Here is a 144,179-nt window from a genome sequence, read left to right as displayed (position 1 = left end):
GTAATACCGTATAACGTTATATACTATTACGTAATAACGTGTAGCGTTATATACTAATACGTAATACCGTATAACGTTATATACTATTACGTAATAACGTTATATACTAATAATTAATAACGTACAACGTTATATACTAATACGTAATAACGTGTAACGTTATATACTATTACGCAATGACGTATAACGTTATATACTATTACGTAATGACGTATAACGTTATATACTAATACGTACTAACGTATAACGTTATATATAATTACGTAATGGCGTATAACGTTAAATACTAATACGTAATAACGTATAATGTTATATACTATTACGTACTAACGTATAACGTTATATGCTATTACGTAATAACGTATAACGTTATATACTAATACGTACTAACGCATAACGTTATATACTATTACGTACTAACGTATAACGGTATATACTAATACGTAATAATGTATAACGTTATATACTATTAGGTAATGACGTATATTGTTACTGAGTATTACCTTATAACGTATAACGTTATATCCTATTACGTACTAACGTGTAACGTTATAAAGTATTACCTGAATACGTATAACGTTATATACTATTACGTAATAACGCGTAACGTTATATCCTATTACCTGATGACGTATAACGTTATATACTATTACGTACCAACGTAAAACGTTATATACTATTACGCAATGACGTATAACGTTATATACTATTACGTCATAACGTATAACGTTATATACTACTACGTAATAACGTTTAACGTTATATGCTATTACCTTATAACTTATAACGTTATATCCTATTACGTACTAACGTATAACGCTATATACTATTACGTACTAACGTTCAACGTTATATATAATTAGGTAATGACGTATAACGTTATATACTCTTACGTCATAACGTATAACGTTATATACTATTACGTAATAACGTATAACGTTATATGCTATTACGTAATAACGTATAACGTTATATACTATTACGCAATAACGTATAACGTTATATACTATTACGTACTAACGTAAAACGTTATATTGTATTTCCTGATGACGTATAACGTTATATACTATTACGTTCTAACGTATAACGTTGGATCCTATTACGTAATAACGTATAACGTTATATACTAATACATAATAACGTGTAACGCTATAAACTAATACGTAATATCGTATAACGTTATATACTATTATGTAATAACATATAACGTTATATACTATTACGTAATAACGTATAACGTTATATACTATTACGTAATAACGTATAACGTTATATACTAATACGTAATGACGTATAACGTTACATACTATTACGTACTAACGTATAACGTTATATACTATTACGTAAAGACGTATAACGTTATATACTATTATGTAATGGCGTATAACGTTATTGAGTATTACCTTATAACGTATAATGTTATATGCAATTACTTACTAACGTATAACGTTATAAACTATTACGTAATAACGTATATCGTTATATAGTATGACGTAATGACGTATAACGTTATATACTCTTACGTCATAACGTATAACGTTATATACTACTACGTAATAACGTTTAACGTTATATGCTATTACCTTATAACTTATAACGTTATATCCTATTACGTACTAACGTATAACGCTATATACTATTACGTACTAACGTTCAACGTTATATATAATTAGGTAATGACGTATAACGTTATATACTCTTACGTCATAACGTATAACGTTATATACTATTACGTAATAACGCGTAACGTTATATCCTATTACCTGATGACGTATAACGTTATATACTATTACGTACCAACGTAAAACGTTATATACTATTACGCAATGACGTATAACGTTATATACTATTACGTCATAACGTATAACGTTATATACTACTACGTAATAACGTTTAACGTTATATGCTATTACCTTATAACTTATAACGTTATATCCTATTACGTACTAACGTATAACGCTATATACTATTACGTACTAACGTTCAACGTTATATATAATTAGGTAATGACGTATAACGTTATATACTCTTACGTCATAACGTATAACGTTATATACTATTACGTAATAACGTATAACGTTATATGCTATTACGTAATAACGTATAACGTTATATACTATTACGTAATAACGTATAACGTTATATACTATTACGTACTAACGTAAAACGTTATATTGTATTTCCTGATGACGTATAACGTTATATACTATTACGTTCTAACGTATAACGTTGGATCCTATTACGTAATAACGTATAACGTTATATACTAATACATAATAACGTGTAACGCTATAAACTAATACGTAATATCGTATAACGTTATATACTATTATGTAATAACATATAACGTTATATACTATTACGTAATAACGTATAACGTTATATACTATTACGTAATAACGTATAACGTTATATACTAATACGTAATGACGTATAACGTTACATACTATTACGTACTAACGTATAACGTTATATACTATTACGTAAAGACGTATAACGTTATATACTATTATGTAATGGCGTATAACGTTATTGAGTATTACCTTATAACGTATAATGTTATATGCAATTACTTACTAACGTATAACGTTATAAACTATTACGTAATAACGTATATCGTTATATAGTATGACGTAATGACGTATAACGTTATATACTCTTACGTCATAACGTATAACGTTATATACTACTACGTAATAATGTTTAACGTTATATACTATTACCTTATAACGTATAACGTTATATAGTATTACGTAATAACGTATAACGTTATATACTATTACGTACCAACGTATAACGTTATATACTATTACGCAATGTCGTATAACGTTATATACTATTACGTAATACCGTATAACGTTATATACTATTACGCAATAACGTATAACGTTATATACTATTACGTACTAACGTGTAACGTTATATAGTATTACCTGATGACGTATAACGTCATATAATATTACGTACTAACGTATAACGTTATATCCTATTACGTAATAACGTATAACGTTGTATACTATAACGTACTAACGTGTAACGTTATATAGTATTACCTGATGACGTATAACGTTATATACTTTTACGTACCAACGTATAACGTTATATACTATTACGCAATGACGTATAACGTTATAAACTATTACGTAATACCGTATAACGTTATATAATATTATGTAATTACGTATATTGTTACTGAGAATTACCTTATAACGTATAACGTTATATCCTATTACGTACTAACGTATAACGTTATAAACTATTACGTAATGACGTATAACGTTATATACTATTACGTAATAACGTGTAGCGTTATATACTAATACGTAATACCGTATAACGTTATATACTATTACGTAATAACGTGTAGCGTTATATACTAATACGTAATACCGTATAACGTTATATACTATTACGTAATAACGTTATATACTAATAATTAATAACGTACAACGTTATATACTAATACGTAATAACGTGTAACGTTATAAACTAATACGTAATATCGTATAACGTTATATACTATTACGTACTAACGTGTAACGTTATATAGTATTACCGGATGACGTATAACGTTATATACTATTACGTACTAACGTATAACGTTATATCCTATTACGTACTAACGTATAACGTTATATACTATTAGGTACTAACGTATAACGTTATATACTATTACGTAAAGACGTATAACGTTATATACTATTACGTACTACCGTATAACGTTATATACTATTACTTACTAACGTATAACGTTATAAACTATTACGTAATAACGTATATCGTTATATACTATGACGTAATGACGTATAACGTTATATACTCTTACGTCATAACGTATAACGTTATATACTACTACGTAATAAAGTTTAACGTTATATACTATTACCTTATAACGTATAACGTTATATCCTATTACGTACTAACGTATAACGCTATATACTATTACGTTCTAACGTGTAACGTTATATATAATTAGGTAATGACGTATAACGTTATATACTCTTACGTCAAACGTATAACGTTATATACTATTACGTAATGACGTATATCGTTATATACTATTATGTAATGACGTATAACGTTATTGAGTATTACCTTATAACGTATAACGTTATATCCTATTACGTACTAACGTATAACGCTATATACTATTACGTACTAACGTGTAACGTTATATAGTATTACCTGAATACGTATTACGTTATATACTATCACGTAATGACGTATAACGTTATATACTATTACGTAATAACGTGTAGCGTTATATACTAATACGTAATACCGTATAACGTTATATACTATTACGTAATAACGTTATATACTAATAATTAATAACGTACAACGTTATATACTAATACGTAATAACGTATAACGTTATATACTATTACGTACTAACGTGTAACGTTATATCCTATTACGTACTAATGTATAACGTTATATACTATTACGTACTAACGTATAACGTTATATCCTATTACGTACTAACGTATAACGTTATATACTATTACGTAATAACGTTATATACTAACAATTAATAACGTACAACGTTATATACTAATACGTAATAACGTATAACGTTATATACTATTACGTACTAACGTGTAACGTTATATAGTATTACCGGATGACGTATAACGTTAAAAACTAATACGTAATATCGTATAACGTTATATACTATTATGTAATAACGTATAACGCTATATACTATTACGCAATGACGTATAACGTTATATACTATTACGTAATAACGTGTAGCGTTATATACTAATACGTAATACCGTATAACGTTATATACTATTACGTAATAACGTTATATACTAATAATTAATAACGTACAACGTTATATACTAATACGTAATAACGTATAACGTTATATACTAATACGTACTAACGTGTAACGTTATATAGTATTACCGGATGACGTATAACGTTATATACTATTACGTACTAACGTATAACGTTATATCCTATTACGTACTAACGTATAACGTTATATACTATTAGGTACTAACGTTTAACGTTATATACTATTACGTAATGACGTATATCGTTATATACTACTATGTAATGACGTATAACGTTATTGAGTATTACCTTATAACGTATAACGTTATATCCTATTACTTACTAACGTATAACGCTATATACTATTACGTACTAATGTGTAACGTTATATAGTATTACCTGAATACGTATAACGTTATATACTATTACGTAATAACGTGTAACGTTATATAGTATTACCTGATGAGGTATAACGTTATATACTATTACGTACCATCGTATAACGTTATATCCTATTACGTACTAACGTATAACGTTATATACTATTAGGTACTAACGTTTAACGTTATATACTATTACGTAATGACGTATATCGTTATATACTATTATGTAATGACGTATAACGTTATTGAGTATTACCTTATAACGTATAACGTTATATCCTATTACGTACTAACGTATAACGCTATATACTATTACGTACTAACGTGTAACGTTATATAGTATTACCTGAATACGTATTACGTTATATACTATCACGTAATGACGTATAACGTTATATACTATTACGTAATAACGTGTAGCGTTATATACTAATACGTAATACCGTATAACGTTATATACTATTACGTAATAACGTTATATACTAATAATTAATAACGTACAACGTTATATACTAATACGTAATAACGTATAACGTTATATACTATTACGTACTAACGTGTAACGTTATATCCTATTACGTACTAATGTATAACGTTATATACTATTACGTAAGAACGTATAACGTTATATCCTATTACGTACTAACGTATAACGTTATATACTATTACGTAATAACGTTATATACTAACAATTAATAACGTACAACGTTATATACTAATACGTAATAACGTATAACGTTATATACTATTACGTACTAACGTGTAACGTTATATAGTATTACCGGATGACGTATAACGTTATAAACTAATACGTAATATCGTATAACGTTATATACTATTATGTAATAACGTATAACGCTATATACTATTACGCAATGACGTATAACGTTATATACTATTACGCAATAACGTATAACGTTATATACTATTACGTACTAACGTATAACGTTATACACTATTACGCAATGACGTATAACGTTATATACTATTACGTAATGACGTATTACGTTATATACTATTACGCAATGACGTATAACGTTATATACTATTACGTAATGACGTATAACGTTATATACTAATACGTACTAACGTATAACGTTATATATAATTACGTAATGGCGTATAACGTTAAATACTAATACGTAATAACGTATAATGTTATATACTATTACGTACTAACGTATAACGTTATATGCTATTACGTAATAACGTATAACGTTATATACTAATACGTACTAACGCATAACGTTATATACTATTACGTACTAACGTATAACGGTATATACTAATACGTAATAATGTATAACGTTATATACTATTAGGTAATGACGTATATTGTTACTGAGTATTACCTTATAACGTATAACGTTATATCCTATTACGTACTAACGTGTAACGTTATAAAGTATTACCTGAATACGTATAACGTTATATACTATTACGTAATAACGCGTAACGTTATATCCTATTACCTGATGACGTATAACGTTATATACTATTACGTACCAACGTAAAACGTTATATACTATTACGCAATGACGTATAACGTTATATACTATTACGTCATAACGTATAACGTTATATACTACTACGTAATAACGTTTAACGTTATATGCTATTACCTTATAACTTATAACGTTATATCCTATTACGTACTAACGTATAACGCTATATACTATTACGTACTAACGTTCAACGTTATATATAATTAGGTAATGACGTATAACGTTATATACTCTTACGTCATAACGTATAACGTTATATACTATTACGTAATAACGTATAACGTTATATGCTATTACGTAATAACGTATAACGTTATATACTATTACGTAATAACGTATAACGTTATATACTATTACGTACTAACGTAAAACGTTATATTGTATTTCCTGATGACGTATAACGTTATATACTATTACGTTCTAACGTATAACGTTGGATCCTATTACGTAATAACGTATAACGTTATATACTAATACATAATAACGTGTAACGCTATAAACTAATACGTAATATCGTATAACGTTATATACTATTATGTAATAACATATAACGTTATATACTATTACGTAATAACGTATAACGTTATATACTATTACGTAATAACGTATAACGTTATATACTAATACGTAATGACGTATAACGTTACATACTATTACGTACTAACGTATAACGTTATATACTATTACGTAAAGACGTATAACGTTATATACTATTATGTAATGGCGTATAACGTTATTGAGTATTACCTTATAACGTATAATGTTATATGCAATTACTTACTAACGTATAACGTTATAAACTATTACGTAATAACGTATATCGTTATATAGTATGACGTAATGACGTATAACGTTATATACTCTTACGTCATAACGTATAACGTTATATACTACTACGTAATAATGTTTAACGTTATATACTATTACCTTATAACGTATAACGTTATATAGTATTACGTAATAACGTATAACGTTATATACTATTACGTACCAACGTATAACGTTATATACTATTACGCAATGTCGTATAACGTTATATACTATTACGTAATACCGTATAACGTTATATACTATTACGCAATAACGTATAACGTTATATACTATTACGTACTAACGTGTAACGTTATATAGTATTACCTGATGACGTATAACGTCATATAATATTACGTACTAACGTATAACGTTATATCCTATTACGTAATAACGTATAACGTTGTATACTATAACGTACTAACGTGTAACGTTATATAGTATTACCTGATGACGTATAACGTTATATACTATTACGTACCAACGTATAACGTTATATACTATTACGCAATGACGTATAACGTTATAAACTATTACGTAATACCGTATAACGTTATATAATATTATGTAATTACGTATAGTGTTACTGAGAATTACCTTATAACGTATAACGTTATATCCTATTACGTACTAACGTATAACGTTATAAACTATTACGTAATGACGTATAACGTTATATACTATTACGTAATAACGTGTAGCGTTATATACTAATACGTAATACCGTATAACGTTATATACTATTACGTAATAACGTGTAGCGTTATATACTAATACGTAATACCGTATAACGTTATATACTATTACGTAATAACGTTATATACTAATAATTAATAACGTACAACGTTATATACTAATACGTAATAACGTGTAACGTTATAAACTAATACGTAATATCGTATAACGTTATATACTATTACGTACTAACGTGTAACGTTATATAGTATTACCGGATGACGTATAACGTTATATACTATTACGTACTAACGTATAACGTTATATCCTATTACGTACTAACGTATAACGTTATATACTATTAGGTACTAACGTATAACGTTATATACTATTACGTAAAGACGTATAACGTTATATACTATTACGTACTACCGTATAACGTTATATACTATTACTTACTAACGTATAACGTTATAAACTATTACGTAATAACGTATATCGTTATATACTATGACGTAATGACGTATAACGTTATATACTCTTACGTCATAACGTATAACGTTATATACTACTACGTAATAAAGTTTAACGTTATATACTATTACCTTATAACGTATAACGTTATATCCTATTACGTACTAACGTATAACGCTATATACTATTACGTTCTAACGTGTAACGTTATATATAATTAGGTAATGACGTATAACGTTATATACTCTTACGTCAAACGTATAACGTTATATACTATTACGCAATGACGTATAACGTTATATACTATTACGTAATGACGTATTACGTTATATACTATTACGCAATGACGTATAACGTTATATACTATTACGTAATGACGTATAACGTTATTGAGTATTACCTTATAACGTATAACGTTATATCCTATTACGTACTAACGTATAACGCTATATACTATTACGTACTAACGTGTAACGTTATATAGTATTACCTGAATACGTATTACGTTATATACTATCACGTAATGACGTATAACGTTATATACTATTACGCAATGACGTATAACGTTATATACTATTACGTAATAACGTTATATACTAATAATTAATAACGTACAACGTTATATACTATTACGTAATAACGTGTAGCGTTATATACTAATACGTAATACCGTATAACGTTATATACTATTACGTAATAACGTGTAGCGTTATATACTAATACGTAATACCGTATAACGTTATATACTATTACGTAATAACGTTATATACTAATAATTAATAACGTACAACGTTATATACTAATACGTAATAACGTGTAACGTTATATACTATTACGCAATGACGTATAACGTTATATACTATTACGTAATGACGTATAACGTTATATACTAATACGTACTAACGTATAACGTTATATATAATTACGTAATGGCGTATAACGTTAAATACTAATACGTAATAACGTATAATGTTATATACTATTACGTACTAACGTATAACGTTATATGCTATTACGTAATAACGTATAACGTTATATACTAATACGTACTAACGCATAACGTTATATACTATTACGTACTAACGTATAACGGTATATACTAATACGTAATAATGTATAACGTTATATACTATTAGGTAATGACGTATATTGTTACTGAGTATTACCTTATAACGTATAACGTTATATCCTATTACGTACTAACGTGTAACGTTATAAAGTATTACCTGAATACGTATAACGTTATATACTATTACGTAATAACGCGTAACGTTATATCCTATTACCTGATGACGTATAACGTTATATACTATTACGTACCAACGTAAAACGTTATATACTATTACGCAATGACGTATAACGTTATATACTATTACGTCATAACGTATAACGTTATATACTACTACGTAATAACGTTTAACGTTATATGCTATTACCTTATAACTTATAACGTTATATCCTATTACGTACTAACGTATAACGCTATATACTATTACGTACTAACGTTCAACGTTATATATAATTAGGTAATGACGTATAACGTTATATACTCTTACGTCATAACGTATAACGTTATATACTATTACGTAATAACGTATAACGTTATATGCTATTACGTAATAACGTATAACGTTATATACTATTACGCAATAACGTATAACGTTATATACTATTACGTACTAACGTAAAACGTTATATTGTATTTCCTGATGACGTATAACGTTATATACTATTACGTTCTAACGTATAACGTTGGATCCTATTACGTAATAACGTATAACGTTATATACTAATACATAATAACGTGTAACGCTATAAACTAATACGTAATATCGTATAACGTTATATACTATTATGTAATAACATATAACGTTATATACTATTACGTAATAACGTATAACGTTATATACTATTACGTAATAACGTATAACGTTATATACTAATACGTAATGACGTATAACGTTACATACTATTACGTACTAACGTATAACGTTATATACTATTACGTAAAGACGTATAACGTTATATACTATTATGTAATGGCGTATAACGTTATTGAGTATTACCTTATAACGTATAATGTTATATGCAATTACTTACTAACGTATAACGTTATAAACTATTACGTAATAACGTATATCGTTATATAGTATGACGTAATGACGTATAACGTTATATACTCTTACGTCATAACGTATAACGTTATATACTACTACGTAATAATGTTTAACGTTATATACTATTACCTTATATCGTATAACGTTATATAGTATTACGTAATAACGTATAACGTTATATACTATTACGTACCAACGTATAACGTTATATACAATTACGCAATGTCGTATAACGTTATATACTATTACGTAATACCGTATAACGTTATATACTATTACGCAATAACGTATAACGTTATATACTATTACGTACTAACGTGTAACGTTATATAGTATTACCTGATGACGTATAACGTCATATAATATTACGTACTAACGTATAACGTTATATCCTATTACGTAATAACGTATAACGTTGTATACTATAACGTACTAACGTGTAACGTTATATAGTATTACCTGATGACGTATAACGTTATATACTATTACGTACCAACGTATAACGTTATATACTATTACGCAATGACGTATAACGTTATAAACTATTACGTAATACCGTATAACGTTATATAATATTATGTAATTACGTATATTGTTACTGAGAATTACCTTATAACGTATAACGTTATATCCTATTACGTACTAACGTATAACGTTATAAACTATTACGTAATGACGTATAACGTTATATACTATTACGTAATAACGTGTAGCGTTATATACTAATACGTAATACCGTATAACGTTATATACTATTACGTAATAACGTGTAGCGTTATATACTAATACGTAATACCGTATAACGTTATATACTATTACGTAATAACGTTATATACTAATAATTAATAACGTACAACGTTATATACTAATACGTAATAACGTGTAACGTTATAAACTAATACGTAATATCGTATAACGTTATATACTATTACGTACTAACGTGTAACGTTATATAGTATTACCGGATGACGTATAACGTTATATACTATTACGTACTAACGTATAACGTTATATCCTATTACGTACTAACGTATAACGTTATATACTATTAGGTACTAACGTATAACGTTATATACTATTACGTAAAGACGTATAACGTTATATACTATTACGTACTACCGTATAACGTTATATACTATTACTTACTAACGTATAACGTTATAAACTATTACGTAATAACGTATATCGTTATATACTATGACGTAATGACGTATAACGTTATATACTCTTACGTCATAACGTATAACGTTATATACTACTACGTAATAAAGTTTAACGTTATATACTATTACCTTATAACGTATAACGTTATATCCTATTACGTACTAACGTATAACGCTATATACTATTACGTTCTAACGTGTAACGTTATATATAATTAGGTAATGACGTATAACGTTATATACTCTTACGTCAAACGTATAACGTTATATACTATTACGTAATGACGTATATCGTTATATACTATTATGTAATGACGTATAACGTTATTGAGTATTACCTTATAACGTATAACGTTATATCCTATTACGTACTAACGTATAACGCCATATACTATTACGTACTAACGTGTAACGTTATATAGTATTACCTGAATACGTATTACGTTATATACTATCACGTAATGACGTATAACGTTATATACTATTACGTAATAACGTGTAGCGTTATATACTAATACGTAATACCGTATAACGTTATATACTATTACGTAATAACGTTATATACTAATAATTAATAACGTACAACGTTATATACTAATACGTAATAACGTATAACGTTATATACTATTACGTACTAACGTGTAACGTTATATCCTATTACGTACTAATGTATAAAGTTATATACTATTACGTACTAACGTATAACGTTATATCCTATTACGTACTAACGTATAACGTTATATACTATTACGTAATAACGTTATATACTAACAATTAATAACGTACAACGTTATATACTAATACGTAATAACGTATAACGTTATATACTATTACGTACTAACGTGTAACGTTATATAGTATTACCGGATGACGTATAACGTTATAAACTAATACGTAATATCGTATAACGTTATATACTATTATGTAATAACGTATAACGCTATATACTATTACGCAATGACGTATAACGTTATATACTATTACGCAATAACGTATAACGTTATATACTATTACGTACTAACGTATAACGTTATATACTATTACGCAATGACGTATAACGTTATATACTATTACGTAATGACGTATTACGTTATATACTATTACGCAATGACGTATAACGTTATATACTATTACGTAATGACGTATAACGTTATATACTAATACGTACTAACGTATAACGTTATATATAATTACGTAATGGCGTATAATGTTAAATACTAATACGTAATAACGTATAATGTTATATACTATTACGTACTAACGTATAACGTTATATGCTATTACGTAATAACGTATAACGTTATATACTAATACGTACTAACGCATAACGTTATATACTATTACGTACTAACGTATAACGGTATATACTAATACGTAATAATGTATAACGTTATATACTATTAGGTAATGACGTATATTGTTACTGAGTATTACCTTATAACGTATAACGTTATATCCTATTACGTACTAACGTGTAACGTTATAAAGTATTACCTGAATACGTATAACGTTATATACTATTACGTAATAACGCGTAACGTTATATCCTATTACCTGATGACGTATAACGTTATATACTATTACGTACCAACGTAAAACGTTATATACTATTACGCAATGACGTATAACGTTATATACTATTACGTCATAACGTATAACGTTATATACTACTACGTAATAACGTTTAACGTTATATGCTATTACCTTATAACTTATAACGTTATATCCTATTACGTACTAACGTATAACGCTATATACTATTACGTACTAACGTTCAACGTTATATATAATTAGGTAATGACGTATAACGTTATATACTCTTACGTCATAACGTATAACGTTATATACTATTACGTAATAACGTATAACGTTATATGCTATTACGTAATAACGTATAACGTTATATACTATTACGTAATAACGTATAACGTTATATACTATTACGTACTAACGTAAAACGTTATATTGTATTTCCTGATGACGTATAACGTTATATACTATTACGTTCTAACGTATAACGTTGGATCCTATTACGTAATAACGTATAACGTTATATACTAATACATAATAACGTGTAACGCTATAAACTAATACGTAATATCGTATAACGTTATATACTATTATGTAATAACATATAACGTTATATACTATTACGTAATAACGTATAACGTTATATACTATTACGTAATAACGTATAACGTTATATACTAATACGTAATGACGTATAACGTTACATACTATTACGTACTAACGTATAACGTTATATACTATTACGTAAAGACGTATAACGTTATATACTATTATGTAATGGCGTATAACGTTATTGAGTATTACCTTATAACGTATAATGTTATATGCAATTACTTACTAACGTATAACGTTATAAACTATTACGTAATAACGTATATCGTTATATAGTATGACGTAATGACGTATAACGTTATATACTCTTACGTCATAACGTATAACGTTATATACTACTACGTAATAATGTTTAACGTTATATACTATTACCTTATAACGTATAACGTTATATAGTATTACGTAATAACGTATAACGTTATATACTATTACGTACCAACGTATAACGTTATATACTATTACGCAATGTCGTATAACGTTATATACTATTACGTAATACCGTATAACGTTATATACTATTACGCAATAACGTATAACGTTATATACTATTACGTACTAACGTGTAACGTTATATAGTATTACCTGATGACGTATAACGTCATATAATATTACGTACTAACGTATAACGTTATATCCTATTACGTAATAACGTATAACGTTGTATACTATAACGTACTAACGTGTAACGTTATATAGTATTACCTGATGACGTATAACGTTATATACTATTACGTACCAACGTATAACGTTATATACTATTACGCAATGACGTATAACGTTATAAACTATTACGTAATACCGTATAACGTTATATAATATTATGTAATTACGTATATTGTTACTGAGAATTACCTTATAACGTATAACGTTATATCCTATTACGTACTAACGTATAACGTTATAAACTATTACGTAATGACGTATAACGTTATATACTATTACGTAATAACGTGTAGCGTTATATACTAATACGTAATACCGTATAACGTTATATACTATTACGTAATAACGTGTAGCGTTATATACTAATACGTAATACCGTATAACGTTATATACTATTACGTAATAACGTTATATACTAATAATTAATAACGTACAACGTTATATACTAATACGTAATAACGTGTAACGTTATAAACTAATACGTAATATCGTATAACGTTATATACTATTACGTACTAACGTGTAACGTTATATAGTATTACCGGATGACGTATAACGTTATATACTATTACGTACTAACGTATAACGTTGTATCCTATTACGTACTAACGTATAACGTTATATACTATTAGGTACTAACGTATAACGTTATATACTATTACGTAAAGACGTATAACGTTATATACTATTACGTACTACCGTATAACGTTATATACTATTACTTACTAACGTATAACGTTATAAACTATTACGTAATAACGTATATCGTTATATACTATGACGTAATGACGTATAACGTTATATACTCTTACGTCATAACGTATAACGTTATATACTACTACGTAATAAAGTTTAACGTTATATACTATTACCTTATAACGTATAACGTTATATCCTATTACGTACTAACGTATAACGCTATATACTATTACGTTCTAACGTGTAACGTTATATATAATTAGGTAATGACGTATAACGTTATATACTCTTACGTCAAACGTATAACGTTATATACTATTACGTAATAACGTATAACGTTATATGCTATTACGTAATAACGTATAACGTTATATACTATTACGTAATGGCGTATATCGTTATATACTATTATGTAATGACGTATAACGTTATTGAGTATTACCTTACAACGTATAACGTTATATCCTATTACTTACTAACGTATAACGCTATATACTATTACGTACTAACGTGTAACGTTATATAGTATTACCTGAATACGTATAACGTTATATACTATTACGTAATAACGTGTAACGTTATATAGTATTACCTGAATACGTATTACGTTATATACTATCACGTAATGACGTATAACGTTATATACTATTACGTAATAACGTGTAGCGTTATATACTAATACGTACTAACGTGTAACGTTATATAGTATTACCGGATGACGTATAACGTTATATACTATTACGTACTAACGTTATATACTAATAATTAATAACGTACAACGTTATATACTAATACGTAATAACGTATAACGTTATATACTAATACGTACTAACGTGTAACGTTATATAGTATTACCGGATGACGTATAACGTTATATACTATTACGTACTAACGTATAACGTTATATCCTATTACGTACTAACGTATAACGTTATATACTATTAGGTACTAACGTTTAACGTTATATACTATTACGTAATGACGTATATCGTTATATACTACTATGTAATGACGTATAACGTTATTGAGTATTACCTTATAACGTATAACGTTATATCCTATTACTTACTAACGTATAACGCTATATACTATTACGTACTAATGTGTAACGTTATATAGTATTACCTGAATACGTATAACGTTATATACTATTACGTCATAACGTGTAACGTTATATAGTATTACCTGATGAGGTATAACGTTATATACTATTACGTACCATCGTATAACGTTATATCCTATTACGTACTAACGTATAACGTTATATACTATTAGGTACTAACGTTTAACGTTATATACTATTACGTAATGACGTATATCGTTATATACTATTATGTAATGACGTATAACGTTATTGAGTATTACCTTATAACGTATAACGTTATATCCTATTACGTACTAACGCATAAAGCTATATACTATTACGTACTAACGTGTAACGTTATATAGTATTACCTGAATACGTATTACGTTATATACTATCACGTAATGACGTATAACGTTATATACTATTACGTAATAACGTGTAGCGTTATATACTAATACGTAATACCGTATAACGTTATATACTATTACGTAATAACGTTATATACTAATAATTAATAACGTACAACGTTATATACTAATACGTAATAACGTATAACGTTATATACTATTACGTACTAACGTGTAACGTTATATCCTATTACGTACTAACGTATAACGTTATATACTATTACGTACTAACGTATAACGTTATATCCTATTACGTACTAACGTATAACGTTATATACTATTACGTAATAACGTTATATACTAATAATTAATAACGTACAACGTTATATACTAATACGTAATAACGTATAACGTTATATACTATTACGTACTAACGTGTAACGTTATATAGTATTACCGGATGACGTATAACGTTATAAACTAATACGTAATATCGTATAACGTTATATACTATTATGTAATAACGTATAACGCTATATACTATTACGCAATGACGTATAACGTTATATACTATTACGCAATAACGTATAACGTTATATACTATTACGTACTAACGTATAACGTTATATACTATTACGCAATGACGTATAACGTTATATACTATTACGTAATGACGTATTACGTTATATACTATTACGCAATGACGTATAACGTTATATACTATTACGTAATGACGTATAACGTTATATACTAATACGTACTAACGTATAACGTTATATATAATTACGTAATGGCGTATAACGTTAAATACTAATACGTAATAACGTATAATGTTATATACTATTACGTACTAACGTATAACGTTATATGCTATTACGTAATAACGTATAACGTTATATACTAATACGTACTAACGCATAACGTTATATACTATTACGTACTAACGTATAACGGTATATACTAATACGTAATAATGTATAACGTTATATACTATTAGGTAATGACGTATATTGTTACTGAGTATTACCTTATAACGTATAACGTTATATCCTATTACGTACTAACGTGTAACGTTATAAAGTATTACCTGAATACGTATAACGTTATATACTATTACGTAATAACGCGTAACGTTATATCCTATTACCTGATGACGTATAACGTTATATACTATTACGTACCAACGTATAACGTTATATACTATTACGCAATGACGTTTAACGTTATATACTATTACGTCATAACGTATAACGTTATATACTACTACGTAATAACGTTTAACGTTATATGCTATTACCTTATAACTTATAACGTTATATCCTATTACGTACTAACGTATAACGCTATATACTATTACGTACTAACGTTCAACGTTATATATAATTAGGTAATGACGTATAACGTTATATACTCTTACGTCATAACGTATAACGTTATATACTATTACGTAATAACGTATAACGTTATATGCTATTACGTAATAACGTATAACGTTATATACTATTACGTAATAACGTATAACGTTATATACTATTACGTACTAACGTAAAACGTTATATTGTATTTCCTGATGACGTATAACGTTATATACTATTACGTTCTAACGTATAACGTTGGATCCTATTACGTAATAACGTATAACGTTATATACTATTACGTAATAACGTATAACGTTATATACTATTACGTACTAACTTAAAACGTTATATTGTATTTCCTAATGACGTATAACGTTATATACTATTACGTAATAACGTGTAACGTTATATAGTATTTCCTGATGACGTATAACGTTATATACTATTACGTACCAACGTATAACGTTATATACTATTACGCAATGACGTATAACGTTATAAACTATTACATAATACCGTATAACGTTATATAATATTATGTAATGACGTATATTGTTACTGAGAATTACCTTATAACGTATAACGTTATATCCTATTACGTACTAACGTATAACGTTATAAACTATTACGTAATGTCGTATAACGTTATATACTATTACGTAATAACGTGTAGCGTTATATACTAATACGTAATACCGTATAACGTTATATACTATTACGTAATAACGTGTAGCGTTATATACTAATACGTAATACCGTATAACGTTGGATCCTATTACGTAATAACGTATAACGTTATATACTATTACGTAATAACGTGTAACGTTATATACTATTACGTAATAACGTGTAACGTTATAAACTTATACGTAATATCGTATAACGTTATATACTATTACGTAATAACGTATAACGTTATATACTATTACGTAATAACGTATAACGTTATATACTAATACGTAATGACGTATAACGTTATATAGTATTACGTAACAACGTGTAACGTTATATACTAATACGTAATGACGTATAACGCTGTATACTATTACGTAATAACGTGTAACGTTATATACTGTTATGTAATAACGTATAACGTTATATACTATTACGTAATGACGTATAACGTTATATACTATTACGTACTAACGTGTAACGTTATATAGTATTACCGGATGACGTATAACGTTATATACTATTACGTACTAATGTGTAACGTTATATACTATTACGTAATAACGTGTAACGTTATATACTAATACGTAATAACGTGTAACGTTATAAACTAATACGTAATATCGTATAACGTTATATACTACTATGTAATAACGTATAACGTTATATACTATTACGTAATAACGTATAACGTTATATACTATTACGTAATAACGTATAACGTTATATACTATTACGTAATGACGTATAAAGTTATATACTATTACGTTTTAACGTATAACGTTATATACTATTACGTAAAGACGTATAACGTTATATACTATTATGTAATGACGTATAACGTTATTGAGTATTACCTTATAACGTATAACGTTATATGCTATTACTTACTAACGTATAACGTTATAAACTATTACGTAATAACGTATATCGTTATATACTATGACGTAATGACGTATAACGTTATATACTCTTACGTCATAACGTATAACGTTATATACTACTACGTAATAATGTTTAACGTTATATACTATTACCTTATAACGTTATATACTATTACGTAATGACGTATAAAGTTATATACTAATACGTAATAACGTGTAACGTTATAAACTAATACGTAATATCGTATAACGTTATATACTACTATGTAAAAACGTATAACTTTATATACTATTACGTAATAACGTATAACGTTATATACTATTACGTAATAACGTATAACGTTATATACTATTACGTAATGACGTATAAAGTTATATACTATTACGTACTAACGTATAACGTTATATACTATTACGTAAAGACGTATAACGTTATATACTATTATGTAATGACGTATAACGTTATTGAGTATTACCTTATAACGTATAACGTTATATGCTATTACTTACTAACGTATAACGTTATAAACTATTACGTAATAACGTATATCGTTATATACTATGACGTAATGACGTATAACGTTATATACTCTTACGTCATAACGTATAACGTTATATACTACTACGTAATAATGTTTAACGTTATATACTATTACCTTATAACGTATAACGTTATATCCTATTACGTACAAACGTATAACGCTATATACTATTACGTTCTAACGTGCAACGTTATATATAATTAGGTAATGACGTATAACGTTATATACTCTTACGTCAAACGTATAACGTTATATACAATTACGTAATAACGTATAACGTTATATGCTATTACGTAATAACGTATAACGTTATATACTATTACGTAATGACGTATATCGTTATATACTATTATGTAATGACGTATAACGTTATTGAGTATTACCTTACAACGTATAACGTTATATCCTATTACGTACTAACGTATAACGCTGTATACTATTACGTACTAACGTGTAACGTTATATAGTATTACCTGAATACGTATAACGTTTTATACTATTACGTAATAACGTGTAACGTTATATAGTATTACCTGATGACGTATAACGTTATATACTATTACGTACCAACGTATAACGTTATATACTATTACGCAATGACGTATAACGTTATATACTATTACGTAATACCGTATAACGTTATATAATATTATGTAATGACGTATATTGTTACTGAGTATTACCTTATAACGTATAACGTTATATCCTATTACGTACTAACGTATAACGTTATAAACTATTACGTAATGACGTATAACGTTATATACTATTACGTAATAACGTGTAGCGTTATATACTAATACGTAATACCGTATAACGTTATATACTATTACGTAATAACGTTATATACTAATAATTAATAACGTACAACGTTATATACTAATACGTAATAACGTATAACGTTATATACTATTACGTACTAACGTGTATCGTTATATAGTATTACCGGATGACGTATAACGTTATATACTATTACGTACTAACGTATAACGTTATATCCTATTACGTACTAACGTATAACGTTATATACTATTAGGTACTAACGTTTAACGTTATATACTATTACGTAATGACGTATAACGTTATATACTAATACATAATAACGTGTAACGTTATAAACTAATACGTAATATCGTATAACGTTATATACTATTATGCAATAACATATAACGTTATATACTACTACGTAATAACGTATAACGTTATATACTATTATGTAATAACGTATAACGTTATATACTATTACGTAATAACGTATAACGTTATGTACTATTACGTAATAACGTATAACGTTATATACTAATACGTAATGACGTATAACGTTACATACTATTACGTACTAACGTATAACGTTATATACTATTACGTAAAGACGTATAACGTTATATACTATTATGTAATGGCGTATAACGTTATTGAGTATTACCTTATAACGTATAACGTTATATGCTATTACTTACTAACGTATAACGTTATAAACTATTACGTAATAACGTATATCGTTATATAGTATGACGTAATGACGTATAACGTTATATACTCTTACGTCATAACGTATAACGTTATATACTACTACGTAATAATGTTTAACGTTATATACTATTACCTTATAACGTATAACGTTATATAGTATTACGTAATAACGTATAACGTTATATACTATTACGTACCAACGTATAACGTTATATACTATTACGCAATGTCGTATAACGTTATATACTATTACGTAATACCGTATAACGTTATATACTATTACGCAATAACGTATAACGTTATATACTATTACGTACTAACGTGTAACGTTATATAGTATTACCTGATGACGTATAACGTCATATAATATTACGTACTAACGTATAACGTTATATCCTATTACGTAATAACGTATAACGTTGTATACTATAAAGTACTAACGTGTAACGTTATATACTATTCCGGAATAACGTATAACGTTATATACTAATACTTAATAACGTACAACGTTATATACTAATACGTAATAACGTGTAACGTTATAAACTATTACGTAATGACGTATAACGTTATATACTAATACGTAATAACGTGTAACGTTATAAACTATGACGTAATGACGTATAACGTTATATACTCTTACGTCATAACGTATAACGTTATATACTACTACGTAATAATGTTTAACGTTATATACTATTACCTTATAACGTATAACGTTATATAGTATTACGTAATAACGTATAACGTTATATACTATTACGTACCAACGTATAACGTTATATACTATTACGCAATGACGTATAACGTTATAAACTATTACGTAATACCGTATAACGTTATATAATATTATGTAATTACGTATATTGTTACTGAGAATTACCTTATAACGTATAACGTTATATCCTATTACGTACTAACGTATAACGTTATAAACTATTACGTAATGACGTATAACGGTATATACTATTACGTAATAACGTGTAGCGTTATATACTAATACGTAATACCGTATAACGTTATATACTATTACGTAATAACGTTATATACTAATAATTAATAACGTACAACGTTATATACTAATACGTAATAACGTATAAAGTTATATACTATTACATACTAACGTGTAACGTTATATACTATTCCGGAATAACGTATAACGTTATATACTAATACTTAATAACGTACAACGTTATATACTAATACGTAATAACGTGTAACGTTATAAACTAATACGTAATATCGTATAACGTTATATACTATTACGTACTAACGTGTAACGTTATATAGTATTACCGGATGACGTATAACGTTATATACTATTACGTACTAACGTATAACGTTATATCCTATTACGTACTAACGTATAACGTTATATACTATTAGGTACTAACGTATAACGTTATATACTATTACGTAATGACGTATAACGTTATATACTATTACGTACTACCGTATAACGTTATATACTATTAGGTACTAACGTATGACGCTATATACTATTACGTAATGACGTATAACGTTATATACTAATACGTAATGACTTATAACGTTATATACTATTACGTACTAACGTATAACGTTATATATAATTACGTAATGACGTACAACGTTATATACTAATACGTAATTACGTATAACGTTATATACTATTACGTACTAACGTATAACGGTATATAATAATACGTAATAACGTATAACGTTATATACTATTACGTAATAACGTGTAACGTTAAAAACTAATACGTAATATCGTATAACGTTATATACTATTATGTAATAACGTATAACGTTATATGCTATTACTTACTAACGTATAACGTTATAAACTATTACGTAATAACGTATATCGTTATATACTATGACGTAATGACGTATAACGTTATATACTCTTACGTCATAACGTATAACGTTATATACTACTACGTAATAATGTTTAACGTTATATACTATTACCTTATAACGTATAACGTTATATACTATTACGTAATAACGTATAACGTTATATACTATTACGTAATGACGTATAAAGTTATATACTAATACGTAATAACGTGTAACGTTATAAACTAATACGTAATATCGTATAACGTTATATACTACTATGTAATAACGTATAACTTTATATACTATTACGTAATAACGTATAACGTTATATACTATTACGTAATAACGTATAACGTTATATACTATTACGTAATGACGTATAAAGTTATATACTATTACGTACTAACGTATAACGTTATATACTATTACGTAAAGACGTATAACGTTATATACTATTATGTAATGACGTATAACGTTATTGAGTATTACCTTATAACGTATAACGTTATATGCTATTACTTACTAACGTATAACGTTATAAACTATTACGTAATAACGTATATCGTTATATACTATGACGTAATGACGTATAACGTTATATACTCTTACGTCATAACGTATAACGTTATATACTACTACGTAATAATGTTTAACGTTATATACTATTACCTTATAACGTATAACGTTATATCCTATTACGTACAAACGTATAACGCTATAAACTATTACGTTCTAACGTGTAACGTTATATATAATTAGGTAATGACGTATAACGTTATATACTCTTACGTCAAACGTATAACGTTATATACTATTACGTAATAACGTATAACGTTATATGCTATTACGTAATAACGTATAACGTTATATACTATTACGTAATGACGTATATCGTTATATACTATTATTTAATGACGTATAACGTTATTGAGTATTACCTTACAACGTATAACGTTATATCCTATTACGTACTAACGTATAACGCTGTATACTATTACGTACTAACGTGTAACGTTATATAGTATTACCTGAATACGTATAACGTTATATACTATTACGTAATAACGTGTAACGTTATATAGTATTACCTGATGACGTATAACGTTGTATACTATTACGTACCAACGTATAAAGTTATATACTATTACGCAATGACGTATAACGTTATATACTATTACGTAATACCGTATAACGTTATATAATATTATGTAATGACGTATATTGTTACTGAGTATTACCTTATAACGTATAACGTTATATCCTATTACGTACTAACGTATAACGTTATAAACTATTACGTAATGACGTATAACGTTATATACTATTACGTAATAACGTGTAGCGTTATATACTAATACGTAATACCGTATAACGATGTATACTATTACGTAATAACGTTATATACTAATAATTAATAACGTACAACGTTATATACTAATACGTAATAACGTATAACGTTATATACTATTACGTACTAACGTGTAACGTTATATAGTATTACCGGATGACGTATAACGTTACATACTATTACGTACTAACGTATAACGTTATATCCTATTACGTACTAACGTATAACGTTATATACTATTAGGTACTAACGTTTAACGTTATATATTATTACGTAATGACGTATAACGTTATATACTAATACATAATAACGTGTAACGTTATAAACTAATACGTAATATCGTATAACGTTATATACTATTATGCAATAACATATAACGTTATATACTATTACGTAATAACGTATAACGTTATATACTATTATGTAATAACGTATAACGTTATATACTATTACGTAATAACGTATAACGTTATGTACTATTACGTAATAACGTATAACGTTATATACTAATACGTAATGACGTATAACGTTACATACTATTACGTACTATCGTATAACGTTATATACTATTACGTAAAGACGTATAACGTTATATACTATTATGTAATGGCGTATAACGTTATTGAGTATCACCTTATAACGTATAACGTTATATACTACTACGTAATAATGTTTAACGTTATATACTATTACCTTATAACGTATAACGTTATATAGTATTACGTAATAACGTATAACGTTATATACTATTACGTACCAACGTATAACGTTATATACTATTACGCAATGTCGTATAACGTTATATACTATTACGTAATACCGTATAACGTTATATACTATTACGCAATAACGTATAACGTTATATACTATTACGTACTAACTTGTAACGTTATATAGTATTACCTGATGACGTATAACGTCATATAATATTACGTACTAACGTATAACGTTATATCCTGTTACGTAATAACGTATAACGTTGTATACTATAACGTACTAACGTGTAACGTTATATACTATTCCGGAATAACGTATAACGTTATATACTAATACTTAATAACGTACAACGTTATATACTAATACGTAATAACGTGTAACGTTATAAACTATTACGTAATGACGTATAACGTTATATACTAATACGTAATAACGTGTAACGTTATAAACTATGACGTAATGACGTATAACGTTATATACTCTTACGTCATAACGTATAACGTTATATACTACTACGTAATAATGTTTAACGTTATATACTATTACCTTATAACGTATAACGTTATATAGTATTACGTAATAACGTATAACGTTATATACTATTACGTACCAACGTATAACGTTATATACTATTACGCAATGACGTATAACGTTATAAACTATTACGTAATACCGTATAACGTTATATAATATTATGTAATTACGTATATTGTTACTGAGAATTACCTTATAACGTATAACGTTATATCCTATTACGTACTAACGTATAACGTTATAAACTATTACGTAATGACGTATAACGTTATATACTATTACGTAATAACGTTATATACCAATAATTAATAACGTACAACGTTATATACTAATACGTAATAACGTATAAAGTTATATACTATTACGTACTAACGTGTAACGTTATATACTATTCCGGAATAACGTATAACGTTATATACTAATACTTAATAACGTACAACGTTATATACTAATACGTAATAACGTGTAACGTTATAAACTAATACGTAATATCGTATAACGTTATATACTATTACGTACTAACGTGTAACGTTATATAGTATTACCGGATGACGTATAACGTTATATACTATTACGTACTAACGTATAACGTTATATACTATTACGTACTACCGTATAACGTTATATACTATTAGGTACTAACGTATGACGTTATATACTATTACGTAATGACGTATAACGTTATATACTAATACGTAATGACTTATAACGTTATATACTATTACGTACTAACGTATAACGTTATATATAATTACGTAATGACGTATAACGTTATATACTAATACGTAATTACGTATAACGTTATATACTATTACGTACTAACGTATAACGGTATATAATAATACGTAATAACGTATAACGTTATATACTATTACGTAATAACGTGTAACGTTAAAAACTAATACGTAATATCGTATAACGTTATATACTATTATGTAATAACGTATAACGTTATATGCTATTACTTACTAACGTATAACGTTATAAACTATTACGTAATAACGTATATCGTTATATACTATGACGTAATGACGTAAAACGTTATATACTCTTACGTCATAACGTATAACGTTATATACTACTACGTAATAATGTTTAACGTTATATACTATTACCTTATAACGTATAACGTTATATACTATTACGTAATAACGTATAACGTTATATACTATTACGTAATGACGTATAAAGTTATATACTAATACGTAATAACGTGTAACGTTATAAACTAATACGTAATATCGTATAACGTTATATACTACTATGTAATAACGTATAACTTTATATACTATTACGTAATAACGTATAACGTTATATACTATTACGTAATAACGTAAAACGTTATATACTATTACGTAATGACGTATAAAGTTATATACTATTACGTACTAACGTATAACGTTATATACTATTACGTAAAGACGTATAACGTTATATACTATTATGTAATGACGTATAACGTTATTGAGTATTACCTTATAACGTATAACGTTATATGCTATTACTTACTAACGTATAACGTTATAAACTATTACGCAATAACGTATATCGTTATATACTATGACGTAATGACGTATAACGTTATATACTCTTACGTCATAACGTATAACGTTATATACTACTACGTAATAATGTTTAACGTTATATACTATTACCTTATAACGTATAACGTTATATCCTATTACGTACAAACGTATAACGCTATATACTATTACGTTCTAACGTGTAACGTTATATATAATTAGGTAATGACGTATAACGTTATATACTCTTACGTCAAACGTATAACGTTATATACTATTACGTAATAACGTATAACGTTATATGCTATTACGTAATAACGTATAACGTTATATACTATTACGTAATGACGTATATCGTTATATACTATTATGTAATGACGTATAACGTTATTGAGTATTACCTTACAACGTATAACGTTATATCCTATTACGTACTAACGTATAACGCTGTATACTATTACGTACTAACGTGTAACGTTATATAGTATTACCTGAATACGTATAACGTTATATACTATTACGTAATAACGTGTAACGTTATATAGTATTACCTGATGACGTATAACGTTATATACTTTTACGTACCAACGTATAACGTTATATACTATTACGCAATGACGTATAACGTTATATACTATTACGTAATACCGTATAACGTTATATAATATTATGTAATGACGTATATTGTCACTGAGTATTACCTTATAACGTATAACGTTATATCCTATTACGTACTAACGTATAACGTTATAAACTATTACGTAATGACGTATAACGTTATATACTATTACGTAATAACGTGTAGCGTTATATATTAATACGTAATACCGTATAACGTTATATACTATTACGTAATAACGTTATATACTAATAATTAATAACGTACAACGTTATATACTAATACGTAATAACGTATAACGTTATATACTATTACGTACTAACGTGTAACGTTATATAGTATTACCGGATGACGTATAACGTTATATACTATTACGTACTAACGTATAACGTTATATCCTATTACGTACTAACGTATAACGTTATATACTATTAGGTACTAACGTTTAACGTTATATACTATTACGTAATGACGTATAACGTTATATACTAATACATAATAACGTGTAACGTTATGAACTAATACGTAATATCGTATAACGTTATATACTATTATGCAGTAACATATAACGTTATATACTATTACGTAATAACGTATAACGTTATATACTATTAAGTAATAACGTATAACGTTATATACTATTACCTAATAACGTATAACGTTATGTACTATTACGTAATAACGTATAACGTTATATACTAATACGTAATGACGTATAACGTTACATACTATTACGTACTAACGTATAACGTTATATACTATTACGTAAAGACGTATAACGTTATATACTATTACGTAATAACGTATAACGTTATATACTATTACGTAATGACGTATAACGTTATATGCTATTACTTACTAACGTATAACGTTGTAAACTATTACGTAATAACGTATATCGTTATATAGTATGACGTAATGACGTATAACGTTATATACTCTTACGTCATAACGTATAACGTTATATACTACTACGTAATAATGTTTAACGTTATATACTATTACCTTATAACGTATAACGTTATATAGTATTACGTAATAATGTATAACGTTATATACTATTACGTACCAACGTATAACGTTATATACTATTACGCAATGTCGTATAACGTTATATACTATTACGTAATACCGTATAACGTTATATACTATTACGCAATAACGTATAACGTTATATACTATTACGTACTAACTTGTAACGTTATATAGTATTACCTGATGACGTATAACGTCATATAATATTACGTACTAACGTATAACGTTATATCCTGTTACGTAATAACGTATAACGTTGTATACTATAACGTACTAACGTATAACGTTGTAAACTATTACGTAATAACGTATATCGTTATATAGTATGACGTAATGACGTATAACGTTATATACTCTTACGTCATAACGTATAACGTTATATACTACTACGTAATAATGTTTAACGTTATATGCTATTACTTACTAACGTATAACGTTGTAAACTATTACGTAATAACGTATATCGTTATATAGTATGACGTAATGACGTATAACGTTATATACTCTTACGTCATAACGTATAACGTTATATACTACTACGTAATAATGTTTAACGTTATATACTATTACCTTATAACGTATAACGTTATATAGTATTACGTAATAACGTATAACGTTATATACTATTACGTTCCAACGTATAACGTTATATACTATTACGCAATGGCGTATAACGTTATAAACTATTACGTAATACCGTATAACGTTATATAATATTATGTAATTACGTATATTGTTACTGAGAATTACCTTATAACGTATAAGGTTATATCCTATTACGTACTAACGTATAACGTTATAAACTATTACGTAATGACGTATAACGTTATATACTATTACGTAATAACGTGTAGCGTTATATACTAATACGTAATACCGTATAACGTTATATACTATTACGTAATAACGTTATATACTAATAATTAATAACGTACAACGTTATATACTAATACGTAATAACGTATAAAGTTATATACTATTACGTACTAACGTGTAACGTTATATGCTATTCCGGAATAACGTATAACGTTATATACTAATACTTAATAACGTACAACGTTATATACTAATACGTAATGACGTATAACGTTATATACTATTACGTACTAACGTGTAACGTTATATAGTATTACCGGATGACGTATAACGTTATATACTATTACGTACTAACGTGTAACGTTATATACTAATAAGTAATAACGTGTAACGTTATAAACTAATACGTAATATCGTATAACGTTATATATTATTACGTAATGACGTATAACGTTATATACTAATACATAATAACGTGTAACGTTATAAACTAATACGTAATATCGTATAACGTTATATACTATTATGCAATAACATATAACGTTATATACTATTACGTAATAACGTATAACGTTATATACTATTATGTAATAACGTATAACGTTATATACTATTACGTAATAACGTATAACGTTATGTACTATTACGTAATAACGTATAACGTTATATACTAATACGTAATGACGTATAACGTTACATACTATTACGTACTATCGTATAACGTTATATACTATTACGTAAAGACGTATAACGTTATATACTATTATGTAATGGCGTATAACGTTATTGAGTATCACCTTATAACGTATAACGTTATATACTACTACGTAATAATGTTTAACGTTATATACTATTACCTTATAACGTATAACGTTATATAGTATTACGTAATAACGTATAACGTTATATACTATTACGTACCAACGTATAACGTTATATACTATTACGCAATGTCGTATAACGTTATATACTATTACGTAATACCGTATAACGTTATATACTATTACGCAATAACGTATAACGTTATATACTATTACGTACTAACTTGTAACGTTATATAGTATTACCTGATGACGTATAACGTCATATAATATTACGTACTAACGTATAACGTTATATCCTGTTACGTAATAACGTATAACGTTGTATACTATAACGTACTAACGTGTAACGTTATATACTATTCCGGAATAACGTATAACGTTATATACTAATACTTAATAACGTACAACGTTATATACTAATACGTAATAACGTGTAACGTTATAAACTATTACGTAATGACGTATAACGTTATATACTAATACGTAATAACGTGTAACGTTATAAACTATGACGTAATGACGTATAACGTTATATACTCTTACGTCATAACGTATAACGTTATATACTACTACGTAATAATGTTTAACGTTATATACTATTACCTTATAACGTATAACGTTATATAGTATTACGTAATAACGTATAACGTTATATACTATTACGTACCAACGTATAACGTTATATACTATTACGCAATGACGTATAACGTTATAAACTATTACGTAATACCGTATAACGTTATATAATATTATGTAATTACGTATATTGTTACTGAGAATTACCTTATAACGTATAACGTTATATCCTATTACGTACTAACGTATAACGTTATAAACTATTACGTAATGACGTATAACGTTATATACTATTACGTAATAACGTTATATACCAATAATTAATAACGTACAACGTTATATACTAATACGTAATAACGTATAAAGTTATACACTATTACGTACTAACGTGTAACGTTATATACTATTCCGGAATAACGTATAACGTTATATACTAATACTTAATAACGTACAACGTTATATACTAATACGTAATAACGTGTAACGTTATAAACTAATACGTAATATCGTATAACGTTATATACTATTACGTACTAACGTGTAACGTTATATAGTATTACCGGATGACGTATAACGTTATATACTATTACGTACTAACGTATAACGTTATATACTATTACGTACTACCGTATAACGTTATATACTATTAGGTACTAACGTATGACGTTATATACTATTACGTAATGACGTATAACGTTATATACTAATACGTAATGACTTATAACGTTATATACTATTACGTACTAACGTATAACGTTATATATAATTACGTAATGACGTATAACGTTATATACTAATACGTAATTACGTATAACGTTATATACTATTACGTACTAACGTATAACGGTATATAATAATACGTAATAACGTATAACGTTATATACTATTACGTAATAACGTGTAACGTTAAAAACTAATACGTAATATCGTATAACGTTATATACTATTATGTAATAACGTATAACGTTATATGCTATTACTTACTAACGTATAACGTTATAAACTATTACGTAATAACGTATATCGTTATATACTATGACGTAATGACGTAAAACGTTATATACTCTTACGTCATAACGTATAACGTTATATACTACTACGTAATAATGTTTAACGTTATATACTATTACCTTATAACGTATAACGTTATATACTATTACGTAATAACGTATAACGTTATATACTATTACGTAATGACGTATAAAGTTATATACTAATACGTAATAACGTGTAACGTTATAAACTAATACGTAATATCGTATAACGTTATATACTACTATGTAATAACGTATAACTTTATATACTATTACGTAATAACGTATAACGTTATATACTATTACGTAATAACGTAAAACGTTATATACTATTACGTAATGACGTATAAAGTTATATACTATTACGTACTAACGTATAACGTTATATACTATTACGTAAAGACGTATAACGTTATATACTATTATGTAATGACGTATAACGTTATTGAGTATTACCTTATAACGTATAACGTTATATGCTATTACTTACTAACGTATAACGTTAAAAACTATTACGCAATAACGTATATCGTTATATACTATGACGTAATGACGTATAACGTTATATACTCTTACGTCATAACGTATAACGTTATATACTACTACGTAATAATGTTTAACGTTATATACTATTACCTTATAACGTATAACGTTATATCCTATTACGTACAAACGTATAACGCTATATACTATTACGTTCTAACGTGTAACGTTATATATAATTAGGTAATGACGTATAACGTTATATACTCTTACGTCAAACGTAAAACGTTATATACTATTACGTAATAACGTATAACGTTATATGCTATTACGTAATAACGTATAACGTTATATACTATTACGTAATGACGTATATCGTTATATACTATTATGTAATGACGTATAACGTTATTGAGTATTACCTTACAACGTATAACGTTATATCCTATTACGTACTAACGTATAACGCTGTATACTATTACGTACTAACGTGTAACGTTATATAGTATTACCTGAATACGTATAACGTTATATACTATTACGTAATAACGTGTAACGTTATATAGTATTACCTGATGACGTATAACGTTATATACTTTTACGTACCAACGTATAACGTTATATACTATTACGCAATGACGTATAACGTTATATACTATTACGTAATACCGTATAACGTTATATAATATTATGTAATGACGTATATTGTCACTGAGTATTACCTTATAACGTATAACGTTATATCCTATTACGTACTAACGTATAACGTTATAAACTATTACGTAATGACGTATAACGTTATATACTATTACGTAATAACGTGTAGCGTTATATATTAATACGTAATACCGTATAACGTTATATACTATTACGTAATAACGTTATATACTAATAATTAATAACGTACAACGTTATATACTAATACGCAATAACGTATAACGTTATATACTATTACGTACTAACGTGTAACGTTATATAGTATTACCGGATGACGTATAACGTTATATACTATTACGTACTAACGTATAACGTTATATCCTATTACGTACTAACGTATAACGTTATATACTATTAGGTACTAACGTTTAACGTTATATACTATTACGTAATGACGTATAACGTTATATACTAATACATAATAACGTGTAACGTTATGAACTAATACGTAATATCGTATAACGTTATATACTATTATGCAGTAACATATAACGTTATATACTATTACGTAATAACGTATAACGTTATATACTATTATGTAATAACGTATAACGTTATATACTATTACCTAATAACGTATAACGTTATGTACTATTACGTAATAACGTATAACGTTATATACTAATACGTAATGACGTATAACGTTACATACAATTACGTACTAACGTATAACGTTATATACTATTACGTAAAGACGTATAACGTTATATACTATTACGTAATAACGTATAACGTTATATACTATTACGTAATGACGTATAACGTTATATGCTATTACTTACTAACGTATAACGTTGTAAACTATTACGTAATAACGTATATCGTTATATAGTATGACGTAATGACGTATAACGTTATATACTCTTACGTCATAACGTATAACGTTATATACTACTACGTAATAATGTTTAACGTTATATACTATTACCTTATAACGTATAACGTTATATAGTATTACGTAATAATGTATAACGTTATATACTATTACGTACCAACGTATAACGTTATATACTATTACGCAATGTCGTATAACGTTATATACTATTACGTAATACCGTATAACGTTATATACTATTACGCAATAACGTATAACGTTATATACTATTACGTACTAACGTGTAACGTTATATAGTATTACCTGATGACGTATAACGTCATATAATATTACGTACTAACGTATAACGTTATATCCTATTACGTAATAACGTATAACGTTGTATACTATAACGTACTAACGTGTAACGTTATATACTATTCCGGAATAACGTATAACGTTATATACTAATACTTAATAACGTACAACGTTATATACTAATACGTAATAACGTGTAACGTTATAAACTATTACGTAATGACGTATAACGTTATATACTAATACGTAATAACGTGTAACGTTATAAACTATGACGTAATGACGTATAACGTTATATACTCTTACGTCATAACGTATAACGTTATATACTACTACGTAATAATGTTTAACGTTATATACTATTACCTTATAACGTATAACGTTATATAGTATTACGTAATAACGTATAACGTTATATACTATTACGTTCCAACGTATAACGTTATATACTATTACGCAATGGCGTATAACGTTATAAACTATTACGTAATACCGTATAACGTTATATAATATTATGTAATTACGTATATTGTTACTGAGAATTACCTTATAACGTATAACGTTATATCCTATTACGTACTAACGTATAACGTTATAAACTATTACGTAATGACGTATAACGTTATATACTATTACGTAATAACGTGTAGCGTTATATACTAATACGTAATACCGTATAACGTTATATACTATTACGTAATAACGTTATATACTAATAATTAATAACGTACAACGTTATATACTAATACGTAATAACGTATAAAGTTATATACTATTACGTACTAACGTGTAACGTTATATACTATTCCGGAATAACGTATAACGTTATATACTAATACTTAATAACGTACAACGTTATATACTAATACGTAATGACGTATAACGTTATATACTATTACGTACTAACGTGTAACGTTATATAGTATTACCGGATGACGTATAACGTTATATACTATTACGTACTAACGTGTAACGTTATATACTAATAAGTAATAACGTGTAACGTTATAAACTAATACGTAATATCGTATAACGTTATATACTACTATGTAATAACGTATAACGTTATATACTATTACGTAATAACGTATAACGTTATATACTATTACGTAATAACGTATAACGTTATATACTATTACGTAATGACGTATAAAGTTATATACTATTACGTAATAACGTTATATACTAATAATTAATAACGTACAACGTTATATACTAATACGTAATAACGAATAACGTTATATACTATTACGTACTAACGTGTAACGTTATATCCTATTACGTACTAATGTATAACGTTATATACTATTACGTACTAACGTATAACGTTATATCCTATTACGTACTAACGTATAACGTTATATACTATTACGTAATAACGTTATATACTAACAATTAATAACGTACAACGTTATATACTAATACGTAATAACGTATAACGTTATATACTATTACGTACTAACGTGTAACGTTATATAGTATTACCGGATGACGTATAACGTTATAAACTAATACGTAATATCGTATAACGTTATATACTATTATGTAATAACGTATAACGCTATATACTATTACGCAATGACGTATAACGTTATATACTATTACGCAATAACGTATAACGTTATATACTATTACGTACTAACGTATAACGTTATATACTATTACGCAATGACGTATAACGTTATATACTATTACGTAATGACGTATTACGTTATATACTATTACGCAATGACGTATAACGTTATATACTATTACGTAATGACGTATAACGTTATATACTAATACGTACTAACGTATAACGTTATATATAATTACGTAATGGCGTATAACGTTAAATACTAATACGTAATAACGTATAATGTTATATACTATTACGTACTAACGTATAACGTTATATGCTATTACGTAATAACGTATAACGTTATATACTAATACGTACTAACGCATAACGTTATATACTATTACGTACTAACGTATAACGGTATATACTAATACGTAATAATGTATAACGTTATATACTATTAGGTAATGACGTATATTGTTACTGAGTATTACCTTATAACGTATAACGTTATATCCTATTACGTACTAACGTGTAACGTTATAAAGTATTACCTGAATACGTATAACGTTATATACTATTACGTAATAACGCGTAACGTTATATCCTATTACCTGATGACGTATAACGTTATATACTATTACGTACCAACGTAAAACGTTATATACTATTACGCAATGACGTATAACGTTATATACTATTACGTCATAACGTATAACGTTATATACTACTACGTAATAACGTTTAACGTTATATGCTATTACCTTATAACTTATAACGTTATATCCTATTACGTACTAACGTATAACGCTATATACTATTACGTACTAACGTTCAACGTTATATATAATTAGGTAATGACGTATAACGTTATATACTCTTACGTCATAACGTATAACGTTATATACTATTACGTAATAACGTATAACGTTATATGCTATTACGTAATAACGTATAACGTTATATACTATTACGTAATAACGTATAACGTTATATACTATTACGTACTAACGTAAAACGTTATATTGTATTTCCTGATGACGTATAACGTTATATACTATTACGTTCTAACGTATAACGTTGGATCCTATTACGTAATAACGTATAACGTTATATACTAATACATAATAACGTGTAACGCTATAAACTAATACGTAATATCGTATAACGTTATATACTATTATGTAATAACATATAACGTTATATACTATTACGTAATAACGTATAACGTTATATACTATTACGTAATAACGTATAACGTTATATACTAATACGTAATGACGTATAACGTTACATACTATTACGTACTAACGTATAACGTTATATACTATTACGTAAAGACGTATAACGTTATATACTATTATGTAATGGCGTATAACGTTATTGAGTATTACCTTATAACGTATAATGTTATATGCAATTACTTACTAACGTATAACGTTATAAACTATTACGTAATAACGTATATCGTTATATAGTATGACGTAATGACGTATAACGTTATATACTCTTACGTCATAACGTATAACGTTATATACTACTACGTAATAATGTTTAACGTTATATACTATTACCTTATAACGTATAACGTTATATAGTATTACGTAATAACGTATAACGTTATATACTATTACGTACCAACGTATAACGTTATATACTATTACGCAATGTCGTATAACGTTATATACTATTACGTAATACCGTATAACGTTATATACTATTACGCAATAACGTATAACGTTATATACTATTACGTACTAACGTGTAACGTTATATAGTATTACCTGATGACGTATAACGTCATATAATATTACGTACTAACGTATAACGTTATATCCTATTACGTAATAACGTATAACGTTGTATACTATAACGTACTAACGTGTAACGTTATATAGTATTACCTGATGACGTATAACGTCATATAATATTACGTACTAACGTATAACGTTATATCCTATTACGTAATAACGTATAACGTTATATACTATTACGTACCAACGTATAACGTTATATACTATTACGCAATGTCGTATAACGTTATATACTATTACGCAATAACGTATAACGTTATATACTATTACGTACTAACGTGTAACGTTATATAGTATTACCTGATGACGTATAACGTCATATAATATTACGTACTAACGTATAACGTTATATCCTATTACGTAATAACGTATAACGTTGTATACTATAACGTACTAACGTGTAACGTTATATACTATTCCGGAATAACGTATAACGTTATATACTAATACTTAATAACGTACAACGTTATATACTAATACGTAATAACGTGTAACGTTATAAACTATTACGTAATGACGTATAACGTTATATACTAATACGTAATAACGTGTAACGTTATAAACTATGACGTAATGACGTATAACGTTATATACTCTTACGTCATAACGTATAACGTTATATACTACTACGTAATAATGTTTAACGTTATATACTATTACCTTATAACGTATAACGTTATATAGTATTACGTAATAACGTATAACGTTATATACTATTACGTTCCAACGTATAACGTTATATACTATTACGCAATGGCGTATAACGTTATAAACTATTACGTAATACCGTATAACGTTATATAATATTATGTAATTACGTATATTGTTACTGAGAATTACCTTATAACGTATAACGTTATATCCTATTACGTACTAACGTATAACGTTATAAACTATTACGTAATGACGTATAACGTTATATACTATTACGTAATAACGTGTAGCGTTATATACTAATACGTAATACCGTATAACGTTATATACTATTACGTAATAACGTTATATACTAATAATTAATAACGTACAACGTTATATACTAATACGTAATAACGTATAAAGTTATATACTATTACGTACTAACGTGTAACGTTATATACTATTCCGGAATAACGTATAACGTTATATACTAATACTTAATAACGTACAACGTTATATACTAATACGTAATGACGTATAACGTTATATACTATCACGTACTAACGTGTAACGTTATATAGTATTACCGGATGACGTATAACGTTATATACTGTTACGTACTAACGTGTAACGTTATATACTAATAAGTAATAACGTGTAACGTTATAAACTAATACGTAATATCGTATAACGTTATATACTACTATGTAATAACGTATAACGTTATATACTATTACGTAATAACGTATAACGTTATATACTATTACGTAATAACGTATAACGTTATATACTATTACGTAATGACGTATAAAGTTATATACTATTACGTAATAACGTTATATACTAATAACTAATAACGTACAACGTTATATACTAATACGTAATAACGTATAACGTTATATACTATTACGTACTAACGTGTAACGTTATATCCTATTACGTACTAATGTATAACGTTATATACTATTACGTACTAACGTATAACGTTATATCCTATTACGTACTAACGTATAACGTTATATACTATTACGTAATAACGTTATATACTAACAATTAATAACGTACAACGTTATATACTAATACGTAATAACGTATAACGTTATATACTATTACGTACTAACGTGTAACGTTATATAGTATTACCGGATGACGTATAACGTTATAAACTAATACGTAATATCGTATAACGTTATATACTATTATGTAATAACGTATAACGCTATATACTATTACGCAATGACGTATAACGTTATATACTATTACGCAATAACATATAACGTTATATACTATTACGTACTAACGTATAACGTTATATACTATTACGCAATGACGTATAACGTTATATACTATTACGTAATGACGTATTACGTTATATACTATTACGCAATGACGTATAACGTTATATACTATTACGTAATGACGTATAACGTTATATACTAATACGTACTAACGTATAACGTTATATATAATTACGTAATGGCGTATAACGTTAAATACTAATACGTAATAACGTATAATGTTATATACTATTACGTACTAACGTATAACGTTATATGCTATTACGTAATAACGTATAACGTTATATACTAATACGTACTAACGCATAACGTTATATACTATTACGTACTAACGTATAACGGTATATACTAATACGTAATAATGTATAACGTTATATACTATTAGGTAATGACGTATATTGTTACTGAGTATTACCTTATAACGTATAACGTTATATCCTATTACGTACTAACGTGTAACGTTATAAAGTATTACCTGAATACGTATAACGTTATATACTATTACGTAATAACGCGTAACGTTATATCCTATTACCTGATGACGTATAACGTTATATACTATTACGTACCAACGTAAAACGTTATATACTATTACGCAATGACGTATAACGTTATATACTATTACGTCATAACGTATAACGTTATATACTACTACGTAATAACGTTTAACGTTATATGCTATTACCTTATAACTTATAACGTTATATCCTATTACGTACTAACGTATAACGCTATATACTATTACGTACTAACGTTCAACGTTATATATAATTAGGTAATGACGTATAACGTTATATACTCTTACGTCATAACGTATAACGTTATATACTATTACGTAATAACGTATAACGTTATATGCTATTACGTAATAACGTATAACGTTATATACTATTACGTAATAACGTATAACGTTATATACTATTACGTACTAACGTAAAACGTTATATTGTATTTCCTGATGACGTATAACGTTATATACTATTACGTTCTAACGTATAACGTTGGATCCTATTACGTAATAACGTATAACGTTATATACTAATGCATAATAATGTGTAACGCTATAAACTAATACGTAATATCGTATAACGTTATATACTATTATGTAATAACATATAACGTTATATACTATTACGTAATAACGTATAACGTTATATACTATTACGTAATAACGTATAACGTTATATACTAATACGTAATGACGTATAACGTTACATACTATTACGTACTAACGTATAACGTTATATACTATTACGTAAAGACGTATAACGTTATATACTATTATGTAATGGCGTATAACGTTATTGAGTATTACCTTATAACGTATAATGTTATATGCAATTACTTACTAACGTATAACGTTATAAACTATTACGTAATAACGTATATCGTTATATAGTATGACGTAATGACGTATAACGTTATATACTCTTACGTCATAACGTATAACGTTATATACTACTACGTAATAATGTTTAACGTTATATACTATTACCTTATAACGTATAACGTTATATAGTATTACGTAATAACGTATAACGTTATATACTATTACGTACCAACGTATAACGTTATATACTATTACGCAATGTCGTATAACGTTATATACTATTAAGTAATACCGTATAACGTTATATACTATTACGCAATAACGTATAACGTTATATACTATTACGTACTAACGTGTAACGTTATATAGTATTACCTGATGACGTATAACGTCATATAATATTACGTACTAACGTATAACGTTATATCCTATTACGTAATAACGTATAACGTTGTATACTATAACGTACTAACGTGTAACGTTATATAGTATTACCTGATGACGTATAACGTTATATACTATTACGTACCAACGTATAACGTTATATACTATTACGCAATGACGTATAACGTTATAAACTATTACGTAATACCGTATAACGTTATATAATATTATGTAATTACGTATATTGTTACTGAGAATTACCTTATAACGTATAACGTTATATCCTATTACGTACTAACGTATAACGTTATAAACTATTACGTAATGACGTATAACGTTATATACTATTACGTAATAACGTGTAGCGTTATATACTAATACGTAATACCGTATAACGTTATATACTATTACGTAATAACGTGTAGCGTTATATACTAATACGTAATACCGTATAACGTTATATACTATTACGTAATAACGTTATATACTAATAATTAATAACGTACAACGTTATATACTAATACGTAATAACGTGTAACGTTATAAACTAATACGTAATATCGTATAACGTTATATACTATTACGTACTAACGTGTAACGTTATATAGTATTACCGGATGACGTATAACGTTATATACTATTACGTACTAACGTATAACGTTATATCCTATTACGTACTAACGTATAACGTTATATACTATTAGGTACTAACGTATAACGTTATATACTATTACGTAAAGACGTATAACGTTATATACTATTACGTACTACCGTATAACGTTATATACTATTACTTACTAACGTATAACGTTATAAACTATTACGTAATAACGTATATCGTTATATACTATGACGTAATGACGTATAACGTTATATACTCTTACGTCATAACGTATAACGTTATATACTACTACGTAATAAAGTTTAACGTTATATACTATTACCTTATAACGTATAACGTTATATCCTATTACGTACTAACGTATAACGCTATATACTATTACGTTCTAACGTGTAACGTTATATATAATTAGGTAATGACGTATAACGTTATATACTCTTACGTCAAACGTATAACGTTATATACTATTACGTAATAACGTATAACGTTATATGCTATTACGTAATAACGTATAACGTTATATACTATTACGTAATGGCGTATATCGTTATATACTATTATGTAATGACGTATAACGTTATTGAGTATTACCTTACAACGTATAACGTTATATCCTATTACTTACTAACGTATAACGCTATATACTATTACGTACTAACGTGTAACGTTATATAGTATTACCTGAATACGTATAACGTTATATACTATTACGTAATTACGTGTAACGTTATATAGTATTACCTGATGAGGTATAACGTTATATACTATTACGTACCATCGTATAACGTTATATCCTATTACGTACTAACGTATAACGTTATATACTATTAGGTACTAACGTTTAACGTTATATACTATTACGTAATGACGTATATCGTTATATACTATTATGTAATGACGTATAACGTTATTGAGTATTACCTTATAACGTATAACGTTATATCCTATTACGTACTAACGTATAACGCTATATACTATTACGTACTAACGTGTAACGTTATATAGTATTACCTGAATACGTATTACGTTATATACTATCACGTAATGACGTATAACGTTATATACTATTACGTAATAACGTGTAGCGTTATATACTAATACGTAATACCGTATAACGTTATATAATATTATGTAATTACGTATATTGTTACTGAGAATTACCTTATAACGTATAACGTTATATCCTATTACGTACTAACGTATAACGTTATAAACTATTACGTAATGACGTATAACGTTATATACTATTACGTAATAACGTGTAGCGTTATATACTAATACGTAATACCGTATAACGTTATATACTATTACGTAATAACGTGTAGCGTTATATACTAATACGTAATACCGTATAACGTTATATACTATTACGTAATAACGTTATATACTAATAATTAATAACGTACAACGTTATATACTAATACGTAATAACGTGTAACGTTATAAACTAATACGTAATATCGTATAACGTTATATACTATTACGTACTAACGTGTAACGTTATATAGTATTACCGGATGACGTATAACGTTATATACTATTACGTACTAACGTATAACGTTATATCCTATTACGTACTAACGTATAACGTTATATACTATTAGGTACTAACGTATAACGTTATATACTATTACGTAAAGACGTATAACGTTATATACTATTACGTACTACCGTATAACGTTATATACTATTACTTACTAACGTATAACGTTATAAACTATTACGTAATAACGTATATCGTTATATACTATGACGTAATGACGTATAACGTTATATACTCTTACGTCATAACGTATAACGTTATATACTACTACGTAATAAAGTTTAACGTTATATACTATTACCTTATAACGTATAACGTTATATCCTATTACGTACTAACGTATAACGCTATATACTATTACGTTCTAACGTGTAACGTTATATATAATTAGGTAATGACGTATAACGTTATATACTCTTACGTCAAACGTATAACGTTATATACTATTACGTAATAACGTATAACGTTATATGCTATTACGTAATAACGTATAACGTTGTATACTATTACGTAATGGCGTATATCGTTATATACTATTATGTAATGACGTATAACGTTATTGAGTATTACCTTACAACGTATAACGTTATATCCTATTACTTACTAACGTATAACGCTATATACTATTACGTACTAACGTGTAACGTTATATAGTATTACCTGAATACGTATAACGTTATATACTATTACGTAATAACGTGTAACGTTATATAGTATTACCTGATGAGGTATAACGTTATATACTATTACGTACCATCGTATAACGTTATATCCTATTACGTACTAACGTATAACGTTATATACTATTAGGTACTAACGTTTAACGTTATATACTATTACGTAATGACGTATATCGTTATATACTATTATGTAATGACGTATAACGTTATTGAGTATTACCTTATAACGTATAACGTTATATCCTATTACGTACTAACGTATAACGCTATATACTATTACGTACTAACGTGTAACGTTATATAGTATTACCTGAATACGTATTACGTTATATACTATCACGTAATGACGTATAACGTTATATACTATTACGTAATAACGTGTAGCGTTATATACTAATACGTAATACCGTATAACGTTATATAATATTATGTAATTACGTATATTGTTACTGAGAATTACCTTATAACGTATAACGTTATATCCTATTACGTACTAACGTATAACGTTATAAACTATTACGTAATGACGTATAACGTTATATACTATTACGTAATAACGTGTAGCGTTATATACTAATACGTAATACCGTATAACGTTATATACTATTACGTAATAACGTGTAGCGTTATATACTAATACGTAATACCGTATAACGTTATATACTATTACGTAATAACGTTATATACTAATAATTAATAACGTACAACGTTATATACTAATACGTAATAACGTGTAACGTTATAAACTAATACGTAATATCGTATAACGTTATATACTATTACGTACTAACGTGTAACGTTATATAGTATTACCGGATGACGTATAACGTTATATACTATTACGTACTAACGTATAACGTTATATCCTATTACGTACTAACGTATAACGTTATATACTATTAGGTACTAACGTATAACGTTATATACTATTACGTAAAGACGTATAACGTTATATACTATTACGTACTACCGTATAACGTTATATACTATTACTTACTAACGTATAACGTTATAAACTATTACGTAATAACGTATATCGTTATATACTATGACGTAATGACGTATAACGTTATATACTCTTACGTCATAACGTATAACGTTATATACTACTACGTAATAAAGTTTAACGTTATATACTATTACCTTATAACGTATAACGTTATATCCTATTACGTACTAACGTATAACGCTATATACTATTACGTTCTAACGTGTAACGTTATATATAATTAGGTAATGACGTATAACGTTATATACTCTTACGTCAAACGTATAACGTTATATACTATTACGTAATAACGTATAACGTTATATGCTATTACGTAATAACGTATAACGTTATATACTATTACGTAATGGCGTATATCGTTATATACTATTATGTAATGACGTATAACGTTATTGAGTATTACCTTACAACGTATAACGTTATATCCTATTACTTACTAACGTATAACGCTATATACTATTACGTACTAACGTGTAACGTTATATAGTATTACCTGAATACGTATAACGTTATATACTATTACGTAATAACGTGTAACGTTATATAGTATTACCTGATGAGGTATAACGTTATATACTATTACGTACCATCGTATAACGTTATATCCTATTACGTACTAACGTATAACGTTATATACTATTAGGTACTAACGTTTAACGTTATATACTATTACGTAATGACGTATATCGTTATATACTATTATGTAATGACGTATAACGTTATTGAGTATTACCTTATAACGTATAACGTTATATCCTATTACGTACTAACGTATAACGCTATATACTATTACGTACTAACGTGTAACGTTATATAGTATTACCTGAATACGTATTACGTTATATACTATCACGTAATGACGTATAACGTTATATACTATTACGTAATAACGTGTAGCGTTATATACTAATACGTAATACCGTATAACGTTATATAATATTATGTAATTACGTATATTGTTACTGAGAATTACCTTATAACGTATAACGTTATATCCTATTACGTACTAACGTATAACGTTATAAACTATTACGTAATGACGTATAACGTTATATACTATTACGTAATAACGTGTAGCGTTATATACTAATACGTAATACCGTATAACGTTATATACTATTACGTAATAACGTGTAGCGTTATATACTAATACGTAATACCGTATAACGTTATATACTATTACGTAATAACGTTATATACTAATAATTAATAACGTACAACGTTATATACTAATACGTAATAACGTGTAACGTTATAAACTAATACGTAATATCGTATAACGTTATATACTATTACGTACTAACGTGTAACGTTATATAGTATTACCGGATGACGTATAACGTTATATACTATTACGTACTAACGTATAACGTTATATCCTATTACGTACTAACGTATAACGTTATATACTATTAGGTACTAACGTATAACGTTATATACTATTACGTAAAGACGTATAACGTTATATACTATTACGTACTACCGTATAACGTTATATACTATTACTTACTAACGTATAACGTTATAAACTATTACGTAATAACGTATATCGTTATATACTATGACGTAATGACGTATAACGTTATATACTCTTACGTCATAACGTATAACGTTATATACTACTACGTAATAAAGTTTAACGTTATATACTATTACCTTATAACGTATAACGTTATATCCTATTACGTACTAACGTATAACGCTATATACTATTACGTTCTAACGTGTAACGTTATATATAATTAGGTAATGACGTATAACGTTATATACTCTTACGTCAAACGTATAACGTTATATACTATTACGTAATAACGTATAACGTTATATGCTATTACGTAATAACGTATAACGTTATATACTATTACGTAATGGCGTATATCGTTATATACTATTATGTAATGACGTATAACGTTATTGAGTATTACCTTACAACGTATAACGTTATATCCTATTACTTACTAACGTATAACGCTATATACTATTACGTACTAACGTGTAACGTTATATAGTATTACCTGAATACGTATAACGTTATATACTATTACGTAATAACGTGTAACGTTATATAGTATTACCTGATGAGGTATAACGTTATATACTATTACGTACCATCGTATAACGTTATATCCTATTACGTACTAACGTATAACGTTATATACTATTAGGTACTAACGTTTAACGTTATATACTATTACGTAATGACGTATATCGTTATATACTATTATGTAATGACGTATAACGTTATTGAGTATTACCTTATAACGTATAACGTTATATCCTATTACGTACTAACGTATAACGCTATATACTATTACGTACTAACGTGTAACGTTATATAGTATTACCTGAATACGTATTACGTTATATACTATCACGTAATGACGTATAACGTTATATACTATTACGTAATAACGTGTAGCGTTATATACTAATACGTAATACCGTATAACGTTATATAATATTATGTAATTACGTATATTGTTACTGAGAATTACCTTATAACGTATAACGTTATATCCTATTACGTACTAACGTATAACGTTATAAACTATTACGTAATGACGTATAACGTTATATACTATTACGTAATAACGTGTAGCGTTATATACTAATACGTAATACCGTATAACGTTATATACTATTACGTAATAACGTGTAGCGTTATATACTAATACGTAATACCGTATAACGTTATATACTATTACGTAATAACGTTATATACTAATAATTAATAACGTACAACGTTATATACTAATACGTAATAACGTGTAACGTTATAAACTAATACGTAATATCGTATAACGTTATATACTATTACGTACTAACGTGTAACGTTATATAGTATTACCGGATGACGTATAACGTTATATACTACTACGTAATAAAGTTTAACGTTATATACTATTACCTTATAACGTATAACGTTATATCCTATTACGTACTAACGTATAACGCTATATACTATTACGTTCTAACGTGTAACGTTATATATAATTAGGTAATGACGTATAACGTTATATACTCTTACGTCAAACGTATAACGTTATATACTATTACGTAATAACGTATAACGTTATATGCTATTACGTAATAACGTATAACGTTATATACTATTACGTAATGGCGTATATCGTTATATACTATTATGTAATGACGTATAACGTTATTGAGTATTACCTTACAACGTATAACGTTATATCCTATTACTTACTAACGTATAACGCTATATACTATTACGTACTAACGTGTAACGTTATATAGTATTACCTGAATACGTATAACGTTATATACTATTACGTAATTACGTGTAACGTTATATAGTATTACCTGATGAGGTATAACGTTATATACTATTACGTACCATCGTATAACGTTATATCCTATTACGTACTAACGTATAACGTTATATACTATTAGGTACTAACGTTTAACGTTATATACTATTACGTAATGACGTATATCGTTATATACTATTATGTAATGACGTATAACGTTATTGAGTATTACCTTATAACGTATAACGTTATATCCTATTACGTACTAACGTATAACGCTATATACTATTACGTACTAACGTGTAACGTTATATAGTATTACCTGAATACGTATTACGTTATATACTATCACGTAATGACGTATAACGTTATATACTATTACGTAATAACGTGTAGCGTTATATACTAATACGTAATACCGTATAACGTTATATAATATTATGTAATTACGTATATTGTTACTGAGAATTACCTTATAACGTATAACGTTATATCCTATTACGTACTAACGTATAACGTTATAAACTATTACGTAATGACGTATAACGTTATATACTATTACGTAATAACGTGTAGCGTTATATACTAATACGTAATACCGTATAACGTTATATACTATTACGTAATAACGTGTAGCGTTATATACTAATACGTAATACCGTATAACGTTATATACTATTACGTAATAACGTTATATACTAATAATTAATAACGTACAACGTTATATACTAATACGTAATAACGTGTAACGTTATAAACTAATACGTAATATCGTATAACGTTATATACTATTACGTACTAACGTGTAACGTTATATAGTATTACCGGATGACGTATAACGTTATATACTATTACGTAATAACGTATAACGTTATATCCTATTACGTACTAACGTATAACGTTATATACTATTAGGTACTAACGTATAACGTTATATACTATTACGTAATGACGTATAACGTTATATACTATTACGTACTACCGTATAACGTTATATACTATTACTTACTAACGTATAACGTTATAAACTATTACGTAATAACGTATATCGTTATATACTATGACGTAATGACGTATAACGTTATATACTCTTACGTCATAACGTATAACGTTATATACTACTACGTAATAAAGTTTAACGTTATATACTATTACCTTATAACGTATAACGTTATATCCTATTACGTACTAACGTATAACGCTATATACTATTACGTTCTAACGTGTAACGTTATATATAATTAGGTAATGACGTATAACGTTATATACTCTTACGTCAAACGTATAACGTTATATACTATTACGTAATGACGTATAACGTTATATACTCTTACGTCATAACGTATAACGTTATATACTATTACGTAATGGCGTATATCGTTATATACTATTATGTAATGACGTATAACGTTATTGAGTATTACCTTACAACGTATAACGTTATATCCTATTACGTACTAACGTATAACGCTATATACTATTACGTACTAACGTGTAACGTTATATAGTATTACCTGAATACGTATAACGTTATATACTATTACGTAATAACGTGTAACGTTATATAGTATTACCTGATGAGGTATAACGTTATATACTATTACGTACCATCGTATAACGTTATATCCTATTACGTACTAACGTATAACGTTATATACTATTAGGTACTAACGTTTAACGTTATATACTATTACGTAATGACGTATATCGTTATATACTATTATGTAATGACGTATAACGTTATTGAGTATTACCTTATAACGTATAACGTTATATCCTATTACGTACTAACGTATAACGCTATATACTATTACGTACTAACGTGTAACGTTATATAGTATTACCTGAATACGTATTACGTTATATACTATCACGTAATGACGTATAACGTTATATACTATTACGTAATAACGTGTAGCGTTATATACTAATACGTAATACCGTATAACGTTATATAATATTATGTAATTACGTATATTGTTACTGAGAATTACCTTATAACGTATAACGTTATATCCTATTACGTACTAACGTATAACGTTATAAACTATTACGTAATGACGTATAACGTTATATACTATTACGTAATAACGTGTAGCGTTATATACTAATACGTAATACCGTATAACGTTATATACTATTACGTAATAACGTGTAGCGTTATATACTAATACGTAATACCGTATAACGTTATATACTATTACGTAATAACGTTATATACTAATAATTAATAACGTACAACGTTATATACTAATACGTAATAACGTGTAACGTTATAAACTAATACGTAATATCGTATAACGTTATATACTATTACGTACTAACGTGTAACGTTATATAGTATTACCGGATGACGTATAACGTTATATACTATTACGTACTAACGTATAACGTTATATCCTATTACGTACTAACGTATAACGTTATATACTATTAGGTACTAACGTATAACGTTATATACTATTACGTAAAGACGTATAACGTTATATACTATTACGTACTACCGTATAACGTTATATACTATTACTTACTAACGTATAACGTTATAAACTATTACGTAATAACGTATATCGTTATATACTATGACGTAATGACGTATAACGTTATATACTCTTACGTCATAACGTATAACGTTATATACTACTACGTAATAAAGTTTAACATTATATACTATTACCTTATAACGTATAACGTTATATCCTATTACGTACTAACGTATAACGCTATATACTATTACGTTCTAACGTGTAACGTTATATATAATTAGGTAATGACGTATAACGTTATATACTCTTACGTCAAACGTATAACGTTATATACTATTACGTACTAACGTATAACGTTATATACTATTAGGTACTAACGTTTAACGTTATATACTATTACGTAATGACGTATATCGTTATATACTATTATGTAATGACGTATAACGTTATTGAGTATTACCTTATAACGTATAACGTTATATCCTATTACGTACTAACGTATAACGCTATATACTATTACGTACTAACGTGTAACGTTATATAGTATTACCTGAATACGTATTACGTTATATACTATCACGTAATGACGTATAACGTTATATACTATTACGTAATAACGTGTAGCGTTATATACTAATACGTAATACCGTATAACGTTATATACTATTACGTAATAACGTTATATACTAATAATTAATAACGTACAACGTTATATACTAATACGTAATAACGTATAACGTTATATACTAATACGTACTAACGTGTAACGTTATATAGTATTACCGGATGACGTATAACGTTATATACTATTACGTACTAACGTATAACGTTATATCCTATTACGTACTAACGTATAACGTTATATACTATTAGGTACTAACGTTTAACGTTATATACTATTACGTAATGACGTATATCGTTATATACTACTATGTAATGACGTATAACGTTATTGAGTATTACCTTATAACGTATAACGTTATATCCTATTACTTACTAACGTATAACGCTATATACTATTACGTACTAATGTGTAACGTTATATAGTATTACCTGAATACGTATAACGTTATATACTATTACGTCATAACGTGTAACGTTATATAGTATTACCTGATGAGGTATAACGTTATATACTATTACGTACCATCGTATAACGTTATATCCTATTACGTACTAACGTATAACGTTATATACTATTAGGTACTAACGTTTAACGTTATATACTATTACGTAATGACGTATATCGTTATATACTATTATGTAATAACGTATAACGTTATTGAGTATTACCTTATAACGTATAACGTTATATCCTATTACGTACTAACGTATAACGCTATATACTATTACGTACTAACGTGTAACGTTATATAGTATTACCTGAATACGTATTACGTTATATACTATCACGTAATGACGTATAACGTTATATACTATTACGTAATAACGTGTAGCGTTATATACTAATACGTAATACCGTATAACGTTATATACTATTACGTAATAACGTTATATACTAATAATTAATAACGTACAACGTTATATACTAATACGTAATAACGTATAACGTTATATACTATTACGTACTAACGTGTAACGTTATATCCTATTACGTACTAACGTATAACGTTATATACTATTACGTACTAACGTATAACGTTATATCCTATTACGTACTAACGTATAACGTTATATACTATTACGTAATAACGTTATATACTAATAATTAATAACGTACAACGTTATATACTAATACGTAATAACGTATAACGTTATATACTATTACGTACTAACGTGTAACGTTATATAGTATTACCGGATGACGTATAACGTTATAAACTAATACGTAATATCGTATAACGTTATATACTATTATGTAATAACGTATAACGCTATATACTATTACGCAATGACGTATAACGTTATATACTATTACGCAATAACGTATAACGTTATATACTATTACGTACTAACGTATAACGTTATATACTATTACGCAATGACGTATAACGTTATATACTATTACGTAATGACGTATTACGTTATATACTATTACGCAATGACGTATAACGTTATATACTATTACGTAATGACGTATAACGTTATATACTAATACGTACTAACGTATAACGTTATATATAATTACGTAATGGCGTATAACGTTAAATACTAATACGTAATAACGTATAATGTTATATACTATTACGTACTAACGTATAACGTTATATGCTATTACGTAATAACGTATAACGTTATATACTAATACGTACTAACGCATAACGTTATATACTATTACGTACTAACGTATAACGGTATATACTAATACGTAATAATGTATAACGTTATATACTATTAGGTAATGACGTATATTGTTACTGAGTATTACCTTATAACGTATAAAGTTATATCCTATTACGTACTAACGTGTAACGTTATAAAGTATTACCTGAATACGTATAACGTTATATACTATTACGTAATAACGCGTAACGTTATATCCTATAACCTGATGACGTATAACGTTATATACTATTACGTACCAACGTATAACGTTATATACTATTACGCAATGACGTATAACGTTATATACTATTACGTCATAACGTATAACGTTATATACTACTACGTAATAACGTTTAACGTTATATGCTATTACCTTATAACTTATAACGTTATATCCTATTACGTACTAACGTATAACGCTATATACTATTACGTACTAACGTTCAATGTTATATATAATTAGGTAATGACGTATAACGTTATATACTCTTACGTCATAACGTATAACGTTATATACTATTACGTAATAACGTATAACGTTATATGCTATTACGTAATAACGTATAACGTTATATACTATTACGTAATAACGTATAACGTTATATACTATTACGTACTAACGTAAAACGTTATATTGTATTTCCTGATGACGTATAACGTTATATACTATTACGTTCTAACGTATAACGTTGGATCCTATTACGTAATAACGTATAACGTTATATACTATTACGTAATAACGTATAACGTTATATACTATTACGTACTAACTTAAAACGTTATATTGTATTTCCTAATGACGTATAACGTTATATACTATTACGTAATAACGTGTAACGTTATATAGTATTTCCTGATGACGTATAACGTTATATACTATTACGTACCAACGTATAACGTTATATACTATTACGCAATGACGTATAACGTTATAAACTATTACATAATACCGTATAACGTTATATAATATTATGTAATGACGTATATTGTTACTGAGAATTACCTTATAACGTATAACGTTATATCCTATTACGTACTAACGTATAACGTTATAAACTATTACGTAATGTCGTATAACGTTATATACTATTACGTAATAACGTGTAGCGTTATATACTAATACCTAATACCGTATAACGTTATATACTATTACGTAATAACGTGTAGCGTTATATACTAATACGTAATACCGTATAACGTTGGATCCTATTACGTAATAACGTATAACGTTATATACTATTACGTAATAACGTATAACGTTATATACTATTCCGGAATAACGTATAACGTTATATACTAATACTTAATAACGTACAACGTTATATACTAATACGTAATAACGTGTAACGTTATAAACTAATACGTAATATCGTATAACGTTATATACTATTACGTACTAACGTATGACGTTATATACTATTACGTACTAACGTATAACGGTATATAATAATACGTAATAACGTATAACGTTATATACTATTACGTAATAACGTGTAACGTTATATACTATTACGTAATAACGTGTAACGTTATAAACTTATACGTAATATCGTATAACGTTATATACTATTACGTAATAACGTATAACGTTATATACTATTACGTAATAACGTATAACGTTATATACTAATACGTAATGACGTATAACGTTATATAGTATTACGTAACAACGTGTAACGTTATATACTAATACGTAATGACGTATAACGCTGTATACTATTACGTAATAACGTGTAACGTTATATACTGTTATGTAATAACGTATAACGTTATATACTATTACGTAATGACGTATAACGTTATATACTATTACGTACTAACGTGTAACGTTATATAGTATTACCGGATGACGTATAACGTTATATACTATTACGTACTAATGTGTAACGTTATATACTATTACGTAATAACGTGTAACGTTATATACTAATACGTAATAACGTGTAACGTTATAAACTAATACGTAATATCGTATAACGTTATATACTACTATGTAATAACGTATAACGTTATATACTATTACGTAATAACGTATAACGTTATATACTATTACGTAATAACGTATAACGTTATATACTATTACGTAATGACGTATAAAGTTATATACTATTACGTTTTAACGTATAACGTTATATACTATTACGTAAAGACGTATAACGTTATATACTATTATGTAATGACGTATAACGTTATTGAGTATTACCTTATAACGTATAACGTTATATGCTATTACTTACTAACGTATAACGTTATAAACTATTACGTAATAACGTATATCGTTATATACTATGACGTAATGACGTATAACGTTATATACTCTTACGTCATAACGTATAACGTTATATACTACTACGTAATAATGTTTAACGTTATATACTATTACCTTATAACGTATAACGTTATATACTATTACGTAATAACGTATAACGTTATATACTATTACGTAATGACGTATAAAGTTATATACTAATACGTAATAACGTGTAACGTTATAAACTAATACGTAATATCGTATAACGTTATATACTACTATGTAAAAACGTATAACTTTATATACTATTACGTAATAACGTATAACGTTATATACTATTACGTAATAACGTATAACGTTATATACTATTACGTAATGACGTATAAAGTTATATACTATTACGTACTAACGTATAACGTTATATACTATTACGTAAAGACGTATAACGTTATATACTATTATGTAATGACGTATAACGTTATTGAGTATTACCTTATAACGTATAACGTTATATGCTATTACTTACTAACGTATAACGTTATAAACTATTACGTAATAACGTATATCGTTATATACTATGACGTAATGACGTATAACGTTATATACTCTTACGTCATAACGTATAACGTTATATACTACTACGTAATAATGTTTAACGTTATATACTATTACCTTATAACGTATAACGTTATATCCTATTACGTACAAACGTATAACGCTATATACTATTACGTTCTAACGTGCAACGTTATATATAATTAGGTAATGACGTATAACGTTATATACTCTTACGTCAAACGTATAACGTTATATACAATTACGTAATAACGTATAACGTTATATGCTATTACGTAATAACGTATAACGTTATATACTATTACGTAATGACGTATATCGTTATATACTATTATGTAATGACGTATAACGTTATTGAGTATTACCTTACAACGTATAACGTTATATCCTATTACGTACTAACGTATAACGCTGTATACTATTACGTACTAACGTGTAACGTTATATAGTATTACCTGAATACGTATAACGTTTTATACTATTACGTAATAACGTGTAACGTTATATAGTATTACCTGATGACGTATAACGTTATATACTATTACGTACCAACGTATAACGTTATATACTATTACGCAATGACGTATAACGTTATATACTATTACGTAATACCGTATAACGTTATATAATATTATGTAATGACGTATATTGTTACTGAGTATTACCTTATAACGTATAACGTTATATCCTATTACGTACTAACGTATAACGTTATAAACTATTACGTAATGACGTATAACGTTATATACTATTACGTAATAACGTGTAGCGTTATATACTAATACGTAATACCGTATAACGTTATATACTATTACGTAATAACGTTATATACTAATAATTAATAACGTACAACGTTATATACTAATACGTAATAACGTATAACGTTATATACTATTACGTACTAACGTGTATCGTTATATAGTATTACCGGATGACGTATAACGTTATATACTATTACGTACTAACGTATAACGTTATATCCTATTACGTACTAACGTATAACGTTATATACTATTAGGTACTAACGTTTAACGTTATATACTATTACGTAATGACGTATAACGTTATATACTAATACATAATAACGTGTAACGTTATAAACTAATACGTAATATCGTATAACGTTATATACTATTATGCAATAACATATAACGTTATATACTACTACGTAATAACGTATAACGTTATATACTATTATGTAATAACGTATAACGTTATATACTATTACGTAATAACGTATAACGTTATGTACTATTACGTAATAACGTATAACGTTATATACTAATACGTAATGACGTATAACGTTACATACTATTACGTACTAACGTATAACGTTATATACTATTACGTAAAGACGTATAACGTTATATACTATTATGTAATGGCGTATAACGTTATTGAGTATTACCTGATGACGTATAACGTCATATAATATTACGTACTAACGTATAACGTTATATCCTATTACGTAATAACGTATAACGTTGTATACTATAAAGTACTAACGTGTAACGTTATATACTATTCCGGAATAACGTATAACGTTATATACTAATACTTAATAACGTACAACGTTATATACTAATACGTAATAACGTGTAACGTTATAAACTATTACGTAATGACGTATAACGTTATATACTAATACGTAATAACGTGTAACGTTATAAACTATGACGTAATGACGTATAACGTTATATACTCTTACGTCATAACGTATAACGTTATATACTACTACGTAATAATGTTTAACGTTATATACTATTACCTTATAACGTATAACGTTATATAGTATTACGTAATAACGTATAACGTTATATACTATTACGTACCAACGTATAACGTTATATACTATTACGCAATGACGTATAACGTTATAAACTATTACGTAATACCGTATAACGTTATATAATATTATGTAATTACGTATATTGTTACTGAGAATTACCTTATAACGTATAACGTTATATCCTATTACGTACTAACGTATAACGTTATAAACTATTACGTAATGACGTATAACGGTATATACTATTACGTAATAACGTGTAGCGTTATATACTAATACGTAATACCGTATAACGTTATATACTATTACGTAATAACGTTATATACTAATAATTAATAACGTACAACGTTATATACTAATACGTAATAACGTATAAAGTTATATACTATTACGTACTAACGTGTAACGTTATATACTATTCCGGAATAACGTATAACGTTATATACTAATACTTAATAACGTACAACGTTATATACTAATACGTAATAACGTGTAACGTTATAAACTAATACGTAATATCGTATAACGTTATATACTATTACGTACTAACGTGTAACGTTATATAGTATTACCGGATGACGTATAACGTTATATACTATTACGTACTAACGTATAACGTTATATCCTATTACGTACTAACGTATAACGTTATATACTATTAGGTACTAACGTATAACGTTATATACTATTACGTAATGACGTATAACGTTATATACTATTACGTACTACCGTATAACGTTATATACTATTAGGTACTAACGTATGACGCTATATACTATTACGTAATGACGTATAACGTTATATACTAATACGTAATGACTTATAACGTTATATACTATTACGTACTAACGTATAACGTTATATATAATTACGTAATGACGTACAACGTTATATACTAATACGTAATTACGTATAACGTTATATACTATTACGTACTAACGTATAACGGTATATAATAATACGTAATAACGTATAACGTTATATACTATTACGTAATAACGTGTAACGTTAAAAACTAATACGTAATATCGTATAACGTTATATACTATTATGTAATAACGTATAACGTTATATGCTATTACTTACTAACGTATAACGTTATAAACTATTACGTAATAACGTATATCGTTATATACTATGACGTAATGACGTATAACGTTATATACTCTTACGTCATAACGTATAACGTTATATACTACTACGTAATAATGTTTAACGTTATATACTATTACCTTATAACGTATAACGTTATATACTATTACGTAATAACGTATAACGTTATATACTATTACGTAATGACGTATAAAGTTATATACTAATACGTAATAACGTGTAACGTTATAAACTAATACGTAATATCGTATAACGTTATATACTACTATGTAATAACGTATAACTTTATATACTATTACGTAATAACGTATAACGTTATATACTATTACGTAATAACGTATAACGTTATATACTATTACGTAATGACGTATAAAGTTATATACTATTACGTACTAACGTATAACGTTATATACTATTACGTAAAGACGTATAACGTTATATACTATTATGTAATGACGTATAACGTTATTGAGTATTACCTTATAACGTATAACGTTATATGCTATTACTTACTAACGTATAACGTTATAAACTATTACGTAATAACGTATATCGTTATATACTATGACGTAATGACGTATAACGTTATATACTCTTACGTCATAACGTATAACGTTATATACTACTACGTAATAATGTTTAACGTTATATACTATTACCTTATAACGTATAACGTTATATCCTATTACGTACAAACGTATAACGCTATAAACTATTACGTTCTAACGTGTAACGTTATATATAATTAGGTAATGACGTATAACGTTATATACTCTTACGTCAAACGTATAACGTTATATACTATTACGTAATAACGTATAACGTTATATGCTATTACGTAATAACGTATAACGTTATATACTATTACGTAATGACGTATATCGTTATATACTATTATTTAATGACGTATAACGTTATTGAGTATTACCTTACAACGTATAACGTTATATCCTATTACGTACTAACGTATAACGCTGTATACTATTACGTACTAACGTGTAACGTTATATAGTATTACCTGAATACGTATAACGTTATATACTATTACGTAATAACGTGTAACGTTATATAGTATTACCTGATGACGTATAACGTTGTATACTATTACGTACCAACGTATAAAGTTATATACTATTACGCAATGACGTATAACGTTATATACTATTACGTAATACCGTATAACGTTATATAATATTATGTAATGACGTATATTGTTACTGAGTATTACCTTATAACGTATAACGTTATATCCTATTACGTACTAACGTATAACGTTATAAACTATTACGTAATGACGTATAACGTTATATACTATTACGTAATAACGTGTAGCGTTATATACTAATACGTAATACCGTATAACGATGTATACTATTACGTAATAACGTTATATACTAATAATTAATAACGTACAACGTTATATACTAATACGTAATAACGTATAACGTTATATACTATTACGTACTAACGTGTAACGTTATATAGTATTACCGGATGACGTATAACGTTACATACTATTACGTACTAACGTATAACGTTATATCCTATTACGTACTAACGTATAACGTTATATACTATTAGGTACTAACGTTTAACGTTATATATTATTACGTAATGACGTATAACGTTATATACTAATACATAATAACGTGTAACGTTATAAACTAATACGTAATATCGTATAACGTTATATACTATTATGCAATAACATATAACGTTATATACTATTACGTAATAACGTATAACGTTATATACTATTATGTAATAACGTATAACGTTATATACTATTACGTAATAACGTATAACGTTATGTACTATTACGTAATAACGTATAACGTTATATACTAATACGTAATGACGTATAACGTTACATACTATTACGTACTATCGTATAACGTTATATACTATTACGTAAAGACGTATAACGTTATATACTATTATGTAATGGCGTATAACGTTATTGAGTATCACCTTATAACGTATAACGTTATATACTACTACGTAATAATGTTTAACGTTATATACTATTACCTTATAACGTATAACGTTATATAGTATTACGTAATAACGTATAACGTTATATACTATTACGTACCAACGTATAACGTTATATACTATTACGCAATGTCGTATAACGTTATATACTATTACGTAATACCGTATAACGTTATATACTATTACGCAATAACGTATAACGTTATATACTATTACGTACTAACTTGTAACGTTATATAGTATTACCTGATGACGTATAACGTCATATAATATTACGTACTAACGTATAACGTTATATCCTGTTACGTAATAACGTATAACGTTGTATACTATAACGTACTAACGTGTAACGTTATATACTATTCCGGAATAACGTATAACGTTATATACTAATACTTAATAACGTACAACGTTATATACTAATACGTAATAACGTGTAACGTTATAAACTATTACGTAATGACGTATAACGTTATATACTAATACGTAATAACGTGTAACGTTATAAACTATGACGTAATGACGTATAACGTTATATACTCTTACGTCATAACGTATAACGTTATATACTACTACGTAATAATGTTTAACGTTATATACTATTACCTTATAACGTATAACGTTATATAGTATTACGTAATAACGTATAACGTTATATACTATTACGTACCAACGTATAACGTTATATACTATTACGCAATGACGTATAACGTTATAAACTATTACGTAATACCGTATAACGTTATATAATATTATGTAATTACGTATATTGTTACTGAGAATTACCTTATAACGTATAACGTTATATCCTATTACGTACTAACGTATAACGTTATAAACTATTACGTAATGACGTATAACGTTATATACTATTACGTAATAACGTTATATACCAATAATTAATAACGTACAACGTTATATACTAATTCGTAATAACGTATAAAGTTATATACTATTACGTACTAACGTGTAACGTTATATACTATTCCGGAATAACGTATAACGTTATATACTAATACTTAATAACGTACAACGTTATATACTAATACGTAATAACGTGTAACGTTATAAACTAATACGTAATATCGTATAACGTTATATACTACTATGTAATAACGTATAACTTTATATACTATTACGTAATAACGTATAACGTTATATACTATTACGTAATAACGTAAAACGTTATATACTATTACGTAATGACGTATAAAGTTATATACTATTACGTACTAACGTATAACGTTATATACTATTACGTAAAGACGTATAACGTTATATACTATTATGTAATGACGTATAACGTTATTGAGTATTACCTTATAACGTATAACGTTATATGCTATTACTTACTAACGTATAACGTTATAAACTATTACGCAATAACGTATATCGTTATATACTATGACGTAATGACGTATAACGTTATATACTCTTACGTCATAACGTATAACGTTATATACTACTACGTAATAATGTTTAACGTTATATACTATTACCTTATAACGTATAACGTTATATCCTATTACGTACAAACGTATAACGCTATATACTATTACGTTCTAACGTGTAACGTTATATATAATTAGGTAATGACGTATAACGTTATATACTCTTACGTCAAACGTATAACGTTATATACTATTACGTAATAACGTATAACGTTATATGCTATTACGTAATAACGTATAACGTTATATACTATTACGTAATGACGTATATCGTTATATACTATTACGTAATGACGTATAACGTTATTGAGTATTACCTTACAACGTATAACGTTATATCCTATTACGTACTAACGTATAACGCTGTATACTATTACGTACTAACGTGTAACGTTATATAGTATTACCTGAATACGTATAACGTTATATACTATTACGTAATAACGTGTAACGTTATATAGTATTACCTGATGACGTATAACGTTATATACTTTTACGTACCAACGTATAACGTTATATACTATTACGCAATGACGTATAACGTTATATACTATTACGTAATACCGTATAACGTTATATAATATTATGTAATGACGTATATTGTCACTGAGTATTACCTTATAACGTATAACGTTATATCCTATTACGTACTAACGTATAACGTTATAAACTATTACGTAATGACGTATAACGTTATATACTATTACGTAATAACGTGTAGCGTTATATATTAATACGTAATACCGTATAACGTTATATACTATTACGTAATAACGTTATATACTAATAATTAATAACGTACAACGTTATATACTAATACGTAATAACGTATAACGTTATATACTATTACGTACTAACGTGTAACGTTATATAGTATTACCGGATGACGTATAACGTTATATACTATTACGTACTAACGTATAACGTTATATCCTATTACGTACTAACGTATAACGTTATATACTATTAGGTACTAACGTTTAACGTTATATACTATTACGTAATGACGTATAACGTTATATACTAATACATAATAACGTGTAACGTTATGAACTAATACGTAATATCGTATAACGTTATATACTATTATGCAGTAACATATAACGTTATATACTATTACGTAATAACGTATAACGTTATATACTATTATGTAATAACGTATAACGTTATATACTATTACGTAATAACGTATAACGTTATGTACTATTACGTAATAACGTATAACGTTATATACTAATACGTAATGACGTATAACGTTACATACTATTACGTACTAACGTATAACGTTATATACTATTACGTAAAGACGTATAACGTTATATACTATTACGTAATAACGTATAACGTTATATACTATTACGTAATGACGTATAACGTTATATGCTATTACTTACTAACGTATAACGTTGTAAACTATTACGTAATAACGTATATCGTTATATAGTATGACGTAATGACGTATAACGTTATATACTCTTACGTCATAACGTATAACGTTATATACTACTACGTAATAATGTTTAACGTTATATACTATTACCTTATAACGTATAACGTTATATAGTATTACGTAATAATGTATAACGTTATATACTATTACGTACCAACGTATAACGTTATATACTATTACGCAATGTCGTATAACGTTATATACTATTACGTAATACCGTATAACGTTATATACTATTACGCAATAACGTATAACGTTATATACTATTACGTACTAACGTGTAACGTTATATAGTATTACCTGATGACGTATAACGTCATATAATATTACGTACTAACGTATAACGTTATATCCTATTACGTAATAACGTATAACGTTGTATACTATAACGTACTAACGTGTAACGTTATATACTATTCCGGAATAACGTATAACGTTATATACTAATACTTAATAACGTACAACGTTATATACTAATACGTAATAACGTGTAACGTTATAAACTATTACGTAATGACGTATAACGTTATATACTAATACGTAATAACGTGTAACGTTATAAACTATGACGTAATGACGTATAACGTTATATACTCTTACGTCATAACGTATAACGTTATATACTACTACGTAATAATGTTTAACGTTATATACTATTACCTTATAACGTATAACGTTATATAGTATTACGTAATAACGTATAACGTTATATACTATTACGTTCCAACGTATAACGTTATATACTATTACGCAATGGCGTATAACGTTATAAACTATTACGTAATACCGTATAACGTTATATAATATTATGTAATTACGTATATTGTTACTGAGAATTACCTTATAACGTATAACGTTATATCCTATTACGTACTAACGTATAACGTTATAAACTATTACGTAATGACGTATAACGTTATATACTATTACGTAATAACGTGTAGCGTTATATACTAATACGTAATACCGTATAACGTTATATACTATTACGTAATAACGTTATATACTAATAATTAATAACGTACAACGTTATATACTAATACGTAATAACGTATAAAGTTATATACTATTACGTACTAACGTGTAACGTTATATACTATTCCGGAATAACGTATAACGTTATATACTAATACTTAATAACGTACAACGTTATATACTAATACGTAATGACGTATAACGTTATATACTATTACGTACTAACGTGTAACGTTATATAGTATTACCGGATGACGTATAACGTTATATACTATTACGTACTAACGTGTAACGTTATATACTAATAAGTAATAACGTGTAACGTTATAAACTAATACGTAATATCGTATAACGTTATATACTACTATGTAATAACGTATAACGTTATATACTATTACGTAATAACGTATAACGTTATATACTATTACGTAATAACGTATAACGTTATATACTATTACGTAATGACGTATAAAGTTATATACTATTACGTACTAACGTATAACGTTATATACTATTACGTAAAGACGTATAACGTTATATACTATTATGTAATGACGTATAACGTTATTGAGTATTACCTTATAACGTATAACGTTATATGCTATTACTTACTAAAGTATAACGTTATAAACTATTACGTAATAACGTATATCGTTATATACTATGACGTAATGACGTATAACGTTATATACTCTTACGTCATAACGTATAACGTTATATACTACTACGTAATAATGTTTAACGTTGTATACTATTACCTTATAACGTATAACGTTATATACTATTACGTAATAACGTATAACGTTATATACTATTACGTAATAACGTATAACGTTATATACTATTACGTAATGACGTATAACGTTATATACTATTACGTACTAACGCATAACGTTATATACTATTACGTACTAACGTGTGACGTTATATATAATTACGAAATGACGTATAACGTTATATGCTATTACGTAATAACGTATAACGTTATATACTATTTCGTAATAACGTATAACGTTATATACTATTACGTAATGACGTATAACGTTAAATACTATTACGTACTAACGTATAACGTTGTATCCTATTACGTAATAATGTATAACGTTATATATTATTACGTACTAACGTTTAACGTTATATACTATTACGTACTAACGTATAACGTTATATCCTATTGCGTAATAACAGTATAACGTTATATACTATTAATTTATAACGTATAACGTTATATCCTATTACGTAATAACGTATAACGTTATATACTATTAATTTATTACGTATAACGTTATATACTATTACGTACTAACGAATAACGTTATAAACTATTACTTTATGACGTGTAACGTTATATACTATTACGTACTAACGTATAACTTTATATCCTATTACGTAATAACGTATAACATTATATACTATTACGGAATAACGTAAAACGTTATATAGTATTACCTTATGACGTATAACGTTATGTAGTATTGCCTTATAACGTATAACGTTATATACTATTACCTTATTACGTATAACGTTATATATTATTACGTATTAACGTATAACGTTATATACTATTAATTTATAACGTATAACGTTATATGCTATTACCTCATAACGTATAACGTTATATAGTATTACGCCATAACGTATAACGTTATATACTACTACCACATAACGTATAATGTTATATACCATAACCCCATAGCGTCAAACGTTATATGCTATTACCTCATAACGTATAACTTTATATAGTATTACGCCATAACGTATAACGTTATATACTATTACGTTAAACCGTACATCGTTATACACTATTACTTCATAACGTATAACGCTATACACTATTACCCCATAACGTATAACGTTATATGCTATTACCACATAACGTATAACGTTATATACTATTACGTTATATCGTATAACGTTATATAGTGGTACCATCTAACGTATAACGTTATATACTATTACCACATAACGTATAACGTCATATAGTATTACCATGTAACGTAAACGTTATATACTATTACCCCATAACGTATAACGTTATATATTATTACCTCATAACGTATATCGTTATATACTATTACCTTATAACGTACAACGTTATATAGAATTTTTTGTAACATATAACATTATATACATCTACCCTATATCGTACGACGTTATATGGTATTACTTTGTAACGTATAACGTTAGATAGTATTACGTTATGTTGTATAACGTTATAGACTATTACCTTATAACATATAACGTTATATACTACTAGCCGATAATGTGTAACGTTATATGGTATTATGTTATGTAGTGTAACGTTATATAGTATAACGTTATAATGTATTACGTTATATAGTATGACGCGATAACATATAACGTGATATGGTATCACGTGTATATCGCATGGTATGGTATATCGCATTACATTATATATTATAACGTTATATCGTTATATGGTATTACGGTATAAGGTATTACGTTATATAGTATTACGCAATAACGTAGAATGCTATATGGTAATACGTTATAACGCATTACGTTATATAGTATTACGCGATGACGTAGAACCTTATATAGTACATTTTTTTTCACATTGAAAAATCCTCATGGACGCTCCTCCACTACGAGTAGCAGCGGGATAGTGTCGGACTCTTAATGGACTTAATGGAGTCGATCCGAATGTGTTGGCACCAGTGGGAGCCATTGCTCCTTGCGTTATCCTCGCGCTAGTCGTATCCGGTTACGAGTGGCGGTAGAGCGGCCCTGTTTCGCCTTACCGCCATCCTCCTGCATCACGTTATCCTAGATGAGTGATACTTTGTCTTTCTCTCTCATTCTGCCCGTTTCTTTGCGAGTATGACTCGCTCGCAGAAGACGCGTACAGCCTCGTATTTCTGTGGTTCGCTCAGCATTGCTTCTATAATCGCCGAGTGGGTCAGTCTCTCGCCAATGATGATACGCCAGATGTAGCATGGCCGCTCCCGCGCCGGGCAAAACTCCAGCGTGTGCTGTGCCCTGCTCTCCCCGTAGTGATGACAGATGTCCGTCGTCTCGCGCCCGATTTTCTTCTGGAACTCGCCGAATACGCCGTGTCCTGTAAGCACCTGGGTCATCCTGATGGATAGCGGGAGGCCGCGTCGGCATTCCCATGCGACGTTATATAGTATATATACATATGTCGGGTTGGCGTTAGGGGCGTTTAATGAATCTTCACCGGTGTTGTTCATTGCTGTTGCACAAACGTTTATTACACTGATATAGTTGGTACAAGATTGACAAGCGGCCGCGGTAACTAGACGCTAATGACAATAACCCTAGGTTCGATATAGCGAATCCACGGTCCACGGGATAACGAATATACTTTGCTTCGAAGTCGGACTTACTAATCGTGATACAAGGATCGCTTGATTAGCTCTTTGCTAAAACGTAGATTATTCACCGATCGTACAAGCACACTAGGCGTATGGCTAATGAGACTGCCAGAAAGGGAATGACTTTCCGTCACGACGACGCTGCAGAAGAAAACTATGATGGGATATGCCTAAGGGCACGAGATCATCGGATTCGTCAAAGAAAGCCTCCGCACGGAGGGTGAGGGAAATAGACGTTGCTGTTAATTGGTTAATTTCTATATTGGCGGTTAGAAAAGGATGCTAGCCGCCCTTGAGAGAGAGTTCCTAGCAGGAAGCATCGTACGTGAGCAAATCAGATCTCCCATATCTTCCCGCAATAGGTGACAGATTTACGGGCTGATAGAATAAAGACTGTTTGTCAATCTGAAGGACTTTAGTTAACTAAGTCCTAAGATTTGTAGCGGTTCCTCAGGCTATCTGAACATAAACTGTGAATCTTCTATCTTACCCAAAGAATGGGGTCTGTGTGTGGCGAGCCGCGGGGCCGTTGAAATGTCTTATTGTCAAGTGTCGACACTGCTAATTCTTTAAAGGAAAGCTATGTAACTTCATATCTCTGTTAGGTGGAACGTTCATCCCGTGACCGTGGCTACGCTTGGCGACCGGTTGTCGCCTCGAGCCAGCTCATTGTCTCAAGTTTCGAATGACTGTGTTTGGGTTATTTCGTAAATGCTACGGTATTGAGGTTTTCCAAGTAACTCCAACGGGGGGGCCCGGTGTCCTTTCATCTCCGACATATATATAACACCGGCTGGAAGAGGAGCGCTGAATAGCCGATGCTCGACTAAAAACCGGACTTGCTCTCGTCACACGATGCCAAAGAAACGAAGCAGTTGGTTGCGACGCGATGCAGGTGGGCTGTCAGATGGCTAAAACGGAAACAGTGAATGAAGGAACGAAAAGAAACGAAAGAAACACACTCTTTTCGTCCCATCGTGCGAACACAAACGCAGGACAGGGCAAACGCCAACCGAATATACCAATTTTGATTTCCGGTTCCGTGATTTTCTCCATTTCTTCTCCCTTCGTTTAACTGGATTTTAAATGTCAGGTGTGATAATTAACTATAAACGAACTAGAGATAAGCCGAACAAAAGGAGTATGATGACAGCTTAATGATAGGAAATGTGGGGCAAACTGGGATACGTGGGTCATGACGCATATTAATATCTTTCTAAGATAGGAGCTGCAATATGTGGCCAACGGATGATGTTACGTTCACGGCTGGACCTCGCAATAGTAGGAAATCAATCGCAGAACTGAGAACGTCGTAGTTTTTCATCCATAGAAGTTTAAAAATTTCGAGTTAAAAAGTTTCAGTGTCGCGTTGATGAATTGAGCTTTTTATAACGCTTGGATTTAAAAAATCTATTACGGTAAGAACTGAATTATATTCAAGAGTCTTTACACGGTATTTTGATGTTTTAATTGAAACCAGGTACCTGGTTTTGCCCATACTTCCTATATACAGTGTAAAAAACGTCATTTAGTCTTCATTCCTGTTTGCTATCATTGGAAGAAAATGTTATATTTCTTTCTTTATATATTTTATGACGAACTCTTCATTCGTTCCAAGCCATGGATACATTGCATTATATTATGTTGCATTATAATATAATATATTTTGTAATTGTTGTTCAATAATAATTAATATGATTTTTGTCTATATTTGTGAAGATTATATGTATACATATATATATTTATCTCTTTAATGGACAGTATTTTGGAATTGTAATAAGTTGTATTAGAATAAAGTAGGTACAAAAGAAGACAATGTGTTTTCTACCTTTTGCTGTCTACAACTATTATTGATTGGCGTTTTTTAAGTATATTTCCTAATTGTAAAACGAAGATATTAAAAAAAAAAATATGGTGTATGGTTCCGACCGGGATCGAACCGGCGACCTTCTGCGTGTAAAGCAGATGTGATAACCGCTACACCACGGAACCCGCTGGTAGCAGCTTTTCGTTAACATGAATCTCTTCCACCATTATTTTACCAATATAGTATATTATATTGTACAAGATCTTTACTTACAAATAACATCTAATATAAAAATTATACAACATTAGAAATTATAACAATCAACTAAGGAATTCTTAATTCAAAATTACTTACCCCAGTCACCGCCAGATGGCAGCTTATCACTGATAAAAAATAAAGTTCTATAATTGTAACGCCATGGGATTGACTAAGTATAGAATAGACCTGATATTAAATGGGACTTCATGTCTCACATTTTGAACTATCAATCTTGAGAAGAATCACATTTCTTAAAACGATCAATATTTTATTGTGAATATTATTGTCAATATTTAAGATTTTCAACATTATTATATATATTAAGAGACCATCTAAAGTCTGAGCGATCGATATATATTGTCAATAGAATGTTGAGAACCTTAAATATTGACAATAATGTTGATCGTCTGAACGCTCCTATAGATCCTTTGCAATTTGCTACAGAGAATATAGGAATTATCACATGACATTCTGTAATACCGACCGTTCAAAACTATGCACGATAAAATAATTAAAATCTTAGTAAAATCATTGAATAAATTGAAAGAATGGATACCACATTATATTTACTAGATTTTTAACACAAAAAGCAAAATTGAAATTTATTCTATAAGAAAAAAATATAAATTATGTATTGATTAAATTACATAGAATTTAATGACAGATGAGGACCATAAAAAAAGATAATAGGGATATGGTTAATTATAGATTTTTATTACTTGTATAAATGGTATAAAGTCGAATACAATTAACAAAATGATGTTCCGGATGGCGGAGCTGATACATTTTGCACTAAACATAGTTCCACTTTTTTCTTTGTCTTATTAATTAATAGAAAACTCAGTATACATATCAGAAAATATTTTCCTGTCAAACGAATCAATCTGAATATTATATAAGGCGGGCACCACGCTCCTATTGCATCCGGGTTTGTACTTAAAAATAAATACTACTACCTACTAAGAAAAAAGATCTCTTTCTTTTACATTTAAAAAGGCACGATAACGACTAGGTAGAAATAAATGGTACGCCAAAAATAGTTATTCGCTGAAAAAATTATTCGTGCTTCTTATCCAATAAAGCAGCAACTCTGATATAACAGACAAATAAGGTTTGTACGAAGTGCAAATATGTAAATGCAATAATCGTTTCAATCTTTATGAAACTCTTCATTAAGTTTGATTTAAACATTATATTACAGAATATTTTCTCATATGTAGTACATATCTCTATAAATATAAAGTACTAACATGTGTCGTGAATTCTGTTTTTAATCTCTTCTTTATTGTTTTCTTAAGCAAAATATATCATTCAAAACTTTATATGAATTCTTTATATTAATGAAACTTCTGAGATTTGGTTTCTAAACCAAATTCTCTCAAGTGCTTTTTCTGTGTACCTTTTTTTAAGCATTTTTAAAAACGTGCTGTTAGAATTCTTGAATTATTTTGCGGACTTATTTTCACATAAGGCGACAAAATTCTTCTCCTTGAGGATCACCCTGAAACAAAAAAAGGATCATATTTATGTAGACAAAAAAATTAAGATTGGATACCTAAATTAAAATTGGATCGCTCGATGAATCCAACTGGCATGATGTGATTATATTATGTCATTATATATATTATTCGGCAATTATTAGTTACAGAATCTTAAGCCAATATTAATGAATGTTAATTTTTTATGAAGAAATTTATGAGAGAAATAAATATTGTACGTTTATTCTTACATGCGTGTAAAGATATACACACGTGCATACATTAAAAACGCACATAATATTTACTTTATTGGTAAGAAATATATAATTATTTTATTACTGACGCAGGCAATTTGTATATTTTAATGGAACCTTTTATTCTGTAAATTAAATTTAATAAATGATATATATGTACTTTGAAACAATGATATCGTTTGATGAATATTTCCATCAACTGATTTCACTTAGTTAATACCAAACTTTTCTGGAAAAATGTTAAAATAATGTTTATGCATGCATCACATCGGCGAAATTTTCTAATAAGCCTCTATAAATACAAATGGAAAATAATTTTTTTTATTTTTATATATAAAAAAAAGTGATGATTCGTATAAATTTTAACCAATTCAATAAGTGAATATAACAGCAATAAAGTGATGGACTACATGTTAATAACTTTTTAGTATTTTAACGTTTTAGTTGATATAAGTATAAATAAGTAATAATACCAATAGTATTGTGTTAATAACAATATCGATGATAATGAAAAATGTTGAACAATAACTGTATATTTATATGTATAATGAGTTTGTTTAAATATATCTTAAAGACAATGTGGTTAACTAATGAGATGTTTATATTTTAACCAAAAATTACATTATATTCGTAACACTCATGATGTTTTAGTTAAGCGTGAGCATGAAAATAAAGTGCTGTGAAGAAGAAAACACAAAGCAAATAATTTCTTTTACTTAAAGCGCGAATGACATTGATCATCGACGACTATTTTAACGTTCGATAAGTAGAAAACTTACATAAATTGACCCATCAGAACCGTTCGCTCGCCCACTTAATATGGGTAGAGATATCTTCTCTATGGAATAAGAAGATTCGTTGATGATACACATCCCGATTTTATTTTATATTTAAAATATTAAATCTAACAATAAAATTAATTTAAAGAAAACTTAAAGAAACTTTGTATAAGAATTTAAAAAAATAAATGACAAGAAAATCAGAATGTTTTATAGCCACATTGTCTTCATTAACTAAATACAATTACAAAAAAGAAACAATTTTTCGAAATAATAAGATCATTAATTATTTTGTAATTGGTTTTTAAGTTTTCATTGCAACTATGGACATTGATACAGTAACAATTTTTAAAGGTCGTATTTATGATATTTCTCACTTATATTTTCAATGTTCTTATTAATATCATTATTGATTAAAATAATATTAAAATATTTTTAAAAACATATAACGCTAATACTTATTCCTAAACAAAAAAATAAACCTTTTAAGATTTGATTTAGCTGTGGATAAAAAAAAGAATAAGCCGAATTAAGGTCGACTATTATAATGTGTATAATTCTATAAATTCTATCTTAATATTATATCTGCATATCCATACATACCTGTTGATGGTGAAGTTCTTCCGAAGGTCGAAAACCCAAGTTTTCCCTATGTCGGGATAGAGATGTAGATAATTGTTGTCTTTTACACTCTGAAGTAGCTATTTCCTATTGAACAATAAAATATTGAAAATATTATTTACATTCATTGAATAACACAGTAATAACAAAATGTAAGAAATACTCACTTCGCCGTCGTTGTTAAGAAGTGTAGTTGTCATAACATCTGATGTAAACCATTTTTGGCCTTTCATAACAATATTTGATGGTGGTTCATGGGTGGCACCAATATCAGCAGACCACACCATTACAGTTGCACCTGCTTCTAATTTTGCAGTACGATGGAACTTAAATACTGTTTCCAAGGAACCAGCTTTACGAATAATTTGCCAACCACTAAGTCCGATTTCCTATAAAAAATAAAAATAAATTGAAAACATTAAATATAGTATGATAGGATTATTGTACATGCTGAAATACAGTGCTAAGTATCTTACTTTATTGCCTTTATTAGTGAGTTTGACAAATCGTCCTTGAGGATCAGCTTCTGTAATTTCTATGTCCCCTCTAGATGTTCCAGATACACTATAATCAGTACTACTACGTTCTTCACTTTCCTCTAACAAAGTGCGTTTTCGTTTTCCACCTCTTAACGGCGTATGTCTTGAAGGAGTAGTCCTACCACTAGATGCTGTTGAACTTGACTGTACAGGCATGATGTTTAATCTATAAATAAATAAATATGAAATATTTACAAAATTCTTTTTTATTTAATGCTTGTCACTACATTGTATTACGATATATAAAATTTATAAATATTTTTATAGAACATTAATTGTATTACCTGGCTTCTTCAGATTCCAAAAGTTTTCGATATGCTGCAATTTCCAAATCAAGAGCAACCTTGATATCCATAAGATCTTGATATTCTTGTATTTGTTGAGCCATTTCATCACGTATACGTGCTAACTCTGCTTCCAAAGATGCTACATTTTCTGCATGACGTGCCTTCTCATTTTCACGTAAATTTTCTAAATCCCTGTATTTAAATTTGTACAATAAATTTAAATTTATCCTATATTTAAATTATCATAACTTGTACAATAGCTTAAAATACTTAAAATTTATTACATAAAAACATAAATTTAGTTTAATTCATAATAAATTACCTTATTCGTGCACTAAAAGCATTATTTGATGCTTCCAATTCATTGATTCTTTGATTAAGTGTATCAATCCTTGTTCTTGTTTGCCTTAATTCCTCAACAGCTAAACTTGCTGCTCCACTGTTACGTTGGGCATGGGCTGCCAAATTTTTAATTTTATTTTCATATAACAATTCAATTTCTTCTCTATTAACTCGCATCTGAGCTTCATATTGATCTCGTAATTCATGCAAAGATTTTTGCATTTTAGCTTCATATTCCTCAGCAAGACGACCATCTATTTCAGAGATTTCAATCTAGAATAAAATATAGTAAGAATGGACAATCATACAGAAAACATTTATACTAAATATACCTATAACTATGTTATTTTTTAAAATGACACTAACTAAATACTCAAATACAAACCTGTCTCTTTGTTCGTGTTTCCGTTAATTCTTGTTGATACATTTGATCTTTGAAGCTAATATCTTCCTTTAAACTTTGAATATTATTTTCAAGAACAATACGTTGTAGAGTTTCTTCTCCCAGATGTTTACGGGAATCTTCTAATAATGCCTTTAATTTCTCTACTTCTTGTTCTAGTTCATTTCTCCTCTCAGTATCCTTTTTACGTTCTGCTTGACACTGATTATATTGTGATTGTAAATCATTATAACGTGTTTCATATAATAATGAATTTCTTTCTGCAACTTGTAAGTCCACTAACTTTTTATCTAATCTGAGAAAACCACAAAAAATGTTTACAAAATTTATTAGTTAAAAAATATAATAAAATACAGTTATAGATTTTAGATATTTTAATATTATAATATTAATATTTAATATAATAATATAATATGTTAAAATATTATAATCTATATATAATAAAATGTATATCATATTATATTTAAATATAATATCTAAAACTTTCATAACTCAACAGTGCAATCTCACGCATTGTTCTCTATTTCTGTATTAAAAATATTAAATTTGACATTGTATAATACAAAAAATCTTTTCATATTTCTCTGCTAAGTATGTATATACATAATAAATTCCATGAAAAAATTTTAATCGTTTAAGACATTCTGGTAGTCGAAAATAAGAGAGCTTTGGTGTTTCTATTTCAGGCAACGACCCACATCGAGAATTTTATTCTGTACAACGATGTCTCGAAAAATTTTAATATTTCGTTATTTTAAAACATACAGTATATTAGACTCATAAAATATAATATGTATCAATGTGATGTAAAAATGTGATAAATAAAATAAAATGTAGTAAATAAAAAACTAATTCAAATATTCAATTAAAAAATAATAAGTATATAAAATTGAAAACGATACTGGAATGAAGTAAAATTTACAGACTACACATATATAAATTTTACCCATGACAAAATTGTACCACAAAAAACGCTAGGTTTGGATCATCATACGAAAACAAGTATTTTACAACTCTATCAATGTCACTTCCTTCACCAAGAAGCATCGTTTTTTATAACTGTTATATAGCCAACATTGACAATGTATGTATACATATAGTTTCATCATAATCATAATTGCAGTAAATTTTAAAGTTCGATAAAAAAAAAGATTGGAAAAATTAAAAATATTACATATTTCGAATTTTTTAACGACTGGTTACACTTTGTAATTACACAAAAAACTGAATATTAATCCGGACTCTAAAACCCTCAGCAGTCGCGTTCAAAAACATAGTGGAGATATTCCGTTAAACAAAACACAAGCAAATATATACATATGTACTATATTGATACTCCTCAAAATATACTATGTATATAAACTAGAAAGAGTCAAAGTTTCAATCCAACCGAAACATTAGTTTTTCATTTTATTACTTGTGTTTATTCATAAAAATATAAACTATTAAATTTTCAATATTTCATAATATTAAATATATATTTACAATAAATCTAAAAACATTTCTACATACTATATGTATATACATACATGCTTTTATTCGTTTCTATCTTTTAGCCTGTTAAATAAAGTAATATGTATTTCTCGCTTCTCGTTTCTCGTTTTACTCGTATTTTTATCGATTGCTCAAACGCTTGCTCGAAAGGAGGTCAATGTTTTTAGTCGAGGTTATACATGCGGTTGAAGATGACATCACCGCCGCATAGTAAACGTGACACAATCGCTCGTAGTAACGTCACGTTCCAAGTTAGTTAGGCACACCCAAATATTCCGAAAATTTTATAACGAATTCTATCAATAGAACATTATACTCTTGAAAATTTCTTTCAACTACGTTCTGGCGATAGATATTTCGGAAAAATAAACATGAGGAATTGATATCCGATTTTAAAGAATAGTATAGATAACTACTACAGATAAACTTCGTGATATATTTTCTTTAGATTAGAATGTAACAAATTAGGAAAAGAGAGAAGTAAACAAACGTACAAATTCTTTTCACAGATATATATCTATACTCATATTTTGATAAAATTATACAAATGCTATAAATAAATTTCTATTGCATTGACATAATATAAAAATACCATTTATGTTTGATGTTCCTTAGATATCTAATTTATTTATAGCAATCAACATTGATAGCGTCATTTGACTTATAGTGAAGCACACTTAAAGTGAAGTGCATAATACATGTAATAAAAAAATGTAACTATACAATTTGTATCAATAAATGTATACAATGGTTTAACTCTGAATTAAGTTAAGAGTCATTAAATTAACATTGAACCAATGTATAAAGCATTTGCATATCATTACACATGTTTATCATTCATCAATGTATACAAGCAAATGTAGGAGTAATAAGAATTTTAACATGCAAATGTTGAAGTATAATGTACATCTATATATTGAAATACATTTTGTAAATATAAAAATAAACAATTATAAAATAAATTACTTCCTGATATCCTTGTATTTCATTCTAATAATTTCTTAAACATGTATTATCTTCTTTCAATTCCATATATTTTATTTACAAATATACTTTACTTTGTTATTAGAGAACAAAATTTTTTTCTTAATTATCAACATTAATTTTATCATCTTCTTCGGCAAACACATTTAAATATTGTTACATTTTAATTGGTGATATGAAATTTATAAATAACATTGAAATCAGATACAAAATATGTCTAATGAACCGTATGTAAACAACCCTTGCAGAATCAACCATTTATTTTTATAAATTTCGGAAATATTTATTGCCAAACAATAATTGCAAAAAATAATATTTGTAAGAATATATTATCAACTATAAATATAAGTATACCTTTATCATAACTTTCCAAATGATCATCTCCATCTATACCCTAAATTTTCCGATATTTTCGTAAATAACATGCAAAATAATAAAATGCAAATTATATACAATATATACATAAAATATAAGTACAAATCAAACGGTTTCGAGCTCGTAAACATACCCGGAATCAACGCTAAAACATGAGACATGCTGGTTACAAGAAATCGTAAATTTCATAATCGCCTCGGCCTCATCCCTTTGAAATCAGGCTTGCATCGATTCATACATATTTCCGAGACGCATTATCACTCGACCAGAATAAAACTAAATGTGACTTACGTGGACTTAAGCTCCTCATTATTATCCCATAACCGTTTGGTATCAATCTCTAGCTTCGCTCGTTCTCTCGCAGTGTCATCCAATAGTTTCCTTGCATCGGACAATTCATGCTCGTACATAGATTTTATATTAGATACTTCGCGGGTGATAGTCTCCTGGGTCGTCTGTACCTCCCGCGTAAGTCTCGAATTCTCGGTTTCCAAATGTCGTACTTTGTCAATGTAGCAAGCCAATCGGTCATTTAGATTCTGTAAATCTTGCTTTTCCTGAAGGCGTGAATAACGAGTCGGACTCAAAGGACTCCCTGGCCGTTGGCCGATCGGCGTTGACGTGCTGAATTGTGACGACTGCACGTTGCCACTCGAACTCGCCGCTGTGCTCTTCTTCGTTGCCTTCGTTGACATTTTGTTTCACAATAAATCAATTCTTTTATTGCACTATCACTCGCCCTGGCACTATCAAATCATCAATTTGGTGCACAGTAACACCGTGTCCGTGAAAGACGCTTTCAGCGAATTTAAAAAACTACCGAAGCCCAAATCCTCTTTCCTCGGTCAACGGAAGAACTGTTTAGCGGTGACGCCAACGTTAACGAAGCAATCTCCTTATGTGCATCTTTATATTGCGTCAGTAAACGCAACGGGGCAAAGCGATAGGTTACGTCCGAGTATATACAACGCTCGCTGGCCAATAGCGTGTCATTTCCTTCTAAGTCCCCGCCAATAGCGGAACGTTTAACCACTAGTGAAACGCGTCGACAATCTTTGGCTTTTACTAGAAAACCTGTATAAAAATATGAAAGTTTTGATTTTATATATATGTATAATAAAACTTGCTGGTATTTAAATAAATTGCCAGATTTTAAATTTAGTTTTATATTCAGAGGTTATGTAAAATTTAAATATATATAAAAATAGTGATATAAATTAGAAATTCTTATTATAATTTTATACATTAGATGTTATTACTAAATCATTTTTGTTGTTTTACAATGTAGATTTTCTTATATCTGATTAAATATATCAAGAATACCATAACGAGTTTTTTATTATCCGGTAATCTTGAATTACATAAGTAGAGATAATATAAATAAATAGTTTCTATAAACAGTTCACAATGTTTATAAATTTCATACATTTATACTCATATATTTAGAATATATTTGGAATATCCATATTAAAATATTTTGCATACTTTAATATAATAATAATAATCTATTTTACTCATATGATTTAATACTGAAGGTAATCAAGAACGCTAACGAGTTTCCACACAACTTTTGATTTCTGATAGTAAGATCTGTGACGTATAACGGCGACTGAAATGTGAATATGCTTGTAGTAGTAAGAAATGATAATACATGGATGAAAATGTAACAATATAACTTTTAAGCATGTGCTTCTTCTATAATTTTTATGATCTAGAAATTAAATTTCTATGCCAGAATAATTTTTTAACTTGTTAATAGTTTTTGCATATATTTATTTTTCTTTCTTAAATTATCTTGAAATACATTATAAATAACTTCCGTTTAGCATTTAGTTTTTAAATATCTACTAGGGGGCAGTAGAGTAGAAACTTTTAAATTGTCTGTAATAGTAACTGTAAGTATCTAGACTAAGACATTAGTATCTCCGAATACGTGAATATTATACAAAAAATAAACAATTTATATTTAAGGTGGTATTCATATAACATAAATGATTTTTAAATATCAATGATCAAAGTGAAATTTAATATATATCAAGAAATTATGTATTTGTTGAGAAACAACTCGCATATTTACAGATTGTGACAACGGTGTTTGCAAATAATAATAATAATATGTATCATAAAATTTTGTTACAATTTTAGAAACATTTAATTGGTATGACAACATTGTAATACTATTATTGGAAACGAAGATCTCAAACATCGTAAATAGAAAAACGTGAATATGTGTGATCTTATAGATTTAGATAGCCCTGACAGAAAGGGTTCATTAAGTTCAAGACTTGCATCGCCTTTAATACCAGCTCCTACAGATATTATATGCAATAACTATAATACTCGAATGAACGAAACAAGTTCTCTAATGATAGGAAAACGAGATAGTTTAGAAAATAATCCTTTTGATATGGTGCTACATAAAACTACGGAATATATTCAGAAAAAGGATGACCCTTTTGAAATAACTTTAGAAAAAGCATTGAAAATAAAATGCAAAAAGAATACCTATTTAAGATCAGGTTCCTTTGATTTACCAGATAGTCGTATTTCTAAGAAGAAAAATAGACAAAAGTTAAAACTGAATAAAACATTAGATGAGTTTTTAATTAATGACAAATTAAATCTAGACAATACAAAAGCTAATAAAATAACTAGTAAAAGTATAATTGTTAATTCAGGTAATACTAATATATTAAGCAATAATTTTAAATCAGATAATGTTATACCTACCATTAATGTTCAAGATCTTGATTTATCCATCTTGAATCAATCTGTGATGAATGATACGTTATTTGAAGAAAACAGTGAATCAAATAAAAATGAAATAAAATCTATTTTACAAAAAGAAATGTTAGTTCCTCATGCAACTTTAAAAATTACAAAATCTAGACGTTCTTTTTCACAAGGAGGAACATCTCCAAAGAGATCAGAATGTCCATATCAAATATCATTATCTGCATCATTAAGAACTAATTCTAATAGTACAAGTAACATCTCTTCCTTAAATTCGCTTGACATGCTAAATGAAGGATTCTTAAAAAGTGATAGTGGAAGTTCTATATCTTCAAATTTGTCAAATATTTCTTCTATACCTAAATTAAATTCTGTTTCTTCAACTATTAGTTCATCACTAATGTTATCAAATGGAACTATGAATCGAACATTCCTAGAAAGCTGTTCGTCAGAAAGATCAGAAAATACAAAATTAACTGAAGGTGAAGATCATAATAAAGAAAGAGAATCTGTATTATCACCAACAAAGAATTTAGAGATTTCTGTAGCAAATGTATCAACAAGATCCTCATTGTCTGATTTAACAGACCGTTTTAATAAACTTAAAGCAAGATTATCAGGGATTCACATTCCTCAAAATTGTACCAGTAATAAAGATGAACTCACATATAATTCTCCCAGTGATATAAAAGAATGTACAACTGTAACTGAAAGAAATGAAATGTGTGATATAAATAATAAGTTAATAGATGTTGATATTTTCACACCAGACAATAATTGTAGCAATGAACACTATAAAAGTACTATTTCAGATACATCATCAGATTCTGTATTCCTAGTAAGTTTCCTAATTTATATATAACAAATTATTTGTCAAAAAACATTTCTTAGTTCATTTTTACTTTACAGGAAGGAAATAAGATTAATAAATCAATACTTCAGGAAGCAAAACTTCTTGCAAAAACTTTTGAAGAATTGGCTATAAAAACCAGTTCGGGCTGTAAGTTCTTATTACATTCAATATTTTTTAAATACATATAATAAGTACCATATCGATGTTGCTTACCAAAAATCTAATTCTTATTAACTTGTTTGGATAATGTTGATCCAATAAAATTTTAATATCAGAAAATGTAGTAAGAGTATATAATAAAAGAGATTAATAATTAAGCCTTAAATAACTAAAACAAAAAAATATAAAAGAAAATATAGAAATGGTCCTAGAATATACTTTTAAAATAAGCAAAATTGATACTTAAATCTATACATAGTTTAAATATACATTTGCAACAATAATTTAAAATGATATGTATTTTACATTTTATTGTTTAGCAAGCATTGATGATCTCATTACAAACAATCCTTCATGGACATTAGAGTTGTTACCAGCATTTGACGATGAAACTTCAGAAAATTTAATTGAATTGCCTGTATCTCCTGATGGACCTGGTTCAAAATCAAAAAATATAAAAGTTACAGAGAATAAAGATAATGAGTCATATAAAGATAGAAAAAACGAATTTAGTAATAAAATGAAAAAAGATGTGGAAGATTTAGAAATGGAACTTGTTGAACCAATATCAATGGAAAAACGTACTACAGCAGTAACACTTTTACTAGATCTTAAAAAATTAATCAAAACAGAAAAGAATATAGAAGCAAATAAATTATTGGAAAATTTGGAGAAAGTTTTAGGCATTAATTGTGAGAACAATACCGAATTATTAACTACTTATTTTAACGCAACCAATAATTTATCAAAGAGTCCACCAAAATCAAGTAGTAGTTTGGAAGTAATTAAAAATGTGGCAGAAAATAATATGGAATATAGCAAAGAAGGTAATTTGACTGGTGATTCAACAGAAAGTATTAAAGAATCAGTATTCTTTGAAGACATAAATTTGAATGATGTAAATACGAGTAAATGTATTGATAATCAAAAGTACTTAAATAATATAAATAATAAATGTGAAACTTCAGAAATCGGAATAAATATTGAAAACATAAACAAAGAAAAAGATAAAAATGAATTTAATGCTCAAAAAATATCTGAAAACGATTCTTTTTGTAAACAGAAAAATAACAGTCCATTGAACGAAAAAGTGGTAATCGAACTGCTTGCAAACATAGGAAAATTAATATGTAGGCAGACTGAAGAACATCCAACTTTGGATATACTTAAAAATTTAGAAAAGGTATTAAATGTTGCTTCCAATAATTGTAATGTTGATAAAGATACAAAAAGTAAGAATGATTATATAGAAATTCAACAAACTCCAAAAAAATCAAAACTAAAATCTGAAAATGAGAAGCAGTCATCGTTTCTATCGAAATCGGTTAATAGATTAAGTTTAAACTTAGGACCAAAAGTAAGCATAATACTATAAAAAATTGCAAAATTTTAATAAATTGTCTAATAAATTAATATAGATAATGATGTCTATTTTAGAAGCAAACAATTAGTAAAAATTTTACTAGAAGAAGTGTATCTGTATCTCAAACACCACCAGTTAAAACTCAGTCAGGTCCATTAATATCTGCCAATAAAGATACATCTCAATTGAAGGAAGTAACAAAACGTTTTCCTAGTGATCCTGGTTTTGTTAGCCCAGTATTGAATAAAAAAGTCATTATAAATAACAATAAAAATCAATTACCAAGAGGTAATTTTTTGTTTTTGTAGCATTGTCAAGAAAAATATTTAAGATAATTAATTTATATCTCCTTTTAGATATGCAAACTAAAACGGGAGCAACCTTAGACCTACAGAAAGAAAAAACTTCGATGATATGTACAGTTAAAAATAGATTTAAGAAGAAGATAGACACTGATATAATAAATAAAAAGGGACCAATGAAAGCTATTCTTCCTATAGGAAATATGCAAAAAAGAGGTATATTGTTAAATGAACAAAAAAAATTATATTTCTATTTCTCCTTATTATACTAATATTTTATTTGGCTTTTTTGCAGAAACTATTAATAAAAAAATAACTTCATCTATTGGAAGTACAACACCACCTCATAAGATAATTAGTAGTACACCTAATTCCACAACCAACGGACTTCAACCAGTAAAAAAATCGCGATCTTCAAAACCGGTAGCTTCATCAACTCCAGATACTGAACAATCTAAAATGCGAAAAGTACAATCGCATGTAGCTAACAGCCCAAAAAAACGCAACTTTTCTTGTGACATTTCACCAGTAACTACACGTGTAAATGTCAGTAATAATAGTGGGCTAAATAATAGTCCAAGAAGGTATGTTGAACTTATATTATATCTGAAAACTTAGAACAATAAAAAGTAATTTATTTTTTAGAAGTAATAAATTACCATCTCCAAAGAAAACGACACCTAAACGTCGACCAACAGAATCTGGTATTCCAAAGGCACAAACACCTCCTATAAGCAAACGATTACATTCTTCATTCGAGGTCAAAAATGGAAACAATATCCAGCGAAGTCCATTAAGGGATAGTAACAAACTTATCCATAAAGTAAAGCCGACCAATTTGGTATGTACAAAATCGTATCTTAATAATAATCATCCATATTTGTAAATAGTAATTAAATTATAATATTTTTTTAACAGATCTCAAAACTTCAGCGGCACAGTTTTACAAGTACAAATGTGATGGACAAAGAAAACAGCTATATTTAATTTATAAAATTCCTTTATAATTGATAATGGTTGTATTATTAAACATACATAAAGTTTTTTACAACGTGTGTATTTTTTACATTTACATTTTTTTACAGTGTTTTACAATAAAATATTTGAAACACGAAATAATTACCATTTTCCTTCTTTTATTTCTCCATTTACTACTATGGAGCATATTTGTTAGTCTAACATAAAAAGTTGTAATCTATATTTTTTTTATACAAAATATATCCAATATTGTATTGTACGTTATTTTGCGCATTAAGCATTAAGCATTTGTATTTTCATAATCAACAGTTTATATACTTTTCTCGATACTCTTGGTACCTTCGAAAAGTCCAATTCTACGCGTTTCAAACGGAGCCTGGTATCAAAAGCTTCTACAAAAATAAGCGTATTTAAATTGTGCCACGTGCAACATATCTTAAAATTTGCTTATGATCTGTTGCGTCAGATCCGTCGATCTGAAAGCAGGCTCAAAAGGGAGCTACTCGGCCGGGAACGAGGATAGCAGCGCTCGAGAATGGCCGATACGTCACGGTCGTTTCTAAAATCACAGACACAGTAACGTACCACATGTAAATCATAGAAAAAATTTTCTTTTAAGACATACTTTTATTTTAATTGAAATTTACAAAAAATACATTATGCTTTAAATTCATATATAATAAATTATCGCTTAATTCTGCGTAATATATCATACCGTACTAAATATTTAGCAAAATATGAAAAAAAAGTAGTTATTAAGAGTAAAATTCCTAAAATCTTTTTTCCGTGAATATCTATCAATATTTTTCAAAAAAATATATTTTATTAATTGAATTACTTAAATAAGAAGGTGACAAAATTATGTAGTTAAATGACAATGGGTAGGAAAGAAAAGAGAAAAGGTGTTATTAGAATAACTGTTAAATTGGTAAAGCAATGCGCAGAAGCAGATCCCTACCGGGTGCTAAGAAAGATATCGCCGTACCTGCACGGACCCGTCCCCGCAAAAAGTGCGCTCCGCGTGTTCCGTACTCCAGCGGCGGTCCGTCCACACTCGCGTGTAGCCGCACCCGGCTTGGCGCTCTTCGCTTTTGTTGAAATAATTTGTGAAAGCAGTTCGTTTGGAAAGTTAATCGGCGATGCAAACGATTTTTTGAGAATTCTCGGAAGTGACAGTGGCAGTGAGGTGAAGTGCGTCACAGTTTCTCCGAGTTCGATCTTTTTGGGCGTTCTGTAGAAACGAGCAGAGGTAGCGCGGCGCGCACAAGAGGCCGCCTCTAGGAAAAGAGCGCGTCTCACGCGTTGCGCTACATCGGAGTTATGCGATGTTCGTGAAACTATCGCGGAACGACATAGGAAATGATGAAAAAAATTCGTAACTGATCGACGTGAAAGCGATTTGTAATAAGCGAATCGATGTTGTTGTAGGTGTGCGTGGATTCGCAATGATTTTTGTCTGGTCGAACCGGGAGTAAGAAAAGAGGCTGGCGCGCGCCGAGTCTACCTCGGTAAAAGACCGCGTCTCGCAGGTTTGCCGTGTGCTGCAGTATTGTGCGATACGATTGTCTGAGCTTATCGATATTCTTAAAATTGCAGTACTTGTCATCGCATACGATCGAGGTGATAGAGTGTGGAAAGATTTAGCGAACGGTTTGTACACAGTGTCAACGCGTACAAAGGTATCGTACAGGGAACGCAACCGGCGACGATATATCCCGCGTGGTACGTATACGCATATACGCGTATAATATATATACACGTAAGCGCGAATACGCGTTGGTGTAGCATGCACATAAGGACTGTGGACTCATGAAATCGTGGTGTGTCGTTTGGTCGCGTGTATCGAAGTGGCCTGTCGTGAAGCGCGCTTACAGAGAGAGATCCAATACTGTGGAAAAGTTGTTGGACAGACGGTGAGGGAGAGAGATCAGCGAAAGAGGAGAGGTATCCGTTTTGTTGGACGATTGGCGCGTGGCGAAAACGTTCGACGGTCACTTGGCACGTATGTAGTGCGATTATTCCCCGGTTATACCGTTTCGTCCTCGTGAAGAAGGCATTATTTATGGGTGCATGGATCGGTGGATTTTCACGAGCGAAACAAAAGAGAAACATAGCAAGCAATTTCGAACCAATTCGAAGACAGTTCTCTTTGTTCGGACTGCGATACCTCGATAACGATTTGTTCGAATTTTAAATCATCAGTGAGGACGATTACCGAAAGGAAGTTACGTACGTGGACACGAAAGTATCCTGACATCGTTAAAAGTGCGTGTAAAGGGTGTGAAATGCGTCGCGCTGCAGTTCGATGTTCGATCCAGCAGCGGCGGACGACCTGACTTTGTCAGATTGCTTCTTCGTCGTCGTCGTGTACACCTCTCTCGGCTTCAGTCCAACAATGGATCAGCGCAGTTATGGTACGCGATTCGAAATTGTCTCCCGGTAGCGGACATAAGACGGTAGAAAGTGATAATTCGTGAGCTCCGTTTTCCGAACCGCATTTAATCGCTTTACTCGGCTGATTAATGCCAAACAGTCAGCGGACATTTCGCGCGTTCCGAATGCGCCATAGATTTTGCACGTTATTGACTTGGTCGATCCGTGCAATCGATAATATTGCATCACGTTAACGAGTTTCATCGGTCGTGTTATTTTTCTCATTTCAATCCGATATTCTTGTATAGTTGAAAAAAAAGCGACTAGACAATCCGTATACGCAGAAATATATTGAGATATACGTTTTTATTATAACGTACTGCTTCAACTTGTTTATATGTGTAAGAACGATTCTGCGCTTGATACGAAGCGAAGCGGACTGTTTCCACCGCAAGAATGATCGACATTTTATCTACCCATTGTTTCTAATGGTAATCAAGAACTTTCGATATATACGCGATAATAAATTGAGATAGGTATACGGTTGCAAGAGTTTCGCTTTCATGTTACGTTCTAAGAAGAATCATTTCGAAAATAGAGCGGACATTTATGCGAAAGTTAACTAAATGATAAAGTAAGAGCGGATGTATACGCGCAATATATAGAATTTTGCCGGTCGTTATGACATCACGCGCGAATGCATCGAGCACCGTAAAAACGTGCAGATATCGCCGTGAAACGAATTTACATCGGTCCTACGTTCTTTTTAACGATCGTGCGAATAGAAATTGTCAGATATACTATTGTGGCAGAAAAGGTTTTATCGACGCGTAATAATGCAGCAACACCGGGTTGAAACGCAAATACTCCACGAGGAGCAAATCCTGGAGGCAATAGATCAGTTGCGTCGACGAAAGGCGCGACCCGACGCTGATCGTATCTGCAATTACTTACTAAGGAAGTTTTCGGTGGATGCACGGGACACCATAGCCGATCTTCATCGGTTAATCGAAGCAGAAAAAGTGATACAGGTCGACTATAAGGGTAACACTAGTTACCGAAATGCTTCGAAATGGTCACGGTTACAACTTTACAAAAATCGACCGGAGGGTTTCGTCAAAGAGAAATTAAACTCCGGGATGGTAGCGGGTGCCGTGGCAGAACTCGTTGTCGAGGAGCCAGATTACCTTGATCAAGGTGTACCAGCTTACAGATTGATCGAACAGTTGCTTGATGGTGTCTCAAATCCTACTTCTAGACGTATGGTAGAAGATTTTCTTGGAAAAGAAGTAGCAAGTGGTAATTTGACGCGTCTTTCTAACGGCAATTACTCGTTGGTGGCGACGTCTGACATGACAACCACCGCTGAGCCAACACATCGAGAATCTTTTACCCTTGAGAATGGAAACGTGCGACGTAAGGAATTACAAACCGTTTCATCAACCACAGGTGGTCTTTATGATTTTGATGAAACAGAAAACCTGACGATTACGGACTCTAGGTCGAATACACCGAGGTCCTCGCGTCAGGCAAGCCCCAAATCTGATCCACAGATCAGAAAAGAAGAATGTTTCGAAATAATCGTTGGAAGAAACGAAAATACCGAATCATCGGTAGAACACGATTCTTTGAAAGAACGAGAACCGCAGGAACCATCGCAAACCTCCGTTGAAGACGTGAAAGAAGACTCAAAAAATACGGATAATCAGACTCATAACCTTAAAAGGTCGTCGAAAGCTGAGCGTAAACAGCGCCTACTAGTTCGAACAGACGATCCTATGGACATAGAGATCAAATTTGAGGACTATCGAAAAGATAATAAAGAAGAAATAAATTCGCAAAAAGAAAAGAGAGAAGAGACTGGACATCTAAGCGAAGAACGGGAGGACGAGGACGCGGGGAGAAGTTCCACTAATCCTTCGCCTACGCCATCCAACACTAATGTTGGAGGCTTTCGTAGTGCTCGTAGAAAGGTATGTATTTTTTTCTATTTTTTAAATATAATTGATTGGGGTTAGGTTCTTAATTCAATTTGTATATGTTGAAAAAATTGAAAATACAATTTCGTTCCAGAGAGCAAAAAAAGTATTTGATCCTTCTGACAATAATCTTGTAAAAAGAAAACGTGGGAGACAACCAGGCTCACAAAATAAATCTTCTATACCTCAAGAATCGCAAGATTCTTCTAAAACAACTGTTAAGGACGGACCTTGCAGACAATGTAGTCTTTGTGCCAAAGAAAAACAAGAAACTTTAGTTGCTTGTCGTGATTGTACTGTACGAGGTATTAGCATATTTGAAAATATGATAAATGTTTTAAATTAGTGATTTGATATATTTTCATTTATTTATAGCACATCCAAGTTGTATTTATAGTCCAGAAGAAATGATTCAAAAAGCAGGTAGCAATTGGCAATGTGAACGTTGCAAGAGTTGTACAATATGTTGTGAAACCTCAGATGCTGTAAGTAGATTATAAAAAATATATTAACAACTTTTTTCCTATTGTAATATAGCTTGATTTTACAGGGACCACTTGCAACATGTTTTACTTGTGATGATGCTTACCATTATTATTGTCACACACCACGTATAATAATTCCTAAATCGAATTCAAAGTGGCAATGTAATGATTGTGTTCAAAAACAATATAAAACAAATATAAACCAGAATATTAATCTGGTTACCACTAGACCTGATACACCGTCAAATCCTCCTGTGTTACCCCCAGTTTTAAGTCCTCAAGTTTCCCCTGCCAGAGGATCTTCGGACCAAATGGAAGATGATAGTCCAAGAGATGGAATTGATCCAAATATACCTGATGCTTCTGATTGGACATCTGAACAAGTGTATCAATATTTTGCAAGACTTTTTCCAAAAGAAGCAGAAGTATTCAGACAACAGGTACTTTTCTTCTGTTTCCAAAAAAACTTGTGTTATCTGCTATTTATTATTAAATATTTCATATATTGATATGTATTTCAGGACATTGATGGCCATTCTTTATTATTAATGAAACGGTCTGATGTGTTAAGTGGACTTGATTTACTTTTAGGTCCAGCATTAAAAATATATAGACATGTATTAAAATTACAAGTGCGAAGAGATGATCCAAAACTTTATTGGCTGTAAATGCTTTAATTACTTAGAATAATATTTAAACAAAGTTAATTATACTGTACAAATTGATTCCTTTTATATTTAAGAATTAAATATTTTTTTGATTCAGGATACTTTTTTATACTGTACATATTGTGGTTATCTTGAATTAAAAAAATAATTCTTTATCATAGGAAACTTCAAACTAACGTAAAAAATAATAAAAGAATTTCAAAATAGTTTTGTTTTTTGTACACAAATTTTTGCATTAAATAGATTAAATGACTTATTATTCATGTAAACCTTCCTTGTTACAGTAGAATATACTTATGTTCGATGATTATAATCAACATTTTAAAAGGTGCTAATCTTGTCACTTGTTACATGTTGAAGTTAACTTCCTGTCTCAGAAGAAAAATTCTAAAAATTGTTCTGTTTGAATAAAATAGTGCGAGTATAAAGTATAATAAAAAGTACTATTTGCATACCTTATCTTTTTTTTTATTTTTGCAGTGTATAATGAGATAATAAATATTAATACAATAAATTAGCATTATCCTATGTAAGGAACATGATATTTTGGTTTGAAATATACTTTCTTATCCTTTAATTATATTAATATTTACAGCATATTGCATTTTATGTAATTAAAAGAAACATTTAACTTCAATTTCCGTTACAATTTTCATAACATATTAAAATTTTGAATATTTCTGACAATTTTTCAAAGACTTATAATTACTTTAGTTTTCGGTATCGATATTAAATATAAAAAAAAGTTTCGTCATTTTTTATAGAGCAAATTTTGAAATCAATTCCTATAATGATATACAAGACACATAAAACTTGCTTATAAACTAGTTCATCAAAAAATTTATAATTAATGTATCATCTTAACATCGTATTTGTAACATTTACACCAATATATATCAATATTTATTCTGAATAAGACCATGATATATTTTATTATTTTAATGTTACAGTAATACGAAAAAAATATCGCTGTTTGAAACATAAATACACTAATAATTGTATAATTGTTACATTAACCCGTTATTTTAAATTACTTTAAATTGTTAAACATTGCATATTCAATACTTCATAATATTCTACTAAAGGATAAAGACATTGTGACTTCTTTAATTATTTTTAAGTAATGTCTTACATTGGTTATATAATTATATATTAATTTTAATTTGTTGAGAAAAAATATGAAATTTATATATTACTGCACAATGTAGTTGACATGTACTATCGAAAAGCCTCAAACCATACTTCAATAATTACAATGACATAAGATATCAGGTATTTAAATGATACAACATAATATCATATATAATGTTTTAGAGTTTCCTCAAATATATATTGTATCATATTTGTTTTTATAATTGCAATATTTCACATTTCCTCATGTAAAATAAAAGTTGAGATAAGTTGATAAAATAAATTTATAACTATAATTTTTACAAATACATACCCTTTTACTCCAAAATTCATCTTTATGATTTTAAACTTCACTATATTATAATATAGGATATAAAAGATACAAAAGAATACATGCATGCATTAAATATACAAACATCTTGAAACAAGCTGACTGTACTTAAATGTAAAATAAAATTTATCATTATTAAAATGAATAACCAATGTAAGAACAATAAAACAAAACTTCCCAAAAGCAATTGCTTTCAATAATCATACATAAATTTTCTTATATTTATACATTATATTTAACAAAATAATATATTGATATAAATACAAAAATTTTTAATCCTTACTCAATTATTAATAAAGTACATAATTTGCAGTCTTATACATGTGCATATACCTTTTTACTTTGCAAGTTTTATTTCAATACTGATTTCAGTTACTTTATCTATTGGGAAAAGAAAAATAATAAGATCTGTTATTATAAAAAACAATGTTATTCTGTATAAAATAATTTTATCATATATCACCATTTATTCAACCATAAATTTTCTCCACAAAATATTTTATTACCTATTTTATCATTTATTTTGATTTTAATTTTCATATGTATGTTTCAAAATTAACTTTTTAAAGTCGTATTTTTATACACATATATTCTTAGAAGATTATCTTTCATCTATGAACAATTTTATTGAAAATTGAAAGTGCAGATACTTCTTAATAATTGTAGTATTCACAACAATCTATGATACATAATATAAACAATTTATTGAAAACAGCGTTATCATAATGAAATTTCAACGACCTTCAAAATTATTGAAAAAATTATAAAGTTAAAGGTCCTAGCTAAACTTTGATATTAATTTCTGCAGGATCTACGCTATCAAAATATTTTGGTGGAGGCTGTTTATGAAATGGTGCTTCGTGTACATATAATGTAGCTGTTGGAGAAATATCAGATTTTTCAATAAGTATTTCTTTAAAAGGATCAGTAGGTTTTTCTGGATATAAACATAACCAAAATGCAGACAATGCTGCTGCTGCAATAGCAAAGGCTAAAAGCCAATGTGGTAGTCCAATATGTTTCGAGGCACACTGAAGCCAATCAGATCCAGGTACTGAAGCTGATTGGTCACTTTCTCCAGAGTAGTCTGATGGTACACCATAATCCACTGTCTATCATATCATTATCAATCAGATTTATATGACTTATGATAAATAAATAAATAAATATATATATATATATATATATATATATATATATATATATATATATTTAGTTTCATTGATATATTCAATAAATGATTAAAATTGTATCATCTAAATTTTTATTATAAAATACACAGTTAAAAACTTACCCCAGAATCTAGTGGAACAGTCTTAATATATGTTTGTGGCAATTTAAATCCATTAAAATCCCACCATCCTGGAAAAAGTTCCTTCCGCAAACCTGGATCACTCAAAATATCATTTTCAGGCATATCAGGTGACATTACAAGTAAGTTGGAATCTACACCTTCCTCTATATAGACAGCAACAGAAAATAGTGATAACAAATCTGAAACACGTTGTTTGGCCATGAAATCACAACCAGTGCTACATGCATAGCGATCTTGAGGAGCTGTATATGCTTCTGTACATGCTACAACAAAATGAAGAAATATTTTATTTAAAAATTTATTAGTTACAATAATCCCATGTAATTTTTTAGAAAGTAATTTATATTATAAAAAATATTTTTAATCGACATGCAAAAATAATCTTTTAAATTAATAATTATATGAAATATTATACTATATATTTTATTCTATAATTAAAATTAAATTTAGTCTTAATTTAAATGCTATTATAATCATTATATGCTTTACATACAAGCTTCACAGGCATCCCTAGTACCATTTAAGCTGTTTGGTTCTAATCCATAATGTAAATCCACTAAATTGAAGAATCTACATCCTCGTTGACAGCATGATTTGACATATTTACTCTAGAATTAATGAACGTCATCGTCATCATTAATGTATCAGTTCATAATATGTAACTTATAAACATATATTTGCTGATAACGCGTACATTTGTAAAAGATAATGGTGTTTTTTCGCACAAGTTAATGCACGGATCTTCTTGATTTACAATACTACAAATCATATCACCACGTACAAGACTTATAATAAATAATAACAGCAACGAAATAATTCCCTTTTCTTTTCTCATCTCAGAGAACTGTTGTGTTCTGTATTTTGTAAAAGAGTATTTAGTGTATCAATCAAAATAATTCGTTCGACGAAGAGACTTCACTGAGAGAAGGTTGATAGCTCCTCGAATAATCGAATAAATATCGATTTAATTATGGTGGGAATGCGTCGCATTGGTCGACATGTTTGTCGTTGATAAGAATCGACCAATATTATTTTTCAGAATTATAAATGCATGTCATCCGCTAATCTGTAACATTTTCTATGCATTAGTAAAATTATGAATAAAAGCTTTATACGAGCTTCATCAAATATGTTAGTAATTTTTTATTAAACCAAAACCTTTCTTTGAAATTTGAAGTTATGATATATTATATTACAAAGATACATTATGATTTCTTTTTTACAAATTTTATTTTTAAGTTCTAGATTAACAGTAGTACTGAAAAAAATTACTAAAGATAAAAAGCAGTGTAAACTATATATAGGAAATTAAGGCAAATACTGTAATGTTTGTCAATGTTGATTTGATTGTTGAGATAAAATATTGAGATAATTAATAATAAATTACTTTCGATTATTTTATAATTGTTTTCTTTATCTATCAAAAATTCACTAGAAATATTAACATATTAGAAATATTAACATATAACATGTAACAAAGATCTTAAGAAAAAAACTAAATGTTATTATACTTTATTTAATATAGATTCAAGTAAAATTTCTATTTTATAATATTTGAATTGCGATAGCGATATCTCGATAATACAATATAATTCGATACATATCGTGAGCTTATGACGTATGTAAAATTTGTAGGTTTGAAGCAATCACGAGGAGCTTCGTGTTTCATTAGCCTTTTATCAGTGGCACTTAATAGTAATTTTCTGATTGGTGATACGTGGAGTGTCTGGCTAACTGATCGTAAGTAGATGCTGTCGTATCATTTTATATTGAATATAGTAAAAGTACGTGTGCCAAAATTCTTAGAACATTAATATAAATTCTAATTTATATAAGTTTTGAACCTATCATTTTTGTGTTACTTCTAAAAATCTTTAAAAATAACTGAAGTAATACATTTTTATCTTAGATATAATGGATGAATTTCTTTTTGCTTGATAATGACAATATATATATTAAAAAATTCAAATCCTAATCTTTCGATGAAATTATTAAAAAAAGAAAAAATGGCATTTATCATAACATGAACATGATGTAATTTAAATCAAATTATATGATTAATGGTAATGTGCCGAATCTCATTATCAATAATATCCTGTTATCTAAAATTCATTTTATTCAATAAAAATTATTGTTAATTATGTAATAAATGCATTTAACAAGATGTCAACAGAAGTGGGTTTTGCTACAAAAGCTATTCATGCCGGACAAGATCCATTACAATGGAATCATTGGGAAGTAGTACCTCCTATTGTAATGTCCACTACTTTTCGTCAGGATGGACCTGGGCAAACTAAGGTAAATGCTTTTTATTTTAAAACTAAATTTGTTTCAATGATATTTCAGAAATTATTAATGTATCTTATAGTATTATAGCATAATAAAAATGTGAGTACTTATATAAGCTATACATAAATTAAACATTTTTTAATTTGTAAAATTAATACCAATTGTATTATTAAAAACTATTAATCATAGTTGATAAAAATCATAAACAGTTAAATTTTATATACTTACTATTTGGGTCATTATTTTATCATTTATTAATGTTATATGTTATATTAAATTCTAGGGTTATGATTATGGAAGAAGTAACAATCCCACAAGAAATGTTTTACAAACTTGTTTAGCTGCTCTAGAAAATGGAAAATATGCATTAACTTTTGCATCAGGTTTAGGTGCTACAACAGTAGTAACTTCATTATTAAATGCAGGAGATCATATTATATCTACAGATGATATTTATGGTGGAACTAATCGTTTTTTCCAAAAATGTTTATGCACGCAAAATAAAACAGTTACATTTGTAGATATGTCAGATATTAATAATGTTATAACCAATATAAAACCTAATACAAAGGTGTGGAGAAATTTTGAAATTTTATTTTTTATAATACTAATTATAATAATAAACAAATTTTGATATTGTCTAAGACATATGAATTATATATTTATATTTTTTAGATGGTTTGGTTAGAAACACCAACTAATCCTCTACTGAAGTTAGTTGATATTCAGGCTGTTGTTCAAGCAGTCAAACAAAAAGATGCTGAAATTATTGTAGTAGTAGATAATACTTTCCTAACATGTTATTTTCAGGTGAGTAGTACATTTTATTTACCACTATGATATAATTACATAATTTGTTATATATTTTTTATAGAAACCATTAAATTTTGGAGCAGATATTGTAATATATTCTCTAACGAAGTATATGAATGGACATTCAGATGTTATTATGGGTGCAACAATTACAAATAGAGATGATCTAGCACAAAGACTTGCATTTCTTCAAAATGGTACTTTTGAATTACACCCCTAATTTTTATTTCATTTTAGTTTTAGCTAGTTTTCTATATAATTTCCAATTTTTATGTTAGCTATGGGTGTTGTTCCATCTCCTGTAGATTGTTCTTTGGTTAATCGGAGTTTAAAAACTCTGGAAATTAGAATGCAGCAACATATGAAAAATGGATTAGCAGTTGCACAATTTTTAGAATCACATCCTTGTGTAGAAAAAGTAATCCATCCATGTATGTATCTATGAAGTATTAAATTTATAATTTTTATATGTTTTAACATCTCATACAATTTTAGAAAAATGTAACACAATATTCCCTACAATTAGATAATATGTAACTGATATCTTTCATCATCTTGTAAAATGTAAAATTTAATTGTAGACCTTCCCTCACATCCACAGCATGAAATTGCTCTTAAACAAACTTCTGGTCATAGTGGAATGGTTTCATTTTATCTAAAAAGTAATTCCAGCAAATTTTTAAAGGCCTTAAAATTATTTACATTAGCAGAATCACTTGGTGGTTATGAATCTCTTGCTGAATTACCGTGAGTAAATGGTAGTTTATCATCAATACATATAAGTCTTTCCACCACTTTTATTGTTTTAATTTTTTGCATAGGTGCGTGATGACTCATGCTTCAGTACCTGAAGAAGCTAGAGCAACATTAGGCATTACTAATAAGTTAATTCGTTTATCTATTGGTCTTGAAACAGAACTAGACCTTTTAGTTGACCTTGATCAAGCTCTTGTAGCTAGTTTGTAAACATATAAATATGTCGATTGCCAGATGATTTTCTACATAATACTTTACTAAAAAGAAAAGTTGTTCAAGCACTTTATGATGCATTTAATACTTTAAACTATAACTATTAGAAATAGTAAAAATTTTATGAATAATTTTTTATTTAATTTATATGTAATTAATTCTGATATCAACATAATGCCAGTCATCATAGCAGTCAATGTGTTAATGTAGTAGGAACCAACTTAATTTAGAAAATACTATACATGTTATCTTTTGAAATTAATTAATTTTTTGGGAAGGATATATTGCCATTCATATTTTAACATTCCATACTACACTGATGTTCGCATGTTTCATAATGTACATTATTATATGTACACCATTTATTCTAATAGAGCCGTATTCTTTATACCACATATTTTTATATCATCTATTCTTTGTATGAAAAAATTGTACAACATTGTACAGTACCCATTGAATTTAGAGGATTTTAGACAATTATTAATATTTTTAAACTGTGTATAAAAATAATGATACAAAATTAATGATACATTAATTAATGAGATAAAATAAATTAAAGAATTTATCGTTTTTTACATTTTTTAATAAGATAAAAAATTATTCTTAAGATTTTTTAAATCTTGTATTAAATCAGTAATATTTTACATACATATATGTTAATCTATCAAAAAATAAATTATTTTTTTCTTACGATATACTCATTGTATACGACAAAACTTTTATGATCATGTATATCTGAATTATTACATGTATTCAGTTAGAGTTGTTTTGCTGTAAAATGCATCTAAAGTGTAAAATATACTTTTAATTTATAAAGAGAATTGAAATTATAAATAATTTATCATTGCAGTGAATAAAATACTCTATTATAAAAATTATTACTACATTTGTTTTCATTTTTCATTACGTAATTAACGTAAACGCGTTAATTATTTTTATTAAATATTAAATTTTTATAATTTGATTAATTAATATTATTGTAAATTAACTTTAGAATTGTATCGTAACTTTGCTTTGTTTAGTTTATCATATTCTTGTGCTCGATTATACAATAACACTCCTATTATTACTAAAGATGTTCCCATAGCAGATAAACCAGTTACAGGGTTATTAAATAGTAAAACAGAGAGCCAGATTAAAGATGCTCTCTTTGCTGTATTAACGACACTGCAATGATACAAAATACTGTTAGTAATCAAATTTCAAAATATCTTATAAATATTTTATTTTAAAATAGCATAAAAAGCACACCTATGTGTCACAGGACTGATGTAATTCATAAGTACATATGCTGTAATACTTTGAAAATGGAAGAACACTCCATTAAGTAGAAATGCTGTGAATAATTTAAAACTCAAAGAATGTTCAATTGTTGGTAAATCTACAAATAAGATCAATACTGGTATTTGTACCACAATTGATGCTAAACTAGTATAGAATTGCAGTTCTGCAGGCCTATAATTTCATATTATTAATGAATGTAAAAAATTTAATTGAATAGTGTAAGGTATAAATAGCAGTAAATAAAAGATCTAATATCAATATATATATATAATACTTACGTATACCTAAAATTATCACCACTGATTAACATTTTGGAATAAACATTTTGTAAACATTCTGTTACATTTGTAGCCATAGCTGCAATAAACCCTCTGAAGTCAAAACTAATTTCGTTTATTGAACATAGAGCTAGACCACACATTAAAGGAATTAAAGATAAATTTACATATAACCCTGTATGTTCCCCTGTAAATAATATATTAATTTAATATTTTTAATAACAAATATTTATATAACTTAAAAATATTTGTAAGTAGAAATGTTTATTAAAAAATTGTATATTAATAATAGAAAATAAAATGTAACTATATATTGATTCTTACCTAATAAATATCTGCTAATAAGGACGGTAAATAGTGGCGCACTACTTTTAATAGTTTCTGTGAAACTCACTGCTACATAATTAAGTGATACTAGTCCTAGTACTACAGTTGTAAATCTTGTACATCCAACCAATATCATATGTTTATAAAAACCTGCTGGTCTCATTAATCTGGTACGTGTTTTGTACATTCCACATGGAAAATACATTTGAATAAATCCACAAACCGTGGTCATTAACATTTGACAAGCACCTATTCAGATAAATTAACATTTAATATTAAAGATAAAAATCATTAATATTTCAATCTATAATTTTAAACATGAAATAGAAAAGAAAGTTTATGTCAGTTTAGATATTAATTTACCCAAAATTGTAGGATTGCCTTCCATATATGATAATATGTATTTATTCAAGAATAAAGTACATCCACTAATGAGATACCATAATACTAGAAATAACATAGCTTTGGGATAGAATGAACCGCCCATAGTTTCACTTGTTACAATCGTTTCTTCGTGTTTCTTAATATTTTCTTCATATAATTTAGTTTCACCATCATGTATTAATTGTTGTTCTGTGTCACGAGGTGTTAACGCGTAATTTATACGAACAGAATGATTTTCCATTACATACAGTTTCTTTTCAAGTGAAATGTTTATAACATTACATACAACTTTGCTTCTGAGATCACATTTTTCACATGTCACATTCGTATGATATTGACATTCATATGTTTCATTCAAGGATTAAAGAGGTTATATTCTTAGAGACTTAAATTTATAACAAAAATCTTAATTTTAATGTATTATGCATCATGAAAAGCTTTTGGTATTAACATTGATATACAATTTTCACTTGAGTATATTTGAGTAATAATAGTTATTTTATAATCATTGCATTATTATAAAATAGTATATATTTGTAGTTACACCAAATTCGTATGTTTACCATACGATCATTTCTACTTAACACTTCAGAAACTAATTGCAGTTGAAATAAAAATTTCTACTTTGTTTTATTTTGTTTTAATATAAATTAACGCGAATAATATGAAATAAGCATAACATAATTAAAATTATATACTGTGTGAAATTATAAGCTAAAAACTGTTCATGTTTGTAATAAAAAATAATATTACAGTAATTTCAATGATAGCTTTATTGCAAAAATTATACGCATTTTACAATTTTTTAAATTAAAACTAATATTAACTGTTTTATACTAATCTTATATTACAATTCAGTAGATAATTTTTTTTTAAGTGAACTTGTCTGTACAATTTTTTCAAAACAAAACTTTCTAAAAAAATCTCTATATGCTAATAATGCAACATTTTTTCCGCCTATTGCGCTCATTTCCATTGCACTAGCTATCCATTCAATAGCATTAACATGATAGAGTGCATTATGCAATTTAAATTTTGCTTCATGAATTTTTGTTGAGTATTCAGGATATGCCTTCCAAGCAATCTGTTTTATTTCTTGAACCTTAAACATAATAAATTAATTTTATGTTGCATGTCATATATATCACAGTTTATATAAATATTATAAAGTAGTCTTACATTTGAAAACATTTCATTTATAATATTTGACTTTAAAGGTTTATTGCTAAATATTTTCCAAACATTACTATTCTTCATTGAACCTTCTACAGAATTTAACCTTCCCAAAGAACTAACTATCGTTCTGTTAGGATCACAGCTTAAAATATTATCTAATTCTGCCTCTAAGCCAAAATAGTGTGGTTTTAAATCTGCTTTCACAAATGTAGCTATAGTTTCATGGTACTTCACAGGACTGAAAAAATCATTGTTTGGAAAACCTTCAAAAGTTATAGGAAATTGTTGATCATGGATAAGTGGAATTGCCAGTATTACAATATCATATGTTGCTTTCATTATATTTGTACTGTCTGAAAAAGAAATCATTCCTTAATCATTATAAAGATATCATTTATTATTTTTACATCATACCTTGATTATGATAATGCACTTCATATAAATTTTGAGTATCATTGTTTAGTATGTTAATAATTTTAATCACATGTGAAGGCACAACATTTACATGTTTATTTCTATATATTAAATGTTCAGGTACCTAAAATATTAATACAATGATTGACTATAAAATGAAAATATCTTTTCTACAAAATTAACAAAAAAAAAAAAAACAACCTTTTTATTTCCCCCTTTTACAGACCACAAATTAAAACCTGCTTCAGCTAAAGATACAAAGCCAACAAAGCTATGAACATTTGTGTCTTGCCCATAATTTACTACTAATGTTGTCTTTACAAGTTCATTAATTAATTTTTCTGAATAACCCAGATTCAAAATCTCACTTTTAATAGATTTTTCTAACAACTTTGGAAATCCGGGATTTATAGATAACAAAAGATTACTGATATTTGTGAAAACTCCTCCATCATCCTGTAGATGATATATTTTTTCAAAGTTATTTATTATGGAAGTTATATATCTGTTTAAAATTAATAAAGTGAACTATTATTGTAATATCAAATATATGTGATGAGATGTTTGATATACTTTTTCAAGAATACATATGGGATACCTGTTGAGACTGAATGGCTGAACACCATATCTGTAAATTAATTTAATAAATGATAATATCTCCCAATTACTTTCTTCAAATATAATTTCATTGCCATTCCAAATACTTGTTCTTTCATCTTTAGATGGTCTGTGTTCTAAACCTAATTCAACAAACGTGCATTTTAAATATTTATGAAACTATATCTGTAGAAATGTAAAAATAAGAAAACAAAATACCGAGTAATTCAACAAAATCTCGCATATATTTATTTCGAGGATGTATGACTGAACCTCCAGCTTCGAATTCATTGCCGTCAACTTTTATAGTGGCCAAACGCCCACCGATAATTTTTGCTTCGTATAAATCGATATTAAGATTATTATTAAATAGTTCTGTAAGAAAATGAGAACTTGCTGCGCCACCAATACCACCTCCAATAATTGCTAAAAAACAAAGTTTTTAATTATTGGGTTAGCAACTAAATGATCGCGTATTTTGTCATTAGGTAGTATTAATCCAATATAAAATCCAATATAAGAAAGATTTATACAGTATAAGTGGGAACAATCTATAGGTGATATCTTATTAAACGTGAAAATAATATGCTTCATTGCTTGAAATCAATTGTAATACATTTGCTTTGTGTCAATTTTCTTATGTTTTAAACGTAAAGATATTACATAAAATTATTTTATATCATTAGTATATTCTTTTACTCACCTATATTTGGCTTACACTTTTCATAACAAATTCCTCTTTTAAAAATCAGTATACTTAACAAAATTATACGCCAATCCATGATCTAGATTATTATGTTCATGTCGTACTGTTCTCATAGAAATATAATTATCTACATATATATATACATTATATACATTATATATATATATTAACTGTTAACATTATGTTACATTATTTTTTATTAATGACTAGTATATTTTCTAATTTAATACTTATATAGTTTATAAAATTATAGAGCTTATACTATATACTACATATAAATATGATTTATTATATCTTACAATGTGATTGATATCTAATAAAACATAATACAAATTACAAAATTAATTAAATCATTTTACATAATTTTACATAAAATACAAGGTATTGTATTTTAAATACAATAAACTATGTACCTACATTAAATACATACATATAGTGGCATTTGAATTTCACTAGTCAGCAGCCAATAGTTGCAGCCGCAATAATCAAATTTTGTTTATGTTCAACAGAATATCCATATGTAGTCTGTGTAGTTTTATTGTCTCCATGATAGAAAGCACGTGTAATATATTCCTGTACAGTTAACCTTACTATTGGAAAAATTTTTATATTTATTTATGTGAGTTCTTCGAATTAATAATGGCGAAAAAGGAATTAAAACGTAAACGAATCAATAATCTTAATAAAGAAAATATACCACAACCCGAAGTTTTACCAGCAAAAAGAATATCCGATGAACCACCACCAAAAAAGGTTTAAAAATATCCTTTTTCTGTTTTATTCAACTTCTAGCAAGTAGAGATATAAATACATATAAAACATATTTCAATTGGTAATAAATTTGTTATACATTTTCATTTTATGCTATAGATAAAATGGATTAATAAGCAAAGAGTGTTAGTATTTGCTACTAGGGGAATCAGTTATAGACATCGTCATCTCATGGATGATTTAAAAACTCTTATGCCTCACCATCGCCCTGAATCTAAAATAGAACGTACTAAAAATTTACAAGTGATTAATGAAATATGTGAAATGAAAAATTGCAATAAATCAATATTATTTGAAGGCAGAAGAAAAAGGGATTTATATTTATGGTTTTCTAACATTTCGGTAGGACCATGTGCAAAATTTCTTGTTGAAAATAGTACGTATTATAATGCTTAATTATAGAATGTTAAATTCTATAAATTATATCATATTATAAATAATTTTAATGTCACAAATAGATTAATAACTTCTATGTTGTAGTTTATACTATGGCAGAATTAAAAATGACTGGAAATTGTTTAAGAGGTTCTAGACCATTGCTATCATTTGATGAGAATTTTAACACAAAACCACATTATGGTTTGTTGAAAGAATTGTTTGTTCAAATCTTTGGTGTCCCCAATCATCATCCTAAGAGTCAACCATTTTTTGACCATATATATACATTCACTATATTAGACAATAGAATATGGTTTCGAAATTTCCAAATTTTAACAGAAGATGGAGGTTTAGCTGAAATAGGTCCAAGATTTGTATTAAATCCAATAAAAATATTTGCTAATAGCTTTAGTGGAGAAGTACTTTGGGATAATCCTTCTTATATATCCCCTGCTAAGGTATAAATCAATCAAATTTTTGGGATAAATTTAATGTATGACAAAATTAAAAGTACTAAATTTAATAATTATAACATTTTATATATTATAGTTTCGACAGTCTTTGAAGAAGAATATTGCTGGTAAATATATAAATAAGGTAGAACAGAAAATGGCACAAGAGAGCAGTAAACCAAAGGAATCATATTCATTGAATCCCATGGATGAAATATTTAAAGGTGATCCATTAGAGAAAGCAATAGAATTACAACAGAAAGAAACAAAAGAAGTACAGTCTAATGATAGTGGAAAGAAAAAAAAAATTAAAATGCCATTAGGAAAGAAGATAAAACATACTAATTCTAAAAAGAAAAAAAGGAATTAATACTGTAATATTGCACTCAAAAGTTTGTATTATATTGTAATAATATTACGTTAATAAAATTTTTTTTAACTATTTCATAAACAATATATTTTTATTCTTCATACAGTGTAATATACATACTTTACAAAGACAAGCCTAAAAGAATTAGCAATCTAAAGTACATAAAATACACGTATATGAACTTTATACATATCTTGTTTAAATTTTATATAATTTATATGCTACACATACATTTTCATAGAACTACATAGCAACGTGATTTATTTAAAACTGATTTGTATAAAATGCATAATGTTAAACACGATTGAATAAACATGTATAATTACTTTGTATAATTACACATCATTGAAGAAAAAAACTACATTATTGCAATTAATATAATTCATAAACAAAGATATAGACAGGAAACAAATATTTGATTCCATTGATAATAAGATAATATTCTACGTTATATTGTATATATATAATATATTACAATGTATTATATAGACTCGAAATAAAAGTAGATTTATTATCATAGTATATGTCATTTGATAATACTACATAAAGTTATTCATAGATTCTTATCGCATTATAAATTGCGCTGGCACATATTTGTACTTGATTTAGTTACATTAAAGCACACTTTATAGGACACCTTATACATTGCATATTAATGCAGATGCTTGAATGTTTTCATGTATAAACTCTAAGCTCAAATTTAAATTGACTTATGATGTTAATTAAGAATTATTTAAACAATAACAATCATTCAGGTATGAAAATTCAGGTATAGATTCAAAATTTAAAAATAGCAAGATGGTTATTATAGTTACACATTATACTTTCCTTTCTTCACTTAATATTAAAAAAACACCTAAAATAAAACATAAAAAAATATTTTATCTACTTATTTGCATATACCACATGATAATAATGTATTTCAAAACTAGAAGATAAGATATTAAAGACCGTAGAACCAACACAAATGTATTACGGAATCACATAAGTATAGAAATTGAGGTTGCAATAACATTGGGGTAGTTCAATCTAGATTTTACAAATCCAAAATAATTCAGTCTCGACATCACGATTCCGTAGTATACATACTTAGTTCTCTCGATTTTAGTAAATAATAGTACTTGTAGATCTTTCATATCATTTTTTACATCTTCAGTTATGTCATTCATTATTTTCATTATATAGAAAATTATATATTTATGTTACATTTATAAATACTGATAACAATTCTAAAACGAAAAGAAAACACATATTCTCTCCAAGATAGTAAAAACCAATTTTTTTTGTTGATGTTTTTATGAAAATATATGTATCTAAGGACTTTAAAAAATGCATGATTAAAATCTGTATTCTCCACATATATTAAGTACTATAAAAATAGCAAACAATACTTTTACTAATAAATTTTACAAAATCGTACATAAAATATAAACGGTTGATCTTTTCTTAATTTAATATCTTTATAAAACAGATCTTTATATAACATTTTTTTTATAATCAAAATACATATTTCTCATGGTTTTAGTGTAATAGCTTTTAGAAATATTAATTAATAATATTATTTTTATGCATTTTTTAAGGAAATGCTAAACTGATTAAAAACTGATTAGAAATCCTGTGCTACAAATGAAAGATATTTTGTACATATATGGCAGTAGTTTTAGATGTATAAAAAGATTTGTTAATTGATAAGTTTAAGCTGTTATTTAAATATAGCTTATAACTTTGATGTAAGGTACATATTCGTAATCATATGTACATACATATATATATTATATAATTGCTATTACACTATTATTATATAATATTATATAATGTATGTATAATAGTATATATGTATGTATATGATGATCTTAATTTTATGGATGATATAATGTTGCATAAAAGCATCTATAAAAGTGAGGGAATATTGGGAAGGAAATTTGTGCTTTAGCATAATACTTATGTGTTCATTGGTACTAATTCATGCGACTGTTGTCCATTTGAACTAGTATTAGATCCAATTTGAGCTAATGCTGACTGACGCCACTTTCCATTCTCTCCATTTAAATTCTTGTCCTCACAGATACAAAGAAAAAGTGTATCTATTACAGTCTGTAATAAAACATGAAATGATAAATATGTATATGATTCATGTAATCTATTCATATAAACAATCTTTATAATATACCTCATAAAGAGAAATAATACAATGAGCAATAAAAAATGCAAAAACACAGATAACGAAAATTGGTGCTGCATAAAAATGTAATCTGGGATCCTGTTTCATAAATAACAATCCAACACTCCCCGTTGCAGCAGTGACAAAACATTTACCCAAAAATAGAATAAAATCTCCTATTCCATTAATTACTGCAATTTGTAAAGCATTACTAACAAGAGCTGTAAATGCCTACAAAAGTAGAAGAATGTAAATTACTGTATTTTCTATAGCATTACTTTTATAAATTTCTAGCTAAAAATTTCTAGATGAAAATAAATTATAACATACGATTTTGGCTGCATTGCAAAAATGTGTCCCTTCAATGGCAACTACAGTATATGCATTATGATTCATATATCGAATAAATTTTTCTAAGCAATAAAAACAGCATATGCAGCATTTTAAACCACACTGTGCACATGGAGATGTTTCTTTGCTTTTCTCAAACCTGTGGAATATTTATATTACAAATTTTTATATTTTATATATCTTATAGGCTCATCTATGTTTATTAGTAAAACATACTTAGCATAAAGATATGTTAAGATTAAACGAGGTAACTTAAAAAGTGTTATTAAAAATGAACCACAAGCCACAGAACCTAAGTGATAACTAACTAAATTTCCCATAGCAGAGCATACTAGGGATGCACTAGCGTCTTTGCCTCTGAAACAATAAATATATATATATTATATAAATATGTATATTCTATTTTATTTATATGCATAAGATGATTTTTCTTATAATATTACCTAAAATACCAATGAGCTACAGCTCCTGATATCACCATATCTTGGCAAGAAATAATGAATTCAGACGTCCATATTAATCCTATGATATACACCCACCACATATATTTTACCCAAGTTGGGTCTACATATTCCACAAGTGTGAAAGCTAAAACACTTCAATGGTAATAACAAGTGCTAAATTAAAAAAGGGACATATTACATATGTTAATACAGACTTACTTTTAAATGAGTCAAGGGAAAAGTCAAATTTCCTTTCTTCAACATATGCACTTTTTTCTCTAATTAGACTAAAATTTAGAGGATCAAATATGTGATTTTTATACATCTGTACAGATTTTGTTCCAGGATAATCTATAATTTTTGCATTGTTATATAAATATTACTTCTATTTTGAGATTATGCAACACAGACAAATTAAAATACTTACTAGCTGTTGCAAGGCAAAGAATTACAGTTACCCAAAATGTAAAAAATAATATCAGAGCAGTAAATGTTAATAAGGGTTGAAAAAATAAACCTGGTAATTCTGCTAAACATTTAGCACTTTCTTTGAATAATGCTGTCATAAATCTAATACGTTTACTTAATATGCTTAAAAGTAATAATAAAATGACCTAAAATATATGAAAATTTATAAGAGAAACAAATGTTTTAATCAATCGAAAAAGTAATAGTTAATGATAGTTACTTACAGTTATTATTGTTGCAATAATAGAAAAGGCTAGAAACGCTCTTTCATTTCTAACAGATTCTTCTAAAAGCTGATTTGGATTAGTTTTATCCAAAGTTCTTTTAATCTCTATATATGTCCACCATAATAATACACTTCCAGCTATACAATCAAATATATGAATTATATTTTATTGAATAACAGTTTAAATAGTCATATTTTTTAACACTTTTTTGTATTTCAATAATTTACCTATAGTAGTTACACTGACAAGAATCATCACAATCCATGTTACAATACTTGCTAATAAATGAAATATGGCAATCATAAAGAGAGATAAAACTGAAATGAAACACTTTATTTAATTATTTTTATAGAACATATAGAATTAACAATGAATATAATAAATTTCATACCAAAAGCTAAGAAGGATAAAGACAAAATCTCTCTCCACGTTTTATACAAATCTCCTAAAATTTGTTCAATAATATCCCAAGAATTAATAAGGCCATATAAATTTGCAATTAATTGCAATTTGTAATTTGCAGTTTCTCCCACATCTTTAATAGCTTTAGGAATACAACGATTAAGAATTGGTATACTATTATACACTGGTAATCCAGGACAAGAACCAGTTTTATTTTCTCTATTTCCATTACTACAAGCACTTAGATCATTTCCTGGTTTGTCATGACAAAGTTGAGATCCCGTTTCTTCATAAAATTTACATATATCATTCATTGTTGTCATAGTTCGATCTGGACACTTCTTTACACAAATTTTTAAGGATTGTGTAACATTACGTATATCCAAAAAGAATAGGAATCTAAAATAATCAATTTCATGAGACTTTATATTCTTTTGCCTATATTTTGTTTGTAAAAATGATAATTTTTATATTAATACTAACGGTTTATCACTAGTATCTTGTCCAGATAATTCCATACTACCAAATTTTGGGTTATTTTTCATACCACAAGTGTTTCCAAAGCTATCATATCCATTAATAAGTCGTAAAGGGTTACCATAAACAAGAGCAAAAGCTGCTATTAAGATCTGTAATATAATATCACCATTAACAAATAGTACATTTGTATACAAAAATTATACATATTATTATGTAAAAGATGTTTAATAGCATTTTTAGCTCCATATACTTTTTAAGATAAAATTTAATAACAAATTCATTTACATACCATAAGAAACCAAAATACTATAAAGCAACAAAGCCAGAAAATATCTGTGCATCCTCGCACACGTGTCGGCTCAGGCCGTTGTTCATCATCCTCATCTCCTGAACAGCAAGACATCTTTTATAAAACTTATTGTTACAAATTACAAAATAAGGTACTTAAATACTATGTTAAAAACACTTGAGTTGTCTTCGATTTCAGAACTACTCCCTCCATTGGATTACCTTGAAGTTGTCTTCAGTCATGAACACATTATAATGTAAAGTAACAATTTTATTTAATCATATTTTTTACATAATTTTACATTATTTAGAATAATTTCAAAAAAGAGTAAAATTATTAAATTAATCAAGTTTATATTGACTAACATTAGCCAAAATGCAATGATAAACATAAAGATGCAGGGTACTTTGTTTCAATATACGACTTTGCATTTTGTGTGAAGTAGATTGTCGTTTCCAAGGTAACAACAAAATACTACGTCACATAGATTACTACAATGGAGATTGTAGCAACAGCTTATTGCTTCATTCATACATATATGTATGTGGACTAACTTGATTCAGTGCAAGACGTTACATAGTCCAATAATAAAAAAATTCAGCTTTTTAATTGTTAGATGTAAGCATTTTATTCTCAGTAAATTAAAGTATTTATCAATAAATATGATAATTGATATTATAATTTATCACCTAGAATTAGAAATATAACCTACATAATTAGGTAAGTACCGCCTTACCGACATACAATTTTGAAATTAAAATATACTTTACAATAAAATATATAGAACGTCGAATCAATCAAATCAAACTATACTTTTGTTACTGATTATTTGTTTGTTTAATTTTTGACATAATAACTAAATGTACTATTTCCTTGATCTTATATTTCTAAAAATTAATGATTGCATAGTAGATGATTAGGTTTCTAAATTTTTATAATTATAGTTATGGAGGAAGATGGTGGTAAAAGAATGAGAGGCAGAACTCGTGGTAGAGCACGTGGTAGAACACGAGGGAGAGCTAGAGGAAGGTCTAAGAAACAAGTAAAGGTAAATCTGAATGTTCTTTTAGTTTTAAATTTTCGATTAATTTATTATCTTTAGTTTATCTCTTTATTTTTTTAATGTCTATCCTACTTAGCTGATGTTATTATTTCATTGTATATATATTTCAAATAGGTCATTGAAAGTGACGAAGAAGATACTCCTCAACAAGTAGAAGAAGCTCCAACAGAAGTTGTTGGAACAGAATTAGAAGAACATGAAGCACCACCAACACAGCAGCTTCCTTTGGAGCAACAGTTTGACTTGGAAGCTGATATATCACAATTGGAAGCTCCAACTTTTACAACTATCAATAGAGGACCGCCTGAACCAATGCTACGTTTAAGATGGGATCACAGAGTAAATCTCATTGGAGAAAAAGTGTTAAATCCTATGATACATTGTTGTGATAAGTGTTTGAAACCAATTCTTATTTATGGACGCATGGTGAGAGTTTCTTTTATGAGGAAAAGATATTAAAACAAGTATATATTTATATACATATAAATCAAACCTAATAAATTTTTAATAGTTAATATCCAAGTCATAAAAGCTTAAAAAATAAGCATAGTATATCTTTAGAATAGACTAAACCATTATAAAATCAACTTACTTAAGTGTCATAGTTATATTTCTTAATTTAATATTCATAAATCTTTATGCTTATATTTTTGTTTCAGATACCTTGCAAACATGTATTTTGCTTATCTTGTGCCAAAAGGGAAGATAAAGTTTGTCCTCGTTGTATGGAAAAGGTTTCTAGAGTGGAACAAACTGGCTTGGGTACTGTGTTTATGTGTACACATGGAGGAACTAGATATGGAAATGCAGGTTGTAGAAGAACATACCTTAGTCAAAGAGATTTGCAGGTAATTTCTCTTTATTTTTCAATTTTCCAATTTTTATTAATTTATTTTGGTCATATAGATGTATCAATTTGTACATAGGCTCATATAAATCATCGACATATATCAGCACCACCACAGCAAGTTCAAGGAATGCAAGTTGATCCTCCTCAATATGTGCATTCTAAATCAGAGATAGAATCTCAATTAACAAAAGTTTCGTCAGTTGCTATGCAGAATACCCGCATAAAATCAGTGCAATCACATATGGTTCAACCCATAATGGGAAACGATCCTAGAGTGAATTCAATGGTCAATCAAACTCCAGTGGAGCATAGACAACAACATAGACCACAGACATTAATATCAATGCAGAATTATTCTCAAAATCCTGCACCTCCACCGCCAAATAATGCTCCATTAAGAACAAATCTTATAACTGTACCTATTCAAGATACAGCTATGACAACACATGACATACACACGCAACAAAGTCACCATTATTATCCTCCTCCACCTCCACAAGTTAATTATGGAGGATATAATGTGCCACCACCCGTTTCTCAAACACAATATTATCCGCAACCACAGCATCCTGCTCAAGTATCTTATGTGCCACCACCACCACAACAACAACAGCAATATGTATCTTCTACACCAACTTCAATAAGGCCATCTCCAACAGGGTATATACAAGATCCATCATATGGTCCACCACCTCCACAACAACAAGCTCCACCACCACAAACACAATGGTCACAGCATCAACAACAATTTTATAGGTAAAGAAAGTACATGTCTGTTGTAAAGAATTGTATGATATAAATTGTGATAAAATTATTATGACAATTAAAAGTAGTTCTAAATATTGAAAATGTGCTGCCACCATTAGAAACTATTCGGAATATTTTATACTTTTCAAGAACTATAATTGCAACATTCAATCACAAAGATTATATATTATAATAGTAATAAAGTTCTTTTCATCCTATAGATATATTTATTTATTTCCCACTTCTAAACTTATAGTTTGAGAAAGAGGATTTGTAACAAAGAATGAGATACTTTTTTTATGTAATATGAAAACATTTTATACTTATTACTTATATACAATTAACAAATTAGGAGTAATGTAAATTAAATAATAAGATATTAATATTTCAAATAAGTATTTCTATTATGTATTGAATATCTAGTGTTAATTGTTATAATTTTATCCTACAAGCAGTATAGGAAAATAGGAAATATGTATTTTTTTAGTAAAATTTAATATTGTACAGACTGTAACGATTTTAACATATGTACAAAACTCATTATATATAACATGTACATATATATAATGTGTAATTATTATATTAGACTCTTATAATGTATTTAATGAAATTAACAAATATTCATTTGTTCATACACCCCATTCTGGCCTTTCGCTCTTTAACTCTAGTAATATTTATAATAAATATTAATTGACTAAAAATCTTATAATAAAAGTACTTAAAAATTTTTTTATCAGTAATCTTTAAGTGGAAGGCCAAAATATGAATAACATACATTCTTAAGGGATAGTTTTGAATCATACATGAAAATAGTTTTTAATCTTACTCCGTCACACATGTATTAATGTATCTATCTATGTATAATTACTGCATCATTATAGTGTCTTGATCCCTTCACATTACATCACTCCTTGTATTTACAACCTATTGATATATCAAATATTATCCACATTGCTATATATTTATACGAACTACTTTCCATTCACCTTTTCATACATATATATTTTTAAACAATTACTTTTAAACTATAATAATCAATATTTAACAATTGTTTAAAAATATCAATAGATGGCGAAAAAAATTTCAACATGTGTTTGTGGCACAATAGTTGATTGTTGCATTGTTTTAAGTAAAGAAAGAATGTTACATGTGAAAATATAAATCAGATATAAAATGAAAATAATGTGTGTGTTACAATGTAACTAAATGATTACATTTTAAATACCTGTACCTAATAAGCAGTAAGAATTATGTTAACTATGTTTGAGCTATATAGGACAAGATTAGTACAATAAATTAATAAAATACACAATGAACATAAATAATATAAATTTATGTGTATACAAGCAATACATGCGTATTAATCAAAATATACATGTATTTTATAATTTAGATAAAATCTTTAATATACCTATATTAGGTATTTAGGTACAGATATAAATATAATTATTGCTTGAAGTAATATGAAAATAATTTGTTGAAGTTAAACTTGTTCTCTGTGTCCTAAAATAATTGTCTTGAAATCTACAGAAATAATGCATTTGATATTCATCTTTTCTTGTAAAAGAATCATTTTTCACGATGTAAAAAGTTAGCATTTCTTTTTACAATTTTTGTTAAAGTATGACTTTAAAATAAGCTGAAAATGTTTGTGTTTTATAATCGTCATCTCATTTCAACATGTATATGTATTGTACATTAACATTTTACACTATACAGAATATTTAATTGTAATCCTGATTGTATAAAATATTTTCTAAAACATGTTGGTAAAGTAATAACCTTTTCCAAATTTAAATCTGTCCCTAATAAAATTATTTTACATTACACTGGAAACCAGTCTATTTTCATTCATTGTTATTAGTAATGTATCTTTATCTTCCAGCTATTACTGAATAATATTAACGACGGAACATTGCTGCACTTATACAGTATTTCAGGACCTTCAACATGTTTGTTAAAAAAATTTTAATTATTTATCTTTTACCGACAATACTCAGTTACATAAATAGAGTTTATAGTTTCTTAGTAACAAAGAACGTGATTTTCTTGGAAAATATCATCACAAACTAGAAAGATCGGCTTTCCTATATTTCTTGTTAAGAATCTTCTAAAGACTATATAATGTACAATCTCCAATATGGCATTATAGTTAATATATATAAATTTATTTACCGTATAAAATGCCATTTTGTATGTGGTAATATTAAAGAACAAATCAACTCGGCGTTTATATGTTTAAAAACAGATTTAAGGTTAGATACACAAATTAATTAAAAGTTATAAACGCCAAGGCACAGCTTGAATATTACATATTGTTCTTTGAACTTACCAATAGACATTAAGAAATAAATGCTTTTTCGATGTGGCTGTATAATTACAAATAAAGATCTAAAAGTACTTTCTTTGCTATTCTTCTCTTTTTTACAATCGCGCTTTGCTTACATATGCATATTACTAAAAATTATTATTTCATGAAACATTGCCATATTATCAATATTGTTGCATATTATTAATATTTTCTTTAGAAGTTTCTTAAAATATTTATACATGTATTTGAAATCAGTCTATTTGATGTGATCACGTATTAGTAGAAGTATGATTATGTATGTTAACACTAACTTGAGGAATGAGAGGAGACGCAAGTGGCTTGGGTGTAGCAGTATCAGGAATTGGGATTGAAACTGCAGGAGGTACTGGAGAATGTTTCTTAGCTCTTTCTTGCTGCCATGGTTTTGCATGATCCTTGCTCAATCTTTCACTCAAGGCTTTTAATGCTATTTGCCTGAAAATTATTATCAGTTATGAACCTACAAATATTATTGTTTCAAAATTAACTTTAAGATTGTTCCTGAACTAACTGCTCTTCTTTTTTACTTATTATATGCATATGTTTTAGTAAACACAAAAGAATGTCAAACCTTCTTCTTTCACTATCATGTGGATCGATACCAGGAAGATTTATAATGAGACCAGGTGGGGCATTGGACATGTCAAATCTTCTAACTACTTTTCTACAAATTCCAACTCGTACAAAAAAGCCATGTACCGTGTTACTTACAACTGCTATTGGTGGTTGTAAGACATTTGGAAAGAAACTATAATTGAATTCATATACATAAGATTAAGAATATTCTATCTAATTTCATGTTTTTCAATAACATTAAAATAAAATTTACCTTGCAAATGTGAAATTATCTGCCATATCACCACGTGTGCCATTGTTATGTTTTTGATAAAATCTAAGATATATCCATGATATTAATAAACCACTAAGAAACATAGTTGGATGAGTGCCTTCTAATAATCCAAAAAGCCATAATATCACTCCCATAACCCATACCATTAATGGTATATTTCTATTCGTAATCTTCCCAATTGGTGTTTTAACTAAAATATGATCTGGCATTATTTGTTTTACAGCTACTGCAACACCTATAAACAAAGATAAATAACATTAATTAATTATGTATTTAATATTATCTAAAACTATAATACTATACCGAAAAAAATATAACAAAATATATTATACATCTATACATATATATGTGTATATATATACATATTACATGACATGTGTTCGATGACAACAGAAGGTTATTTATAAAGAATATACCTGCGATATATCCAGTTAGTCCATGAATGTGTATATCAAATAGCAGATCCGGATCGTTGGTGCACATATAAAGGAATAAATAAAATAAAGCAGATAATACAGCGACGCCAAAATTAACAATAGCAAAGAAAGTCATCATTTCCATCGCGCCCCATAGTGGTTCGATCAATTTGCCACAAAGACCTACTGTCACAATATCCACGCATACTTCCCAGAAATGTATCTCAAGGAAACAGAAGGTGAATGCAGTCCAAATCCAAAAAACTGGAGGCAGTAGGTAACCTGGTGTCACGCTCAATACACGTACCGTTTCCGTGGAGAAAGAAAGGCAATAGGAAAACAGAACGACTATGCATATGAATTTAACACTAGTACTGGTATTTCCTAAAAGGGCAGCAAATTGTTGCCTCAGATAGGGGATATTTCTACCCAGGCCCTTTATTGCTGCCATTTCTATTAGGCAGCTCTCTTAACCTCTTTGAATCACGGAGCCACTTGCACTATGACCTGACGTTTGTTGCATGTGAATGAAACACATTGACTTCCTCCTTCACACGTTTACCAATGTAATATGTATGAATTATAATTTCTCTATTTGGTAAATGTAAAAAAGCAAATATATATTTCAAACGTTGCTAATAAGAGTAATTGTGTATTTCTTTATAATAATAATGATATATACTACAATAAATAAGATATATTTGACATTATTATTACTTGTACAAGATAATTGTATATAATTTTGCATATTAACAGTCTCTAATATTATTTTATAATATTTATGCTTGTGTTTTGTTTTACATCGATCTGTAATTGATGTTCGACATTTTTTAACATATTTTGGGAAATTTATATAGATTGTTTTTATATAACAAAAATTGATTATTACAAAATTCAAAAATAACTATGTGTGAAATTTATTGTGTACTAAACGATTATTCTGAAAACGTTCATAAATGTTAGAACGTACATCGTACAGGTAATCGAAGAAATTTTAATAGAAGAGGATCTTAATATGTAAATTGTGTATAGTATAATCGAGGATAGTAATATGTAAAGATCATTGCAACATGTGTTTTCAAATATTAACAAGAAGTAGATAACGTTGATTAATAAATGCCTGGTGTTTGTCCACGTTGTAATCGCGAGGTTTACTTCGCAGAAGAGAAATTAGCTCTTGGAAAAGTTTGGCATACGTTTTGTTTCTCTTGTCGTTAGTATCGTAAATTTCTATTAAAGAATTTAGTTTAAGTCAATTAGACTTCCTCTTTTAATGTTTTCTTTCATTATTCGATCATAAGTCCAAGATTATTTAAATTTGACTTTCAATGCTCCATAGGTAATTGTCGAAAATTACTGAATAGTTGTAACGTCGTGACGCATCTCGGTGAATTATTTTGCAAGAATTGTTACGTTCGCCTGTCTTTGTCAACTGTGAATCATGAAATCAAAAAAGTACAGCATTCGCCTGCAACCTTAACAATTTCGGCAAAGGAATCATCAAATTGGCAGTGTTATGACACAGAAAATTCAATTGGTAACGCGTCACTAAATAGAAATCAACATTATCAATCTGACAAGCATAGACTTCGCGGTGGAGGTAGCGAAGTCGAGGAGACAAACGTTTACTTTGACAAGGAGAAAAAGCATTTCTTAAAAAACGACTGTGCAAATCTAGGTGTTGTCAATTCAATGACAACAATTTGCGACCCTTCACCCAGTCCTAACGCAATTACTACGTGGTACAATCGTCAACATTCTAAGTTCCGCAGGTTTAAATTTATTCTCGATACATACGTATTTCCGCTTTTTCTGGTCATATCTAGTTTCATCCAAAAATGCCTTGTTAATGATGCTCTTATTAAAATAGTACGTTGTCTCTGGAGTCGCAGAAGAATAACGATATCGCGAAAGATTGTCAATTTGAAGCGCAGAAACAAGAAACAGATCAATCTGAGCCAAAGATTTTGTTTAGTAATAATGAAGTCAACATTACAGAGGCTCAATTAAGGTATATCAAATTTTCTGAATTTTCTTTATTCCTATTCTTCCAGATTTTTGTAAGCTATTTCTGAAGAAATGTTTAGCCCTAAGTGCAAAAATAATTGGATATATTAGACTAGCATTTACGTTGAATTTGTATTTACAACTTTTCACCGGAAATAGCATCCGTTGGTAAGATATCGGTAGTTTCAAATCCTTTAATGTTTGCTTAACAGTCTAGTTGTCACGTTGCGTCATTAATTTCAAATTCCTATTTTTATTTCTGTATTTTTATCTAAAAGCATCAGTGCAGTGACAATTTGTCAAAATAAGGCTTTCTAAACGTAGATATTTCCAGCATAAACAAAACTCAAGTGACAACTATCAACCGGAATAATAAAATTAACAAATACGACCCCGTGTACGAATTTAGTGACATTAGCGTCATTATTCCGTCAAGACGAAAATTTGCGTATCCGCCGGTACCACCGCCTCGCAGTCCGCTGCCTTCCCGACGACGAGTCTCGTTCCATGACGTCGTCTTCGGAAATATGCGCGAAAACCACCAGAATTGTATCACGAAAATGCAGGATGCTCATCATAGGCTCCGTTACAATAACGATAATAGACAGGAATATAATAATACTTACGATATTTGGCAAGCGGACGATTCGGTTGGTAAAAATGACGGCGGATACGAAAATATTAACGTAAATCATACCGAAGATAGTGGCAGAATGCATTTTGAAAAAAGCGCGTCAGAGTGCGGTGAAGAAGATACGCTAAGCAAATGCAATGACATCGAGAAGAATCGTGGGCAAGATCGTTGCGTCAAAGGCAATTCAGAGTCGCGCACGTACAGAATAATGAACGAAAAAGACGATGCATCATCGAAAGAAGACACGATGACGTACGCTCATCAAAGTGACCCGAACTCATCACTTGATGAAAACGAACGAATGCGGGGAGGATGCGGTGGACCGTGCGGATCTCGTCTTAGAGCTTCGTGTGGAACAACAAAAGTTGAAACTGCTTGTCTTTGCAGAAGTAAATATACTGAGTTCCAAGCATGGTAGACTCCCGCTTAACCATTTTTATAGGACTGAATAGTTAGTTAATTCGAAAATATATACCAATTATCACATACAGCATAAGATAAATAATTATATATCTATACTGTCTATTATTTATAAAAGATATTTCTAGATAATGTAGATAATGGAATATGTCAATTATTTTCATTTTAATAAAAATGATTAAACCGGGACTTGATAACCGGGAATCTACTATAGTACATAAAAACAATTTATTTATAAAGAAAACTAGTCAGAAATATTTCAGGAGATCCATCAGAACAATGTCGCACAGCTGTAACGTCCTGTACAACCTGTTTATCCAATGTTCAACCAGTTATTGAGAGACGTTGTTGTTGTTCATTATCGCTTGAACGGCCAATTTGCAAGAAACCGATTTTTAAATGTCGTCAACCGTGCACTGTAGAATCTCAAAGTTGTAGTGGAGGTGGATGTTGTGGAGGAGGATGTCGTGGTGGTTGTGGAAAACCTGGACAAACGTGTTTACCTGCGAAATCTTGCGTGGTACCACCTTGTCGACCGTGTTCACCTTGTTCTCCACCACGATCGTGTCCTCAAGTAATTTGTTGTTGTGGTCCAAAAAGTGGAAATTGTTGTGGAAATGGAGGTAGCACTTGCTGCTGTCGGTAAGAACATTTCAATATTGTCGCTTTATATTATTTTATGGTGCCTTACTAGTGACATTTCTTTACCTATGAAGACCAAAAAGTCCAATATGTCGAGTAAGAACCAGAAGGTGTTGTAGTACCGACAGAGCAGAACCCATTGATCTAGGATGTTGCCGACCGAAAACTGCATGCGATTGTTTTGGCGGAGGTCTTGATTGTCAGCGCTGTGGCCGAAAAGTGTATCAAGCTGAAATGCAGGTAATTTTGAATTATTTGATCAATTAATAGTTTTATATTAATTGACATTGAAACGAGTGAACGTTGCCCGTTCAAGATTGTGTCTGGTATACCATTCCATAATACGTGCTTCAGCTGCTATTGCTGCAGAAAACCCTTGGAACCGTTAACGTATCAGGAGAATTGTGGGGAAATTTATTGCAAACGTTAGTTGTTTTGATCTTTATAATCTTGTTTATTCTTCTTTATAGTTATTAGTTAACGAAATGATAGATTTTATGTTGTTATTTAGAATGTTACGTTCGAAATTTCGGACCTCAAGGATACGGATATGGTGTGGGTCCAGGTACATTACAGACTCCCATGTAGAGTTATTATACAAGATTAATAAACCTCATTGATTCAAAACTTCAGCTATAGATAATTTAAAAATGACAATTTTTAGTTAATAATTTATAAAGAGTGTGTTTTCTTATAAACATATATACGTATATATATATCAGGAACATATATACGTATATATATATATATATATATATATATATATATATATTATATTTCCTGATTTTGAACGTATATTGAAAATACACGTGTATACGTGTACTTAGATAAAAAAACAGGATATATGGTTTAATGAAAGAGTGTCACCTTCGTTCCATTCAAGTTTGAAACGTCTTGAAATTTCCGAAATTATAGTTATTTTTAAATATATCTTCAAACGAATATCGCCAGAAAATTCATGTAATAATGAAAATGCTAGTAGACTATCACAAATTATTTACTTATTTGCATATCTAAACATTCTGATATCTAATTAAAAATGAAATATGGTGTACGGATTAATACACGTGAAATTATATAATTTCTATACACGTGTATCCGTGAAAGTTAGTACACGGATGCATGTACAGATATTACGGTCCGTATATTTCAATACCCATATACCCGTGTATTGAGAAGTACACGGATTAAAACACGGATATATTAATTATATGTATACACGTATATTTTAGGTACATGTGAAATCTAGATCTCTAATATTTAATAAATAATAAATAAATAAATATATAAATAAATAGATAAATAAATAAATAAATATAATTATAAATATAATTTACAAAATGATTTACATTATTTTACTTCTCTAATATTTATCTAAATTACAAGTCAAAATGGATTGCTATGTTATATAAGGATCCTGAAAAACATTAGGAAATTTGTCATAACCAGTAAGTTTGTAACAACAATAAAAGACTTTAAGTTAATGTAAAATAAAGAATATAAAGATTGCGATCAGAAAGGAAAAACAGAAGAAAAGAAAGTTAATCGTAAGAGTACTGGCAAAGTCGATGTCTTCCGCTAGAACAAAAGGCGTCAGAGAAAGCACGAATAGTATCTCAAGTTCCACGCAGCTATTTCAAGAATAATACGAGTGTATCTACGAATTGGTGGAAGTATAAAGCAGGATAAGCAGAATGGTTACTTCTGCGTGAAAAATAGAAACACACAAGGAAGATCATACACTTCGCAAAACTGGGAAGAAAGAGAAATAAGACGATTTGACGGGTAGTTTTATTGATAAAAATAAAAAAGAGATATGTAGGAAGAAAGCAAGGAACAGAGTTGGATTCTGTAAAAATGCAGTGAACGAAGGAAAAGAAAAGATACGAGAGAGAAAGGGAAAAAGAGAATGGGAAAGAGAAAAAGATGAAGGAAGAAAGAGAGTGAGTGGTTGGTTTATTGAGTCTCTCCTCTTAGTGGATTGCAGAACGCGGAACGTACGCGGCACTGCTGGCTAGAGGGGCGTTTATATAGCTTTCAAGCGCAGGAGCTTAATCTAATTTCAAATATAAATCTGTTCTCTCTCCCCGTTTTCCTTCTCTTTCTCTTTCCGCCTTCGTTTCCTTCCTTCGACCCCCCCCCCCATCCATATAGCAGCGTGCTCGCCGGCTTATATTATCCAGCTGGCTACGAATAATCTCTTTCGCTTTACCTATTAACGTTACGAGACACGCCGATTTACTCGACTTTGGTGAATTATTAGCCAGAAAGTGGAACACGCCTCGTCTGTCGCGATAAGCACATACGCAATTTATTAAAATATTTAATTTTACTTAATGTACAATTATGAAAACTAATAGATGTATTAACAAACATTTTAGTCTTCTCTAAGTTTTAGTTTCATTTCATCGAGAATTTATTAATGTTCTAAATATATGATGTTCAAGCAGAAATAGTTAAATATTAAAAATGAACTTTTTATTAATGATATATATTCTAAATGATTAATTTCAGCAATATATACGGAGATAATGACAATGTGATAAGGCAATGTAATAAGACAATGTATACGATAATAAGAAACGAGAGATCTTAAATATCTTTCAAAATTGTTAAAACATTGTTTGCTTATAATCAAGGTAAAGATCATAGTAGTATTCATGTTAAATCGGGAAAGGTTAAATCGTATAGAATTATATGAAAAACGAGCCAAGTATTTTCGCGTTGTAAAGGAAAATTCGCCTAAGGCTGAAGCTTTTTCATACACGATGCAGTAACGTGGATGCACCTGTGGTCAGGAAATCGAGAAAATATCTCCTCGGTTCGGCGATCGGCTCGCTCAATCTTTTGCGCGCGCCGCTGACTCCGAACGGTATGAAAATCAATTATTTCGTTAATTCGTGCGTTACATTGGCTGTCACGGAACCATCACTGTGAACGACAGCGGCCCAAGGCACTATTTTTCAATTCCCAATGTCGCCCTACCTTTTCGAACGTATTTCCGTCTGATACGTTCGCGTCATTTTACGGCCTTAACTCCGTGTCCGGGATAAGTAGTAGGTATGTTTTATATTGTAAGAATGAATACTACACGTATGATCAAGTACAACCATTACGATAAAATCGTCCAACATCGATAGAACTATTGAAACATTCGATAAATATCTTTTAATACACTGCTCTGAATGAATGAACGAATTAATTTTTAGAAATAGAAAATGATTGAGTATCTAATGTATTTTTATTTATAAATTTTAGTTGTCACTAGATTTTTTTTATTGTATTGAAATATTAGATACATCATTGTTATATAGTAAAGATAAAGCTATTTAATTAAATGATATTTCAATTGCATTTATTGCAGAAAATCCAGAATAAATCTATGATAGTTTATGAATTTTACAAACTTGAAATTTTAGATTTTACATTTATGGTATCTGGATGTATCTAGCGAATTTTGAGAGGAGCACGGGAGAATGAACGCGACAATCAAGGGTAGTATCCCATGACGTGGATGTCACGCGAAATTCTGGTACGTTAAAATTAATATCTCCCATTTGTCAATGGCCGATACGTTTTCGTTGTACAATGAAAACTGGCTAAAAAGGGGAGCGTACACAAATGTTAGACCCCAAAATGTTCCCTAAACATTGTCACAACACGGCTAGGTAACTGGTAAGGGTATTCATTCGAATCACATTAAAATGAATTGTACTTGTAACGTGTTATAAATTGGTTATTTAACGCGAAGCAAGTAGGTAGAAACAATCTTTTGCTCTGTCTAACCAACCATAAATTTTCGATCTAATAATAATACAATGGAAGTGTAATAATTTTGATTCGAAATTATATTTATCTTGAAAATTCTTTAATGAAACCTTTTGTTCATCGCGAGGTGATAACGAATAAAAATTATAATAAAAAGACGTTTTATTGCTGTGAGAAATGAATAATTGCTTGCAGACCACGGAGGGTAATAGTGATTGTATCCTGCGTATCTAATTGGTGGACATGTGGACGCGACCGTGAAGAATCCCCCGCACGCGTTTCAAATGGATCACAGTTTATTCAATATTCTGATTTAGAAAGGGTTCCAAACCGTACTTCCAACCACGTAAGTGTTTTAGTTCCTATAATAATAATCGCTCACAAATACTAGACCATCATAGATCCATCTGCCAATTGCTGAAACTTTGTATTCAAACGAATGCCATAATTATCAATCTTCATATTCTATTCAGTGGTTTGAACAAAAGACGTGAATTAGAATAAAATTCACATGTTACATCTATAAAATATTAAGAACGGAATGACAAGAAATTTCGTTACATATTTCTACAGGATTTTATGTATGTATATGTTGCAATTAAAATATTTGAAATAAAATGTTCAAGTAGAAGCAATACACGTAAGCTATCGAAGGTACTTATTACAAGATTCGTAACCGATTTTAAACTACATAAAAATGGAGAAGAACGTGCTAATAGGTAAATAAACCTATACAAATTTTACATAAGTCGTTACCACCTCTTGTTTACAATTTTTCTTAAACTTTTTTAGAATAAATGAAAGTCTTTTCATGAGAATTGGAGTCACATTAGATAGCATGCACAAGTAGTTAAGGAACAAGTCAGAAGCACGAGACACAGTAATGAAAACGTTAAGAATAACAACGATAGATTCGGCAGGGGATTTTTGTTATGAACGAATGTTAGCCAGACGCGTGTGTGTAGCGTACACATTTAATTTGCATCGTATAAATCGTGTTTCCGGTCGGGCACGCAATGCAAACATGCGTTACGTTTACGCCCTCGGTCCCTCACCGCATTTTCGATCCACCATTTGGGAGGAACAGAGAGAAAAGGAACACCGTAGAGACGCGCGGGCTTTTGCATGCTGCCACGTATTGTAACCCCGGTAATTTATGATTCGATAAATAAATCAGCCACGTTTTATCCGTTCTCTTTCTTCCTCTCTGTTTCTCTTTCTCTCCCTTTCGATCCCTGGCGCCGATTCCTGCGCACACTTGTAAGATGATATTGGGGGTTACGCCCAGTTTACCATTCGCAGACCTTCCTGGGAGAAGCAACCCCCTTTTTTCCCTCGTTTGTACCTCGAACATTTCAATGGTCGCGTTGTACCTGCGACGATCTGTGAACTAGTGGATCTACCCTTGGTTTTATCGCAACATAGTTGCTTCTTTCGACTAGAAGTCAAAATATAATTTCAAGTTAACTCAAAGGTCTGATTCTAATTTTTTATGATTTTGAATGATTTATGAATAGTTTAAAGAAGTTTAGAAGGTTTGCGATATATAATATTCTTATGTACACTCCAGTAATGAGGTTTTGTACAATAGTGAAATAGCTGGAGCATGAGAGCAAGTTGTAAGAAATTGACAAATGAACCGCTAATAATATAAAAAGTTGTAAGGTTAACTTTCAAGCAGTATGGTAAATTTTTAGATATTTTTTATATGTATATGCAAAATGTAGAATATTTGTGCTGCTCTTGTATGTTTCATGATTGTCCATCGTTAACCGATCATGAATATTCATACCATTATGCATTTGTTTATTGCCCTATGCGTTGGTACACTGTGATGTATGCAAATATTAACAAAACATATTCATTTTATAGTCATCAGCGCGTGCCAAAACGTTATTTGAAAAACATTTTCGCTCGTTGTTCTCTGAAATCGATTGGAAAAGACGAGAATAACATTTATACTTTGATAGCTTGGAATTTTATTAATATGCTAGAGCTACGTAATTAATTGATCAGCTAAAATATCGTGCGTATGCTTGCACTGACAGGCAATTGTGGCGAAGAAGCGATCAAAGGCGCGCGTCTCGCGGGTTTCTCTCACATGAGAACGCTTAATCTTCGTTTAATGAAAATTTAGTCGACGATGTATTCGAAGGTTAATTTCCAAAGCGGTAGACATTTACCGAATTACCTTCAGTAATTAATATCGTGCAGACATAAACATGTTGAAGCTCCTAACAAACTAAAATAATCGATTTATCTTTCTTTTGGCATATTTCTAAGTATTCAGTTGAATAAATGAAATACATTTTTAATGTTTGAAATAATTGTGAATAATTTTTTTTTTTTAGATTAACTATTTAATGAACATGTCTATGATACATGGATATAAATTATATTTAATTTAGTTATTGACCTTTACGAATTCAAGAAGTCTGATGTCTTATATCTATATTAAGATATCTAATTATATATCTTATAAAAATATATTGCATATCCATTTGCAAGTAAGTTGTTCTTTATTATAAAAGTTTAATCATTTTCGTTAATAAACCAAAGAGAAATTTATACGTTGAGAGAGGCGAACAATAATTAATATATGCACGGTATTAAAACGAAGATTCGATTTGATTGAAATCAACCCGTATGTAACTTCTTTGATCCCCAAAAAGTAATACCGCCGTTAATAAAAATTTCTGCTACATTTCACGCGACGTGGTTCGCTTAAGACCGATTCGATTTTGATACCTGCGTTATACTCTGATCGATTTCTCGGAAAGGAGAAATAAATAGGAGAGTAAAACGGCGGTCCAAAATTTACGAGCTGGCCCGGTGTGTTATGGCTCCCGGTGCGGAATCAGGCCGATTTCCCTTGGCGTTTTTATTATTTTCTGATAGCATGTTTACGAGGAAGGATGAATGAAAGCGTACTTTATGAGACAAGTATGGGTTTTAGATTAGGTATAGGTGACGCTTTTGCAAAATATATATGTTACTGTTTACGGGGCCCAGGAATCATTCGTACGCATTAATTGTCAATTTGTGGCGACCGATCACTTTTTCTTGAATTATCTGAAAATATCGTAGAAAGATCAAATCTTTTGTTAATTTATTATTCCACAAAATTTTTTTTCCTTAACATATTCAATAGCGAATTAATTTATTTAACACAAATGGTAGCAACAAATTAAATCGTTTGGGGTATTACAGCTCTTGAACCTGTTAATTTCAATGTTTACTATATTTATGGTACTATTATTAATAGGTACCTATGTATAATTAAACTGATATGTCTATCAAGTTAAGAGCGAGAAAGTTTAAAAGTTACCATAGCATGATACAAGAATGAAAATAATTGATCCAATTAAGTATAGTCGTTCGATAGCTTCAGTTACCAAAATATTTATCGCTCGATTGAAAATTTCTATATCAATCAACGTGCGATTCTTTTTCAGCAATCCGTTTTTGAATCTGGGTCTCGTGTTTGAAGCACGGGCCAAGGAAAAAATATGGCTACAAGTTATTAGCGGATCGGTTTTCGAAAAACAGGGAACAACTCGCAACCAGTAGCCCATACGTTGTAGCGGTTCTCGAAACAGAGAAAGAGAAACACGAGGGGGGAGAGAGAAAAAAAGGGTTTGGAGCGTAGAGATGGAACCGGGGAGAGGGAAGAAAGAGAAACAAAATAAAATCAGAACGGTGTCATATGCGCCTGCTTGCATGATAAATGTAGCGATTTAAAATCGAAATTTCTCTTTTCGTGTGCACGAGCCCCGACGTTTGACTAATGGTCCCGCATTAACTATTGGAGCATTATAGAACGGCACGTTGAAATTTTGAAAAATACATTCGCCCCGACAAGAGATTAATATTTTGTAGCTTTATCTATGCTTCGTTGGGCTGAGTTCTACGCCCGTGTCGGCCGCGTTAATGATAATGATCGCGGGCATCTATCCAACGTTTTTCTCGCCCTTCTCTCGAGCACCCGAAATTTCCGCCGGCGAAAACAACCTAATTGTGGCGAACAACAAGAAACGAAGGAAGTTCTTGGACTAAAGTGAACTACGATAATTGTGCCTTGTGATCGTGTTTTGATACGTTTAATAGTTTAAAATTGACTGGTCAATTGAATAACTCTTATCGAAGCGAATTACGTTTAATTTAATTATCAGTTACCACTTATATTATTAATAATACCATAATAAAATCAGTTTTTCTTAAATATTAAAATCGATATGTAATATTTTGCTACAAATTTTTTGAATTTTCGCACTTGATAATATTCTAATTGTCTTTTATATTTAATCTTCGAGATAAAAAAAATGGCACATTTAATATTTCGTTTCTAAGTCGAAAAATTTTGCATTTGTCGTTAGCTCATAGAGAAACGTGACAAATCGGCTAAAAGAATATGCAACACGTCCTGTAGCATAAAACACGTTGAACGTTCAGAAAGGGAACTCTTTTGGGTGCTCGAGCTCTACTCGACGAAAATAGAGAACAGTATCGAAAGGAGACCACCCGTACGAAAACGGGTTGACACCTAGGGCACCTAACCACCCCGTCTATTGTGCATGGATAGGGGTGGACTTGCCCGATGGACTGTGCTTTACCGAGCGTAAAATATCCCCATTCTTTAACCCGTAATGCTTGTCGCGTTTTCCGCGCATCACTCCTTTATTCTATACAAAGTATAAAACCATGAAAGGTGAGCTATAGTTGATTCGAAGTCGAAATGAGGGATATATTGTGCTTAAGATGGATTACTATAAGGATCGAAGATTCACGTTTCGCGTTTCACGTTTTTTAACTTTATCTTTGAAATGTAAAATTATAAAACTGTATTTATTCAGAAGAATCACTGGATTTAAGACACTTTAATCGATATTGTAAAGAGATACGTATGCGGTATTTACGACGAGACATTTCTATTTATCATAGTTTTTTTTAATAATAAGTAACATGGGAATTAGATCAATAAAAATGTTCATTATATTTCTTGTATGATATATTTGTCAGAACACATATCGACTGTTACCATAGCGTAATAATAAGAAGGATAAGATAATACCTATAAATCAATCTATGGATGAAAAGAATGCCAAGGTGACCGGAAGAGACACGTTCTCGACCGCAAGTACGTGAAACCGGTAAAGACGGTTTTAATTGAAACACGAAACACAGGGGTGAACATGAACATGAACGTGGCCAATATTAACTTCTGCCTCTCAATAAAAGGATCGGTATCGAGAATAAGGTATGACGAGGAGGGGAATGAGAAATTAAAAGGGCTGAAAGGTAGTGGTGGAACGCGTGGAAGCAACGAGGTGAAGATACTGAATTCTTTTTCGACGAATATTAAAACGAAAGCGAAACAGAAGTTCCGGTATATCTGGCGATGAGAATCGAAGCGGCAGGTTGGCTGACGGATGAAAAGGGACGGGACGAGGCAGATGGAGGCAGAGCGAAGTGCGGATGGAGCCTCCGTGACAGAATGATAATAATCCCTTGAGCGTTTTCTTTCATTTCCCTTTATTATCATATTATTAAAAAAATCTCCGTGAAATGTTATTAAAATCGTTTAAACGTCGCGTGTCATGAGCCACCGCCATTGTCCTTCAATTTAATAATATTAAGCGCGAACTTTCCTGCGAGGGGTTGGAAACGTGGGACGGGTGGACACCCTCTCCCCCGAATTCCGGTCTGCACGGCGATCGTCGTAACGAACCGAGACCCACCACCCTATTATTCCTTTTATTTTTCCGTTATCGACCATTACGCCATTTATCTTTCACCAAGCTGTAACATCACGACGTTACGCAGCGACGGTTTAAGAAACAACAAACGATGAATTTAGTATTCGACAATTTAAACGAATCGAGTTACTGAATTTAGAATGAATTTTGCGGTCACATAGAAGGAAAATAGATTTATGAATCACAAAATAGAAGACGCGAATATTTTTTAGTTAGAAGATTAGATTACAAACAAATAATGAATTTTGAGGCCAAACTAAAGATCGCTTTCCTTGGTAAAGGTCGTCGGAAAATTTCGATGAACCAGGTGCGTACAGGCTGCCAAATCGTTTGCAGAACTGTTGATTGAACGGTGCAAGGATCTCAAAGAATACTAGCGGCGCAGCGGCGACGAAGTAGAACGAATCAATGTCATTAGTGGCAACCGATTTCTGTACGATGGATGCGCATCAAGGTGCAACAAACTACGCCAGTTGCACATTTATTTCAGACCTAATGACAAATAGATCCTGCCTTTTAGACGTCTGCAGGATTATTTCACATACGTAGAATGTATCGTTGTTTATATCATATTACCTTTGGAATGCAAATGCTAAATGTTTCTGGTATTTATAGATCAAAATTTAAAATGAAATTGTAATAAAGGTACAAGATCCTTTTGTACAATAATTTATTAACTAATATTATGAGTTCAATTATGCACGAAGGCTATGAAGATAATTACAATTTCTGTAATCTTGATAACTATTCTTGTAAACGAAGAAGGAGAATAAAATGCAACGAAATTGAAGAAGAAGTAAAAAGGAGACGCTTCGAGAGTGCAGATAGAAAGAAGAAGGTAGAAAGAAGGGACGAATTAAAAAAATCAGAGATATATATTAAAAAAAGTAGCTGTGGCTGAGTTCGGCTAAATGGCCGAGGCAAGGACCGAAATGTTTCGGGTAGAATGGACTGACGCAACGAAACGAAAGTGGATGACAGATCGTCTCTCTGTTCCGCGAATAGGCATGCGATGATGGATTATGGAGAAGCGACGTACGCCGTTGATTTGTACCTATAGGCACATCGCACCTTTACGTTCGTTCTCTCTGCTGACATTCCTGCAATTGTCCTCAATGGGGTAGTCGGTTTTTTCATGGCTCTGCCTTTAGATGCTTCGCAAATGATCGCCCAATTTTATGGGAAGCTTCTCTCTCTATTCGCGGCACGATCTGTCATACTTCCGCTAACATGCATTTTTCTTTTTTCTTATTTATAAAATTAAATTTTATTCCAAGTTCGATAATTTTTAACGAAATAATTGGACAATTTCAGAAAACTTTAAATAAACGCCTAACGCAAGTTATTCGTGAAATATGTACTTTCTGAGATGTTAAGAGCGTCGTCACACGAACACGAGACACAGCCGGGTAGAATAGTCGACGACCGGCAAGAAATAATAAACGATTGTGAAATCGACAAGTCACGTCCCGTCGCACGATCCACGATCACTTTCACAGCGTGATCCTCCCGATCTCCGGATGAATCGAAGGGCCCATCGTGTGTAAGGGGTGCGTGCCTTCGATAAAGGGACGTTATTTTATGCCTCTCTATCCATTCCACTCTGTCTATACCTCTCTCCCTGAAACCCAACAATTAGTCGCCTGCTTATGTCCGTGATTAATGGACATCTACGAGTGCAGCAGGCGTGTTCCAATAGCGGATGAAGAAGAGATGAAGAGAGACAGAGATGAGAGAATTGAGAAAGAGGAAGAGCGATAGAGTTAGTTGCGAATAATGATAATATTCCATTAGATGGTATTATATTCATCATGGGACTTCATGCGTGTGCTTCTTGCGCAAATGTATACCCCTTTTATAGCCATATATTTCTTTGAAAAATCTTCTGCTTTCTTTTCTCTTTTAGTTAAGGTTCGGTTAAAGTTAAGTTTTATTTCTAGTTATAAGAGAAATTGGTAAAATTTGTTTATAATATAATAAAATTCTTTTGTAGCAGATGGTCATATCGAAAACGTTTCGATAACAAACTACATTCGTCGTAGCCCTTTAGTAGCAATTTGTTGTATAACTTTGGAGACAAGTGGGAATCGGTGGAAAGGCAAATACGCGTCTGCAATTGCATGCATATGCACGAGACGAACAAACTAACCAACCAGCCATCCGGGCCGTCACGATTACAAAGAGCACGTCATGAGCTCTGACACTATTGCTATTCTAAGCAAACACGTACTGAACAGTCTTCTACCTTTTCTTTTTTTTCTTTCGTTGCAGTTCTCTTGCATTTACACAGCAAACACACATGTAAGGATAATATTTTGAATGTATAATGAACGGCGCAGCGCATTGCGAGCTGGCACGGCAACCCTGCAAAAAGTCAAGCAAGAATGATATTTGCGCGAAGATTCAGTTGGTTTCATGCAGCACAAGTACAGGTATATTTCTCTGTTTCTGATTTCCCTCTCCTCTAAAATGTGCCTTTCTGATGAGAAATAAATTCACTTTAACAATGAAAGGAAGGCTTTGTTGCGCGAAACAAGTAACGAAATGTTAAATTATTTAATTAAATTATACTATTTAGGATGGCAACGAAGAAGAAAGTTGGAGCAGAATTTCGAATAACAGATACGCTGTAATGCCGCTCCGTCGAGTAATAATATCGAACAATATTTTTCCGCTTACAGTATTCTCAATAGTAGATGCGCTAGGATGAAGTTCTTCCGGAGAATTGGATGAACAGAAAATTGCTTTTTACGTGCGTGTTTCTCTGGCTCTTCGTGGTAGAATAGCAATTAATTCTATACCAGCGAAAGTGAAGTATAAAATCAGCAAGAGGCGAAAGATATTATGAAATAAATTAGAGATAATAATGGGAAATTCGCAGTATAACGCGTTACGATCGTCGAAACGCTACATCGCAGATTTATTGAAGACATTTAGTTTCTAATAACTTTACTCTTTTAATCGAGGTATTTATTAGAGAATATCCATAAGATATAAAAATAATTATGTATTTTTTTCATTAATTACCAATCTTTTATTACAGATAATTTTTCTAAAGAAAGTATCAGTTTTCCTCGTTTGAAATACATCATGGAAGAACGTAAATCACGCGGAGCCGACAACTCTATGACAGCTACTTAAAGCTTGCGGTTTCCCATAGGACTATTTGGTCAGATTAGACCCGGTAAGTGTGTTCTAATCCTGTTAAAATGTTTGCCAACAGGGAGGTTTGGGAGCACATTCGAATTGTGTTCCTCTTACACCGATCTACACGATGTTCGTTTATATTTGCACAGCTTGGTCAAACATTGGAGTGTGCCTTTTAGTAACCCCGACGCCTCTGGCAAAAAGAGGGCACACCGTTATGGGGATTATACTAAATGTGCATTCGATGGAATCTATTGTAATCAAGAACTTTTCTGATCGCTAACAACTTTTAATGAAATCTATATTCGTAATTTTGATAACATCTGAACTTTCCAATCCTGTGAATTTATCGTCCAATTATAAATTTTCTAGCATACAAATTTAGAACTAAGAAATACTGCAGTATAAACAGAAATAATTATTAATAATGTTCAGAATAGTATAATACGATGAAAGTATAATATAGTTGAATTACTATTTTCTAATTACAAATTTTATGGCGTAGAAACTTTACGACGAAGAAACACGATGATAGAAACGAGGATAATCCTTAACAGACTACCGAATAATTTTCCAAAATAAAATTGTAATACAGTCAAATCATCGTGCAAGCTACTAGTAAATGGCTTTATGTGTAACACAGAAAAGCAAACTATTGGCAACATTTGGGGTTGCTTATCGAAAAACACTTTGTCGCAGTCAAATCTATGTATAATGTACCTCCCATTATTCCGGCTAAAATCGAAAATATGGGAAATATTAGGCGCTAATTTATACATCAATTTATACATCATAAAGCGCGAGAACGTGCGCGACAGACGTAACAACGAGCGATGTGTCATAATAAAATCCTCGACTTCGTGTCAGGACGTAAGGCGACTGGCATTATGCCGATTCTATTATATGCCATATTATTGTCGGTCGCTCCGAAGAAAATGACTGATGACAGAGAAACTTTTCGTACAAAGCCGAATGGACGTTGGCAACCGTGTGTCGCTCTTTCGTATACGGGAATCATTGGACGACAGAGACAGAGAAGGGAAGAAAAAAAAGAAGAGAAATCGTTTCTACTGGTGTGAAAGGAAAATTGAAAAGGGAAAAAGCAGAAGTGGGCGGCATAATTCGATCGTTTTCCAAAAATGTGGAAAAAACGCAGGGGTTACAAACGGCAGGCATGCGCGAGGTTGATTTTTTCATCCATTTTTTTTCATTTCTCTTTTTTCTCCTCTTCTTTTTAGGAAAAATGGGGTAAACGTTGCTCACACCCAGTCAAGCTCATTGTCGTTGACCTGACTCCACTGCCATTATTAGCCGTTCTATCTATAAACGCAGGATATCCCGCAAATATACCGGACTAACCGAGTCCTGTTACAAATGGTCTAACGACTATCGAAAGTAAGTCCATAGAAATACATCGAACTGTGTATCATTATAATTATAATAGGTTTGTGATTTTTATAACTTCTTTTAATTGCTCTTTTGGCAAAATTAATATTAGAAAGATTAATATAGGATAGGAGATTAACGTTATGAATTTTATTTATTGGATTGCAAGTAGTTTAATATGAAACATATAAAGGGGGTGGAAATCGATTGCAATAGCTGTACGAATAAATGTATCGATGTATATAATTGAATAATAATTGATTTTGTTTCAATACTGATTTAGACTCAAAAGATGTATTAATCGATGCTTTCTATTAGAAACATTCATTCCTCTTTTTCACTTTAATAATTGAGAAAACGGTCGTTCTCCGTGGTGCACGTACGTACTAATGTGGAGTATAATTATTTCATGTGGGCGTGTATAGTAATAATAACGAGCCAACTAAAGCTCCCTTTTGTACCTCCCCTATTGAGGAGGAACAGTCGGAGGAGCGAGGTTAGGGGATAAGAGGCAGCAGTAGCGTATTTTACAAAGGTGTTCCAGACTTCTACACCAATTCAATTCAAGTACTTATTTAATAAATCTAAAAAATAAATGTTCTTTCATTATTATCATTCTATTAAACCGTAGAAACTTTAAAGGTAATAATATCTATAGGTATATTCCCTATATATAAACACGTAATAAAACATTGTCTGAATCAAATCACACCTTTATCATACGCGATAAAGATTTCTGTATTGTCAAAAAATAATACTTAGTATCCCCTATTAAGGCCTATTAGTATTTTTCAAATATTTACCTATACTCCAAGATACTTTACATTTAAATCTACTAGCAGGAACACTAAATGCGCTGCTCGAAAAGCAAACAAACCTTCAAATTTTCTGTCGTAGGTGTACCGACAGAACGCAGCCATTAATACACCACTGTTGTGCGAAGAGCGCTGGAAGGTAGGAGAAAGGGAAGGTGGTGGCGTCTGTTCGGAGAAGAGGCGACGAGAAGAGGGTCGTCGGTGTACGGTCGAGAGGGTGAGTACCAAAAGAGGACGAGAGTGAGAGAGGGGTGTGTCTCAACGCCTGGCCGCGACATCACCAATTAGTCACCGACGCTTAAAAACAGCGGGGGCGCTCCACCTACCTTGCAAGCGTGCGAGACTGCATCCGCGAGGAAGCGCATTTTATCGCGACCGAATCGGCTGACTTACTTGCATATCGACCGTGTGCATCCGCCTGCCGCTTCGCTTTTGTTTCTTTATCGAAGTAGCTAATCAACTGTCGTAGGTATACGACCGGGGATATCGTCTAATTGGATCTTATTGGCCCGATTCACTTTAATCCGGTGTCATGTATAAATTGGGATGGATTTTAGGATCTATTTCAATTTTGTGATACTTTATTCGTGAGTGTATCACTGTTGCAGATTGTAATAAATAAAATCCGAAGGGTTTCAAGCAGATCCAATATCTATAACGCATTTATTGGAAGGAAAAGAAAGGCATGGATCTCATATTTAAAAGCGCGAAAGTTTATTATTAGGAACATTAGTTGACTATAGATTTGTAATACGTTTGGAAAATTAATTTGGTTTTGATTGATTGCATGTTACTCAAAATCTTGAAAATTAAGTTTTCTCCTTATTGTGGTAGCTTCTTTATTCATATAGATCACGAACTAAGATATAAATACGATTATTATGTGTATTTAAAATATAAAGAATTCGTATCAAAAAGTTGAATCTCAAATGGTTATACTACTTGAAAACATTATGTGAAGTGATACGATTAGATTCCTCAAATTAATTTCTCCATTTCACGTTTGATACATTAAATCCTTCTATGTGGTAAGAAATATAAAGAGGAAAATGATAGGGTAGTGCAAAGAAAAGGGAAGTACAAATCGGCCAGAAAAATTGCGGACATTGTTGAAGCTCGTTTACCGTCTGGACATGAATATGCCTCTAGTATCCAGGTCCAAGCTGTAGATAAGGGTGAAGAAGTGAAGTGAATACAACAAGGGGGTGCCGTAGTCAGGGGTCTTGTGTGTAGCATAGCAGCTGCTATTGACACCTCGATACCCTGACTCAAATGGAACCAACCAACTCGCGTTGCACGGCATAGCTTTGCTGTATAAGGTCTAAAGCTGCTACTGTGTCCGTACCTTTCCAGTCTGTATGCGCTTGTAACGATACTATTCGTGTATACGTGTACAATATACTGAAGGTGCAACAGACGATGGAATTGGACAAACTCTCAAGACGGTCGGTCATCTTTATACGAACCAACGAAATTTATGCAGGAATTTTTTCTTCCTCGCTAGAACAATATTTTCATTTTACATTTTAACATTAATCAGTTTAAGAGTTTTCCGACAGTGTGAACACTTAAAATGTGTAGGTACGTGTCATTCAGTTTGTTTAATATCATGTATAACGTTACTAGACACTAGATTACAATATCATAACGCAGATGTGCAGCTCGTATTAACAAGCAATTACGTCGTTCCCAGTTACATTAATTATCCACAATAAAAGGGGCGTCATTCGTCGCGAAGGATATCTCTTTGTCCATGATCCGCTCGATTGAACGATTAAGGTCCCGGTGTTCTTCAGGCTAGTCGCGATAAACAGTCCGTACCTTTCGTTTTTCTCCCTTTCGGCATAATTCGATAATTAAAACTGGAAGCGGGAAGAATTTGGAGCGGTCGTATTTCGAGTCTCTTGAAATTTGCATAACCTGGTCCGATGCGCCAGGTAGTCGAATGAAATAGAGACAAGGTAGCTAATGTTGCGGAAACTTTTTATTGCCGGATACAAAGAACCGGATAACTCTAGTATTCAGTTGGAACAAACTTGCCATACTTCGTACCTACGAATGTCAAGTATTATTACATCTTGATTCTTGTTGTATTTCAGTTTGCCTGGAACTTTTCAAATAGAACACTCGTAACATCCGATTTATTTAAACTTGTACACAATATTTCTCCATACTCGATCATTTCCTCGTTGGATCAATCAGGGTCAATGGTACCATCTATCGACACGTTTCCACCATCTGTTTATCCACTTTTCGGGGATCACGATTTGATATCGGAACGATCGTGCGGTAGATCGTAAAGGGAGCTACTTACAACGGACCAATATGTAATCGCCGACAGATTAAATGCAGACAACGATTTCTACTTGCATACAACTCGTCGGACCATATACTTGGTGGCACGCGACCGATCCATAGAAATCCTTTATAGAGGCAGCGTGCGGGTGACATTTCTGGACGAGTGTTTCTGACTGCCGAGCGACATACATACGCGAAGACAGATAGCAACTATAATACCGTACGTTTGACCTTCCCATGAAACATCTCGTCTGTAGGCCCTTTAAGAAGATACTCCAAGGGCCACTCCGATCGGCCCATTATCGTCGCGTGTTACTTGTAACATACTACCGATGATTCTTCTGGATATCGCGATATTATGTTCCTTTCCTAGGACATCTTCTTTCATAGACTTCCTTTAACACGTGAGCCAAACTGATCAATTCGATTTTTTATAAATTTGTCAATTTTATCACACAGATACGCGGTTGATATCTAATTTTCAAGAAAGAAATGACACGCCGTCCTATCGCCATCATATAGCATAAATAATAGCAAATTGATAAATTTTATCAAATGGCTCATATGACGATTAATACCGTCACCCAAATTAATAACTCTTTCAAAGTTTGACTTATTTATTATTACGTATGATAGGTAGAAATTCCATTAGACAGAAAAATCCGATTCTACGTTAAATTTTCATTCAGAAATTATGAATTTCGAAGTTATAACCATTATTAGAAATTCGTTAGGAATTCATTATACCGATTCTTTCTCACCATAGATCCCGAAATGTCTTCTCTATTCGTTTCATGGTGCATCAAGCGACAGAATTAAGACGGTCCCAAAAAGAAGGCAGAAGAAATGGAAGGTTGAGCGAGCGAGGGAAAGAGGAGAGGGAGACAGAGTCACGGGTAAATGGAAAACTAATAGGACGTCCCGACAATGGGTTTGGCTTGATTTTCAAGCCGCAATCAGCCGCGGTTCCACGTTTTCCTGGTTGGCGTTTGTTGTTCGGTCGCTCGTCAGCCGCAGGCTGCATCGATGTGTATGTCTCTCTTTTCTACGTTTCTGTACACGTACATGCACGTGATATCGTGTGCAAGTCGCGTGTAGGAGAGTATGTTCGTGTGGTCGGTTCGGAGGGTAGAGGCCGCATTTTTCCACTGGCACCTGCAGTTTAAATAAACGAACCGCCCATGTTCTATCTCGCTTTCTCTTCGACTGGTCGAATGAAAAACGAAGGAACGAAACGACACCGCTACGGCAGCCAATCGGCGAAACGCCGGAAAACAGGTGAATCGGATGTTAGGTATACGCGTAATTCTGCAGCCCGTGTTTTAGGTACACGTATCATACATATGTTTGCGTGCCCTGCTATTTTTTGGTATCGCTTCATCCATCTGCATTACGCCTCGACGATTTCTGTTTTCACCGGACGAATGTTCTTTCCTTGTATCGTCGTATCTTGGTTACGTTAGAATTCGTGTAAAGAAGGATTTAAGATTTACAGAGTAGATAGTAATTCATTAAGAAAATTGTTCGAAAAATTAAGGTTTGTTAAAGTTAAAACTGATTTCCGATGAAGGATACGTTTAGCTAGAAAAGGAGAAAAGTCACTTGTACAACTGCGTAACTTTCACAGGGTTAAGTTTTTAACTTCTGTTTCCTTCAATTCATTTTTGATATTTCAATTATTTTACATTTTGAACTTCGCGTATACACTTTACTTCGAGCGGATGAGAGTTAGTTATTATATGAGATATGAGAGTATAGATATTTTTATTTCGAATATAACCACTTTTAAGATTCTTACAATCACAAGCGACGTTTGCTGTCGGACATCTCGATTTCCCGATAGGGAATATCTTAATTGCTAGATTCAGCCCGAAATGGGACACAATCAGATCAGTTTCCAAAGTTATTCGAGGAGAACATCTCCCAGCAATCCCTCGGAGGGATTCGTATTTCTCCCTCTCGATAAAGAGCAAATACCACGTCTGAAATATATATCAGCCGTGTATCGGCACCGCATTACGTTATGCTTAGACGTGCGCAACAATACAGTCATATAGGTCGGATATAAGCTTCGAGGCTCTTTCATCTTATCGTGGTATCAACGTCAAACGCACCAGACGCTCGACTCGACTCGACTCGGCTCGGCTCGCTCTCTGACTGGTTTCCACCCATTCTCATTCTCCGTACGTATCCAGGCCGAGCCAGAAGTCAGTACCTAAACCTAAGCCGTGGCCTGACTGCTTGTAACGTATCGCCTTTCACCATGTATGTGTATACACGAACCCTGATGCAGTTTCGATTTAGCTTCCAGGGGGATGGTCAGAAATTTCAGCTTTTGGTCTGCGCGTTTTATCGTTTTTCTTCAAATGGCTCTACCACGAGTTAACGCGTGTATGTCGCTTGAAGGCGATGAATTTCAGGGTATATAAATTGTCAAAGAAAGTTATATTTGTTCGAAAGAATATAATTGAGTTTTCAGTTAAATGCTTTCATGTAAATGCGTGATAGTACGATTTAGGAGTAAGTAAACGTAAAAGATGTTGCCTCAAGGGTTAATGCTTTCCATTCTCTCCTTATCTTCCAATAGTATTCCTGTTTTGCATGCTATGAACTTCAAAGCAAACGTATTCGTTTCCTCGGTCAGATCCCCTACGCGTATACCTACAATAAGAAATCGAACCCTACGCATTATGGGATCGCGCTACCTCCCGCTGGCTACACGTTCAAAACAGAAGCAGTAAAAGTGAAGAGGCCACGTGCTAGCCAGACGTCGTCCGTAGCTTGCGAACTGTCGAACCGCGTAATTCGTGAATTTTCGTGTTGAACGGATTAATGCTATAAGTAAACCCAATTTAATTTCATCCTACTGTGTAATGCATAAATTATTCTATCATTATAGTCACATATACGCAATTACACATACGTAATCGGGCGCGTTATAACTTTTCTAATGCAACGTTTCACGATTAACGCTATCAGCACCGATCGAGACAAAGGTGCATCCGATAAAACATCCGTCGTTGAAACGTCATTCGCTTTTACGGAATCGAATTTCAAAGCCGGCGTATCGTTGTTCAGCCTCTTTTTTTCCCTCTCTATCGTTCTTATTATTGCGGTATCGCTACGTAACCGGGCTGCTTACCATTGAGAAAATAGCAACCATCGACAAGTTGAAACCGATCAACGAGAAACGTCAAAGTGTCTGTACGCACGCGGTACACGATAATATCGTTAACCCTCGACTTGGCAGGCTTGTTTCCACAAACCTGATAATCCGTGATCAGCTTCGCCTATTCAGGCACACGCACGCACCGACACAAGATCCCGGACCCTGGTCATACAAATACACGCGGCACGTACGTACGTGGCTACCTATATCTATAATCTGTCGACGTATTGGGCACTGAGATTTGGCGGACCCCCTCGACTCGACTTGCGATTATTCAATTCATCGGCCTGTCAAAAGCACCAGTGCACGCTGTGTTCCCCGATCGTTCTCTCTTTCTCTCTCCACGCTCTCTGCCTCTTTTACCTCCTCCTTTCTTTCTCCCACTTTTCCTTCCTCTCTCTTCCCCCTTTATCACCCCCGCTGGTGCTCCCTTTCGCTCTTTTCCTCTTTTCCCTGGCTCACCCCATCGACGCGTACGGCCCTCCTTTCTCTCCTTCTTTCTTTACACCGGCCCTCTTCGGTCTCTCTGTTTCACGCGCGTTCTCTCCTCCACGCTCTCGCCGCCCTCGCCAGCTACCGTCAGGGCAGAACGATTAGGAGCAATACGTTGCGATAACTGCCCCTAATATCTCGGCACCGCTGCCATACGCAATACAAATTAGGGAAGCGTACCGTGAAAGCACGCCGGATATTTGATCCTACGATTTTCTCCTAGCCCACTCGGTGCCGGCCAACCCGGCCCGATTTGCCACGGGCTCTCTGCAACCGATTTCCTCTCCGCTGGATATAACAGCTCCTCGATAATCGCGATCAATTTATTCGATTCACGGATAGATCTAGTAAGGAGGAAAGAAGCTGAATCATACTTTTCTTTACGAGTTTGTTCTATGTTTATATTATGGGCGATGAGCTTCCCTAAAAACTATTCGCTAAAAATAGCACATAGCTAAAAATCACACCATGAATTTTTAAAGCTTAATAAGTAAAGCACAATAACATGTTTTTATCTTTGTATATGTGGTCTTTTTTATTAATATCTAATTTTATTCAGTTTCCTCCAATTAAAAATTCTATTTCTTCTCGATGTATCGCACTTTCTCTCATAGCTCCCGACAGATTCTAATATACCAAAATTTTAAAACATCAATAGGCAAACTTGTGAAATATCGTGAATTCTTCTATCCATTCGTAATGATATAAATCATCGAAGAATAGCAATTTGACGATTCGTTGGACCAATTCGCGGGGTCGCGACGTTATTTTCGCAAAAGATGTCCGAGGCTAACTAATGGACATGTTCTCGCTCGGGGGTAAGGTCACAGGACTCGAACGGGGCAAAGTATGCACGCGTCAGGGATCGAACGAAAGGAAGAAAGAGAGAAAGAGGAGCGAAATAGACGGCGAGAGAGTATTTGGATTTTACCGCCGTGAAAACAGCGGCGGCAGTGGCCCTCACGGCGCATTAGCTGTCATCGCCTTCATCCGACGCTTTCATCGCCCGCCATGAAACAAATGATCAAAGCGTCAACGCGGATGCTGTGAATGGACCACAGAATATCCCCGTTCGTGTCCCGCCCGATAAAGGCCTGGACCGCATCATTCTAGCACTTGGCCCCGTCCCTGTATCCATCGCGGTCGGCTTCCATTCGATTCGCGTGTAATTGGCATAAAAACCACATTTTAAATCCTCCCACGATACTGATTAGTGCGGACGGTGAGCTCGGTCCCGGGTGTTGCTCGTTCTCTCGGTATGTTTAATTAATTCCCTTCTCATCATCTCTCTCTCTCCTATTCGATATTTCTCTCTCTCGGCCCTCCAATCGGGATTTTCAAACAGAAAATGTTGAACGAACGAGTGAGGTATCGGGGTTAATTAAGCCGTGGCATAATACGATATCGTTCGGTTATAGTTTTTATTAATTTATCAAACGACCGAGGGCAGCCGATATAAAAGGGCCGCGCGAATTTATAAAGCCGCTGGAAATAAAAATACGGCCATTGTTAGAGCAAAAGAGACTCTATAATTTAAGGGTTCTATAATAATTAGATTGCAAGAGAGTGCAAGATTTCCTTGAAAGAGAGTATTTATTTTTTGAGTCACTTCAATTTGTTATGAATAGAGTAGAGTGGTTCACGAATGTAGTCGAGCATTTGTTATACATAGAATAGAGTGTCTCTTGGGAGCAGTCGAGCATTTATAGACTTCCTTTATGAACATATCGCGTGCTTTATACGAAACAGTTTTCTATGCCAAGTATTCAAATACTACCGTGAATTACTATATTTGTTTAAATATGGTTTTACATGGAAGATACGTGAAACGATATAGAATCTTCCTCGAATATTCGTCAATTCTAAAGTTTCAAAGCTCTAGCGAACGTTTATAAATCAGGGATTAATTATAGGAACGCGTAAGGCGCGCCGCAAAAAGGGGCACATCATCGATTAAACTCCTGAACGTTTACAGCGTGTTTCCCCTTTGTAACGTCGTAAGTAGTGGAGTAACCAGGCGCGACCGGTGACAGCGTAATTAATTTCACGTGCAGAAAGTTGCATAATGAAACGCGCAAAGTGGGGTACGCGTATAATCCTTCCCGCGTGTGTCAAACGATGCCGAAACGGCAAGAACAATGCCGCTGGAGGAAGCGAACCCGCGATTACCGCTTATTCGGCTTCGTCGTATATGTGCATACTATACGTGTACGTACATGGTGTGAAACGGTCCTGTGTACGCACACGCGTTTCCTATGCAAACTGTCGAGGCCGTGGAGGAACGAGAAACGGCGAAGGAACGCGATAGAAACGACAGAAAGGGTTGAAAGCGCTCACGCGCGCGGTTGAGAGAGAGAGAGAGAGAAAGAGAGAAGTATTCCGGCAAAGCGGAGGCGGAGACAGATTTTAACCGGGCAACGCGTGTGACGTGATATTAATTAACACGAACCCTTCGAGTCCTCTGTCTCCTCCTTGTCCTCCCCTTTTTCTCTCTTTCTGTCTTTCTCTGTTCCTCTTTGATCTCTGTCACTTTTCTCCCTTTCTGTCCCATATGCTCGCTATTGCTCACCCTCGAAGGTGACAAAGAGAAAGAGAGAGTTCGAGTTTGAAGTGTCACGCAAGGCGCACATATCCCACAACGAGCGGAAACTGGGAAGGTTGCTGGCAGCCGAAACAATTTGCAACGCGCCTTGATACCTGCCCTTGGATAGTGGACAGCTTGTGTAATTTCATCGTTCATTTCGGTGTCGCCGCGCACCGGTGCCCCCGTGATTTTCGACTAGATTAATATGAAATCGGGTACTGCTCGAACGTATCCTCGATGTACACGTTTTGGAATTTAGGATCTGTATTTCGATTAATCGTGCAAGTTCTTGACTATTCATAGGGACCGACAAGTTCGGGCTTTATGGTTGACATTCATGTCGAAGACGATAGTCTACTCGTTCTCTCTGATCGCTTCAACGATTCGATTTTAGTTTTGCTATGTTATAAATTTACCTGAACTACCATAAAGATACTTTTCATCATAAGAAACGTTCTCAATGAAAACTTCAAGCATTCCATCTTTTTTATCATCGCAAATATTTCTTACAGTACACGTATACACGATATATTGTAAAACAATTTAAAAGACAAAAGAAACATGAGAGTTAATTCGTAAAGGAAGGTTTCATATGAGTCCGTTCTGCGCGAGATACACGTTCCACGGGTTCGACGATGTCGGGAAGATGAATACACGCAAGAGGTTGGTGGTGGAAGTTTTCGTGGCACCGATTCGTAGCGTGAATCATGACCGTGAACGCGCGGAGCTTTTTTAAAAGCAACTTTCGAGCTGCCGGACGCCAGGCAAAAACGGCGCGAACGTGTCTATGAGCATGACGGCGAGCGCCGTTTCGAAGGCCGAGCACGAGCGCGTTGGAAATTGTTTTCTCACCCTTTCTCTGTCGATCCTTTCAGTATGGCCGGGTAAAACAGCGAAATGTCGTCTTTTTTCCCTTTTCTTTCTATCACATTTTCCTTCGAACGACATACGTGACCGCCGTGTACACGACAGTACATACGAGAATCGACGCGCGAAATTCTATTCCTGTTTCTATCCTTTCTGCGTTTCTCTTCTTTTTCTTTCCATTTTGTTTTTTTTATGTTTATTCTTTTTTAGATTCTGTTTAAGTGTATCGTAGAATACGTGTTGCGACGCGGGGAAGCAGGACGAATTAATTTTCGAGCTGTTGCTTCGGTGAAGTAACGCGGCCAGGCTTTTGAATTTAATTAAAATTTTGACAAATTAGTCCCTCAAGCTTACGCGGGCTACGCGTATATGTATGATCGTTATGTTTGTTGGAAACAAATTTTCGCAAATAAATCGTACAACCGTTTACCGTTGATCTCTCTTTTTTTTTTTTTTTTTTGTTTAATTTTATGGAATAACAGTACGGAAGTTTGAAATGAAACTACGTGTCGGCGGTGAATTTTAGAATATTACGAGTTGATGGTTATAATTAGGATTTATGCCTGCTTTGTGATAGAGTAACGGTTTAACAGCTGTTTTATGGCGCCGATAAATTCTTTAGCAATATCTTTTACACAAGTGATAAATGTAAATTCCGAAGCCTTTTTTTTCTAACAATTGTTTGTTTTATCGCGATAAATCGTCTTCATAAACGTATCTATTGTATGAATAATTCAGAAAGGAACGAAATAAG

General features: G+C 29.8%; 12 protein-coding genes, 1 long non-coding RNA gene and 1 other non-coding gene across 23 annotated transcripts; 6 read left to right on the top strand and 8 right to left on the bottom strand.

Moving 5' to 3' along the window:
- Positions 1-70,763: 70,763 nt before the first annotated feature.
- Positions 70,764-70,836, bottom strand: Trnav-uac (transfer RNA valine (anticodon UAC)). Its single transcript has one exon. It is a non-coding gene; the product is annotated as a tRNA-Val (tRNA).
- A 766-nt stretch (positions 70,837-71,602) lies between these two features.
- LOC132904535 (lamin Dm0-like) lies at positions 71,603-79,359 on the bottom strand. 2 transcript variants are annotated; one of them, XM_060955145.1, is made up of 9 exons: positions 78,757-79,359; positions 75,595-75,907; positions 75,190-75,482; positions 74,865-75,059; positions 74,518-74,746; positions 74,209-74,430; positions 74,024-74,128; positions 73,421-73,479; positions 71,603-72,410 (listed from the first exon to the last, which is right to left on the bottom strand). In XM_060955145.1, exons 1-8 carry the CDS (start codon positions 79,158-79,160, stop codon positions 73,456-73,458), a joined length of 1,785 nt encoding a protein of 594 aa, XP_060811128.1. In that variant the 5' UTR covers positions 79,161-79,359; the 3' UTR covers positions 71,603-72,410; positions 73,421-73,455. The 2 variants fall into 2 exon arrangements, with proteins under 2 accessions (XP_060811128.1, XP_060811119.1); XM_060955136.1 differs by lacking the exon at positions 73,421-73,479.
- Positions 79,360-80,339: 980 nt separating this feature from the next.
- On the top strand, positions 80,340-84,926 carry LOC132904478 (uncharacterized protein MAL13P1.304-like). The gene is made up of 8 exons (XM_060955015.1): positions 80,340-82,036; positions 82,108-82,198; positions 82,531-83,567; positions 83,648-83,861; positions 83,930-84,091; positions 84,171-84,459; positions 84,521-84,716; positions 84,794-84,926. Exons 1-8 carry the CDS (start codon positions 80,693-80,695, stop codon positions 84,860-84,862), a joined length of 3,402 nt encoding a protein of 1,133 aa, XP_060810998.1. The 5' UTR covers positions 80,340-80,692; the 3' UTR covers positions 84,863-84,926.
- On the bottom strand, positions 84,858-85,980 carry LOC132904617 (uncharacterized). Its single transcript, XR_009657632.1, has 2 exons — positions 85,839-85,980; positions 84,858-85,412 (listed from the first exon to the last, which is right to left on the bottom strand). It is a non-coding gene; the product is annotated as an uncharacterized LOC132904617 (long non-coding RNA).
- On the top strand, positions 85,910-90,817 carry LOC132904529 (uncharacterized). The gene is made up of 5 exons (XM_060955122.1): positions 85,910-89,199; positions 89,300-89,510; positions 89,581-89,690; positions 89,756-90,130; positions 90,212-90,817. The coding sequence occupies exons 1-5, from the start codon at positions 88,063-88,065 to the stop codon at positions 90,356-90,358; spliced, it is 1,980 nt and encodes a 659-aa protein (XP_060811105.1). The 5' UTR covers positions 85,910-88,062; the 3' UTR covers positions 90,359-90,817.
- Positions 90,805-94,113, bottom strand: LOC132904589 (transmembrane protein 59-like). Its single transcript, XM_060955216.1, has 4 exons — positions 93,830-94,113; positions 93,629-93,743; positions 93,115-93,398; positions 90,805-92,932 (listed from the first exon to the last, which is right to left on the bottom strand). Exons 1-4 carry the CDS (start codon positions 93,968-93,970, stop codon positions 92,603-92,605), a joined length of 870 nt encoding a protein of 289 aa, XP_060811199.1. The 5' UTR covers positions 93,971-94,113; the 3' UTR covers positions 90,805-92,602.
- A 675-nt stretch (positions 94,114-94,788) lies between these two features.
- On the top strand, positions 94,789-97,903 carry LOC132916868 (cystathionine gamma-lyase). 3 transcript variants are annotated; one of them, XM_060977278.1, is made up of 8 exons: positions 94,789-94,879; positions 95,299-95,433; positions 95,708-95,995; positions 96,100-96,234; positions 96,299-96,434; positions 96,516-96,668; positions 96,819-96,984; positions 97,059-97,903. In XM_060977278.1, exons 2-8 carry the CDS (start codon positions 95,299-95,301, stop codon positions 97,201-97,203), a joined length of 1,158 nt encoding a protein of 385 aa, XP_060833261.1. In that variant the 5' UTR covers positions 94,789-94,879; the 3' UTR covers positions 97,204-97,903. The 3 variants fall into 3 exon arrangements, with proteins under 3 accessions (XP_060833261.1, XP_060833251.1, XP_060833270.1); XM_060977268.1 differs by lacking the exon at positions 94,789-94,879 and adding an exon at positions 94,889-95,024; XM_060977287.1 differs by lacking the exon at positions 94,789-94,879 and adding an exon at positions 94,889-95,024 and having other exon boundaries at positions 95,295-95,433.
- Positions 97,904-98,050: 147 nt separating this feature from the next.
- On the bottom strand, positions 98,051-100,044 carry LOC132916878 (solute carrier family 35 member E2A-like). The gene is made up of 5 exons (XM_060977300.1): positions 99,459-100,044; positions 99,093-99,344; positions 98,769-98,955; positions 98,458-98,661; positions 98,051-98,373 (listed from the first exon to the last, which is right to left on the bottom strand). Exons 1-5 carry the CDS (start codon positions 99,718-99,720, stop codon positions 98,181-98,183), a joined length of 1,098 nt encoding a protein of 365 aa, XP_060833283.1. The 5' UTR covers positions 99,721-100,044; the 3' UTR covers positions 98,051-98,180.
- A 189-nt stretch (positions 100,045-100,233) lies between these two features.
- Positions 100,234-102,898, bottom strand: LOC132916852 (prenylcysteine oxidase 1-like). 2 transcript variants are annotated; one of them, XM_060977240.1, is made up of 7 exons: positions 102,790-102,898; positions 101,886-102,092; positions 101,668-101,809; positions 101,271-101,574; positions 101,070-101,193; positions 100,659-101,008; positions 100,234-100,581 (listed from the first exon to the last, which is right to left on the bottom strand). In XM_060977240.1, the coding sequence occupies exons 2-7, from the start codon at positions 101,908-101,910 to the stop codon at positions 100,327-100,329; spliced, it is 1,200 nt and encodes a 399-aa protein (XP_060833223.1). In that variant the 5' UTR covers positions 101,911-102,092; positions 102,790-102,898; the 3' UTR covers positions 100,234-100,326. The 2 variants fall into 2 exon arrangements, with proteins under 2 accessions (XP_060833223.1, XP_060833219.1); XM_060977236.1 differs by lacking the exon at positions 102,790-102,898 and adding an exon at positions 102,370-102,534.
- On the top strand, positions 102,898-104,427 carry LOC132904467 (ribosome biogenesis protein BRX1 homolog). The gene is made up of 4 exons (XM_060955006.1): positions 102,898-103,125; positions 103,243-103,519; positions 103,624-103,979; positions 104,071-104,427. Exons 1-4 carry the CDS (start codon positions 103,012-103,014, stop codon positions 104,341-104,343), a joined length of 1,020 nt encoding a protein of 339 aa, XP_060810989.1. The 5' UTR covers positions 102,898-103,011; the 3' UTR covers positions 104,344-104,427.
- Positions 104,428-104,836: 409 nt separating this feature from the next.
- LOC132916838 (choline transporter-like 1) lies at positions 104,837-109,380 on the bottom strand. Its single transcript, XM_060977210.1, has 12 exons — positions 109,165-109,380; positions 108,879-109,024; positions 108,385-108,794; positions 108,221-108,310; positions 107,991-108,130; positions 107,726-107,912; positions 107,518-107,649; positions 107,299-107,443; positions 107,072-107,212; positions 106,835-106,994; positions 106,514-106,735; positions 104,837-106,437 (listed from the first exon to the last, which is right to left on the bottom strand). The coding sequence occupies exons 1-12, from the start codon at positions 109,276-109,278 to the stop codon at positions 106,285-106,287; spliced, it is 2,040 nt and encodes a 679-aa protein (XP_060833193.1). The 5' UTR covers positions 109,279-109,380; the 3' UTR covers positions 104,837-106,284.
- Positions 109,381-109,510: 130 nt separating this feature from the next.
- Positions 109,511-112,042, top strand: LOC132916864 (E3 ubiquitin-protein ligase Hakai). The gene is made up of 5 exons (XM_060977253.1): positions 109,511-109,884; positions 110,109-110,212; positions 110,342-110,653; positions 110,887-111,075; positions 111,154-112,042. The coding sequence occupies exons 2-5, from the start codon at positions 110,111-110,113 to the stop codon at positions 111,835-111,837; spliced, it is 1,287 nt and encodes a 428-aa protein (XP_060833236.1). The 5' UTR covers positions 109,511-109,884; positions 110,109-110,110; the 3' UTR covers positions 111,838-112,042.
- Positions 112,043-112,209: 167 nt separating this feature from the next.
- On the bottom strand, positions 112,210-115,990 carry LOC132916885 (transmembrane protein 115). The gene is made up of 4 exons (XM_060977314.1): positions 115,441-115,990; positions 115,004-115,259; positions 114,746-114,922; positions 112,210-114,609 (listed from the first exon to the last, which is right to left on the bottom strand). Exons 1-4 carry the CDS (start codon positions 115,889-115,891, stop codon positions 114,405-114,407), a joined length of 1,089 nt encoding a protein of 362 aa, XP_060833297.1. The 5' UTR covers positions 115,892-115,990; the 3' UTR covers positions 112,210-114,404.
- Positions 115,991-116,118: 128 nt separating this feature from the next.
- LOC132916816 (uncharacterized) lies at positions 116,119-134,225 on the top strand. Of its 6 annotated transcripts, XR_009660207.1 has the most exons (11): positions 116,119-116,653; positions 116,780-117,212; positions 117,311-117,451; positions 117,782-118,470; positions 118,765-119,143; positions 119,218-119,383; positions 130,939-131,099; positions 131,246-131,633; positions 131,711-131,851; positions 133,053-133,209; positions 134,098-134,225. XR_009660207.1 is itself a non-coding variant. In XM_060977197.1 (8 exons), exons 1-8 carry the CDS (start codon positions 116,557-116,559, stop codon positions 119,729-119,731), a joined length of 1,695 nt encoding a protein of 564 aa, XP_060833180.1. In that variant the 5' UTR covers positions 116,119-116,556; the 3' UTR covers positions 119,732-119,843. The 6 variants fall into 6 exon arrangements, 3 of the variants coding, with proteins under 3 accessions (XP_060833180.1, XP_060833161.1, XP_060833153.1); XR_009660210.1 differs by lacking the exon at positions 131,246-131,633; XR_009660208.1 differs by lacking the exons at positions 133,053-133,209; positions 134,098-134,225 and adding an exon at positions 132,514-132,967.
- Positions 134,226-144,179: the final 9,954 nt, after the last annotated feature.

This window comes from Bombus pascuorum, chromosome 1, assembly GCF_905332965.1.
Source record: "Bombus pascuorum chromosome 1, iyBomPasc1.1, whole genome shotgun sequence".
Classification (NCBI taxonomy): domain Eukaryota; kingdom Metazoa; phylum Arthropoda; class Insecta; order Hymenoptera; family Apidae; genus Bombus; species Bombus pascuorum.
Note: the sequence above shows the minus strand (reverse complement) of the source record. Positions and strands in the feature narration are given on the sequence as shown.

Coding starts and splice junctions, on each gene's coding strand:
- LOC132916878 (XM_060977300.1), bottom strand. CDS start 99,720: ATGGAAAATCATTCTGTTCGTATAAATTACGCGTTAACACCTCGTGAC. Junction 99,345..99,458: donor AGGCAATCCTACAATTTTGG/GTAAATTAATAT, acceptor TTATCTGAATAG/GTGCTTGTCAAATGTTAATG. Junction 98,662..98,768: donor GGTGATAATTTTAGGTATAC/GTAAGTATTATA, acceptor ATGAAATTATAG/GCCTGCAGAACTGCAATTCT.
- LOC132904529 (XM_060955122.1), top strand. CDS start 88,063: ATGCAGCAACACCGGGTTGAAACGCAAATACTCCACGAGGAGCAAATC. Junction 89,200..89,299: donor TTCGTAGTGCTCGTAGAAAG/GTATGTATTTTT, acceptor ATTTCGTTCCAG/AGAGCAAAAAAAGTATTTGA. Junction 90,131..90,211: donor CAGAAGTATTCAGACAACAG/GTACTTTTCTTC, acceptor TATGTATTTCAG/GACATTGATGGCCATTCTTT.
- LOC132904589 (XM_060955216.1), bottom strand. CDS start 93,970: ATGAGAAAAGAAAAGGGAATTATTTCGTTGCTGTTATTATTTATTATA. Junction 93,399..93,628: donor TAGGGATGCCTGTGAAGCTT/GTATGTAAAGCA, acceptor ATTTTGTTGTAG/CATGTACAGAAGCATATACA. Junction 92,933..93,114: donor CTGTTCCACTAGATTCTGGG/GTAAGTTTTTAA, acceptor ATGATATGATAG/ACAGTGGATTATGGTGTACC.
- LOC132916864 (XM_060977253.1), top strand. CDS start 110,111: ATGGAGGAAGATGGTGGTAAAAGAATGAGAGGCAGAACTCGTGGTAGA. Junction 110,213..110,341: donor GGTCTAAGAAACAAGTAAAG/GTAAATCTGAAT, acceptor TATTTCAAATAG/GTCATTGAAAGTGACGAAGA. Junction 111,076..111,153: donor TTAGTCAAAGAGATTTGCAG/GTAATTTCTCTT, acceptor ATTTGTACATAG/GCTCATATAAATCATCGACA.
- LOC132916885 (XM_060977314.1), bottom strand. CDS start 115,891: ATGGCAGCAATAAAGGGCCTGGGTAGAAATATCCCCTATCTGAGGCAA. Junction 115,260..115,440: donor ACTAACTGGATATATCGCAG/GTATATTCTTTA, acceptor CTTTGTTTATAG/GTGTTGCAGTAGCTGTAAAA. Junction 114,923..115,003: donor GATAATTTCACATTTGCAAG/GTAAATTTTATT, acceptor ATTCAATTATAG/TTTCTTTCCAAATGTCTTAC.
- LOC132916868 (XM_060977278.1), top strand. CDS start 95,299: ATGTCAACAGAAGTGGGTTTTGCTACAAAAGCTATTCATGCCGGACAA. Junction 95,434..95,707: donor ATGGACCTGGGCAAACTAAG/GTAAATGCTTTT, acceptor ATTAAATTCTAG/GGTTATGATTATGGAAGAAG. Junction 96,235..96,298: donor TCCTAACATGTTATTTTCAG/GTGAGTAGTACA, acceptor TATTTTTTATAG/AAACCATTAAATTTTGGAGC.
- LOC132916816 (XM_060977170.1), top strand. CDS start 116,557: ATGCCTGGTGTTTGTCCACGTTGTAATCGCGAGGTTTACTTCGCAGAA. Junction 116,654..116,779: donor TACGTTTTGTTTCTCTTGTC/GTTAGTATCGTA, acceptor AATGCTCCATAG/GTAATTGTCGAAAATTACTG. Junction 119,384..119,459: donor TGTATCAAGCTGAAATGCAG/GTAATTTTGAAT, acceptor TGCCCGTTCAAG/ATTGTGTCTGGTATACCATT.
- LOC132904478 (XM_060955015.1), top strand. CDS start 80,693: ATGTGTGATCTTATAGATTTAGATAGCCCTGACAGAAAGGGTTCATTA. Junction 83,568..83,647: donor GTTTAAACTTAGGACCAAAA/GTAAGCATAATA, acceptor TGTCTATTTTAG/AAGCAAACAATTAGTAAAAA. Junction 84,717..84,793: donor AAGTAAAGCCGACCAATTTG/GTATGTACAAAA, acceptor TTTTTTTAACAG/ATCTCAAAACTTCAGCGGCA.
- LOC132916852 (XM_060977236.1), bottom strand. CDS start 102,448: ATGGATTGGCGTATAATTTTGTTAAGTATACTGATTTTTAAAAGAGGA. Junction 101,810..101,885: donor AGATTTTGTTGAATTACTCG/GTATTTTGTTTT, acceptor TTGTTGAATTAG/GTTTAGAACACAGACCATCT. Junction 100,582..100,658: donor TAAATGAAATGTTTTCAAAT/GTAAGACTACTT, acceptor ATTATGTTTAAG/GTTCAAGAAATAAAACAGAT.
- LOC132904535 (XM_060955136.1), bottom strand. CDS start 79,160: ATGTCAACGAAGGCAACGAAGAAGAGCACAGCGGCGAGTTCGAGTGGC. Junction 75,908..78,756: donor AATGAGGAGCTTAAGTCCAC/GTAAGTCACATT, acceptor TGGTTTTCTCAG/ATTAGATAAAAAGTTAGTGG. Junction 72,411..74,023: donor AAGAACTTCACCATCAACAG/GTATGTATGGAT, acceptor TTTTTGTTTCAG/GGTGATCCTCAAGGAGAAGA.
- LOC132904467 (XM_060955006.1), top strand. CDS start 103,012: ATGGCGAAAAAGGAATTAAAACGTAAACGAATCAATAATCTTAATAAA. Junction 103,126..103,242: donor ATGAACCACCACCAAAAAAG/GTTTAAAAATAT, acceptor TTTATGCTATAG/ATAAAATGGATTAATAAGCA. Junction 103,980..104,070: donor CTTATATATCCCCTGCTAAG/GTATAAATCAAT, acceptor TATATATTATAG/TTTCGACAGTCTTTGAAGAA.
- LOC132916838 (XM_060977210.1), bottom strand. CDS start 109,278: ATGTCTTGCTGTTCAGGAGATGAGGATGATGAACAACGGCCTGAGCCG. Junction 107,444..107,517: donor TTCCCTTGACTCATTTAAAA/GTAAGTCTGTAT, acceptor GAAGTGTTTTAG/CTTTCACACTTGTGGAATAT. Junction 106,995..107,071: donor TTAACATATCTTTATGCTAA/GTATGTTTTACT, acceptor AATATTCCACAG/GTTTGAGAAAAGCAAAGAAA.